General features: G+C 42.8%; 5 protein-coding genes and 1 long non-coding RNA gene across 9 annotated transcripts; 3 read left to right on the forward strand and 3 right to left on the reverse strand.

Annotated features, from left to right (window-relative positions):
* Positions 1-22852: 22852 nt before the first annotated feature.
* Positions 22853-81715, reverse strand: LOC121556922 (rho-related GTP-binding protein RhoN-like). Its single transcript, XM_045217536.1, has 5 exons — positions 81213-81715; positions 80668-80755; positions 34136-34245; positions 27792-27926; positions 22853-23862 (listed from the first exon to the last, which is right to left on the reverse strand). The coding sequence occupies exons 1-5, from the start codon at positions 81312-81314 to the stop codon at positions 23608-23610; spliced, it is 690 nt and encodes a 229-aa protein (XP_045073471.1). The 5' UTR covers positions 81315-81715; the 3' UTR covers positions 22853-23607.
* On the forward strand, positions 73741-78204 carry LOC121557010. Of its 2 annotated transcripts, none has more exons than XR_005998273.2 (5): positions 73741-74175; positions 74377-74486; positions 74650-74699; positions 76153-76248; positions 77151-78204. It is a non-coding gene; the product is annotated as an uncharacterized LOC121557010 (long non-coding RNA). The 2 variants fall into 2 exon arrangements; XR_005998280.2 differs by having other exon boundaries at positions 74380-74486.
* A 1673-nt stretch (positions 81716-83388) lies between the features above and the next one.
* LOC123486288 lies at positions 83389-84198 on the reverse strand. The gene has a single exon (XM_045217538.1). The coding sequence runs from the start codon at positions 84182-84184 to the stop codon at positions 83462-83464; it is 723 nt and encodes a 240-aa protein (XP_045073473.1). The 5' UTR covers positions 84185-84198; the 3' UTR covers positions 83389-83461.
* Positions 84199-87749: 3551 nt separating this feature from the next.
* LOC123486286 (synaptic vesicle membrane protein VAT-1 homolog) lies at positions 87750-104595 on the forward strand. Its single transcript, XM_045217535.1, has 6 exons — positions 87750-88461; positions 90926-91133; positions 93646-93816; positions 95265-95354; positions 95746-95987; positions 101697-104595. Exons 1-6 carry the CDS (start codon positions 88024-88026, stop codon positions 101901-101903), a joined length of 1356 nt encoding a protein of 451 aa, XP_045073470.1. The 5' UTR covers positions 87750-88023; the 3' UTR covers positions 101904-104595.
* Positions 104596-104953: 358 nt separating this feature from the next.
* Positions 104954-110885, reverse strand: LOC123486290. 2 transcript variants are annotated; one of them, XM_045217541.1, is made up of 6 exons: positions 110793-110885; positions 109484-109680; positions 109065-109168; positions 105986-108973; positions 105472-105680; positions 104954-105280 (listed from the first exon to the last, which is right to left on the reverse strand). In XM_045217541.1, the coding sequence occupies exons 2-6, from the start codon at positions 109665-109667 to the stop codon at positions 105205-105207; spliced, it is 3561 nt and encodes a 1186-aa protein (XP_045073476.1). In that variant the 5' UTR covers positions 109668-109680; positions 110793-110885; the 3' UTR covers positions 104954-105204. The 2 variants fall into 2 exon arrangements, with proteins under 2 accessions (XP_045073476.1, XP_045073477.1); XM_045217542.1 differs by lacking the exon at positions 104954-105280 and having other exon boundaries at positions 105661-105750.
* A 4582-nt stretch (positions 110886-115467) lies between these two features.
* Positions 115468-121678, forward strand: LOC123486289 (probable phosphatase phospho1). Of its 2 annotated transcripts, none has more exons than XM_045217539.1 (2): positions 115468-115656; positions 117450-121678. In XM_045217539.1, exons 1-2 carry the CDS (start codon positions 115647-115649, stop codon positions 118268-118270), a joined length of 831 nt encoding a protein of 276 aa, XP_045073474.1. In that variant the 5' UTR covers positions 115468-115646; the 3' UTR covers positions 118271-121678. The 2 variants fall into 2 exon arrangements, with proteins under 2 accessions (XP_045073474.1, XP_045073475.1); XM_045217540.1 differs by lacking the exon at positions 115468-115656 and adding an exon at positions 115680-115942.
* Positions 121679-128780: the final 7102 nt, after the last annotated feature.

The following is a 128780-nucleotide window of genomic DNA, read 5'->3' on the forward strand; positions in this document are numbered from 1 at the left end:
TCTTGTGGCGCGCAGATGATCCGGGTTGCATATCTGGTTGGTCACATAAGCCTGGGAGGATGTTCCTGATAGACAAAGTTGGTGGTGTCCTAAATATTGTGCAATGAAAGACTGTAGCACATTTAGTGGCATGTGGTACAGTTGCAATGTAAAAGCCTAAGGGCACTGTTCCATACAAACTCATTTGTATGTATCCAGGGTATTAAAGACCAAAATAACATTCCCCATGTGCTTCGGACAATTTAATCGATAATGAAAATCATGTAGTGTATTAAGATTATGACTTTCTTAATGGGGTTAAGTGGAACCTTTGAGGATGTTTATTTTAGTATCAAGAGGGAATGTTTTAGTGTAACGCCACATACAACAGACAGGAAGTGTGTGTTGTAGACAGGGGATTGGACAGTAGAGGGAGCCACCCACATCTTGGGAAGATTATATATACTGGGTAAAAAGCGAAGAAGAGGTAGAGCGGCCATTGCAATCTGGGAAGTCGCTCTCCGGGTGGTCATGACATCCGTCACTTATGCTGGAATCTTGTGATATGAATAAACTTATGATCAAAGGTTCAGTATGAGCGGACTCCTTTGTTTATCAGCAATAATTGCCAGCATTTACTCGATACTACAATCACCCAAAAAAATTTAACTCAATAACACATTAGGGTACTAACCTCAATGGTAGCAGGAAGGGACACATTCTCTGATTTTAGTCATTCTGCAAGTTCACCCTCTCCTATAGAATGGATAGAAATAATTAATTTTCACCCTCAAGGCACCATATGCTATGGATGCATCAGGTCCATGATAATATTAATAGTTGAAAGGCATGCATATGAACAAAGGACAGTTGTGTGGCATGTTGTAATGGAGCACCGTTCCTGCTGTGAGAGACAGAAGGCCTCATGTCTGGCTTGACTATAATTGGACCCCAAAGGGTGACAATATCTCTAACGATCACATATGGAAAAAGCACTGTCTAAATAATGTATTGAAACTAGCCAAATGTATGCAAGACAAAAACATTGATATACAGTGGGGAGAACAAGTATTCGATACACTGCTGTTTCTGCAGGTTTTCCTACTTACAAATCATGTAGAGGTCTGTAATTTTTATCATAGGTAGTACACTTCAACTGTGAAAGACGGAATCTAAAACAAAAATCCAGAAAATCACATTGTATGATTTTTAAGTAATTAATTTGCATTTTATTGCATGACATAAGTATTTGATCACCTACCAACCAGTAAGAATTCCGGCTCTCACAGACCTGTTAGTTTTTCTTTAAGTCCTCCTGTTCTCCACTCATTACCTGTATAAAAGACACCTGTCCACACACTCAATCAAACAGACTCCAACCTCTCCACAATGGCCAAGACCAGAGAGCTGTGTAAGGACATCAGGGAAAAAATTGTAGACCTGCACAAGGCTGGGATGGGCTACAGGACAATAGGCAAGCAGCTTGGTGAGAAGGCAACAACTGTTGGTGCAATTATTAGAAAATGGAAGAAGTTCAAGATGACGGTCAATCACCCTCGGTCTGGGGCTCCATGCAAGATCTCACCTCGTGGGGCATCAATGATCATGAGGAAGGTGAGGGATCAGCCCAGAACTACACGGCAGGACCTGGTCAATGACCTGAAGAGAGCTGGGACCACAGTCTCAAAGAAAACCATTAGTAACACACTACGCCGTCTTGGATTAAAATCCTGCAGCGCACGCAAGGTCCCCCTGTCAAGCCAGCACATGTCCAGGCCCATCTGAAGTTTGCCAATGACCATCTGGATGATCCAGAGGAGGAATGGGAGAAGGTCATGTGGTCTGATGAGACAAAAATATAGCTTTTTGGTCTAAACTCCACTCGCCATGTTTGGAGGAAGAAGAAGGATGAGTACAACCCCAAGAACACCATCCCAACCGTGAAACATGGAGGTGGAAACATCATTATTTGGGGATGCTTTTCTGCAAAGGGGACAGGACGACTGCACCGTATTGAGGGGAGGATGGGTGGGGCCATGTATCGCGAGATCTTGGCCAACAACCTCCTTTCCTCAGTAAGAGCATTGAAGATGGGTCGTGGCTGGGTCTTCCAGCATGACAACGACCTGAAACACACAGCCAGGGCAACTAAGGAGTGGCTCCGTAAGAAGCATCTCACGGTCCTGGAGTGGCCTAGCCAGTCTCCAGACCTGAACCCAATAGAAAATCTTTGGGGGGAGCTGAAAGTCCGTATTGCCCAGCGACAGCCCCGAAACCTGAAGGATCTGGAGAAGGTCTGTATGGAGGAGTGGGCCAAAATCCCTGCTGGAGTGTGTGCAAACCTGGTCAAGACCTACAGGAAACGTATGATCTCTGTAATTGCAAACAAAGGTTTCTGTACCAAATATTAAGTTCTGCTTTTCTGATGTATCAAATACTTATGTCATGCAATAAAAAGCAAATGATTTACTTAAAAATCATACAATGTGATTTTCTGGATTTTTGTTTTAGATTCCGTCTCTCACAGTTGAAGTGTACCTATGCTAAAAATTACAGACCTCTACATGCTTTGTAAGTAGGAAAACCTGCAAAATCGGCAGTGTATCAAATACTTGTTCTCCGCACTGTACATAATGCTATACCATATGTTCAGCAATTTTATATATCTGTTGGTCTGCTATCACAAGATTCAGCGAGAGCAAATATGACAGTGCGACCGAGACGGAAAGATAGTCCTGATTCCCAGTTGTAAGCTTGTAATAATATCCCTATATTGGGTTGTACTTTTATGGTAGACCACACTGATGGAAGAGTGACCCCTCAAGGACGTCTCTCCTCTCTTCAGTGAGTCCTACCCTGTTGGCCACAGCCTACTCCAGGTAGAGGTTGGGTTATAAATATCGACAGAGCCGTTGCCTGTGCTGCTGGAAGTGTTTTGCCTGCCGCTGGTTTATTGATTGGCGGTGCCCACAGGGCCTGCTATACTGCTTTATCGTCTGCTATTTTATACATTATCACCTACTGAGGGAATCTGAAAAGGTTTTCATCAAGAAGTTGTGAATTAGACGGGGTAATATTATGCATGTATGTTTTAAATTTAGTCTTGTGCACATATACACTTTATATACAAAAGTATGTGGACACCCTTTCAAATTAGTGGATTTGGCAATTTCAGCCACACTGACAGTTGCTGACAGGTGTATAAAATCGAGCACACAGCCATGCAATCTCCATAGACAAACATTGGCAGTAGAATGGCCTTACTGAAGAGCTCAGTGACTTTCAACGTGCCACCTTTCCAACAAGTCAGTTCGTCAAATTTCTGCCCTGCTAGAGCTGCCCCGGTCAACTGTAAGTGCTGTTATTGTGAAGTGGAAACTTCTAGTTGCATCAATGGCTCAGCCGCAAAGTGGTAGGCCACACAAGCTCACAGAACGGGACCGCCGAAAGCTGAAGCGCATAGCGGGGTAGGGGGAGGGGGGTTAAATGATTACTTTTATACTATCCCAGGTATTCCCTAAAGAGGTAGGGTTTCAAGTGTCTCTGGAAGGTGGTCAGTGACTCCGCTGTCCTGGCGTGGTGAGGGAGTTTGTTCCACCATTGGGGTGCCAGAGCAGCGAACAGTTTTGACTGGGCTGCGTGGTGACGTGAGAGAACTTGGGAAGGTTGAACACCAGACGGGCTGCAGCGTTCTGGATGAGTTGTAGGGGTTTAATGGCAGAGGCAGGGAGCCCAGCCAACAGCGAGTTGCAGTAATCCAGACAGGAGATGACAAGTGCCTGGATTAGGACCTCTGCCGCTTCCTGTGTAAGGTAGGGTCGTACTCTGTGAATGTTATAGAGCATGAACCTACTGGATTGGGTCACCGCTTTGATGTTAGCGGAGAACGACAGGGTGTTGTCCAGGGTCACACCAAGGTTCTTTGCACTCTGGGAGGAAGACACAACGGAGTTGTCAACCGTGATGGCGAGATCATGGAGCGGGCAGTCCTTCCCCGGGAGGAAGAGCAGCTCCGTCTTGCCGAGGTTCAGCTTGAGGTGGTGATCCGACATCCACACTGATATGTCTGCCAGACATGCAGAGATGCGATTCGCCACCTGGTTATCAAAAGGGGGGAGAGGAGAAGATTAATTGTGTGTCGTCTGCATAGCAATGATAGGAGAGACCATGTGAGGATATGACAGAGCCAAGTGACTTGGTGTATAGAGAGAATAGGAGAGGGCCTAGAACTGAGCCTTGGGGGACACCAGTGGTGAGAGCACGTGGTGCGGAGACAGATTCTCGCCTCGCCACCTGGTAGGAGCGACTTGTCAGGTAGGACGCAATCCAAGAGTGAGCTCCAAGAGTGAGCCGCGCCGGAGATGCCCAACTCAGAGTGGAGGATCTGATGGTTCACAGTATCAAAGGCAGCAGATAGGTCTAGAAGGATGAGAGAGAGTTAGCTTTAGCAGTGCGGAGAGCCTCCGTGACACAGAGAAGAGCAGTCTCAGTTGAATGACCAGTCTTGAAACCTGACTGGTTTGGATCAAGAAGGTCATTCTGAGAGAGATAGCAGGAGAGTTGGCTATAGACGGCACGCTCAAGAGTTTTGGAGAGAAAAGAAAGAAGGGATACTGGTCTGTAGTTGTTGACATCCGAGGGATCGAGTGTAGGTTTTTTGAGGAGGGGTGCAACTCTCGCTTTCTTGAAGATGGAAGGCACATAGCCAGCGGACAAGGATGAGTTGATGAGCGAGGTGAGGTAAGGGAGAAGGTCTCTGGAAATGGTCTGGAGAAGAGAGGAGGGGATAGGGTCAAGTGGGCATGTTGTTGGGCGGCCGGCCGTCACAAGTCACAAGATTTCATCTGGAGAGAGAGGGGAGAAAGAAGTCAAAGCATAGGGTAGAGCAGTGTGAGCAGGACCAGCGGTGTCATTTGACTTAATAAATGAGGATCGGATGTCGTCAACCTTCTTTTCAAAATGGTTGACGAAGTCATCCACAGAGAGTGAGGAGGGAGGGGGAGGAGGAGGAGGATTCAGCAGGGAGGAGAAGGTGGCAACGAGCTTCCTAGGGTTAGAGTGGTAGAAAGTGGCTTTAGCAGCAGAAACGGAGGAAGAGAATGTAGAGAGGAGGGAGTGGAAAGATGACAGGTCCGCAGGGAGTCTAGTTTTCCTCCATTTCCGCTCGGCTGCCCGGAGCCCTGTTCTGTGAGCTCGCAATGAATTGTCAAGCCACGGAGCAGGAGGGGAGGACCGAGCCAGCCGGGAGAATAGGGGACATAGAGAGTCAAAAGATTCAGAGAGGGAGGAGAGGAGGGTTGAGGAGGCAGAATCAGGAGATTGGAGGGAGAAGGATTTAGCAGAGGGAAGAGATGATAGGATGGAAGAGGAGAGAGTAGTGGGAGAGAGAGAGAGAGAGCGAAGGTTGCGACGGCACATTACCTTCTGAGTAGGGGCAGAGTGAGTAGTGTTGGAGGAGAGCGAGAGAGAAAAGGATACGAAGTAGTGGTCGGAGACTTGGAGGGGAGTTGCAGTGAGATTAGTAGAAGAACAGCATCTAGTAAAGATGAGGTCAAGCGTATTGCCTGCCTTGTGAGTAGGGGGAGACGGTGAGAGGGTGAGGTCAAAAGAGGAGAGGAGTGGAAAGAAGGAGGCAGAGAGAAATGAGTCAAAGGTAGACGTAGGGAGGTTAAAGTCACCCAGAACTGTGAGGGGTGAGCCATCCTCAGGAAATGAACTTATCAAGGCATCAAGCTCATTGATGAACTCTCCAAGGGAACCTGGAGGGCGATAAATGATAAGGATGTTAAGCTTGAATGGGCTAGTGACTGTGACCGCATGGAATTCAAATGAAGAGATAGACAGATGGGTCAGGGGAGAAAGAGAGAATGTCCACTTGGGAGAGATGAGGATTCCTGTGCCACCGCCCCGCTGACCAGATGCTCTCGGGGTATGCGAGAACACATGGTCAGACGAGGAGAGAGCAGTAGGAGTAGCAGTGTTTTCTGTAGTAATCCATGTTTCCGTCTGCGCCAAAGAAGTCGAGGGACTGGAGGGTAGCATAGGCTACCCTCCAGTCCACTAATGCAAAGGAGATCGGAATGAAATTAACTAAACATCTGGGGAAGCGAGGCCTCCCTCACTAACCTTTCACTGAAACACTCAAATACAACACTTCCAACATCCATGAACATTCTATTACAGTGTATAGCATTTGGAGCTATGGAGGGGGTGGAGAACGAAGTTCTGCTGGACGTTCTGAGTCATGAAAATTAAGTTCTAGACTCAAGTTGCCTATTACAAAACTGCCTTAACCCCCCTTTGGAACATCAGCAATAACAGTTTCATAATTATTCATAAACCCTCAGTTTAAAGAATGATGTGAACGCTTCGGGCATACTATTGAAGACTGAGAATAGCTGTGAGAATTCAGCTGAAAGCACTCTGAAATCTTCCATTCAAAACAAACCAAAGTGCCATAATGTCCTCATATCAACGCTCCATCTCCGACTCGAACAAGGCTGTTATTGACTCCGTCATAGCCGAAAATAGAAGAAAACAATAGTCACAATTCTGACTTGCAGGCCTTTCAAATGCCAGATGTGCACTTTGGTGTCACTGAGCCCTGAATGCTGTTTTCATTTGATCAGCTGATTTTCAAATGGCAAAGTTTTCCCCCAAAGCCACAGAGAAACATTGTGGAGTGTGGATTCAGCTTAACTGTCTTTGACAATAGCATGCACTTTATGGGAGACAAGAAGAAAACACTGAATGGGTCTCAGCTCTTTCAGTACTTGTCTCAATGTGACACTGTTTCTCTGTCCTGACCACTGCGCATAGCCATCAGCTGAGTTATTGCACTGTTACGAGAGTGATTTTTAAGGGCCAAACAACAATGGACACATTCAAATGGTTCAATAGACAATGGCGAATGTGCATAAAGATGTTGGAATGATGTCATTGTTTTAGCCATAGAAATAGAATGAATAGAACGGGCTTGGAACCCTTAACCCTGTCAATTTGACTGGTAAACTCATGGGTCCACTCTCAATGGCTGCCTGATATTGTGATGCAATAATTTCCCTGGTAATGTAGAATTGTCATTGAAATTATGTTGCCTGATGTGGTTCATTCAATGGAATGTATTTTTGTAATGCCAATTGAGTTGAATCAACAAATCACAGCACATATTGATGTGTATATGTCCTGTATTTTTGTAATGCCAATTGAGTTGAATCAACAAATCACAGCACATATTGATGTGTACATGTCCTGCTTTGCTCCTATGGGTATACTTGCAATGGCTGCCAGTCCACCCATTATGCAATCATTGACTTGAATGGGGACGCCCGTTCTAATCATTCTATTTCTATGGTTTTAGCACTATCTACTGAATACAGCGAATTTAACCAACAAGGCATTTGTTGTAAGTGCATGGTGGCTGCCATTTTCTATGCACCTCCGCTGTTGGGGCAGCCCCTCGTCCCCTCCACACCATGCCTAAAAGGCGCTGCATGGTCAATCCGACGTCTGCATTAGCTGTGCAGCATTTATGGTGATATGGCCTCTGCAGACGTCCGGGCATTCATACTTCTTGCGCTGCGTGGAGCAACGCAGAGCTGTTAAGCAGAGCTGTTGTGAAGGAAGTTTGTGTTTATACAGGACCTCCCGCCCCCACCTACCATCAACCAATCATGTCAATGCGGAGCTATATTGAGCCCTCCGCATTGTTACAAATTTGGGAGGTGCACAGCGATGCAGTACCGAGCTCAATTTGGCCTCTGCGTGCCTCCGGAGGCTCCGCAATTGCGTCACACCCTCCATACGGAGCCGGCCACAATTTTGGATCAAGCATAAATTGGCTTTTATGAACCTCACCAACAACTACCGTGTCACAGCGTTTGTCCAAAAGCACTGAGATGGGAAGTCCCTTGGCATACTGAAGAGAATAGCATTAAAGACGTCCTTTGACTTTTGAAAAGTGATATCCCAAGTATAAATACAGTGTAGGCTACTCAAAACTAATTGAAATGACAGTAGGCTACATACAGTAGTAGCATGCATACTTCAAAGTAAAAGATCAACTGTCTTGATATTCCCCTTAGACTACTATTCTATTTCGCAACTGTAAGTTGAGACCCCGATTGATCCGAGGGCCTTCGAAATGGGGGCCACCGTGGGCCACCAGTTGCCCATCTCTGATCTAAACAGAGGCGAAGTCAGAGGGATAACTGGGCCAAAAACTTGTCTTCTCCAGCAGGTGACGTTGTTTCTTTCCCACACTAAGCAAGGAGTTTTTGCATGGAGGTCTATGAGAGAGTTTTCAATTTGGTCAATAAAAAACGTAATGGCTTATTTGCTACATTAGGTTTATTTGATCTAATAAAGTTTCGTAATGTTAAGGTTGTTACGAGTGTACTGATATAAGTAGGACACATGACATCCCGACAACTTTGAGAAAAAACACTTTATATCAGAGTTGTCTCGAGATGGCGATGCACATTTTGAGGTATATTTTGTGCGTACGTACGGTTTATAAATTAGGCCCCAAGTCAAAAGTACGGCACAAGTATATAGGGTGTCATTTGGGAGTCTGCTTTTCACCTCATTTAACACCTGATTTATTTAATAAAAGGCACATCTCAATAGGTGGTCCAGGTATGTCATGACATGGCACAAGAGGAAGGGGGGTGGGCCTTTCCTCTTTTGTTCTCTATTTCTCCTCTACTGCTCCTCAAGTAAGGGGGGAGGCCGATGACATCACGGATTCCCATCAGACCAACTTCTTGAGTGCCCTACTCCTTGAAGTTTGCAGTTGTGTAAAAAAATAATAATTTTTGCTCAAAACGTATTTTCTTCCTTTAGTATGTACCTAGTCTTGAATGATAGGGCAACATTTAGATGTCTGCCTAAATAGACATACCCTATAAACAATAACTGGTAATGTTGCATAGTTTAAGAAAGGTCTGGAAAAAAGAACAAATTGCTGAGGACACAAGCTCAAGTGCATAGTACAAATATTATGAAAATATGAAGAAAAAAATTTTCCCCTATTCAACGAAAGTGGGGCAATAGGGCTTGAAATGACTGAAATGCTTTCTAAATATAGTAGCAATCAAATTATTAACAACATAATATAACATTTCACCTTTCTTATAACTATGATCAAATTGTCAAGGGCTGATGTAAGTGTGGTGTGGAAGTCAGGCGCAGGACACCGAAGCTTAGTCCAACAAAGTTTACTAGTTAACCACTAGGCAAAATACAATAAACGGCCTCAAAAACACACAGAGGCGAGCGATTACGCAAACTGTGCGTAAACTCTAAAAACAACAAACAGAGCAAACACGCAGCACTAACTGACATGCGAAAAACAACACACAACCTAACCAATACAAAACAGGCAACTTATAGAACACATAATCAGACACAAACGGACACAGGTGCAATAGACAGACAAAAGCAATCAAACATAGAAACATTAAACGGTGGCAGCTAGTACTCCGGGGACGACGAACGCCGAAGCCTGCCCGAACAAGGAGGAGGAGCAGCCTCGGCAGAATCCGTGACACAAACTTAGTGACAGTATAATATTTAATATAACTGACGACAAATAATTGTATCCTAAATGTCCACTGAGCGGTGCAGAGACATGATTCAAATGTGTGCAGGCTCGTTACAACTTCAGCTTTAAGCACAACGTGATTTCATCCTGTCTGTGACCAAGAGAAAGTGGACTTGTTTCAATTCTATGAAATTATTTAGTATTTTTTTTCATGTTGTGACATCTAAATCTGGCTGAGAATGTCACAGCGAGGTGAAATGACAAATGTTGGATTCGCTAGACTGTCACCTTTCCGCTGAAAAAATTGTAGGGGAGAGCAGACAAATGGGGCTTTCTGGCACTATAAGGTACGGGACCCTACGATGTTCACAGGGCGCTTTGTAAACCAAAATGTCAATCGCAACACTTATTTATTAGATTGTATATGTGTTTTATATTAACAGTGTCATTGACGAATGTACAGCGTGGTTGTTGCTGGAGTTGAAACTGGAAGGTATTCTTGGAGATTCCTTAGTACAGTATAAGGGGACTTAACATCTAAGAGGCTCTAGACAATGTTTCAGAATTCACGAGCAGTCCAGCATATTTAGGTTGGGGGAAAAGTTGGTGCAAAACATTGTTGAATTCAAAAGTTCAGCTGACAGGTCCACAACAATTTGCAATTGTTTTATCTTACAGAAACTCAAACTGTCACAAGCATAAATTACTGCAAAAAAAAATTTGAAAACATTCTTCCAACACAGTAAATAGACCAGCTTATGTAAAATATTTGACGGTATGGGTAGGCTAATTATAGAGCAAATAAAGGGAGTTATTGACACCATAAAAGGTGAATGGAGGGCGTTTTCCTGGCTTTAGTTTTAACGCTGTTCCCCGCGCACAGTTTTACTACAGGTCTGATTTATAAGGGGAAACATGGGAATGCATGGCGTGCGCAAAGTTTATATATCTCAATATTTTTTGACATACATATTCTTTTCAGAAATGTCTCACGCAGATATTTAATGTGAAATTTACGCACATTTTATGAAGCCCCTGAGCCAAATGGGCCCGGGTCAAAAGTAGGGTACTATATAGGGAACAGGGTGTCATTTGGGATGAAACCATTGTCTTGTTAATGGCTCTACATAAAGGAGCTTTGTAACCTAGCGATCAGACATTCTTACCAAACAATTAAAAGTGGGCATTGAGCAAAATCATTCAGCTGACGTGTGGAAAGAAATGTGGACAGATTGTTGAAATATGGATGTGGAGGGAATGGTACAGAGCAAAGCCTGGACTGCAGGCTAGGCAGCATCCCTTTGTGAATGATGCTGCTGTTGAAATGTATCACAGGGGAAATTAGCACTAAACAATCTGTGAGGCCATCTGGCGTGATGCTTGTGTGTGAGATTTGTATGTACTATATACTATGTGTGTGCGTGTAGTATGTTTTTATGTATGTGTGTAGAGGAGATGAGGCATCATAGACTGGTTGGCTTGATAACCATGACCAGGCTGAGACCTGAAGACAGCTTGTTTGCCTCCTGGGTGAACAGTTAGTCACTTAACCTAGCAAGTAGGAAGACTGTCTTTGAGGTGATTTGAATCTAATGTTCTTTACCATGCACCTAGGCCATACTTACTGGTATATCTGGAGTAAATGTTGTTTTCCCCAAAAATTCAATTCTGGGATGTTCATATGAAGATGTGTGGATGAGTGTCTGCAAGTGTGTATACAATCAATCTTGCAGAATTCACGGACAGGCACTCGCTATAGGCATGCATGCATGTTTAGCTTGAAAAAGTCACTGCAAAATATCAAAACATTCTGCCCACACCTTTACAGAAATGTGATCAAATATGATATTGCTCTTTCTTTTACAAATTCCAATTGTGCCAAATAAAGGGCGTTATTGTCACCATTAAAGGTGAATGGAGGGTGTTTTCCGGGCAGTGGTTTTAATGCTGTTCACCTGTGGAAAGTTTTATAACAGGTCTGATTTATTATGGGAAACATGCTTATGTATGGCGTGTGCCAAGTTTATAAATCTGAATATTTTTAGACTTACCTATTCTTTTCAGAAATGGCGCATGCAGATATTTACAGAACGGTTATAAATGAAGCCCCTGAGCCATATGGGCCCGTGTCAAAAGTAGGGTACTATATAGGGAACAGGGTGTCATTTGGGATGAAACCATTGTCTTGTTAATGTCTCTACATAAAGGAGCTTTGTAACCTAACAATCACACATTTGTACCAAACAATTAAAAGTGGGCATTAAAGAAAATCATTCAGCTGACATATGGATCTGTGTGGAAAGACCGATTGTTAAAATGTGGATGTGGAGGGAATGGTTTGAAGAGCAAAGCCTGGACTGCAGGCTAGGCAGCATCCCTTTGTGAATGATGCTGCTGCTGTTGAAATGTATCACAGGGGAAATTAGCACTAAACAATCTGTGAGGCCATCTGGCGTGATGCTTGTGTGTGAGATTTGTATGTATGACATACTGTGTGTGCGTGTAGCATGTTTTTATGCACACGTGTATGTGTGTAGATGAGATGTTATAGACTTGTTGGCTTGATCACCATGACCATGCTGAGACCTGAAGACAGCTTGTTTGCCACCTGGGTGAACAGTTAGCCACTTAGCCTAGCAAGTAGGATGACTGTCTTTGAGGTGATTTTAATCTAATGTTCTTTACCATGCACCTAGGCCATACTTAGTGGTATATCTGGAGCAAATGTTGTTTTCCCCAAAATTCAATTCTGCAGCAGTGTGAACAGATACAGTATCTACACTGAACAAAAATATAAACGCAACATGTAAAGTGTTGGTCCCATGTTTCATGACCTGAAATAAAAGATCCCAGAAGTTTTCCATATGCACAAAAAGCTTGTTTCTCTCTAATTATGTGCACAAATTTGTTTACATCCCTGTTAGTGAGCATTTCTCCTTTGCAAATATAATCCATCCACCTGACAGGTGTGGCATATCAAGAAGCTGATTAAACAGCATGATCATTACACAGGTGCACCTTGTGCTGGGGACAATAAAAGGCCACTCTAAAATGTGCAGTTTTGTCACACAACACAATGCCACAGATGTCTCAAGTTGAGGGAGCGTGCAATTTACATGTTGACTGCAGGAATGTCCACCAGAGCTGTTGCCAGATAATTGAATGTTCATTTCTCTACCATAAGCCGCCTCCAACGTCTTTTTAGAGAATTTGGCAGTACCTCCAACTGGCCTCACAACCACAGACCACGTGTAACCACGACAGCCCAGGACATCCACATCCGGCTTCTTCACTGAGGGATCGTCTGAGGGAGGGGTGTGCTGAGGAGTATTTTTGTATGCAATAAAGTCCTTTTGTGGGGAAAAACTCACCCAGTGGGAGGACCTGGCTCCCAAGTGGGTGGGTCTATGCCCACCCATGGCTGCGCCCCTGCCCAGTCATGTGAAATCCATAGATTAGGGCCTAATTAATGTATTTCAATTGACTGATTTCCTTCTAGGAACTGTAACTCAGTAAAATCTTTGAAATTGTTGCATGTTGCATTTACATTTTTGTTCAGTATAAGTGCTGTCTTAGTCTGGGATGTTCATATGAGGGTGTGTGTGTCTGCGTGTGTGTGTGTGTGGTGTCATCAACATTCCGTAGTCTCACCACTGTGAATAGAGTGCAACTGTATGTGATGACCCGATTGCGCTCTCACGATTACCCCGCTCTCTAGCGGCAGAGGTAACGTTTCAGCAACAGTTTTGGAACATCCCTTACTCACAACTGAACTCACTCACTCACTCACTCACTCACTCACTCACTCACACACACACACACACACATAGAGACACATAAACTGTCTCTCCCTCACACACACACACACACTGCTGCAGTGCAACCATCGCTATAACATCACAGAAGTCAGAGGCCCCTGTCATCTCCACACACACACACACACACACACACACACACACACACACACACACACACACACACACACACACACACACACACACACACACACACACACACACACTCCGTAGTTACATAGTTGTAAACACACTTGTCTGTGTGTGTCTCACCCTGGTGTGTGTGTGGAAAAGAGTTGCCCGGCAGCCCTGGAGCCATGCGCTGTTTGTCTCTAACTGTTGTGAGGAGAGCAGAAGGCGAGTTCCAGCCCATGTGGACACAGGCTGCATATATGTTTTATCTGCTTAATTTTTCATGCTGTTTAAATGGGTCATGCATTGTTAATGCCTCACTCTCTCTCCACAGACATGGCAGCCGTAACCATCGCATTGTCATAATGGCTTGCGTTACTGGAGTAGGATGACGTTACTTACCCCTCAACACTGATCTGAAGTCAGTTTGGCTTTGTTCCCCCATAATGGTTAAGGTAAGGCATTGGGGAGGGTGTGCTGTTCCTAGATCTGTGCCAAAGGGTAACTTCTGTTTGGAGCGGCGTATTACAAAGAGGTTTTATGGGCCCTCGGCACTGATTTACAGTCAGTTTTACGTTTCCTCCCCTAATGGTTAACGTTAGGCATTGGAGAGGGTGAGCTGATCCTAGATCTGTACCTAAGGGTAACTTCTATTCCGAAGTTTTATGGCAGCTGACACAATGCAAGCGGGAGCCACCATTAAAAATGCAGGAGGGTCTGGTCTGGGAGGGCCACTAATCAAGCAAGTTTATGGTGGGATTAAAAGGAAAGATGGACCCCCTCTCTAAGTTGTGTGTGTGTGTGTGGAGATAATGATATAAACTGGAGGGTCTGTGGGCCTCTGTGTACGTTTTACGTTGACGTTTTAGTCATTTAGCAGACGCTCTTATCCAGAGCGACTTACAGTTAGTTATAACACATTTCATATAGTATGTAGGTAGACAATACATCCCACCCTCCCTCTAGCATCCAACCGTGTGTACGTACACAGACACACAGTCTGGTGCTCAGTCCTGTGGGGCATGCTGACAACAGGTGACATATCATAACGTTTGTTTGTGTGTGTATGAATCTGCTCCAGGGGAGAACTGCTTTGACTTGGTGTGTGTGTGTGTGTGCGTAACTGTGACCATTTTATTCAATGGTAAACGGCCTGAGTAAGACATCTTCATTTATCTACCATCTTTGGTTCTGAACACCACCTGAGTCTCGTGTTTATGCTTACATTATTCTTATGAATGCCTTTTTTATAAGGTTTTTGTTTGGCGAACCTCATTGTTATAGTGACATTTGTCAATAAAACTCATGAATGTAACTTTTTATGTCAAATTTGTTTACATTTTACTTGTAGTCCTGGTTGTCCTGAAAAGAAAACAGTAAAGCACTTCATTGTGAGGCTAAATATGACGGCTTGCCAAGCAGATACATGAAATTAGTGACAAAACTGGACTCATAGGCTAATTTGGCTTGGGACTGATAGGGTTAAAACATTTCTAGTCTATCTACAGTATGGGTAACTATTAGATGCTCAATGTTTCTTTAGAAATTATTTCAAAAGGAATAGTTTAACTATTAAAAAGAGAGTTCAGTTCACGTTACAGGGTTGACCTTAAACCAGAGGGACTAATGTAAATGAATTACTAATCACATGAAATAAGTTAAACATTTCAGAAATTACTTTCCCAAAGCAACAAAATAACTAGGGCTTTACAATGATGGTGAAAATTTCGGGAAATATTGGGGTTAAACATGACGTGGTACACGCCAAAATGGGGATTTCAGAGAAAACAAATAACTTATTTTAATGAAAACACACTGCTATTGTATTTTTTTAAATCATGTTTAGTTTAGTAAGAGCATAGATGTATGTGATCCAACTGTTCAATATAATGTTTTACAAAAATGTACACACATATTGTCTGAGGGTCATAAAAGGCACTCTAGTCGTGGAATGACCCATTTATTCACTATATTATGTGGCTTTCTTTCTTTACTATATAATATAATTAAGGCTTATTTTATTTGTCTCCAAAAATTCTCAGTAACATATTGAATGTATTATAGGAATCTTGTAACTACTTTATTACAGTTTGTAGCAAGTGCACTATAAGTGTATCATAATGCACTATATGTGTATCATAAGGCATTTTATGTGTATTTCTCATATACCATTTTTTGGGGTCTGTACACGGACAGTGATTCACAGGGTGGAGGTGATAGAGGAGGTAGAACTGAACTGGCCTCATGGTTTGTGGATGAGTGTGTCGAAGCTGAGACCAACGAGAGGTACGCTAGAGGTGCGAGGAGCTGTTTCTAAGCCAGTGAGCAAACACACCCTAATGAGGGTGACTGACTGGAGGCTGATCCACCGCACATTAGACAGAGCTGGCAGGTGATTCAACAAACTCATGCAAACCAGTTGGCCTATGTTACTGTCAAATGAGTTGCATGTGAAATTTAATCCAGTGTGGTGTTCATTAGGGTGCACTGAAGCAAAACATTTTGCAACGTAAAGCACAAGTTCAGATACCTCCTTGTTTCACTCAGTTTCTGACCATTTTCTTCCGTTTTCTCTCCTAAACCCGACCCAGATGAGTGCAATGCTGTTGCTGAAGTGACTGGAATTCAGATGGCATTGACCCCAATGACACAATTGTGAACAGACTGTGGTCCTCTCTATAGGAACACTAGCTGCTTCAGGCTGTTCAAGTAGAGTCACATAGAGGACAAGGAGGAGCAACAAGGACAAGAGGAGATGGGGTGAGTGTTTGCTAAACATGGCCACTAGCCTTGGGGTAAAGGAAAGGGACAAGACAACAAGGTGAGGGCAGACAGACGGGAGGTTTGTCATTTGAATGTTTGTTGAAGGCTCAGGCAAGGAGATGATGACTGTATTAGTCTACACAGTAGCTCTAGGGTGTAGAATTAGATGGTGGAGTTGACTAGTGTTGTGTTATGGGAGGTTTTGGAGCTGACTAGTACTGGTGAACTAGAACCTACTAGTACTGCGTTAGGGAGTAGAATGTGTTGGAGCTGACTAGTTCTGGGTTGCAGAGTGGACAGTGTGTTGTAGTTGACTAGTTTTAGGTTATGGAGTGGAATGTAGCCACGAAAACACAAGCCAGAAATATCTGTGTGTCTAAAGCCACTTGCCAAACACTGCGCTCACTCCAATGACAAATACATTAAAAAGGATCAATAAAATACTGTATATGCACAAGTGTTGACCAAAATGGGCTTATTAAAAGCTCTGGTGAAAGCTTAGACCGTGATACAAGGCCATGGCTTGCAATATCATCCCACTGGGCACACACTGGTTGAATCAACGTTGTTTCCATGTCATTTAAATTAAATTACATTGAACCAACGTGGAATAGATGTTGAATTGATGTATGTGCCCAGTGGGATAGCCTATACAGCTGTCTAAATGTATTCTGCCCCAACAGTCTCAGGGAACCTCTGCTGTGAGTAAGTCTCTGTGATTGGAGGCCAACACTGGCCTTGCCTTGGGCGCACCGCACGACCTCGCACTCCAAGCCGCATGGAGACATCGTGGTGACGCTGTGAAATGTCACTTTGTGAAATGACACTGCTCACAGAGGCAGTAACTTGCTGGGGGGGCTCCACTGCATGGAGGGAGGGAGAGAGGTGGGGGAAGGATTCAGGAGGAGAAACTGTTGTGAGCTGTGAGCACTAGAAAATGTCACAGTAGAGGTTTCAGGTCTACCGACTACATTTACATTTACATTTACGTCATTTAGCAGACGCTCTTATCCAGAGCGACTTACAAATTGGACACCAATGTGTAGTGTTATGGTATAACAACAGATCAGATTTGATTGAAGCACTAGAATTTAAAAACTGGATGTGCTATACTGTTGTTAGCCTACTTTTCAGAACATGGCTTTTTTACTTTGAGGGTAACGCGATGTTTCAAAGCTGGAATTCTAGTATTTCAGTTCTGGTTTACTGAATCAAATACCAGTAACTGCCAAAATAAAGGAAATACTTAAGTAAATGAAGGATACAAAATATATTGAAAGCAAGTGCTTCCACACAGGTGTGGTTCCTGAGTTAATTAAGCAATTAACATCCCATCATGCTTAGGGTCATGTACTCCTTAAAAATTCCCAGTTGCCCATTATTTTGGCTACCATGGCTAGAAGAAGAGATCTCAGTGGGTTTGAAAGAGGGGTCTCAAATGAGCATTGTGTGTGTGTCTCAGTCACAAGATCTCAACCCAATTGAACACTTATAGGAGATTCTGGAGAGGCGCCTGAGACAATGTTTTCCACCACCATCAACAAAACACCAAATTATGGAATTTCTCATGGAAGAATGGTGTCACATCCCTCCAATAGAGTTCCATACACTTGTAGAATCATTGAAGCTGTTCTAGCGGCTTGTGGTGGCCCAATGCCCTATTAAGGCACTATGTTGGTGTTTCCTTTATTTTGGCACTTACCTGTATATCAGCTACTGTGAGAAAAGAAACACTGCCAATGTTAATATGTGGTTCATACCAGAGATGGAAACTCGAGTCTGAGACTCGGACTCGAGTCGCACATAAATCGCAAAGAAAATGACTTGCGACTTGATTTAGACTCATGATCAATTGACTTGGACTCTAGATGAGAGACTCGTGAACAATGCAAGTCAGTACTGGGATAAGTTTTTGTTGTGCATTCTGTCAGATAACATGGAACAGGCGGCATTGTAACACAGAGATAGTAGTTTAATACAGAGGGCTGAAAAGCGTTCTAGAATGGCTGCGTCATTTGTACGTTACTGTAGTACTACAGCTAAACAATTGTAATCAGCAACAATGTCATCAGGTGGTGAGGCTTTCGTTGTTCAATTTGGTTACAAGAACCTGCAGTATAATGCCAGTGGCAAAAAACGAAATGCTGTTTGCAAAACTTGTGGAATTAACATTAAAGATGGTGGCGCAACTACATCTAACTTCATTGGACATTTGAAAACTCACCGCGAAAGGTCAGGCTAGCTAGCTAACAACGTTACAATGTGGTTAAACTAATAATAGCCTGTTTAGCAGATGCCAGCTTGATATAGCTAGCTTTCTTGTGTGTGTCACGATCGTCGAACAGAGATGAGGACCAAGGCGCAGCGTTGCAGGCAAACATACTCTTTATTAGAGACACGATCAAAAACAACAAAACGAAAACGTGACAGTTCACGGTCTAACACAACAGACTAGAAACAAGATCCCACAAACTCTGTGGGGAAACAGGCTGCTAAAGTATGGTTCTCAATCAGAGACAACAAGCAACAGCTGAATCACGTTGCCTCTGATTGAGAACCACACTGGCCAACATAGAACAACAATACTAGAATGTGAAACCTAGAACAAAACACATAGACTTTACACACCCTGGCTCAACATATTAGAGTCCCCAGAGCCAGGGCGTGACAGTACCCCCCCCTAAAGGCGCAGACTCCGACCGTGCCCACCAAATACCACAGGGGAGGGACCGGGTGGGCACTCCGCTTAGGCGGCGGATCCGGCTCCGGGCCTCACCCCCGCTCCCTCTCCCTCTCCAACCCCCCAAAGTACCCCTGGTCCGGTCTGGCCCCGCTGGCCGGAGCTGGACTGCACACTGGTGGAGCGGATTGCTCTAGCTCCGGCGTGAAGCATCTGACCGGTGCCGGACCAGCCACCGGTGGAACAGGCACGGGCCGTGCCGGACTGGACGACGCACACCACTGGCTTGGTGTGGGGAGCAGGAGCGGGCCGAGCCGGGCTGACGCAAACGCACCACTGACTTGGTGCGGGGAGCAGGAGCGGGCCGGACCGGGCTGACGGGCGCACCACTGTCTTGGTGCGGGGAGCAGGAATGGCGGCGCGCCCTGGCTGTGCGAGGACGGGCCGGACGCTGACGCACCACTGACTGGGGGGGTGGTTGCGCCGGGGGCTGGGCACCACTGACTGGTGCGGGCGGGAGCACCACTGACTTGGTGCGGGGAGCAGGAATGGGCCGGGCGACCACGACTGTGCGGGGAGCAGGAACGGGCCGGACAGGGCTGACGCGGAAACGCACCACTGACTTGGTGCGGGGAGCAGGAATGGGCCGGACTGGGCTGGCGACGCGCACCACAGACTTGGTGCGGGGAGCAGGAACAGGCCGGGCCGAAGCTGGCGACGCGCACCGTAGACTTGGTGCGAGTGGCAGGAACAGGCCGGACCGTACTGGGAACACACACCACTGGCCCTACGTGGGGATCAGGAACAGGCCGGACCGGACTGGCAACACACGCCAGTACCTCTCGCCGTGCCTCTACATCCTCCTTCCCCCTGGTGACCAGTGACTCCCATAACCTGGCGGCCTCCTGCTGCCCCCGTCGTCCACGGCGTTAGCCCCCCCTAAAAATGTATGGGCTTCACTCCTACCCGTGGACCAGGTCTCCATGCTTCTCGCCAGCCTTTCGCCCTTCTGCCTCCACGTCAAGCCCCCTCTCTTCCTCACCCGGCTTGACCCAGTCGAGGAGGCGCTGGATATCCGCTAGGGATTTCCCTGGCGATGGCTCCTCGACCCGCTGCTTGGTCCAGTTCTGGTGGGATCTTCTGTCACGATCGTCGAACAGAGATGAGGACCAAGGCGCAGCGTTGCAGGCAAACATACTCTTTATTAGAGACACGATCAAAAACAACAAAACGAAAACGTGACAGTTCACGGTCTAACACAACAGACTAGAAACAAGATCCCACAAACTCTGTGGGGAAACAGGCTGCTAAAGTATGGTTCTCAATCAGAGACAACAAGCAACAGCTGAATCACGTTGCCTCTGATTGAGAACCACACTGGCCAACATAGAACAACAATACTAGAATGTGAAACCTAGAACAAAACACATAGACTTTACACACCCTGGCTCAACATATTAGAATCCCCAGAGCCAGGGCGTGACAGTGTGTCATCTTTTAGCTAACTGGAAATGTATTACTGTCGAATATTTCTCGAAAGTTTAAGAGGTGGGTTGTCAGATAGCTAGGCCTACTTGTTAGCAGAGATTATTAAATTACATCTCAGCGATATGCATATCACTATGGGATTTAATATACTTTCTGTTGTAGCCTGGTCCTAGGAAGTAACTTAGTATAAAACGAGAGTTCAAAGCATGCAACTTCTTGGACATTTCTGCTGAAAAATTCCATAGACCATATATATTTGTTTGTGTCCTTGTACTTCCATCTCAAGTCAGCAACAACTATCCATCATGTTGTTCATCTGCAGGTTCACTGAATTCTGCAAAGCAAAGGTGGCCAGCGCAGGGACAGAAGGACAGAGCAGCATTGACTCATTCTTGACCACCACAGGTGTGTACATGTGTACAGCCAGGGCCACCCCAGGCAGAAGGCCATAACAGAGGCTATACTGCAAGACCTGATCATTTCCTGCAACCTGCCTATGTCCTTAGTGGACAACCCTCACTTTAGGCATTTCATGTCAGTGGTAGATGACAAATATAGACCAGTAAGTAGGCCCAAGTTGACCAGGCACCTGCATGACTTAACACTGAACAAAGAGGCTACAATCAAAAGTGCCCTTGAGAAGACAGAATCAGTGTCTGTCACTGTAGATATATGGACTGACCGGACCATGGGAGTAACGGCCCATTACATGGCCATGAAAAATGAAAAAAACTCCTAGACTGGAGTCAGTTCTGTTGAGCTGTGATATATTCACAGGGTCACACACTGGGGAAAGAATCAGTGATACATTTGAAGTAATATGTGATAATTTTGGCATAAAATATAAATTAGATTATATCATATGTGATAACGCTGCAAATATGAAAAAGGCCTTCACAGTTTGTTTCCCCAAAGCAAGCAATGATCATGATGGTGATGATGATGATGTGGATAACCCCAGCCTATGGGAAGAATTTGGTGAAGAGTACAACGCTGATGTTAAAGCTATCCAATTTTCTATGCCACTTGCATTCAAATAATAATGATTTGTTTTCATGTATAATATATCCTGTTATATTCTTGATTATATACCTCATTTTATGAATTTTAGTAGTGGAGAAGAAGAAGAACAACCACCTGCCAAACCCTCCAGATTGTTCTCTGGCTACCGCAACAAGATCAGCAAGAAGTAAGGAGACATAAAGTCATCTGTCATAGCAGAGATTATTTGCTACATTCAAGTATCTTCTGATGAAAATGAAGTTGATTACTTGGATTTTTGGAGAATCCATGCAAAATACTTTCCAAGGCTCAAGCAGGTAGCAATGACAGTGCCTGCCACCAGTGCCCCAGTGGAGAGAGTGTTTAGTCATGGAGGCCTAATCATGCGCCCTCATCGTGCCAGGCTCAGCACAAGAACGCTGACAAACTTGATCTTTCTGAAATGTAACCTGTCTGCAACAGAAATGTTCTCTGTCTAATGGCACAGGATGTAATTTGCTACAGGAAATTGTGTTTCTGTTGTTAAGTGTCCAGGTCAGTAAGTATATTTTAGGGATATAGAACACTTTAGTAGTGCAGTTATTGAACAGTTATCAGTCATTTTATCTTTACATTTTAGTCATTTAGCAGATGCTCTTATCCAGAGCGACTTACAGTTAGTGAGTGCATACATATACTGGCCCCCTGTGGGAATCGAACCCACAACCCATGCTCTACCAACTGAGCTACATCCCTGCCAGCCATTCCCTCCCCTATCCTGGACGACGCTGGGCCAATTGTGCGCCACCCCATGGGCCTCCCGGTCGCGGCCGGCTACAACAGAGCCTGGATTCGAACCAGGATTTCTAGTGGCACAGCTAGCACCGCGATGCAGTGCCTTAGACCACTACACCACTCGGGAGACACCTACAGATTTTCTGTTTGTGTGACAGAATGAAGTGAAATATAGACAATGTCTGCCACAAAATACCATGCACTTTCAAATGTTATCTTAGCTTATTTTCATATCCGGTACAGTTACTTTTATTCATGTAAACTGTCTACATTTTAAAAGGACATTTATTTTGATTTAAATAGTGCCTGATGTGCTTTCTTTCATACAAGTATGGACTAATGAAGGGAGTCTCTTCAAATAATTTACAAGGTTTATAGACCTAACCACAGCAAGCAGAAAGCCATTGCCAAAGGGGACTTGTGACTTGACTTAGACTTGGCCCTAAAAGACTTGAGACTTGACTTGGACTCTACCCCAAAGACTTGTGAACATTTCTGGTTCATACATGGCCGCCTACGTAGCAATGGCATGTTAAGGCCCACAACTTCAAGTTAACATTGAGGCAACATTGTGGGTTGTAGATTTTCATGGTACCAAATCCAATTTTTTATCTCACTTATTCAAAACAACGTATGTTTCTGGTCTCTGTGTCTTTGGACCCTGGGGGAGCTGGATGGACTACAGTCATGTTAACAAATAATAAAACCAGGGTTAAATTCTCTTCATTTAGCAGAGCTAGTTACTTTATTTCAGAATCACACATACAGCAAGACATATAGCAAAAACTGTGTTATAACCGTTTCCCTTCTGAGATTTCCCTCAAATATAATTGTTCAAATCCGAACAATGTTAATTTTCAGTAACACATCAATGTTATGTGATGTCAGTGATTTGTTACGTTTTTCTCCTCCAAAGCACTTGTGGGTTTAGAACATTTGTGTCACGTTGGCCCATTGTTTTTTGTCGCTCTGGGCATAAAACCTTGGTTTGTTAAGCTTCATCAGATGGAATAATAATATAATTCCCTGACATTTAAGTCGTTACACTTTGCGTGCATCTTTTTGTGCTTCATTTGGTTAAACACTTAAATAGAATGGCATCTCAGGACAAGAGACAGAATAGAAAGGGATTCCAGGACAATCTCATTACAATTGGCTTGTCTGAGTTTAACCAACCACTTCATTCTTTTTTCTTTACCTCATCCCCTCATATTTTCTCTCTCACTCTATTCCTATAGCCGGCAAATCCATGTTTGTGTCCATGTTTCTCCATCGTTCTTTCTCCACAGGTTGATGGTTTGAAAAGGAAAATCATCATCCCCGCTGCAATGACCTGCATTCATTTGCAGTGCAAACAAAATTGAACCAATAAATAAAGTACATTTATAATATACATTGTCTCTTTTGTACATCGTTTGGGGTCAGTTGGTTCGGTCTGGCCAGTCTGAACCCTACATGAGCACACAGCTCTTGGCCCGGTTCTTTCTCATGGCGGGGGGGTGCTCCAGAACCTCCGTCCGGGGAGGTTGCTGGGAGACCCGCTTGAGGCCGCGGCGTGAGCCGCTGCGTTTTAGCTGGGGCCGGTGGAGGCGCGTCACCGAGGTCAGGGTGGTGACGTGGAAGACATCGCGGACGCTGTTCTCCGAGTACTTGGACGTACACTCTGTGTAGGCCACGGCGCCGATCTGCCTCGCCAGGGTAGTGCCCTGGAGATAAAGAGAGAGATGGAGAGTCACGTTAAGAAATTAGAATTTACACCCTTTGAATAGGGTGAGAACACAGAGAGTGGAGGTTATAGGAAGAGAGAGTTAACTAATATGAGGTAGAAGAGTGTATGTGGATTCAAACACATAGGGCTTATTTCATGGCTTATTTTAAGGGTGGCAGGTAGCCTAGTGGTTGGAGTGTATGGCCAATAACTGAAAGGTCGCTGGTACGAATACCTGAGCCGACAAAGTGAAAAATCTTCCGATGTGCCCTTGAGCAAGGCACTTAACCCTAATTTGCTCCAGGGGTGCAGTACTAGTATGGCTGACCCTGTAAAACAAAACATCCACTGCAACTATCCGGTATATGTGACAATAAAATATTTATGATATATATTTTTAATGGGATTCAATGCCTAGAACGATGCAGATAAAAATCTATGTATGTTGTGTGCTGCTCATTTGAATAAATCCCATGTAGTCACATAAACGTGTCGCTCTGGTCTATTCAGACTCTTGTTGCGTTCCAGGTCGTCTTTATTACGGTCGCGCTGCACAGATTATACTAGTGCACTCTAACTGGGTAAGCAGAACTTTACTGGGTCTCTCTCTCCTTCTCTCCCCCCCTTTCCAGCAATATAATGTATTTATCTGACCCGCTTTTAAACAGGTTTCAATGTGGTTGTCACTCGATTTGAAAATAAATGTTATGAAAGGGGAATACTGTATACATTCTGATGTGATAAGACTTACAAGGTTACAAAATGTGAATGAGGAGAGGGGTGGGGGTGGGGTGAAATTAATAAACATTTGGTTACAATGTCAATCACTGATACAGTAATGAATACATTTACATTTGTCATTTAGCATACGTTCTTATCCAGAATGACTGCATTCATCTTAAGATAGCTAGGTGGGACAACCACATATCACAGTCATAGTAAGTACATTTTTCCTCAATAAAGGAGCTATAAGCAAAGTCAGAGCTAGTGAGGGGGGAAAACGTCAATTGCGACTGTTAGTTCATGAAAGGCTGGGGGGGATGGGCAGGGACTCTGCTGTCCTAGCTTCAGGGGGAGCTGGTTCCACCATTGGGGTGCCAGGACAGAGAAGCGCTTGGACTGGGCTGAGTGGGAGCCAAGAGACCAGAGGTGGCAGAACGGAGTGTTGGGGTGTAGGGTTTGAGCATAGGCTTAAGGTAGGGAGGGGCAGTTCCTCTTGCTGCTCCGTAGGCAAGTACCATGGTCTTGTAGTGGATGTGAGCTTCGACTGGAAGCCAGTGGAATGTCCGGAGGAGCGGGGTGACATGGGAGAACTTGGGATGGTTGAACATAGGGCGGGATGCAGCGTTCTGGATAAGTTGCAGGGGTTTGATGGCACAAGTGGGGAGACCAGCCAACAGCGAGTTGCAGTAGTCCAGACGGGAAATGACAAGTGCTTGGATTAAGACCTGCGCCACTTCCTGTGTGAGGTAGGGTCGTACTCTACGGATGTTGTAAGGATGAACCTGCAGGAGCGAGCCCCTGCTTTTATGTTTGCAGAGGATTACAGAGTGTTGTCCAAGGTCACGCCAAGGTTCTTTGCACTCTGGGAGGGGGACACCGTGGAGTTGTCAACCGTGATGGAGAGGTCTTGGAGCAGTCAGGCCTTCCCCGTGAGGAAGAGCAGCTCTGTCTTGTCGAGGTTGAGCTTGAGGTGGTGGGCCGACATCCAAGCTGAGATACTTGCCAGGCACGCAGAGATGCGTGTCGCCACATGGGTGTCAGAAGGGTGGAAGGAAAAAAGTACTTGAGTGTAATCCGCATAACAATGATATGAGAGACCATGTGAGGATATGACGGAGCTGAGTCACTTGGTGTATAGAGAGAAGAGGAGAGGGCCTAGAACTGAGCCCTGGGGGACACCAGTAGTGAGAGTACGTGGTGCAGACACAGATCCTCTCCACGTCATCATGTCACCTGGTAGAATACATGCCATGTTCCATTCAGTGAGGGAATAATCCCCAGCTAGATACACAGCAATATTATGATTATTATATCTCTGCAATATGTCCTACTTTGACTCAGTAGTGAGAATCCATTCATACAGAAGGAAAGTCTCTATTTTGACCCTAAGCAGATTATGGCAGAAGTCGTCGGGTTCATCCGCGGTTCATCCTTGTGACTAGCGGATTCCTTTGGGATTGAATTGGACAGCAAGTTGTAAGTCTTAAATTGCTGGCATTTGATTTACATTACAGGCAGCGGTGCCCTTTGATTGAGGCTCTTTGAGGACAGTGAGCGAGTTCTGAGTGTTTTGAGGAGCTCCAGTTAAGACAGAGGAAATCGAGCAAAGTGACATTAACGTAACCTGATAACCGGTCCCTCCTGCTTGGTAACTCAATCAAGTTTGCTCAATGAAATTGGTTTCATGATACATTTGTTTTTTTGTTTTTCTTTCTTTTTTCATGATCTTAGTAACGGTTTCATAAGCGGTTTGATGATCTTCATAACAGTTTTTTCGTCTGCGTTGTTACTGTTTCCCGGTCTGCTCTGTGTAATTGACTGGCATGCCAAGGACATTTCCTCCTAAGCTCCTCTCTGGAGAAAATAGGGATGTGACTTAGTGTTTAAAGAAGTGTCAACTCGGAAATAACATTAACATGAAAATAGGCCATTAAAATTCACAGCCTCCCGAGTCCGTCAGTCCGTCTCTATCTGTTATTGCCCGAGGACATTGAAACAAAACAATTAAATTGTTCCCCTTAGTGTTTGTCTCACTCCCTGGTTCCAACTCTATTACACTCTTTACACTGTACTGTATGCTTTCGTATTTGAGAAACTATTTGAACTAAATGGCATTTTCAAACTGGAATACGGTGTACATATTAGGACTTACAGTTATGTTAAAGCACAGTAGGTGCCCTCAGTACATAAAAGTGTGTTTTAGGTTACCTCTCTGCAGAGTTTGAGTGTTTCTGTATTGGAACATATCAGAATGTTAATGCTACGTTACATGAACGCTCTGAGAACAGTAGATAGTAGAAGTGGGCTAACAGGAGTGAAGAAGTACCTTAACATGCTGTTCCCTGTCTGAGCACGTGAAATATTCAGCGTGTGTTCCAGCTAGGTGCTTTTAGGTGTTTAGCTAATGGAATGTCTGCATTAGGGCATCACGGATAGTCTGAACCATGCAAATGTCTGTGCCGTAGCTGCGTGCGTGCGTGCGCTCATGCGTGTGTGTGTGTGGGCTGTGAAAGAGCAGTTGTGCTGTTTACACAGTGTGGACAGGTACATATCAGCAAGTTTGTACTGTAGAAGAATGTCTGTTTGTGCTTTAACCTGTTTGGCTGATCATGCCAGGTGTATCTATCTGCCTACACTGGGCACACACCTGAGAACAGCTCTACAACTTAACTGACGACCAACCCATAGAGGATAGAAACTACAGGCAATAATGTAGGTAAGAGCAGTGTAAAAAAAAAAAAAAAAAAGTAGAGCAATGTTTCCAGAACAGTGTGTCACATTATCACATAGTCTATGTCCCAAATGGCACCCTATTCCCTTTATAGTGCACTATTTTTTGTAACAGGACCCATAGGGACCGCATTTGGGACGCCATAGTCCCCATCGTCTTCCTAGTTCACAGCTAAAGTTCTGCCAAGAAATAGCCTAACGTTTTATTTGACCTGTTTTGACAGGTGTTATTATGTCATGCTTACGACAATGTTCTGAAGGTGTTATGCCATCACAGAGTACAAGTAAACAGCTACTGGCATTGCCATACATTTTTCATAACACACAAGGCTAAACCGTACTGCTTGCTCTGATATTTTCATTTTACATTGTCCTTCCAGCACAGTTCCAGGGACTACAATGGATGCATTACCAGACCAGCATAGTACAGCTTGGCTTGGATTGGCTCAGTAGTGAGAAACAGTCAGTCCTGACCTGTTCATGAGTGACAGGGATGAGTCGGAGTTTGGACAGCTCTCTCAGCACGTTGAGGTCCGTCCGCATGTCCAGCTTACAGCCCACCAATACCACCTTGGCGTTAGGACAGAACTCCTGCGTCTCCCCCTGCCACTATGGAGGAAGAGGAAGAAACTTGTCAGAACCGAGCGTAACAGGTGAGCACCAATATCCAAAACATATCTATTTTTAATATATGAAATTTGGAGAAAATACATGTTTATCTCTTTTAGTTAATGTTATTTACATTGTATGGATATAATATCACTACAATAACTCAACGCCCATTGAAATAACACTGTCCATTGAAACAAGTTGTCACGGTGACAATTGAAGAATTTAACGGAGCACTAGTTCTGTCCGCTATGAGCTCACAGCTACAGTAACCACAACCACATCTAGACAACACTCCCTCAGAGTTCCATCCGAAAGAATAACAACACACATTATGAAGCAGACAACACTCATTTGCACTTCAAGACTATAGGCAAGTTAACAGCTACATTGTCTCAACGTTGACACGTCACTCTCTGTGCTGGGTAGCCATTCTCCCTACTGTCTGTGCTGGTCTGTCTCTTGTCTCTCTGTTTCTGTCTCTGTCTCTGTCTCTCTCTCACTATATCTCTGACTGCTTACATTATCTCTTCACATTATCCCTTGAACGATACCTCTCTGTTTCTACTCAATACAAACAATGCCTTTCTTGTAGATATACGTCTATGTTTTCTACTCTATACAAACGATGCCTTTCTTGTAGACGACCGTCTATGTCATTATGGGCTCTGTTCATTAGTGTTAGTCATCATGTGCTGTTGTCTTGGATAAGGGCTTTCTGTTGAAGACGTACTGGTGAATCAATGAATGTGACCTAGACAAGTCACAAGGGCCAAGCAGAAGGGTCATTGTGTTTATTTACTGAACAAAATATAAACGCAACGTGCAACAATTTCATTGATTTTACTGAGTTGCAGTTCATGAGGAAATCAGTCAATTGAAATAAATTCAATCTATGAATTTCACATGACTGGGAATACAGATATTCATCTGTTGGTCACAGATACCTTAAAAAAAATGGGCCTCAGGATCTCGTCACGGTATTTTTGTGTATTAATATTGCATAGTCCGTAGCTTACGCCTGCCCATACCATACCCTCACCGCCACCATGGGGCACTGTTCACAACATTGACATCAGCAAACCGCTCGCCCACATGACGGCATACACGTGGTCTGCGGTTGTGAGGCCAGTTGGACGTACTGCCAAATTCTCTAAAACAATGTTGGAGGTGGCTTATGGTAGAGAAATTAACATTCAATTTTCTGGCATCAGCTCTGGTGGACATTCCTGCAGTCAGCATGCCAATTGCACACTCCCTCAAAACTTGAGTCATTTGTGGCATTGTGTTGTGTTACAAAACTGCACATTTTAGTGTGGCCTTTTATTGTCCCCAGTACAAGGTGCACCTCTGTAATGATCATGCTGTTTAATCAGCTTCTTGATATCCCAAACCTGTCAGGTGGACGGATTATCTTGGCAAAGGAGAATTGCTCACTAACAGGGATGTAAACACATTTGTGCACAACATTTGAGAGAAATAAGCTTTTTGTGCATATGGAAAATTTCTGGGATCTTTTATTTCAGCTCTTGAAACATGGGACCAACATGTAAAGTTGCATTTATATACTTTTTCAGTATGTAAGGTTTGGCAAAGCCAAAGAACAGAGAGTGAATAACAGACAAAGAGCATAGAGTGAATTGTCCATTTTCATTTCGAAGGATGAGAATGGTTAATGATGGAAATTATTGGTGATGCGCAATAATGATATGTACTGAAGATAACATTTTACAAATTGTACTTAACGCCCCTTTCTAGCGGTAGTTTCACTTCCTTATTCCGGTAAATGTTTTGCCTGAAAACAGAAACAGAGGCAGTATTTCCTTTGCAGTACCTCCTTATTACCAAACTATTAGGACATGTTCCCAAGGCCAGTAGTGTGTATCTCATTCCATGTATTACATAATTACTCTTAACATGTATGCTTTCTTTCAATAACATTGCATAATGTGTGCTCTGCTTCAATAACATTTAAATCAAATGTAGGCCTATGCTCTGCTTCAATAACATTCTCTGATTCCCGGTAGTAGTACAGCTGAGCCACTGGTTGATCAAACAGGAGATTACAGCACACACAGCCAACAGGTCTTTTACATAAGCAGCATATATTATACAGTGACAGAAAAAAGTATTTGATCCCCTGCTGATTTTGTATGTTTGCCCACTGACAAAGAAATGATCAGTCTATAATTTTAATGGTATGTTTATTTGAACAGTGAGAGACAGAATAACAACAAAAAAATCCAGAAAAACGTATGTCAAAAATGTTATAAATTGATTTGCATTTTAATTAGGGAAATAAATATTTGACCCCCTCTCAATCAGAAACATTTCTGGCTCCCAGGTGTCTTTTATACAGGTAACGAGCTGAGATTAGTGCTCCTAATCTCAGCTTGTTACCTGTATAAAAGACACCTGTCCACAGAAGCAATCAATCAATAAGATTACAAACTCTCCACCATGGCCAAGACCAAAGAGCTCTCCAAGGATGTCAGGGACAAGATTGTAGACCTACACAAGGCTGGAATGGGCTACAAGACCATCGCCAAGCAGCTTGGTGAGAAGGTGACAACAGTTGGTGCGATTATTCGCAAATGGAAGAAACACAAAATAACTGTCAATCTCCCTCGGCCTGGGGCTCCATGCAAGATCTCACCTCGTGGAGTTGCAATGATCATGAGAACGGTTAGGAATCAGCCCAGAACTACACGGGAGGATCTTGTCAATGATCTCAGGGCAGCTGGGACCATAGTCAAGAAGAAAACAATTGGTAACACACTACGCCGTGAAGGACTGAAATCCTGCAGCGCCCGCAAGGTCCCCCTGCTCAAGAAAGCACATATACAGGCCCGTCTGAAGTTTGCCAATGAACATCTGAATGATTCAGAGAAGAACTGGGTGAAAGTGTTGTGGTCAGATGAGACCAAAATCAAGCTCTTTGGCATCAACTCAACTCGCCGTGTTTGGAGGAGGAGGAATGCTGCCTATGACCCCAAGAACACCATCCCCACCGTCAAACATGGAGGTGGAAACATTATGCTCTGGGGGTGTTTTTCTGCTAAGGGGACAGGACAACTTCACCGCATCAAAGGGACGATGGACGGGGCCATGTACCGTCCAATCTTGGGTGAGAACCTCCTTCCCTCAGCCATGGCATTGAAAATGGGTCGTGGATGGGTATTCCAGCATGACAATGACCCAAAACACACGGCCAAGACAACAAAGGAGTGTCTCAAGAAGAAACACATGAAGGTCCTGGAGTGGCCTAGCCAGTCTCCAGACCTTAATCCCATAGAAAATCTGTGGAGGGAGCTGAAGGTTCGAGTTGCCAAACGTCAGCCTCGAAACCTTAATGACTTGGAGAAGATCTGCAAAGAGGAGTGGGACAAAATTCCTCCTGAGATGTGTGCAAACCTGGTGGCCAACTACAAGAAACGTCTGACCTGCCAACAAGGGTTTTGCCACCAAGTACTAAGTCATGTTTTGCAGACGGGTCAAATACTTATTTCCCTTATTAAAATGCAAATCAATTTATAACATTTTTTACATGCGTTTTTCAGGATTTTTTTGTTGTTGTTCTGTCTCTCACTGTTCAAATAAACCTACCATTAAAATTATAGACTGATCATGTCTTTGTCAGTGGGCAAACGTACAAAATCAGCAGGGGATCAAATACTTTTTTCCTTCACTGTACATGCTAGTTGGATATAGTCCTTGTTTCTAGCCCCCAAGTAATGTTCATAAGTGTGTGTGTGTGTGTGTGTGTGTGCGTGCGCGCGTGTGTGTGTGTGATCTGTACTGTACTGTACTGTACTGAGGCCTGAGAGGAAGCCCGAGGACTGGGTGCGAAGGCTGCCACATCATACTCTCAAGAGTCTCCTGTTGCTTTTCGATTCTCCCCCCTTCACACCCAAAGTGTTCACTCGTCCGTCCCCCCTCTCAAAGATACAAAAGCATTCAAGAAAGCAGGAAACTATACAGTAACAAGACAGAATCACTAATTAGTCATGCAGAATCACTGATATCATGTGTCCTTGGCTTAACACTTGTCACTTAAAGACATGCTCCGGTACTTTGGCGACTAAGAAAGTATTTTTTAAACCTCCCGCTTTGGGCTGGATGTGTCAATGTGTAGTTCATACATTCATAATCTATGAGCAGAATTACTGTTTCACCTCAATTAGCCACGAAATCCCTAGTTTGAAAGCCACTTTTTTTCTTGAAGCTGGGACATGAATGGGAATTGGGATTTTCCCCCCACGTGGGCCAGCCCACTAGCAATTTGAGTTCTAGCCAATGAGCTTCAGCCCCTTGCATTTGAGTGACAGCTAACAAGAGGTCTGCCCAGCATTATCCAATGAGGTTGCAGGGCGGGCCCAACGGCTCAGTGGACACAGCAGAGAGCGAGAGAGCAATGACGTGGTGCACATATGTGACAGTATGCAATTTTCGGGGACCACTTTTGGCTTGTGAGTGCTACTTTCAGAACTACTGGCTAAAAACGTATACAAAAGTACCAGAGAATCTCTTTAACATTTTAATACTTGAAGGAAATTCCACCCAAAAACGATATTTTGGTATTTGCTTCATAAGTCCATTGTTGACATAGTCACAAAATATTTTGTATGTCAGCAATCAAGTTTTCAAGATGTATAACTTTACAGAAATACAGCCGGAATTATGCATTTTGCATCATAGTTTTCCTTTAACATTAACACTTGAGTGGAATTTATTGTTGGACCGGCTTTTGTTTGGCTTCAGTGGTATGAAATATTTCACCCCTATGTCAAATAGAAGCACTTGGCACTTGAGATGTCAAGAGCCCAATTCTGGGGGCCTATTGTGAGAGGGGTGTATTCAACGCCCACCCTTGGCCTGTTGGTAAGAGATTAGCAAGGCATCTATATAGGGTCACAGGTCAAGTGAGCCCTCAAGAGCCCCAAGTGGACCTCTATCAGAATTTGGGGTACCTCCGCTCCCCTCCTTCAGTTTTGTCTCGTGACTCAAAGAGTGGAGTTTTTATGTCTCTGAATGGCGATGCTGATGATGTCATGGGTGAGCGATGGGCTTGACATTAGGAATGTCCACTCCACCCAGTCAAAGGCATTCCTCGCCCACACAACTGATGTTCGCTATACACTATAAACAACAAGTCTTTATCATTCAAACAAAACGTGTAGACCTGTAGGTCCCAAATGGTGTGGCATTGTTACCCAAAGAAAGACTTTCCCATTCATTGAGTTCCACCAATTAGACACAACCGAGGCTTTGGGAAACAATGCCAAACTTCTCCCTCTTATTAAGTAAATGCATATTTTTTGAAGAACGCTGGGACAATGGATGGATTACAATTAATTGTGTATTCATTTTGGGAGAAAATGTCCTTAAAAAGGCCATAACATTAGCTTCTAACCTTAAGGGGGAACATGACTATGTCTGTGATATGCCTGCATGCTTTCACAAAACAATATTTGTTCATTCCTGTCTCGGCTAGGTTGTTCTCACAAGCAGTGTTTCTTTTATATGTAGTCCTTACTGTTCTAAAAGGTGTTCTAGGATAATTTGAGATCAGGGATCATCAACTTGGTAGCCTCAAGGTTAGAGCGTTGGACCTGTAACCGAAAGGTTGCTGGTTTGAATACCGGAGCCGAAAACGAAGAAATTAAAATAATATTCTGTTGCTGTGCCATTGAGCAAGGCACTTAACCCTAATTGCTCCTGGGGCGCTGTACAATAGCGACCCTGGCCGTGAACCCACTCCCTGCGGGTGTCTAAGGGGGAGTTGGGATATGCAAAACAACACATTTCCATTACACACTTGTGTGTAACTGAACAAATATATGCACCCAACAAAATATTATTATACTAGATTCAGCCGCGGGCTGATTTTTTCTTGAGCGGATCGTCGGGGGATCGGAATTGCAAATTGACCGCAAGAAGCCCAAACAGATATAATATTTGTTTACATAATCATTTCAAACCTGTCAGAACATATTTCCAAAATTAAAATCACTTGGAGCTGATTTCCTGTTGTTTTTACAGTGTTTTATGTCCAACAATAAAAAAATTAAAAATGCTCAGAAACATTGGGGGGCCATGTAAAACCACCCACGGGCCAAATTCGGGCCGCCAGTTGGGGAACCCTATTTTATATAATATTTTATTGAACTGAAGCACAGACACGTGGCTTTACTTCATAGCTCTCTGACCTTCTTCAGCACACTGTCCAGTGTCTCGGGGCGGCTGATGTCGAAACAGATGAGCACAGCGTCAGCGTCGGGATAGGCTAGCGGCCGCACATTGTTGTAGTAGGACGAGCCTGTGGACAAACGACAACACACAACACGTCATTCCTTTTGAATATCCAAATTGGTCAAATATGAAAAGACACATCATGGAATATAAATCTTTTTAGGTAAGCAAGCTATGCATGTTTAGCTTACACATTGCTACGTGAAATAATGTTGTTTTTGACCACCTAAAAAACAACTTAACTATCATGACTGCTTCAGACATTTGTTATGTAGTGGGAGTGGCTCGCTGCACTTATGAGTAACCTTGCTCAAGACCTGACAACTCCCAGATCTAATGTCAAGGCTTTAGTTTAGAGGACTAACCCAGATTTCAAACCCATATGGTTACAACTGTGTATGGTTACAACTGTGTAAGGACTCCTTTTTGATGGAGCGTTCAACAGAATTGACACTCTGTATTTCGTCTGGTGTTTGTCAGGGGGCCCTCTTTGAACTGACCATTGTGACCTGTGTGTGTGTGTGTTTCAAGTTTCAAAGTGTATTCGCCATGTACAACAGGTGTAAAACAGTACAGTGAAATTCATACCTTGAGAGCTCTTTCCCAACAATGCAATGATCATAATAATAATAATAATAATATTATACAGTGTGTTCAGAAAGTATTCATACCCTTTGACTTATTCCACATTTTGATGTGTTACAGCCTGAATTCAAAATGGATTAAATCGATTTTTTTTCGCACATAACAAGACACAATACCCCATAATTAGAAAGCAGTAGAACTTTTTTGGGGCACATTTATTGAAAATGAAATACAGAAATATCTCATTCACAAAAGTATTCACACCCCTGAGTCAATAATTTGTAGAAGCACCTTTGGCGGCGATTACAGCTTTAAGTCGTCTTGGGTATGTCTGTATCAGCTTTGCACATCTGGATTTGGGGATTTTCTCCCATTCTTCCTTGCATATTTTCTCAAGCTCTGTTAAATTAGATGGGGAGAGGCGGTGAACAGCAATCTTCAAGTCTTTCCACAAATGTTCTATGGGATTCAAGTCTGGGCTTTGGCTGGGCCACTCAAGGACTTTCACGTTCTTGTTCTGAAGCCATTCCAGCATTGCTTTGGCTGTATGCTTGGGGTCATTGTCCTGTTGGAACGTAAATCTTCACCCCAGTCTAACATCATTTGCACTCTCATCAAGGACTTGCCTGTATTTGGCTCCATTCATTGTTCCCTCTATCCTTACCAGTCTCCCAGTCCCTGCTGCTGAAAAGCATCCCCATTGCATGATTCAGCCACCCCCATGCTTCATGATATGGATGGTGTTAGACGGGTGATGAGCTGTCCCTGGTTTTATGAGCTGTGAGCTGTGCCTCCAGACATAGCGCTAAGCATTCAGGCCAAAGAGTTCAATTTTTTTCTCATCAGACCACAGAATATTTTGCCTTATGCTCTCAGAGTCTTTCACATGCCTTTTTGCAAACTCCATCGTGCTGTCATGTACCTTTTTCTTAGGAGTGGCTTCTGTCTGGCCACTCTCCCATAAAGCCCAGATTGGTGAAGTGCTGTAGAGACGGTTGTCCTTCTGGCAGGTTCTCCCATCTCAGCCAAGGAACTCTGTAGTTCTGTCAGAGTGTTCATTGGGTTCTTGGTCACCTCCCTGACCAAGGTCCTTCTTGCCCGGTTGCTCAGTTTGGTCGGACGGCCAGCTCTAGGCAGAGTCTGGGTAGTTCCATATTTTTTAAATTTCCCAATGATGGAGACCACTGTCCTCTTGGAAACTTTCAACACTCTAGGAATTGTTTTATAACCTTCCCCATATATATGCTTCATCACAATTATATCTCTGAGATCTACGGACAGTTCCTTGGACTTCATGGTATAGTTTCTGCTCTGACATGCACTGTCAACTGTGGGACCTTATATTGACAGGTGTGTTTCTTTTTAAATCATGTCCAAACAATTTAATTGGCCACAGGTGGACTCCAATCAAGTTGTAGCGATGTCTCAAGAATGATCAAAAGACCTTTTGGAGTGTCAATTTGGAGTGTCATAGCAAAGGGGTGTAAATACTTAAGTAAATGAGGTATTTATTTATTTAATTTTCAATACAGTTGCAAAAAAATCTAAAAATATATTTTCACTATGGCATATTGTGTGTAGATTGGTGAGATTTCTTTTGTTTAGAAAATGAAATACAAAAATATCTAATTTACATAAGTATTCACACCCCTGAGCCAATACATGTTAGAATCACCTTTGGCAGTGATTACAGCTGTAAATCTTTCTGGGTAAGCTTTGCACACCTGGATTGTACAATATATGAAAGATGAATTTGTCTCTCAGTGTCTGTTGGAAAGCAGACTGAACCAGGTTTTCCTCTAGGATTTTGCCTGTCCTTAGCTCCATTCCGTTTATTTTTATCCTAAAAAACTCCCTAGCCCATGCTTGAAAATATGAAGAGTGGTACTCAGTGATGTGTTGGATTTGCCCAATACATAAAGCTTTGTTTTCAGGACATAAAGTAAATTTCTTTGCCACATTTTTTGCAGTTTTACTTTAGTGCCTTACTGCAAACTGGATGAATGTTTTGGAATATTTTTTATTCTCTACAGGCTTCCTTCTTTTTACTCTGCCATTTAGGGTTAGTATTGTGGAGTAACTACAATGTTGTTGATCCATCCTCAGTTTTCTCATATCACAGCCATTAAACTAACTGTTTTAAAGTCACCATTGGCCTCATGGTGAAATCCCTGAGCGGTTTCCTTCCTCTCAAGCAACTGAGTTAGGAAAGACGCATGTATCTTTGTAGTGACTGGGTATATTGATATACACTTCATTCCAAAATCATGGGCATTAATATGGAGTTGGTCCCCCCTTTGCTGCTATAACATCCTCCACTCTTTTGGGAAGGCTTTCCACTAGATGTTGGAACATTGCTGCGGGGACTTGCAGTTGGTGCGATTATTTGCAAATGGAAGAAACACAAAATAACTGTCAATCTCCCTCGGCCTTGGGGCTCCATGCAAGATCTCACCCCGTGGAGTTGCAATGATCATGAGAACGGTGAGGAATCAGCTCAGAACTACACGGGAGGATCTTGTCAATGATCTCAAGGCAGCTGGGACCATAGTCACCAAGAAAACAATTGGTAACACACTATGCCGTGAAGGACTGAAATCCTGCAGTGCCCGCAAGGTCCCCCTGCTCAAGAAAGCACATATACAGGCGCGTCAAAAGTTTGCCAATGAACATCTGAATGATTCAGAGGAGAACTGGGTGAAAGTGTTGTGGTCAGATGAGACCAAAATGGAGCTCTTTGGCATCAACTCAACTCGCCGTGTTTGGAGGAGGAGGAATGACCCCAAGAACACCATCCCCACCGTCAAACATGGAGGTGGAAACATTATGCTTTGGGGGTGTTTTTCTGCTAAGGGGACAGGACAACTTCACCGCATCAAAGGGACGATGGACGGGGCCATGTACCGTCAAATCTTGGGTGTGAACCTCCTTCCCTCAGCCAGGGCATTGAAAATGGGTCGTGGATGGATATTCCAGCATGACAATGACCCAAAACATACAGCCAAGGCAACAAAGGAGTGGCTCAAGAAGAAGCACATGAAGGTCTTGGAGTGGCCTAGCCAGTCTCCAGACCTTAATCCCATAGAACATCTGTGGAGGGAGCTGAAGGTTCGAGTTGCCAAACGTCAGCCTCGAAACCTTAATGACTTGGAGAAGATCTGCAAAGAGGAGTGGAACAAAATCCCTCCTGAGATGTGTGCAAACCTGGTGGCCAACTACAAGCAATGTCTGACCTCTGTGATTGCCAACAAGGGTTTTGCCACTAAGTACTAAGTCATGTTTTGCAGAGGGGTCAAATACTTATTTCCCTCATTACAATGCAAATCAATTTATAACATTTTTGACATGCGTTTTTCTGGATTTTTTTGTTGTTATTCTGTCTCTCAATGTTCAAATAAACCTACCATTAAAATTATAGACTGATCATGTCTTTGTCAGTGGGCAAACGTACAAAATCAGAGGTAATCAAATACTTTTTTCCCTCACTGTATTTAATCCATTTTGAACTCAGGCTGTGACACAACAAAATGTGGAATAAGTGTGGATAGTCTGTGGGAGAGGGAGAGCAGTAGTTGTTAGCCATTTAACAGTCTTATGGCCAGGGGATAGAAGCTGTTTAGGAGTCTGTTTGTCTGATCCTTGATGCACCGGTATCGTACACTGAGGAACTTGAAACTCTTGACCCACTCCACTGAGGCTCTGTGGATATTTGAATGGGAGTGTGCACCCCCTGTGTTTCCTGTAGTCCACGATCAGCTCCTTGGTCTTGCTGACGTTGAGGGAGAGGTTGTTGTCCTGGCAACACACTGCCAGTTCTCTGACCTCCTCTCTGTAGGCTGTCTCATCGCTGTTGGTGATCAGGCCTACCACCGTCATATCGTCAGCAAACTTGATGATAAAGTTGGAGTCGTGTGTGGCCACACAGTCATGGGTAAACTGGGAGTACAGTAGGGGGCTAAGCACACACCCTGGGGGGCCCCCGCCTTGAGGGTCAGCGTGGCGGAGGTGTTGTTGCCTACTCACACCACCTGGGGTCAGCCCGTCAGGAAGTCCAGGATCCAGTTGCAGAGTGAGGTGTTCAGACCCAGAGTCCTGAGCTCGGTGACAAGCTTGGAGGGCACTATGGTGTTGAACGCTGAGCTGTAGTCGATTAACAGCATTCTGTGTGTGTGTGACCTGTATGTTAGCGAGTTGTATGTGGGGGTACTAGGGGCCACATTCTTGTGCTGAACTGAATGTGTGGCTTACAATCCCCCCTCCACTGCCCCTATTGTCACCCATACTGTGTCCTTTGTCACCACTGCACAAGGCTTTGGGCACTACAACAAAAACTGTCATGGAGAGAATGTGCAGAGACATGGTTGATGTTTGCTATAGCAACACACACACACACACACACACACACACACACACACACACAGGTGCTATGACAAGTTTTATATCTTTATACTTTTTTTATACTTTTTTATACTCCATGTTTTGTCCTGTGCATATTTACATACTCACACACACACACACACACACAGAAACACTCAAACATGTAACTGTAGAGTACACTATGTTCTGTGCAAATATTTGTCACATTCAAACATTGATGTTTTGCTATTACAACTTTCTCACTGTCTATCAGAGTATGCACCTGTGTCTGCCCCAGTGCCGATGTTTCATAGCGAGTGAGTCATGCTCAAGGCAGATCGCGGGAGACAATGCTTGCAAATGGATTTAGAATTTGTGAATATTGATAAGTGGCAGTTGGGACATCGAGTGTGCATCGTCTCAATGCTCATTTTGGTTAAAACACTTGCAGGCTTGAGTGATCACTATCGAACACAACAGCAAGTGGCCACTCGATAAAGAGTTTGAGATTCAACCTATGACTGCTGTATATTTTTCTTATAGTTTTAACAGAAAACAGATTTAAAAAATGTCACATCCCGTGTGTGTGTGTGTGTGTGTGTGTGCACGCACGCTTCCGCTTCCGTGCTTGTGTGCCTGTGTGGGTGCCAATGCCCAGGTGTGTGTGTGCTCAATACGTGTGACAGTGTGTGTACGGACAGAAAGGTCAAACTAAAGGCTGTACCCTTTCTCTCCTCTTGTCTCTCTCTCTGACTAACTCCTGCTCCTGGGTTTCAGAATGAGAAAGCAGTCTGGAGAGGAAAAGATGAGGAATGTCGGAGGGTGGGGTGGAAACAGAGAAAGGAAGGAGAGGGGCGAGGAAAGCGAAATAGAGGGCGGAGTGAGAAGGAAACAGATGGAGGAGGGAGACTCCACCCCCCCGCCAAGCACTGAGCCGCTACAACTCTCCTCCCTCTTTGCACTCCTTCCTCCCTCCTTTTTTTCAACCCTCTCCCTAAATCAGCTCTCTTCAGGACCATTCAGTGCCAGTAGGGGATAAGCCTGAGTGTTCCTAACACACTGGGGCTCTCCCATAAGGCTCTTATTAGACACACAGCAGAGGCCTGGGCCCCTATTGGCCCCTTACCGTCCCCATAAACCCCCCTTGTCCCAGTCCCCACAAACCACAACCCCATGCACCATCCTCCCTCACCAGCTGCATCACAGATTCTCACTGTACCACCTTGCCTGGCACAGATGACAACACTAGGCTACAACAAAACTAAAGTAAACTTCTCTATAGCATAGTTTCGTTGTTGTTTTCAACAGTTTTATCTCAACTACACTGTAAAAAAAAAAAAGAAGATGATTAAATGTATAATTGCTGCTGGATTGTGAGTTTGCTCTACATTTGGGCATATAGCTGAACCAACATACATTGAAGTTGAATTGTATGTTTACTCAACTTTGAATTTTAGGTTGAGTGAATATATAATTCAACTTGAGAATTTATTTGACCTTATTTGCATATTTCCCAGTGTGCCTTGCATTTCCAGTGAATTGTAGTTACCATCCATTACTGTATTTGTTAGCGACAGAGACATGGTTGTTGTATTAAATGGCTTTCGGTCCTGTAGCTTTCACCAAGTGAGTGTCTAAGTCAGGGCTGCCAAACCCTCTTCCTGGAGATCTACCGTCCTGTGGGTTTTCAGTCCAACCGTAATTTAACACACCTGGTTCTACTTATTAGCTGCTCAACAAGACCTTAAACAGATATGCTAAACTAGGGTTGGACTGAAAACCTACAGGACAGTAGATCTCCAGGAAGAGGGTTGGGCAGCCCTGGTCTAAGTGAATATTCTATCTTTAAAACTAAACTCTTTTTGACAACTTTCTTTGAGGGTTACACCCTAACACAGTGGTCTGAAACCCCTGGTTAACAGGCTACATGTACGGCCCAGTACATCACTGGGGCCAAGCTTCCTGCCATCCAGGACCTCTATACCAGGCGGTGTCAGAGGAAGGCCCTCAAAATTGTCAAAGACTCCAGCCACCCTAGTCATAGACTGTTCTCTCTGCTACCGCACGGCAAACGGTACCGGAGTGCCAAGTCTAGGTCCAAAAGACTTCTCAACAGCTTCTACCCCCAAGCCATAAGACTCCTGAACAGCTAATCATGGCTACCCGGACTATTTGCACGGCCCCCCCCCACCCCATCCTTTTACGCTGCTGCTACTCTGTTAATTATTTATGCATAGTCACTTTAACTCTACCCACATGTACATATTACTTCAACTACCTCAACTAGCCGGTGCCCCCGCACATTGACTCTGCACCGGTACCCCCCTGTATATATACAGTGGGGGAAAAAAGTATTTAGTCAGCCACCAATTGTGCAAGTTCTCCCATTTAAAAAGATGAGAGAGGCCTGTAATATTCATCATTAAAAAAAAATAATCCTGAAAATCACATTGTAGGATTTTTAATGAATTTATTTGCAAATTATGGTGGAAAATAAGTATTTGGTCAATAACAAAAGTTTCTCAATACTTTGTTATATACCCTTTGTTGGCAATGACACAGGTCAAACGTTTTCTGTAAGTCTTTACAAGGTTTTCACACACTGTTGCTGGTATTTTGGCCCATTCCTCCATGCAGATCTCCTCTAGAGCAGTGATGTTTTGGGGCTGTCGCTGGGCAACACGGACTTTCAACTCCCTCCAAAGATGTTCTATGGGGTTGAGATCTGGAGACTGGCTAGGCCACTCCAGGACCTTGAAATGCTTCTTACGAAGCCACTCCTTCGTTGCCCGGGCGGTGTGTTTGGGATCATTGTCAGCCATGTTTCACCTTCAATGCCCTTGCTGATGGAAGGAGGTTTTCACTCAAAATCTCACGATACATGGCCCCATTCATTCTTTCCTTTACACGGATCAGTCGTCCTGGTCCCTTTGTAGAAAAAACAGCCCCAAAGCATGATGTTTCCACCCCCATGCTTCACAGTAGGTATGGTGTTCTTTGGATGCAACTCAGCATTCTTTGTCCTCCAAACACGACGAGTTGAGTTTTTACCAAAAAGTTCTATTGTGGTTTCATCTGACCATATGACATTCTCCCAATCCTCTTCTGGATCATCCAAATGCACTCTAGCAAACTTCAGACGGGCCTGGACATGTACTGACGGTCAGCCAGGGTTGGGGTCGATTACGGGGGTATGAAAATAATAAATAGTATGCACTCACTACTGAAGGCTTAATGACTAAAATGTAAATGTAAAATGTTAAGCAGGGGGACACGTCTTTCACTGCAGGATTTGAGTCCCTGGCGGCGTAGTGTGTTACTGATGGTAGGCTTTGTTACTTTGGTCCCAGCTCTCTGCAGGTCATTCACTAGGTCCCCCCGTGTGGTTCTGGGATTTTTGCTCACCGTTCTTGTGATCATTTTGACCCCACGGGGTGAGATCTTGCGTGGAGCCCCAGATCGAGGGAGATTATCAGTGGTCTTGTATGTCTTCCATTTCCTAATAATTGCTCCCACAGTTGATTTCTTCAAACCAAGCTGCTTACCTATTGCAGATTCAGTCTTCCCAGCCTGGTGCAGGTCTACAATTTTGTTTCTGGTGTCCTTTGACAGCTCTTTGGTCTTGGCCATAGTGGAGTTTGGAGTGTGACTGTTTGAGGTTGTGGACAGGTGTCTTTTATACTGATAACAAGTTCAAACAGGTGCCATTAATACAGGTAACGAGTGGAGGACAGAGGAGCCTCTTAAAGAAGAAGTTACAGGTCTGTGAGAGCCAGAAATCTTGCTTGTTTGTAGGTGACCAAATACTTATTTTCCACCATAATTTGCAATAAATTCATAAAAATCCTACAATGTGATTTTCAGGATTTTTTTTCCTCAATTTGTCTGTCATAGTTGACGTGTACCTATGATGAAAATGACAGGCCTCTCTCATCTTTTTAAGTGGGAGAACTTGCACAATTGGTGGCTGACTAAATACTTTTTTCCCCCACTGTAGCCTCCCTACTGTTATTTTATTTTACTTCTGCTCTTTTTTTCTCAACACTTTTTTTGTTGTTGTTTTATTTGTACTTTTTTGTTAAAAATAAATGCACTGTTGGTTAAGGGCTGTAAGTAAGCATTTCACTGTAATGTCTGCACCTGTTGTATTCGGCGCATGTGGCCAATACAAATTTGATTTTATTTTATTTGATTTGTTTATACATCAAGCCTGCAAGTCACATTATGCTGGCTTGCAAAGGCTGCATTTAGACAGGCAGCCCAATTCTTTTTTTTCCACTAATTGGTCTTTTGACCAATCACATCAGATCTTTTCATATCAAATATTTTTCAGAGCTGATCTGATTGGTCAAAAGACCAATTACTGGAAGAAAATATCAGAATTGGGCTGCCTGTGTAAACGCAGCCATAGTGATGTGTAATTTCTATTGGAATCCAGCCAGAGTAAGGATATCCAACAATTTGAACTTTTAATCAACCGCAACCTGCATTGAGAATGTCTGCCGGGGTAGGTAAGATTGATTATTCAGACTACCTAGATCATATAAACTGGAAAAGTTTAATTAGTTTAGAAAAATGTATGTTATTTATGTTTGTGTAGCATAAGATTAATCAACCAATCAATGTACATACAAAAACACAGGTACCTGCAATAGAGCATGCTGGGAAATATGATAATGATGGGTGTGGTTTTGAGCAAACATGAGTGTGTAATTTTACTCAACAAGCTTAATTCAGCTAACTTCGAGCAGACTTTGCTGAGTAAATAAACACATTAGCTTAAATTCTTGTCCTTTTGAAGTCCACTCAGCTTACAGAATAAGGTTGATTAAACAATTGGTTAAATTTGCTTATTTTTTGTGTTACTACTCTTAACAGTTTTTTACTGCTCTTAACGGATCAAAACTGTTGTAGTATACTAGTGATTCATCTCAAAAGGCACCCTATGGGCCCTGGTCAAAAGTAGTGCCCTTTATAGGGAATAGGGTGTGTGACGTCACGAGAGGCTACACAGCTTTCAGCGGGATTGCTCAAGTAGTGCCAGGAGACAAGGTTCAAACAAAACAAGGATTTTATTATAGGTCTTGGGAAATTAACGAAAATATAACCAAATTCTGTTCTCTTGTGGCTCTTTAAGGGTTAACAGTTCAGGGATGTCTCTTCCACATCCAAAATCATAATTCTCACTCGCTCAGATAACTTTTCCCCAGCCTTACTGTAGTCCACGTTGCAGCTAGTGGCCAACCCAGCAAAAAGTCCTTCCAAATGTCTCTCACGTATTTCCACAGGTGCATATATCCAAAGGTGAGTATTTCCCAAAGGTAAGTATCTCCAAATCCTTATATTCCTCATGGAAGTGGACGTGCAGCACTCTTGTTCTCCAGAGAGCCCAGGTTGGAGACTGTGTCTTCCCTTCCCCCACCTTCAGCTCATCAGCTCCTCATTTGTTTCAGCTGCGTGGGAAGATTGGCCATAGAGGGGTGGAGTTCCCGACCATACCAGCAGATGGAGCCATAGCTGTCTGGGTTTGCAGCCACCTCAGGGGGATGTAACGTCCCTCCAGGACACAGCCTCTCGTGACATCACAGGTGCCATTTGGGATGCACCCTAGGTCCCTATAATGATTAATGGTATTTTAATGTTACTGGCACCTGAGAAAACAAGACTGTTTGTTTGTTTTTGGCTCTGGATGTGAAGATGATGGATATCAAGATTTGTTGCTCAAGAAAGACAATGGTACACTTTGTGCTTTTCAGTAGAGACCTAACGTCATGTAAATTAAATCTAACTTTCGGGAAGCGGAAGGAAAAACAATAGTATGTACTGAGTGGGTTCTTTCTTTAATATCGTCCCAAACATTGTGCCACTGTGATACGCACAGTTCAAACATCAATGAAAAATGCATGGTGTGAAGTCAACAAAAGTTATAGTCAACCAGCCCCCAAAACCCATCATTTCTGTTTGTGTTTCAGACAAAAGGAAGAGAAAAAGAGAGAGAGAAAAAGAGAAAGCAAGAGAATTGAGTCTGTGGAAAGTGGAAACCTTTCTGTCTACCTGTTGCCATGTAAAACTATCTCGGGAATTGTGCTGAACACATTCAGATGCAACGTTGAGCCACACACTAAAAGTATAAATAATTTATTTGCAGGGCTGCTTGGCAAGCAGTTTCTCCAGCAACCCAAGTTTAGAAACCCCTATACACAAAGTACTATCTCAGGTAGTCATCCCTAATTTGCGCAGATGCCGTTCTCTTCAAATGTCCCTGGCACCAGAAGCCATGACCATTGTTTTCCACAGGAATGTTTCTAATTGGTCACACATGATGGCAGTGACAGACATTAGGGCTCTGCGACAGCCCCCAGCCAGCTGAGAGACAAAAGAAATAGACAGAGGCCTGGGGAGTGTGGAAAACTCTCTTTCTGAATTCCAAAAAGACCCCTAGCCCTTACTCCTTATAGGCACATGTACTGTAGATCTGAAAAAACATGATTGGGTAACCAAACATCTCCTTGCCTTCTGATGATGCTGGCTGGTAACTTTCACCATTGCTTACATTGTTTCAAAACATTAGGAACACCTGCTCTTTCCATGACATAGACTGACCAGGTAAATCCAGGTGAAAGCTACAGTATGATCCCTTATTGATGTCACTTGTTAAATTCACTTCAATCAGTGTAGATGAAGGGGAGGAGACAGGTTAAAGAAGGATCTTTAATCCTTGAGATAATTGAGACATGGATTCTGTATGTGTGCCATTCAGATGGTGAATGGGCAAGACAAAATATTGAAGTGCCTTTGAACGGGGTATGGTAGTTAGGTGCCAGGCGCACCGGTTTGAGTGTCTCAAGAACTGCAACGCTGATGGGTTCTTCACACTCAACAGTTTCCCGTGCGTATCAAGAACGGTCCATCACCCAAAGGACATCCAGCCAACTTGACACAACTGTGGGAAGCATTGGAGTAAACATGGGCCAGCATCCCTGTGGAACACTTGACAGTCAACTGACAAAAAAGTGGGTGCAACTCAATATTAGGAAGGTGTTCCTAATGTTTTGTGCACTCAGTGTATGTGTTTATACAGTATATGGCTCCGCTTACACCTATCAAATCCCCTCAGATCTACAGCAGTATCTAAGGGGTAGGGGCTAAGGTTATTTATTGAATGGTCAGGTGGAGCCTGGTTCCTCTCTAGGTTTCTTCCTAGGTCTCTGCCTTTCTAGGGAGTTTTTCCTAGCCACCGTGCTTCTACATCTGCATTGCTTGCTGTTTGGGTTTTAGGCTGAGTTTCTGTATAGCACTTTGTGACATCTACTGATGTAAAAAGGGCTTTATAAATCAAATTTGATAGATTGATTGATTGGAGCAGGGTTTTGGGGGGAAGATAGATGGAAAATACTCCACTGAACAATATCTGTTTAATCAAATCAAATGTTATTTGTCACATGCACGGAATACAACAGGTGTAGACAGTGAAATGCTTACTGTAGCTCAGCTGGTAGAGCACGGCGCTTGTAACGCCAAGGTAGTGGGTCCATACACAAAAATGTATGCACGCATGACTGTCGATAAAATGCTAAATGGCATAATTATATTATTATTATTATTAAGCCCTTAACCAACAACGCAGTTTTAAGAAAAATAAGTGTTAAGTAAAAAATAGATAAGTTAAAAATTAAAAATAATTAAAGAGCAGCAATAAAATAACAGTAGCGAGGCTATATACAGGGGGTACTGGTACAGAGTCAATGTGCGGGGGCACAGGTTAGTCAAGGTTGATTCTGTAGAAAATAATTGACGTGAGAAACAGCAGAACCGTATAAAGCTGTGTTGTCCACCATTCAATAGATTGAGACAGAGACTGAAAAGGTCATTTCTTATCGTCATCGACATTACAACTGCCAATATTACCGAAACGAGTGGTAAACATTTTGTGAGAAAACCACTGAAAAACAATTGAAGCCGTCAACTGAAAGATTTCTATAAGATGTCGAGTAGGCAATGATCTGCCAGGTTTGCACTTTTATGGGTCCTCTGAAGCACAGGAGATTAGTGGCACCTTAATTGGGGAGCATGGGCTCATGGTAAAGGCTGGAGTAAAATGTGTGGAATGGTATCAAACACATGGTTTCCATGTGTTTAAGGTGTGCTCCCCTCAGCAGCCTCCTGTGCTCTGAAGGAACCATGTCTCAGACAGAGCCAATTCAAGAGTTTCACCCTGACTTTTCCCAGGATGCACTATTTTTCCAAAAAATAAGACTTGCAGTGCTGAATAATAACTTGACGAAATTCCATTATACCATTATGTAATTAGAAAAATGCCTCCTCCCCAGTTAAAGTCAGAGAACATTTACAAGATAGCCAAAACAAAATGGCCACATTAGCCTCTGAACAATAGCAAGACGGCAAATAATCAGCCTAAAATAACAGCTACCAGCCTCGTTAAATCTGAGTTTGCTTCTTATTCACCACTGTGGACTCCTAGAGAAAATGATATTTATCTTTCTCCGTTTATGCGCTTTTGATTCGTTTTATTACACACAGCAATGTTTTTATTATTGCTGAGAGCTGTAGAAATTTCAGGTTGGGTTGGTGGTATCGTAGCAACCTGAAAACGAGAAATGTTTTGTTTTTGTGTCATTGTGAATAGATGGGCACGAATGTTGGACAGGCTGGGTGGAGGAGGGCGTTTCTGGTGTTCCATAAGTTTATGTGGAAACTCAACGGACAGGAGAGGGAAATGGTTCTGTAGTTCAAGTGTTGATATGTTTTCATTGAAGGCCAGGTCCTTATAAGTGATAGTATACATGGCTCTACTTTCTTCCACATGAGCACAGTGTTGTGTCCAGGTCGCTTCCAGTTCCATAGAGGAGTGTTAAGAGTGAGAAAGGTGGAGGGAGTGTATTCGTGGGAACACAGTCTTGAAACATTACCGTAGCACACACACACACACAGTCTGATCGGAAACCCAATCTCCAGTCGCTAGATGGCATGACCTGATCCATGTTCCTCAACAGAGCAGAAGCTAATGTTTATTGATCCCTGTGCTTTCTGACCCTCTCAGGGACCTGTAGTACCAGGACCACTTGGGAAAAAGCCTGCTGTTGAGGAGCATCATGGAGAAAATGCAGTCCATCTGTCTATGGCCCATCGGTCTCATTATTACCTCCCTTTCAAAGTCAAACAGCTATTCACACAGAAATGCATAGCTAGCTACAGTATGGCCACACTTACATTACAACACCATAATTCCAGGGAAGAATCAATCCGATGACCTTGTATCAGCTAGTACGCAATTACATAGCACTTATCTACGGCATCCATATCATGAATTCGTCATTTGTCAGGACTTGCTCAGATATATGTTTTTTTATTATTATTGTACAACAGTAAGCACTTCGTAACTGATTGTGCTAACTAGCTAGCCTGTTGCAGGGTTCCATACATACAGGTAGATTATATAGAGTTTGACGCAACAACACATGGGAGAGTGCAACGTAGCGGAAACTGCCAAGCCATGCTGTGACTCCACATGGGGTTGCCAAGCATTTGATGTCTGATTCGAACAAGGGGTTTCTTTCTTCTTCTGTTTGCCTGCTTGTTTTTTTCCTCCAAATGTTGGCAGGCACTGTACTCCACATTTGCAGCATGTGTTGTTCCGGTGTCTTCTTGTTTAATCCCGTCTAGCCCTATATTTAGTGTTTGTTTGTTTGGTCTCACATTTGGTGCTTTGTCTTCCTTGTAAGGCTTGGTAGAATTGAGAGTGATTCTATTATTTTTAGAGCAGAGCTCCTATAAGCTGCATGCTGGTACAGAATACCGTATCCATCAGCAAAAAGAGGATGCAACAATAACTTTTTTGGGACATGCTGCATTGATGTAGCCTACACATTGTGTGGGTAGGACAATTCTTACACTGAGGCATATGAAAAATGAGTCATATTTATGTATTCAACTTGCCGTGTGAATATTTGGCAGTGTCCAACTGGTATTTCCTGTACATGTTTTAACCAGCTGATTCGTTTCATGGTAGTAACTTGCCCAAGGCTGTTCAAACCTAGGAGCTAACTAACAGAATGCAAAATATTTGGGAAGAGATTTTTGACGTAACGATTCCATGGCATAGTGTTTGTGAACTGATACGCAAAACGACACCGGACTCAAAATTTAGGATTTTTCAATATAAATTATTATACAAAATTCTTGCTACCAATATAATGTTATTTATATGGGGGATACAATCTTCCCAGCTCTGCAGATTTTGCTGCGAAGAGACAGAATCATTAGATCATTTGTTTTGTTACTGTCCATTTGTAGCTTGTTTTTGGTCACAGGTCCAGGAATGGCTGAAGGATTGCAATATTTACCTGGAGCTAACCCTGCAGATGGCACTACTGGGTGATCTGAAAAGTCATACTCAATCGATCAATAATATATTAATACTTTTAGCAAAAATGTTTATTTTCAATTTACAATCTGTAGAAACAATGAGAATAGAATGGTTCAGAACTTTTGTGAAACATAACAGTACAGTTGAAAAATAGATGGTAAATAGAAATCCAATATGGATGGTGTTAAGAGATAGATAGGAGGTGTTGAATGGAGCTGAAGGATGGGACTAATAACAACTAACAACAACTAATAACAACAAGATAACTAATGTAAAGCATACTGTGTCCATAATAAGTATATAGGTTATAGGTTGAGAGCTTTTGTGAAAAAGCATAGTTAGAAAGATATGGCATATAGAAGCAAACTGGAAGGACATCATGAAAATGATCAGAGAGGTTGAGGGTAGAGGAAGTTCAGGAGTGAAAACAAACAAAATTGAATTAGTCAAATTGACTGTGTCCATAAAATGTATATAGTATAAGCTGGAAGTAGAGGCCTAAGTGTTGTTGTTCACTAGTTTACTCCAATTAGAGGGGAGGGGTGGTGGGGTTGGAAAGTAATAAAGGGAAATATATTTCTTTAAAGGATACGTGTGTCTATATGTGAATGTATATGTATGTATGTGTATATATGTATGTATATGTGTATTTACACTACCGTTCAAAAGTTTGGGGTCACATAGAAATTCTTGTTTTTGAAAGAAAAGCAATTTTTTTGTCCATTAAAATAACATCAAATTGATCAGAAATACAGTGTAGACATTGTTAATGTTGTAAATGGCTATTGTAGCTGGAAACGGCTGATCTTTAATGGAATATCTACATAGGCGTACAGAGGCCCATTATCAGCAACCATCAGTCCTGTGTTCCAATGGCACGTTGTGTTTGCTAATCCAAGTTTATCATTTTAAAAGGCTAATTGATCATTAGAAAACCCTTTTGCAATTATGTTAGCACAGCTGAAAACTGTTGTGCTGATTAAAGAAGCAATACAACTGGCCTTCTTGAGACTAGTTGAGTATCTGGAGCATCAGCAATTGTGGGTTTGATTACAGGATCAAAATGGCCAGAAACAAATAACTTTCTTCTGAAACTCGTCAGTCTATTCTTGTTCTAAGAAATGAAGGCTATTCCATGCGAGAAATTGCAAAGAAACTGAAGATCTCGTACAACGCTGTGTATTACTCCCTTCACAGAACAGAATAGAAAGAGGAATGGGAGGCCCCGGTGCACAACTGAGCAAGAGGACAAATACATTAGAGTGTCTAGTTTGAGAAACAGACGCCTCACAGGTCCTCAACTGGCAGCTTCATTAAATAGTACCCGCAAAACCCGTCTCAACGTCAACAGTGAAGAGGCGACTCCGGGATGCTGACCTTCTAGGCAGAGTTGCAAAGAAAAAGCCATTTCTCAGACTGCCCATCTTAATCTTTTCTTTTTATTGGCCAGTCTGAGATATGGCTTTTCTTTGCAGCATCCCGGAGTCGCCTCTTCACTGTTGACGTTGAGACAAGGAAATGTCTTTGTGACCCCAAACTTTTGAACGGTAATGTATAGGATGTCAGGGACAAGATTGTAGACCTACACAAGTGAGGGAAAAAAGTATTTGATCCCCTGCTGATTTTGTACGTTTGCCCACTGACAAAGAAATGATCAGTCTATAATTTTAATGGTAGGTTTATTTGAACAGTGAGAGACAGAATAACAACAGAAAAATCCAGAAAAACGCATGTCAAAAATGTTATAAATTGATTTGCATTTTAATGAGGGAAATAAGTATTTGACCCCCTCTCAATCAGAAAGATTTCTGGCTCCCAGGTGTCTTTTAGACAGGTAACGAGCTGAGATTAGGAGCACACTCTTAAAGGGAGTGCTCCTAATCTCAGCTTGTTACCTGTATAAAATACACCTGTCCACAGAAGCAATCAATCAATCAGATTCCAAACTCTCCACCATGGCCAAGACCAAAGAGCTCTCCAAGGATGTCAGGGATAAGATTGTAGACCTACACAAGGCTGGAATGGGCTACAAGACCATCGCCAAGCAGCTTGGTGAGAAGGTGACAACAGTTGGTGCGATTATTCGCAAATGGAAGAAACATAAAATAACTGTCAATCTCCCTCGGCCTGGGGCTCCATGCAAGATCTCACCTCGTGGAGTTGCAATGATCATGAGAACGGTGAGGAATCAGCCCAGAATTACACGGGAGGATCTTGTCAATGATCTTACGGCAGCTGGGACCATAGTCACCAAGAAAACAATTGGTAACACACTACGCCGTGAAGGACTGAAATCCTGCAGCGCCCGCAAGGTCCCCCTGCTCAAGAAAGCACATATACAGTCCCCTCTGAAGTTTGCCAATGAACATCTGAATGATTCAGAGGAGAACTGGGTAAAAGTGTTGTGGTCAGATGAGACCAAAATTGAGCTCTTTGGCATCAACTCCGTGTTTGAAGGAGGAGGAATGCTGCCTATGACCCCAAGAACACCATCCCCACCGTCAAACATATAGGTGGAAACATTATGGGGGTGTTTTTCTGCTAAGGGGACAGGACAACTTCACCGAATCAAAGGGACGATGGACGGGGCCATGTACCGTCAAATCTTGGTGAGAACCTCCTTCCCTCAGCCAGGGCATTGAAAATGGGTCGTGGATGGGTATTACAGCATGACAATGACCCAAAACACACGGCCAAGGCAACAAAGGAGTGGCTCAAGAAGAAGCACATTAAGGTCCTGGAGTGGCCTAGCCAGTCTCCAGACCTTAATCCCATAGAAAATCTGTGGAGGGAGCTGAAGGTTCGAGTTGCCAAACGTCAGCCTCGAAATCTTAATGACTTGGAGAAGATCTGCAAAGAGGAGTGGGACAAAATCCCTCCTGAGATGTGTGCAAACCTGCTGGCCAACTACAAGAAACGTCTGACCTCTGTGATTGCCAACAAGGGTTTTGCCACCAAGTACTAAGTCATATTTTGCAGAGGGGTCAAATACTTATTTCCCTCATTTAAAATGCAAATCAATTGATAACATTTTTGACATGCGTTTTTCTGGATTTTTTTGTTGTTATTCTGTCTCTCACTGTTCAAATAAACCTACCATTAAAATTATAGACTGATCATGTCTTTGTCAGTGGGCAAAAATCAGCAGGGGATCAAATACTTTTTTCCCTCACTGTATATATTTGCGAGAAAAAAAACATATGGGGGATTGGAAGTGATGCAGACAATTACATTGATGGAAGTTACAATTTATTTGCAATATTAAAGCTGATCTACCCCCTAATTTCTTTATTTTTTTAAATAAATAAAAAACTAACAGGTGAGGTAGGAGGTCAGGTGTAGGCCTGTGGCCCAAGGCATAACACCTGTTTACCATACAGACAGTTGAACGCAGGGATAAACAGTACACGCTGTACTGAACTCCTCATAATCCCATGAGATTGACATCCATAAAACAGTAGTGTATGTATTATCATACCACTTTATAATATGTAATATTCACTCTTACAGTGCCAGAGTTTGGCCTAGTGGTCAACACAGCAGACTCCGGACCACGCATAATGGTAATCCCCAACGACATGGGATTAAATCCCCGGTCCACCACTTTATTAACTGTTCATCCTCTCCATCTGTCTCCCACTCTAATTTCAAACTGTCTTAATAAAGTAAAGGAAAAAAATCATAATAACATATTCACGCTGAGGTATGGTATCAATACTGATAGAATTTTATCACATCACACCTTCACTAAAGGGAGGTACAGTGGGGGAAAAAAGTATTTAGTCAGCCACCAATTGTGCAAGTTCTCCCACTTAAAAAGATTAGAGAGGCCTGTAATTTTCATCATAGGTACACGTCAACTATGACAGACAAAATGAGGGGAAAAAAATCCAGAAAATCACATTGTAGGATTTTTTATGAATTTATTTGCAAATTATGGTGGAAAATAAGTATTTGGTCAATAACAAAAGTTTCTCAATACTTTCAAATCAAATCAAATCAAATTTTATTGGTCACATGCGCCGAATACAACAGGTGCAGACATTACAGTGAAATGCTTACTTACAGCCCTTAACTAACAGTGCATTTATTTTTAACAAAAAAAGTAAAAATAAAACAACAACAAAAAAAGTGTTGAGAAAAAAAGAGCAGAAGTAAAATAAAATAACAGTAGGGAGGCTATATATACAGGGGGGTACCGTGCAGAGTCAATGTGCGGGGGCACCGGCTAGTTGAGATAGTTGAAGTAATATGTACATGTGGGTAGAGTTAAAGTGACTATGCATAAATAATTAACAGAGTACCAGCAGCGTAAAAAGGATGGGGTGGGGGGGGGGACAGTGCAAATAGTCCGGGTAGCCATGATTAGCTGTTCAGGAGTCTTATGGCTTGGGGGTAGAAGCTGTTGAGAAGTCTTTTGGACCTAGACTTGGCACTCCGGTACCGCTTGCCGTGCGGTAGCAGGGAGAACAGTCTATGACTAGGGTGGCTGGAGTCTTTGACAATTTTGAGGGCCTTCCTCTGACACCGCCTGGTATAGAGGTCCTGGATGGCAGGAAGCTTGGCCCCAGTGATGTACTGGGCCGTACGCACTACCCTCTGTAGTGCCTTGCGGTCGGAGGCCAAGCAGTTGCCATACCAGGCGGTGATGCAACCAGTCAGGATGCTCTCGATGGTGCAGCTGTAGAATTTTTTGAGGATCTGAGGACCCATGCCAAATCTTTTCAGTCTCCTGAGGGAGAATACCCTTTGTTGGCAATGACACAGGTCAAACGTTTTCTGTAAGTCTTCACAAGGTTTTCACACACTGTTGCTGGTATTTTGGCCCATTCCTCCATGCAGATCTCCTCTAGAGCAGTGATGTTTTGGGGCTGTCGCTGGGCAACACGGACTTTCAACTCCCTCCAAAGATTTTCTATGCGGTTGAGATCTGGAGACTGGCTAGGCCACTCCAGGACCTTGAAATGCTTCTTACGAAGCCACTCCTTCGTTGCCCGGGCGGTGTGTTTGGGATCATTGTCATGCTGAAAGACCCAGCCACGTTTCATCTTCAATGCCCTTGCTGATGGAAGGAGGTTTTCACTCAAAATCTCATGATACATGGCCCCATTCATTCTTTCCTTTACACGGATCAGTCGTCCTGGTCCCTTTGCAGAAAAACAGCCCCAAAGCATGATGTTTCCACCCCCATGCTTCACAGTAGGTATGGTGTTCTTTGGATGCAACTCAGCATTCTTTGTCCTCCAAACACGACGAGTTGAGTTTTTACCAAAAAGTTATATTGTGGTTTCATCTGACCATATGACATTCTCCCAATCCTCTTCTGGATCATCCAAATGCACTCTAGCAAACTTCAGACGGGCCTGGACATGTACTGGCTTAAGCAAGGGGACATGTCTGGCACTGCAGGATTTGAGTCCCTGGTGGCGTAGTGTGTTACTGATGGTAGGCTTTGTTACTTTGGTCCCAGCTCTCTGCAGGTCATTCACTAGGTCCCCCCGTGTGGTTCTGGGATTTTTGCTCACTGTTCTTGTGATCATTTTGACCCCACGGGGTGAGATCTTGCGTGGAGCCCCAGATTGAGGGAGATTATCAGTGGTCTTGTATGTCTTCCATTTCCTAATAATTGCTCCCACAGTTGATTTCTTCAAACCAAGCTGCTTACCTATTGCAGATTCAGTCTTCCCAGCCTGGTGCAGGTCTACAATTTTGTTTCTGGTGTCCTTTGACAGCTCTTTGGTCTTGGCCATAGTGGAGTTTGGAGTGTGACTGTTTGAGGTTGTGGACAGGTGTCTTTTATACTGATAACAAGTTCAAACAGGTGCCATTAATACAGGTAACGAGTGGAGGACAGAGGAGCCTCTTGAAGAAGAAGTTACAGGTCTGTGAGAGCCAGAAATCTTGCTTGTTTGTAGGTGACCAAATACTTATTTTCCACCATAATTTGCAATAAATTCATTAAAAATCCTACAATGTGATTTTCTGGATTTTTTTTCCTCAGTTTGTCTGTCATAGTTGACGTGTACCTATGATGAAAATGACAGGCCTCTCTCATCTTTTTAAGTGGAAGAACTTGCACAATTGGTGGCTGACTAAATACTTTTTCCCCCCACTGTATATACGCACAGTAAATAGTGGTTTCCTTTTTTTCTGAAGAATTGATGTGATGGAAGCAATGATTCCCCCTCAAAATCACAATCTCGCCTCGATTTGTAGGTTACGTTAGCCCTCATCATTTTGAAGACCAGGTCCATTCTTGTGTGGTTTAGTCTAGATTTAAGCCCTTTAGGCAGAGGCTCATATTAAAGCAAACATTTCATTTCATACACGTCAATGTAAAAAAAAAAGCATATGTTGTCACGATTATGCGTTATGCCCCTCTGCCTAATCCCGACTTGCTTGCTGCCTGTTTTTTTCCTTCCGTTTTCCTGTATACTGTTTTGGGGGGAGGGTAAATAACATAACAACTATTCCATTAATCCATGGATTTCTTCTTCACCTGGAGTGATTATTCCTAATCGGATTACTATCACCCTCCGGGCCTCAGCCACCCTTTCCTTTGCTCCGGCTATAAAGGAAGAATGCAAAACGGAGATGTGGGCACAGAACCTGGCCAACAAAGAGAGATACTGCTTAGAGACATGGGCGTTAATTCACACATTGCAGACGCGATTAACATACTGTAATGGGTTCCGCTCACTGGCTACACACACCCTCAAGGATCCACACACACACAGGATACAATGGTTAATACACACACAGTCACGTACACACAGCAGGACACACACTCTCTCACACACCCTGCAGGGCATGTTCTGTCACAGGACACAGGCACACATTCACATGCATACTCACACACAGAATATGCCACATACTCACACAGCAGGACACACACTCTCTCACACACCCTGCACGTACTGTCATAGGATGCAGACAAGCACACTCCTTGACCCCGGTCCAGAGTTAATTCCAATTCTCAGTACTATTTTTTCCCCTTTAATATGTAAAGTGTCAGGTCTGATATCTTCGTCCCTGTCTGTTTTCATATTTTCCATTTGTAGCCTGCATGATTAAATTTGAAAATCCCATTGAGGTGTTAAGATCAGTAAAATAACTATTTGAAGGTCCCTTTTACTATTGATTTATATTCCAGGCACACGGGACTACATGGAGATGACATGGAAGGAGTGAGGATGAAATGGTCAGTGGAGCTAGTATTCACACAACATTAACTATGGACACACATCATACAACCATCATCAGAACCCTGAAATTTTAATTGAGTGGTGATTATAATGCTTGCTTGGAAAAATATCAGCATAACTGACATTTTACTAGAGCAAATACCAGTTATAGATTTGTTTTATATGCTGTGAGATATGCTATGATATATGCTGTAGGAGTAGTTGTTTTTCTAGAAGTACAGGAGGAATAGGAGTTATGTTACTGCATGTAATTACAAAGTGGGTAGCCAAATAGAGAAAATAAACCATAAAGGTTGAAACAAAAAAAGCAAATTAAAGTTAAGAGAAAGAGTTAAACACCTAAAACAAAGTGCAGACACTGACAATTTCCTAATTTTTGTTTTTAGGCACTCCAATTACTAATCACATCTCTTGTTGTTTACTTGAGAAATGCTGAGTGTATAGTTCTTAGAACGTTATTGGAACGTTCTTAATGACCCCTGGGCACAGAGGGAGGGCACTGCCAATGAGCACAACTTTCTCTTGGCATACGCAATGCCCCTGCAGCATCTCCTCTGATTAACGACAGAGGGCAAAGACTGGCATCTGGGCATCTCCCATGGCACCAGCCCACCCTCTCTTGTTGTGCGTATGTTCTTCAATGTGGCCATGCACAATGAGCATTATACAGTATATGGCATATACAGTGAGGGAAAAAAGTATTTGATCCCCTGCTGATTTTGTACGTTTGCCCACTGACAAAGAAATGATCAGTCTATCATTTTAATGGTAGGTTTATTTGAACAGTGAGAGACAGAATAACAATAACAAAATCCAGAAAAACGCATGTCAAAAATGTTATAAATTGATTTGCATTTTAATGAGGGAAATAAGTATTTGACCCCTCTGCAAAATATGACTTAGTACTTGGTGGCAAAACCCTTGTTGGCAATCAGGGTCAGACGTTTCTTGTAGTTGGCCAGCAGGTTTGCACACACCTCAGGAGGGATTTTGTCCCACTCCTCTTTGCAGATCTTCTCCAAGTCATTAAGGTTTCGAGGCTGACGTTTGGCAACAGATTTTCTATGGGATTAAGGTCTGGAGACTGGCTAGGCCACTCCAGGACCTTAATGTGCTTCTTCTTGAGCCACTCCTTTATTGCCTTGGCCGTGTGTTTTGGGTCATTGTCATGCTGGAATACCCATCCACGACCCATTTTCAATGCTCTGGCTGAGGGAAGGAGGTTCTCACCCAAGATTTGACGGTACATGGCCCCGTCCATCGTCCCTTTGATGCGGTGAAGTTGTCCAGTCCCCTTAGCAGAAAAACACCCCCAAACATAATGTTTCCACCACCATGTTTGACGGTGGGTATGGTGTTCTTGGGGTCATAGGCAGCATTCCTCCTCCTCCAAACACGGCGAGTTGAGTTGATGCCAAAGAGATCGATTATGGTCTCATCTGACCACAACACCTTCACCCAGTTCTCCTCTAAATCATTCAGATGTTCATTGGCAAACTTCAGAGGGGACTGTATATGTGCTTTCTTGAGCAGGGGTACCTTGCGGGCGCTGCAGGATTTCAGTCCTTCACGGCATAGTGTGTTACCAATTGTTTTCTTGGTGACTATGGTCCCAGCTGCCTTGGGATCATTGACAATATCCTCCCGTGTAGTTCTGGGCTGATTCCTCACCGTTCTCATGATCATTGCAACTCCACGAGGTGAGATCTTGCATGGAGCCCCAGGCCGAGGGAGATTGACAGTTATTTTGTGTTTCTTCCATTTGCGAATAATCGCACCAACTGTTGTCACCTTCTCACCAAGCTGCTTGGCGATGATCTTGTAGCCCATTCCAGCCTTGTGTAGGTCTACAATCCTGTCCCTGACATCCTTGGAGAGCTCTTTGGAGAGTTTGGAATCTGATTGATTGATTGCTTCTGTGGACAGGTGTCTTTTATACAGGTAAAAAGCTGAGATTAGGAGCACTCCCTTTAAGAGTGTGCTCCTAATCTCAGCTCATTACCTGTATAAAAGACACCTGGGAGCCAGAAATCTTTCTGATTGAGAGCGGGTCAAATACTTATTTCCCTCATTAAAATGCAAATCAATTTATAACATTTTTGATATTCGTTTTTCTGGATTTTTTTGTTGTTATTCTGTCTCTCACTGTTCAAATAAACCTACCATTAAAATTATAGACTGATAATTTCTTTGTCAGTGGGAAAACGTACAAAATCAGCAGGGGATCAAATACTTTTTTTCTCTCACTGTATGTAAACTAAATTAGCACAAAGGTTTGTAAATGTTGATGTTGTTGTGCTAATGTTGTAGAATGAACAGATCCTTTACTTATTCTAAAAACAGCAACTTGTAACGTGTAACCTTGTTAAATGTGAAACTATTTTTTTTTCCTCCAAAATCTATTCTTTTATCAATTAAATAATGTTGCCAATTGTATTTACAACACAACAGTACAACAATACATCTAAATAACAATATACATGTGACTTGTTTCAGGAAACTAGGCGTTTGTCGCAGTTCACTACTTAACAGGAGAGGCATTAGAATGTAAACATTAATTTTTTATCAAAATGCGTTTTTTGGGCAGAAATGCCTTCTGGAACATGTGAACTTTCATGTGCCTTAATAACAAACGTGTATGCCACCTGTAAATAGGAATACAATTGTTAAATTACAAGCCTAGTTGGTTTAGCCAGGGAAAAAGACAGGAACCTTCCCGCTAGCGATTATTGGCTGAGATAATGGATGGGCTGGACATGCCGAGAGATGAGTTCGGATTGGTCTGCCATGTAGAACGCTTCTGTCTATAACATGAGCTGCTCAGTATGTGTAGGTAATCCTTTCTAACGCGGCTATTTTTGAAAGATATCACGAAGAAATGCACAAGTGTTGCTAATGCTCTCCACTTTCTGGAGGACCGAGTTTTGAAATAAATGGAATGCCCGGTGGAAGAAGAGTATGATAGAGTATGATAGCTAAGGAGATTGAGAAAATTCTGCCATTTGATTGCAAATAATGTCGAAAATAAATGCCAAAAGTGTGCAAAGCTGTCATCAAGGCAAAGGATGGCTATTTGAAGAATCTCAAATATAAAATATATTTTGATTTGTTTAACACTTTTTTGGTTATTACATGATTCTATGTGTTATTTCATAGTTGTGATGTCTTCACTATTATTCTACAATGTAACAATAGTAAAAATGGGTGTGTCCAAACTTTTGACTGGTAGTGTATATATTTTGCCTGTTTTGCATGTTATATTGGCATTAATATGTGTCACATATCAGTTTGCAAACAATGTAAAAAACAAAAAAAACATTAAGTTAATAAAGCCACATAGAAACATGGTCTCTTTTTTGCTTTCTTGAGTAAGGCAGCTCCAAAATGCAGGTGTTTCAGCCTAGCTCAGTGCTTTCTGTGGTGGTGGGGCAGCAAGCGGAAAATACAGAGCGTAGGGGCTGGTAATGTTCTCTTGTTGCGCCATGATTGGCTCAGTGTTCTGTCACTTATGGGGACACTACGTCACCGCAAAATCTACGGGGAGAGCTCGGAAATTCAAGCCCGTTGGGTGCTGCCATAGAGTTACATTAGAAGTGCCCATCTAAGAAGGCTTAAGGTCATTGGCCACAGATAAAATGACGTCAAATCACGTTATATCTACCGTAGCTTTGATTGGACTGATCATGTCAACGTCATACTTTCAAGATCTTAGCTAGCAAGCTAGCAGTCATCATCATGAATCAAGTCGACAATCTACTGGCAAATCCTTTTCGATCCTTGTCATATGAAGATAAATTATTAACAGATATTATAGATAAAACATTATTGGACATAAACATTACACAACAAGTTGGAAATCGCAAATTCAACAATGAGTGGTTTGGAAGGAATCAGTGGCTAACTGCAAGCATTGCAAAGCAATCACTAGCCTACTATTCAGTGGAGTGGGTTTAAGGGTCTCTTTTCCAAGCTTAAAAGGATAAACATTCAACATTGGCCAAGCTGTCAATCCAACATGACTTCTGCCGCATTCGAAACAACTGGAAACTCGGAACTGGGAAATCTCAGATCTTCAGAGAGTTCAAGACAACTGGGAGCTCGGGAAAAAACGAGCTCCAACAGGGAAATACGTTTTGAATGGTCATCCAACTTGAAATTCCAAGTCGGAAACTGGGGGCCAGTTGTCTTGAAAGTGCCATCATTTCAGAGAATGCCAGACTTTAATTACAAAGTTTGATGACAAAATTTGCAACGAAGGACCGCCGCGCCACCTTCCTGTTCAAGTGAGCACAGAACAACAAGGTTAGTCCAAAAATGTATTGTATGCTGCTGCATGAATTATGTAATATGCCAGGGAGATACAGTGGGGGAAAAAAGTATTTAGTCAGCCACCAATTGTGCAAGTTCTCCCACTTAAAAAGATGAGAGAGGCCTGTAATTTTCATCATAGGTACACGTCAACTATGACAGACAAAATGAGAAAAAGAAATCCAGAAAATCACATTGTAGGATTTTTTATGAATTTATTTGCAAATTATGGTGGAAAATAAGTATTTGGTCAATAACAAAAGTTTCTCAATACTTTGTTATATACCCTTTGTTGGCAATGACACAGGTCAAACGTTTCCTGTAAGTCTTCACAAGGTTTTCACACACTGTTGCTGGTATTTTGGCCCATTCCTCCATGCAGATCTCCTCTAGAGCAGTGATGTTTTGGGGCTGTCGCTGGGCAACACAGACTTTCAACTCCCTCCAAAGATGTTCTATGGGGTTGAGATCTGGAGACTGGCTAGGCCACTCCAGGACCTTGAAATGCTTCTTACGAAGCCACTCCTTCGTTGCCCGGGCGGTGTGTTTGGGATCATTGTCCACCTTCAATGCCCTTGCTGATGGAAGGAGGTTTTCACTCAAAATCTCACGATACATGGCTCCATTCATTCTTTCCTTCACACGGATCAGTCGTCCTGGTCCCTTTGCAGAAAAACAGCCCCAAAGCATGATGTTTCCACCCCCATGCTTCACAGTAGGTATGGTGTTCTTTGGATGCAACTCAGCATTCTTTGTCCTCCAAACACGACAAGTTGAGTTTTTACCAAAAAGTTATATTTTGGTTTCATCTGACCAACCAAACCAACCTGCTTACCTATTGCAGATTCAGTCTTCCCAGCCTGGTGCAGGTCTACAATTTTGTTTCTGGTGTCCTTTGACAGCTTTTTTGGTCTTGGCCATAGTGGAGTTTGGAGTGTGACTATTTGAGGTTGTGGACAGGTGTCTTTTATACTGATAACAAGTTCAAACAGGTGCCATTAATACAGGTAACGAGTGGAGGACAGAGGAGCCTCTTAAAGAACAAGTTACAGGTCTGTGAGAGCCAGAAATCTTGCTTGTTTGTAGGTGACCAAATACTTATTTTCCACCATAATTTGCAAATTAATTCATTAAAAATCCTATAATGTGATTTTCTGGATTTTTTTTCCTAAATTTGTCTGGCATAGTTGACGTGTACCTATGAATGAAATTACAGGCCTCTCTCATCTTTCTTATGGGAGAACTTGCACAATTGGTGGCTGACTAAATAATTTTTTCCCCCACTGTACTACCAGTGATGAGCTTTCTGACCTAGGGACTGAGACACTTTTTGGCCTTCCTCATGGCCCGCACTGCCCCCCTGGAAATCAAATGTTTAAAGACATGGTACTTTGGTGACTAAGAAAGTATTTTTTAAACCTCTCACTTTGGGCTGGATGCTTCAATGTCTAGTTCATACATGCATAATCTGAGGGAAGAATTACTGTTGAGAGAGAGAGAGAGAGAGAGAGAGAGAGAGAGAGAGAGAGAGAGAGAGAGAGAGAGAGAGAGAGAGAGAGAGAGAGAGAGAGAGAGAGAGAGAGAGAGAGAGAGAGAGAGAGAGAGAGAGAGAGAGAGAGAGAGAGAGAGAGAGAGAGAGAGAGAGAGAGAGAGAGAGAGAGAGAGAGAGAGAGAGAGATGACTTGTTGCACATACAGTGCCTTCAGAAAGTATTCACACCCCTGACTTTTGCCACATTTTGTTGTGTTACAGCCTGAATTTAAAATGTATTACATTGAGATTTTGTGTCACTGGCCTACGCACAATACCTCATAATGTCAAAGTAGAATTATGTTTTTCAAATTTTTTACAAATTAATAACAAATGTAAAGTTGAAATGTCTTGAGTCACTAAGTATTCAACCCCTTTGTTATGGCAAGCCTAAATAAGTTCAGGAGTAAACGTTTGCTTAACAAGCCACATAATAAGTTGCATGGACTCTGTGTGCAATAATAGTGTTTAACATGATTTTTGAATTACTACCTCATCTCTGTACCCAACACATACAATTATCAGTAAGGTACCTCAGTCGAGCAGTGAATTTCAAACACAGATTCAACCACAAAGACCAGGGAGGTTTTCCAATGCCTCGCAAAGAAGGGCACCTATTGGTAGATGGGTAAAAATTGAAAAAGCAGACATTGAATATCCTTTTGAGCGTGGTGAAGTTATCAATGACACTTTGGATGGTGTATCAATACACCCAGTCAGTACAAAGATACAGGCGTCCTTCCTAACTCAGTTGCTGGAGAGGAAGGAAACCGCTCAGGGATTTCACCATGAGGCCAATGGTGACTTAAAAACCGTTACAGAGTTTAATGGCTGTGATGGAGGATGGATCAACAATATTGTAGTTACTCCACAATACTAACCTAATTGACAGATTGAAAAGAAGGAAGCCTGTACAGAATAAAAAATATTCCAAAACATACATCAGGGATTTCACCATGAGGCCAATGGTGACTTAAAAACAGTTACAGAGTTTAATGGCTGTGATGGAGGATGGATCAACAACATTGTAGTTACTCCACAATACTAACCTAATTGACAGATTGAAAAGAAGGAAGCCTGTACAGAATAAAAAATATTCCAAAACATACATCCTGTTTGCAACAAGGCACTAAAGTAATACTGCAAAAAATGTGGCAAAGCAATTCACTTTTTGTCCTGAATACAAAGCGTTATATTTGGGGGAAATCCAATACAACAAATTACTGAGTACCACTCTTCATATTTTCAAGCATAGTGAAGCGTTATATTTGGGGGAAATCCAATACAACAAATTACTGAGTACCACTCTTCATATTTTCAAGCATAGTGGTGGCTGCATCGTGTTATGTGTATGCTTGTAATCGTTAAGGACTGGGGAGTTTTGCAGGATAAAAAAGAAAGGGAATGGAGCTAAGCACAGGCAAGATCCTAGACAAAAACCTGGTTCAGTCTGCTTTCCACCAGACACTGGGAGATTAATTCACCTTTCAGCAGGACAATAACCTACAACACAAAGCCAAATCTACACTGGAGTTTCTTACCAAGAAGTCAGTGAATGTTCCTGAGTGGCCGAGTTACAGTTTTGACTTAAATCTGCTTGAAAACCTATGGCAAGGAACGGTGTTTCCTCCGACACATTGGTGCGGCTGGCTTCCGGGTTAAGTGGGCGGGTGTTAAGGAGCGCGGTTTGGTGGGTCACGTTTCGGAGGACACATTACTCGACCGTCGCCTCTCCCGAGCCCGTTGGGGAGTTGCAGCAATGAGACAAGATTGTAATTGGATCACAATTTGATATCACGAAATTGGGGAGAAAAAGGGGGTATTTTTTTAAACAAATAAAATAAGAAATATGGCAAGACTTAAATGGTTGTCTAGCAATGATCAACAATCAATTTGACAGAGCTTGAAGATTTTTTTAAATAATAATGTGCAAATATCGTACAATCGAGGTGTGCAAAGCTCTTAGAGGCTTACCTAGAAAGACTCACACCTGTAATTGCTGCCAAAGGTGATTATAACATGTATTGACTCAGGGGTGTGAATACTTATGCAAATTAGATAATAATAATAATATAATATGCCATTTAGCAGACGCTTTTATCCAAAGCGACTTACAGTCATGCGTGCATACATTTTTTTTTTTGTGTATGATATTTCTGTATGTTGTGTAGATGGGTGAGAAAAAATCTATTTAATCCATTTTGAATTCAGGCTGTAACACAACAAAATGTGGATTAAGTCAAGGGGTATGAATACATTCTGAAGGCACTGTATCTGCACATATGTGACGTAGTACGCAATTCTCGGGGAACACTTTTGGCTCGTGAGTGCTACTTTCAGAACTACTGGCAAAAAAGTATACAAAAGTACAGAAGAATCTCTTTAATGTTTAACTATTTTTTTTCTCTAAAAAATATATTATTTTATCAATTAAATAATGTTGCCTATTGCATTTACAACACAACAGTACAACAACAAATCAAAATACCCCCAAAATAACTTGAAACATATGTTTTAAATGCAATGTATTTTTATTACTATTCTAAAGACATTAAATTACAAACAGACAATGGAAGTCTTCAAAGGTGGCAGTCTCCATGTGATCTCATTTGGAGATTTAATATCTGCAGCTTTTATTCAATATCACTTGGTTTAAGAAGTAGTCCTCAGTCTTAATTGACGCAAACCTCAGTGAGCCAAGACTGTGTGTAGCAGGGCTTCTCGGTTACCTCGTAGTTGGATGCCTCAGCGGTGGCTGGTTCCCTTTTCTTCAACCTGGCAGTGGCAATAGCATTAGATCGCCTTCTAGCCTCCTTGGAGATTCTCACAGCCTCATAGAGAACCACTATTAAGATGAAGCTATAGAAAACGGGCCCCAAAATCAGGTTCACCTTCACAAGTGGCTCGGAGTAAGAAGGGTCAGTCAATATGTTGACTTTGGGTTTGATCTTCAGGGTGCTCTTCAGCAATGACTTAAAATTGGTCTCTTTTGTTGCATCAGGGTTGTCATTTTTTGAGGAATATCCTTTTGTCAACTGGCCCACGTTACCTGGAGAATAATCGTCTTCCACCCATAAACTCTCAAGTTCTTCCAGCAATGACGTATAATTGGTCTCTTCTGTATCATCAGGGTTGTTCTGAACAGAGAGGTCCTTCACTGGCATCAACGGCTTGTGCTCTGTAACATAATTCAGGGGCAGGGACTCTACAAAGTCCGGGGGTCTTTGACATTTTTTGAGGAATATCCTTTTGTCAACTGGCCCACGTTACCTGGAGAATAATCGTCTTCCACCCATAAACTCTCAAGTTCTTCCAGCAATGACGTATAATTGGTCTCTTCTGTATCATCAGGGTTGTTCTGAACAGAGAGGTCCTTCACTGGCATCAACGGCTTGTGCTCTGTAACATAATTCAGGGGCAGGGACTCTACAAAGTCCGGGGGTCTTTGACATTTTTTGAGGAATATCCTTTTGTCAACTGGCCCACGTTACCTGGAGAAGAATCGTCTTTCACCCGTAAACTCACAAGTTGTTCCAGCAATGACTTAAAATTGGTCTCTTTTGTAGCATCAGGGTTGTTCTGAACAGAGTGGTCCTTCACTGGCATCAACGGCTTGTGCTCTGGAACATAATTCAGGGGCAGGGACTCATCAAAGTCCGGGGGGTCTTTGACATTTTTTGAGGAATATCCTTTTGTCAACTGGCCCACGTTACCTGGAGAAGAATCGTCTTTCACCCGTAAACTCACAAGTTGTTCCAGCAATGACTTAAAATTGGTCTCTTTTGTAGCATCAGGGTTGTTCAGAATAGGGTGGTCCTTCACTGGCATCAAAGTCTTGTGCTCTGAAGACACCAACACATTTGCAGCAACAAACGATAGGAGACAGAAAATAACAGCCAACAATAACGTCTTCATGATGCACAGCCCACCCTTCTGGGAGAGCTGTGCCATTTTGATTAAAGAAATCGTCTTTCAAAAGTAGGCAGTACAAATTACAAGTCAAACTACTAGTTGGCTAGCTGTGCTTTGTAAAAGTGAATTGGGTTTACTGTTCACTGTCAAACATACACAAGATATGGACCCAACATGATGTAATAGAAGAATCGATTATGACATCACAACTACCAGAATGTTGATAGTGGGACTGTCATGAAACATAATATTATATGGACCCAGTATGTTACAAGAGTTCTAGAATGTTGACAGTGGACAATCAATAACTCTGTAACCCGCTCTTCATTTTATTCATTAATTCATTATAATTAATTAATTTATTTATTTCTATGGATACATTTGGCAATATGTTTGATGCGCAGTCCCTGTCCCTTAACTGGGGCGGGTCTCACGTCCGACATGCTTTTTCAGACAACTTTGGCAAACGCCCCCGTGACCTACAGCTCCTCATATACTACCAGGTCATGGTAGTATCTACACTGGTGCTGGTGCTTGCGATGACCTAGCTCATTATGAGCTTTCTGACCCGGGGAGTGAGACACTTTTGGGCCTTGCTCGTGGCCCGCACCGCCCCCCTCAGGGAGAGGTTCTGCAGGCTTCTCTACCGCCTCACCGGCCGAAAGAGGAGAGGGAAAATGATGTGGGCTCCACAACTGTTTAGCAAAAAATAAAATAATAATAATTGAGTTAATAAAGCAGCATACAAACATGGTCTCTTTTTTGCTTTCTTGAGTAAGGCAGCTCCAAAATGCAGGTGTTTCAGCCTAGCTCAGTGCTTTCTGTGGTGGTGGGGCAGCCAACGGAAAATATGGAGCGTAGGGGTTGGTAATGTTTTCTAGTTGCGCCTTGATTGGCTCAGTGTTCTGTCACTCATGGGGACACTACGTCACCGCAAACTCTACGGAGAGAGCTCGAAAATTCAAGCCCCTTGGGTGCTGCCATAGAGTTACATTAGAAGTGCCCATCCAGGCCTCCCGAGTAGCGCAGTGGTCTAAGGCACTGCATCGCAGTGCTAGCTGTGCCACTAGAGATCCTGGTTTGAGTCCAGGCTCTGTCGCAGCCGGCCGCGACCGGGAGACCCATGGGGTGGCGCACAATTGGCCCAGCGGCGTCCAGGTTAGGGGAGGGTTTGGCCGGCAGGGGTATTCTTGTCCCATCGCACACTAGCGACTCCTGTGGCGGGCCGGGCGCAGTGCATGCTGACACGGTCGCCAGGTGTATGGTGTTCCCTCCGACACATTGGTGCGACTGGCTTCCAGCTTCCTGAGGACGCACGGCTCTCGAACTTCGCCTCTCCCGAGTGCGTACGGGAGAGGCGAAGGGACAATTGGATACCACAAAAAAGGGGTAAAATAATAAAATAAAATAAAAAGAAGATAAATTGGACAGATAAAATCACGTTATATCTACCGTAGCTTTGATTGGACTGATCATGTCAACATCATACTTTCAAAATCTTAGCTAGCAGTCATCATCATGAATCTACTGGCAAATCCTTTTCGATCCTTGTAATATGAAGATCAATTATGAACAGAAATGATAGACAAAACATTATTGGACATAAACAGTACACAACAAGTTGGAAATCACAGTTATAGTCCAATGAATGTATTGTTTAGAGTTGTGTTGTGTAGTGGTTTTGCTGGCATGCAACAAATATTTTCTATTTATTTTTTCCCACCAAGATTTACATGCTAAAATCGCCACTGCATAAATAACCATACCGGTTTACATTCACATTAGCCAGGAGAAATCACAGATGCTTCCAATGCTTCACCAGGCCAATGCTTCACCAGGCCAGAGATCATTCAGGAGATGGACATGGACAGTCGACCCGCCTGAAGAACACCCTGATGCTGTTGCTGCTGTGAATACCACTCAGGCCAAAGTGAACAGCACCAAAGGCCAGTAAATAGAGAGCCGGCACCGCAAGTACAGGCACTGCTGAGGCCTGATAGTCAGTCAGGGGTGTGGATTGCTCTAAATGAGGACACATCGTTGAGCAACATGACATTATATATTATTGGGTAATCACAATTATGATTTTGCACTTGAGCAATACAAAATGTTTTACCTGTCATTGCAGTTTCCGTCGTTCTATTGAATTGAACGTTTAAAAATATCCAGATGATACAGTTTACAGCTGATAAGACGTCATGTTACAAGGCCCTACTCTGGGAAGTACTGGTAAATATAAAGGTAAATGGTGAACGACGATCAAGATACGGTGGCGCTCCACATAAGTGCTACTTACAGTACTACTACTACTAGCGTAGTAGGTGCATAAACGCTATTTGCAACACTGAGAGTACACAGTGCTTGTAAAAGCACTGTTTGTAAAATATAATGTGTTCTCAATGATTCACCTTTAAATAAATACCCTCCACTACATCCCTAGTCCTACAGTCATACAGTATAGAGGTAATTCACACTGAACACAGGAAAGAGGAACTTTGAAACAGGGACACTTCATTTCCAGTTGGACAACATCATGGAAGACATGGGGTCGCTCCCCACTCAATAATGGCTGGCTATTGTGAGGATAGGCTTGTGCGGTCATAGCAAATATCTTGAATTATAAATGAGGGATAGAATTGGCTTAGGGGGTAGATTAATGGAGCCTTGCATGACCCTCTTTGGCGTGGTGTGTGCGTGTGTGTGTGTGTGTGTGTGTGTGTTCTAGCATTCTAGGAATGGGTTACTGAACAGTCTGAGGTCTATCAGTGAAAGTGAGTGAGTATGGAGGAGATGGATGCGTTTCCCATGGGGATGAGGCGGAGAAGCATCTAGGCCATTGATTTTCAATGTTCCCTGTGTTTTTAATGGGCACCACGACCAGGAGTAGATCAAGCCAACCAGACACACACACACACACCGACTACATAGCGCTTTTGAGTTTCATTTATCATTCTGTTGCTTTTAACTCTACCTACTCTCACTCACTTTTAGACTTGAGCATGAACCCAAGCTAGGTGTCCTTCTCTCTCATCTCATCTGGGCAGGCTTTCAAGAAGCCAACATCTGATAGAGGTCATAAAATCTCCTCATGAATTAATGAGAGCCTGTTGTGCCAATACCAGAGTGGGACTCCATTTCAATCTGAGAGAAATGCAACAGGGAGCATGGAGGTGGAGATCTACAGTCTATACTGTGTGGTTGTGTGAGAGAGAGAGAGAGAGAGAGAGAGAGAGAGAGAGAGAGAGAGAGAGAGAGAGAGAGAGAGAGAGAGAGAGAGAGAGAGAGAGAGAGAGAGAGAGAGAGAGAGAGAGAGAGAGAATAAAATCAGGTCTCTAGAGAGGTTTCACTGAGCTGAGTGATGAGATCAAACCTGTGCCAATGTCTTCCTGAGCAGGAAGTTGCCTGAGGGACAGACTCCCTGTCGAGTTCCTTCCTGGTGTTACGCTGTTTTGTGTGTGTATGACACTGCAGGTTGAGCAGGTTTCTATGGACTCTTACCTTTCACACGGTTGACTTTGAGGCAGGCAAGTTGTTTGATGCATTAGGTTTGGCCTAGAGCAGACTTATACAGGCCTGAAGCTCCACAGCACTGCTACTATTTTTCATATTTTTCATATTTCCATCTACAGGGACGGATTCAGACCTGGGACAGTCCGGTTAGTGTACTCTCTGGTTATTTAATGGCATTAACCAATACATTAACTACCAGATCTTGACGGTCAGATTTGAATACCCTGGCCTTAATTGAGAACAGCTGAAAGCTAGAGCTAGCACTTTTAGGAAAAGAGAATTGTAAGCATTGCGCTAGTACATGCTTTACCTCTTCTGATACTTAACTTAATTACTTATTCTGGTATTGTATACTGTTATTTTGGGGCATCTGATGAGAGACAAACTGATGATTGAATTCTATGTGCTGCTTTTGAAATACAACCAAACACTAGAGTGTAACAGATTTAGGAGAAAATCCCAGAGCCTCCCTCCCAAAACAACAACAACACATACACACAAATTCTATCTCTCTCCCTTCCAAATCCCCCCACTCATTCGGCAGTTCATCCGCCTGTGTTTTTTTATGTGTTGCTCTTTTGTCACACTGCATAAACAGATTATGTTGAGCCTTATATGGCTGATGTGCCGTGATAGAGAGAGTGTGGATCAGCTATCTCTGCTATCTATACCGCTGTGAGGATAGAGGATCAAGAGGGGAGAGGGGTTAGCAGAGATGCTAGGCTAATCAAGCGCAATGATCATAAGAGGCATTAGCGCAACAGAGTGGGAGTCCTGACCTTGTTTTGACTGAGCGAGAGGAGAGAGAGGGGGATAAAAAGAGAGAGAGAGGGGGATAAAAAGAGAGAGAGAAAGATAGAGAGACCAATCAGGAGGTGGAGAAAAGAGTAGGATGAAGGGAGAGAGTGCATGAGTGCAATCAAAAGAGGAGAGAGAGGGAGAGAGGGAGAAGGTGATGAAAAAGAGGGTGGGTGGTAGTGAGAGAGAGAGAGAGAGAGAGAGAGAGAGAGAGAGAGAGAGAGAGAGAGAGAGAGAGAGATGAGAGTGAGTGTGAGTGTGAGTGAAAGAGACAGGGGGCAAGTGTTTGGTCATTGAGCGAGCGTTGGGGATAAGTGTATGGTTAATTACTGCCACTGTTTCTGTCAGCAAGCAGGCGACTAGCTCGGGCTCCAGTGGAGTGGCTGGCCACTCTAGCCTCCCCTCCTTGTGTCAGTCTCCTTCACTTCCCAACCCCTAGTCTCTCTGCTTGACTTCTCCTCTCCTCTCATCTCTGTCTTTACTTAGTCTCCCTCCTCCTCTCCACTCCTCCACTCTTCTCCTCTCTACTTCTCTGCTACTCCTCCACTGAATTCTCTTCCGCGATTCCTCCTCCTCTCCTCGGTCTTCACGCCACTACTCCTCCTCTTTCTCCTCTACTCTATTCCTCAACTCCACTAGTCCCCGCCCTATCAGCTACACCCAGCCCGCAGCTGCCTCTCTGGCTAATGAGCTATGAGAGGGATAGGGGGAAGAGAGTGAAAGAGACAACGAGAGAGAGCGAGAGCAGGACAGGGGAGCTATCCTCATTCATTAATTCTCGACCTCAGTCATTGTTAACACTCACTGCTTTTGTTCATCTGCTCACCTGCTGCCATGCAAAGCTAACACATTAGCGTGACAGGCTAGCACATCTATCCACTTCCATTCACATTTGCCTGGCTGGCTGTCTCTCACACATGCCTGTGTGTGAGCACACACACACAAAACAAAGAATCTATTGCTAACAAACAGTGCAGGGATAGAAATAAACACTCCTGGGTATTGCAGGTAGGATGTCTATACCTCACAGGGTCACACACACAAACATGATCTCACAAATCCTGTTTATCTTTCAAATCCTATTGTTATGATACCTAACAATACACACACAAAGAGGCAAAGCGCTTCCTAGCAGAAAATAGCAGAAACAATGCTCCACACACACACACATGCACACACACACATGCACACACACACTGCCCTGTCTACATGCGCCGAGTCGCTAACCCTCATTTAGCCAGTTAGCAACAAAAGACAGGTGCCAGGGGACTGATGCTATTGTAGTGTGAGTGGGAGCAAATACACCTGTCCAATGAGATATACCCAGATTAGAACCTGCCTCTTCCGAACAACAAACAATTTATACAACTAATTGGAGGCTAGGTAGGGTCAGAGGTGGGTCATATAGTACCTTCCTTCTGTATAGGTGGGAGAAATCCACTTAGCCACATCTGCTTTCACTTTCACCAAGTCGGCCTCTCATCTGTTTCCCATTGATTTGTTTTGTATAGGCGGCTCCCTAGGGCCCCCAAAGAAATGTCTGGAGTTGCCAGGGCCATCTTCTGAAGTTGTGATTTAAACCAATTGAGGCCATTTTCTTTTAGGCTTGGGGCAAGTATAGTTCAGTATAGGATCACTGGTAGGAGAAAACATTGAGACAGTTGTCTGAGATAACTTGTTATCCACAACAGTGTTTTAAAAGCCAGCCGAATAGCACCTGGGTGGTTGAAATGGTTGTTGTTGAAATGCAGTTAGACATTTCAGCAACACCCATTTCAGTGAGTTCTCTAACTGCATTTTAACAACAACCATTACCACCAAGCAGTATCTAAACAAGCACACAAGCTTCTTGCTCTTAAGGCTTTAGCTGGTCTGTCTGTCTTCATTGTCAACGTCTTGTCACTCTAGTGAGTGTGAAAACATGTTTAGAGGCGTTGTTGTTACATAAGAGGAAAAAGATGGGACAGTCACAGGGACTAGTGCCACGTTCAGGTGCTAGTCGGAACATCCTATTTCACAGTTGTGATGTTGGAAATACAACTTCCCTTCATTCATGTGCTTTTTGGTCGGAACAATTCTTCAACCAATAAGATTTTAGCTAGCTTGATAAAGCTTGCTAACATTGCTAATAATAAAGTTAGATAGCTTGCTTAACATTGACAATATGGTCAGACTAGCTACATTATCCATATTGATAAGGTTGTAATTGTCAAAAACAGATTTGTTGTCATCTTTTGGTTGAAAAGGTCAGTGGTGAAACTTCACAATGTGGGTAACAAAATGTTATCTGATCTGACTTGGAGGGTCATCCCAGCTAACTATTCTATGGAGAGAGAACGTTTTTGTAATGTTACCCGTCTTTCAATGAGAAACTCATTTTAATGAAATCAGACAAGTGTGTAACTGTTGCCAAATAATGACATTAAAACATATTGCTAAGAATGGGACAGTAGGGTAACTGCTCTAGCGGGTCTCGAACCCAGGCCACTAGCACCAATGACAAACAACCTAACCACTGTCCCAATAAGGGATATCTCTACAGTATGTGCTTATTGGACCAGTATAGTTAGGCCCTGTCCAGAAGAAACCCTAACCCCTCCTCCCTAGGCACTTGTGTAGATCTGAAACAACTTGATAGGTGTAAGCAATAGAGTGAATGCACTTTGAAGTAAATCTCAGCTCTGTTAAAAGTACACTCAAGAAAATTCACTGAACAAAAATATAAATGCAACATATAAAGTGATGGTTCCAAAAAAGCTTATTTCTCTCAAATGTTGTGCACTCATTTGTTTACATCCCTGTTAGTGAGCATTTCTCCTTTGCCAAGATAATCCATCCACCTGACAGGTGTGACAAATCAAGAAGCTGATTAAACAGCATGATCATTACACAGGTGCACCTTGCGCTGTGGACAATAAAAGGCCACTTTAAAATGTGCAGTTGTTTCACACAACACAATGCCACACTGTAATCCCAAACAGTTGTACTAGCTCATAAGTAATAAGGTCATAACAGTCAAATGTCGTTATGCAGTTGACCAAACTATAAAGTGTTGAGCTCTGTTGAGATTTATGCCACTTTAATTGAAGAGGGCTCAATATTTTATAGGTAATTTGTGTGGAACGCTCAAAAAAGTTTAGGTAGTGTCATGACGTTATCGACGTCATGACGTTCTGGTGGGTGGGTCATCTCTCCCTCAGGAAAGCTGAGTCAGCCATCTTGAATTTGCCTTGATGCGGGGATGTTTGGGCCGCTCGTGTGGATGTGGAACAGTTTAATTTGTTTTAATTTGTTTGCAATGCGCACTTTTATGCTGCCCGCTTGAAACCACCACCACCTCCGTTTTTATCATTAGTCTTATTGCCTTCGTTTTCTTAAGCGCCATCTTATCATCACCTCTGATTTGGTAAGTAACTCTAATGTTGTTTTAAAAAAAATTGAATTTCGATAGTCTTAAATGTGGAACTGGGAATACATTTGTACAATGTGCACAGTGAATATTTGTTGTAAATAGTTTAAAAATCCAAGTAATTGTAACTTTAGAAGTTGTTAAATATGTGACAAATACGTTACGTTACTTCATCTTACAACGGTGTAACGTTATCAGCAGGTTTCCTGGATGAACTACATTTCCCATAATGCATGTTTGCCCGGGACATTGACGGTGGAGGAAGGTCCATGAGTTTTCGCTGTTCGCCGGTAATGCAAGTGCGTACTGTGAGTATACTTATTTCAATAAGTGTCTGCATTACACAGTAAATATTTTACGTTATCGAGCTGTGTGTACGTGTGTGCTAGCGTGAAACGAACAATGCTAAACAACATAATGTGAGTGTGTTATCATGATGCTAACCAGGCCTGTGTTTGTATTTCTTCCTAGGCTCAAGTGTGTGGTTGTGAGATCATCTCGAAATCCTTTTAACAGTTCAGGTAGGATGTATTATGAAATAGTGTTACTAATGTAATACATTGCTAAAACCAAGTATAGAGTGTATTTGTTATAATTCATTTGTATTAGATTTAAAAGGTGATCGAATAGCTCCTGATTTGTAATGTCATTAATGCATTTCTTTTGAAGCAATGTTAAAAAAAAAATGTACAAGTGAATAGGTTGGTTTACTTTTAAGTTTAAATTTCCGACGTATCTCGTTAAAGTTTTGACCAATGAGCTAACTTGTTAAGTTGTGGCCAATGGGAGAGTGGACTGGTTGCCGGGAAAGAAAAGGGAGGGAAAAGTTGAAAGAAGGGAGTGGAGAGACGTTAGTGGGGTTGGTGAAGGAAAAACGACCAAAGGAAACGATAAAGAGAGAACAAAACCATACCTACAGAGTTTTTTTTAAGGGAAATCCAGATTTTATTTCTATAAGAGAGTGTTTATTATTTAGTTAAGAAAGACCAAGTGGAGACTGACGCTGCCGTCGCATTGTGGAGACATTCAACATCCTAGAGGTTAGCCTAGCATCGTGCAAGACTTGGAGAGAATTGCTTGTGACGATCAGTTCGGGTTTCCAACGGATGTCTGTTGCTGCTACCGAGTACTGGCTGCATTGATAGCTGTGTTCGCTGTGGATCTTGTGAGGACACCTGCACGGAACTACTATATTTTGCTGAGGCATTATCTACAAGTAGTGAGTAACTACAAATGTGGGGTGGACTTCTGGACTTTATGTATGTCGTCATTTTTTTTATGAGCTCCAACGCGCGCCCAGGGTTTAAGCAAGCTTGCAAATAATTTGGACATGGGGTTGTGGAAAAATCATTGGGGTTTATAATTTGTATTTCTTTTGATGTGATACATTGAACATTTGATTAATATAGATCTTGAACCTTATGTCTGTTGTATTGGTGGAGTCATTTACTGTTTCAGTTTCATTTAATGCATGGGAAAGCATATCCTTATAACAATAACCAAGTCTATAATCATTCTATCTGAAGTTAATACCCTATTTGTCATTCACCCTAGCAAGTTTACAATAGGGATTCTTATTGGAGATGTCCTTCTCACCTAATATCCCATGCTGTTCAGATATTCTAAATAAGGTAATATCGTGAGAGTCAAATTCGAGCCTGGTGAGAGGGTTACACTAATAATTGGTTTTATTTTATGTGTTTCCACAGTCATTCTTTTGCTATTTCTCTAAATGTTTTTATCTCAACTGTGGGGTCAACAGTTGATCACTTGAACCCTTTATTAATACTTTGTTAAATACAAAGAACAACAACAGAAATAGCAGATCTATAAGCACACAACTTTGATGCTTTGCTTGTTAATAACTAACTTGCTTATCTTTTAACATTTTCATTTTTACTATAATTAGTGTACAATGAATGTTTTTGATATTTGTGTAATTATTATTGTAATGGATATTTTTTGTCCATGTAGGAACAACGTGATGTAAATATGAGACGGGCCCTCGTCCTTCGTGCACTTCCTGTGTACCTGCGTGAAGATGCCTCCAAGTTTTTCAGGACCTGTAATGTAAGTGTACTGGCCTCACTATCAATCCCTTTGCTTAGCTATTCATTCAGCTTAAACATGACATCACTCAAAGAACTCTAGGAGAACCAGAGGGGCATTCCAGAAAGCAGGTTATGTGAAAACCATCAGTATAGCCAATTGTATTTTTTCAAAGTCTGTGTTTCTAGTTTGTCGCCGCATTGAGTATGAGATAAAATGTTTTTATATTTCATTTTCAGCCGATTTTAAATAAAACAAAATAGCCTAAAATAAAACATTGAACAACATTCAACCACTTCCTTAAAGGCTAATATAAAATAAAGTGATGTTAAATTCAAAATGAAAAGACGACTGCATCTGAAACTCTGTCAGTGATTTATATAACAGCCGCAGCCAGAAAATGTCTGCTTCCTGTTTTCTCCCGGTGCCATGGTGAATAACCGTATCGGAGCTCCATTGATGATTGCTTTTTACTAGTCGTCAGGCACAAGCTCAACTCCGAGTTAACGTACTCCGAGTCAACTTACCTAACTCAGATCAGCTGTTCTGTAACTGAAAACTCAGTTTCACTTCACAGGGTAAGTCAACTCTGAGTTCAGGGTTAGGCTCAGTTTGTTGAACCTCCTTTCTGGAATAGCCCCCAGGACCTGTTTATGAAGTTACCTTGAGTTGTTATTCTGCAAACTGACATGTAGAAATTACATAAATGAAAAGGTAAGTATAAAGAATTCCACTAAACAAAAAGTATGCTTACAGGTAGGTGTGAAACTAACATAAAATAATAAGCATGTGTAAAGAAAATAGTTTAAACATGTAGCTTAGTTGCAGTCTAAGTGCAAAGTGACCGTAATGTCTAGACATCATTAGCATGATTTGTATCCTTGAGGGGCTGAACTCATTTTTGTATTATTTGTGTTTTATAGTCAGCAGATGGTCCAGACCTCACTGACACTCCGGTGGCTCTCCTGACTGTTGTCACTGATCATACTACTGATGCGGCCCTCTTCAGCCCTGAGAGCATCTGTATTGTCGTGGAAGATGAAATACTTGTGAGTGGTCCCACAAACCTGGCTGACTCATTTCTCCTGCTCTTTGGGTATGTCTATGCACTAGACCTACAGTACCCAAAGAATCTCGAGCTTACATTCACATTTATCCAAAAAGTTGTGATGTGTCTTGAGGACAACAAACCACTGAAAGGCCGTCTACTGACACTGAAGAATGATTTGTTCAATGAGTGAATCACTCAGAATGGACTATTTGTTGAGCTGAGTATTGAGGATGTTTTTAGTTTTTTTCCCCTCTTTACAAATGTAATAATTTGCCTCTTCTACCTCATGTTTAATATGTTACACTGTTTGCCTCTTCTACCTCAGATTTAATACATTGATTGTTAATAGATAAATATCACAACATTGACGTATTGCCAAGCCCAAGTTTTTGTACTGTACTTGTGGGAAACGACTGTTGAATTCATGCACTATACATGTTTAATGTTGTGTGACCTAATGCTTACCTTGATGTTGCCAGTTGAAGTACGGCACAGTAGAAACCAGTACTTTTATTTGAATGTTTTATTTTAAAAAAGTGAGTTGCAGCCTTCAAGGTACAGTAAGTGCCAAAACGTTTTAAATGGCTCCACATTCTAATAGTTGTCATTGCTGTTGAGGATGGATTATAATTAGAATCTTATTGAATTTTATCATGAAGCCTTTGTGAGTTTTTATCATAATGTTTACTGAATAATGTGATATGGAGACCCAAAATACTGAATCTACCCTCTGTAGCAATGACCACTATCAGAATATGGAACTATTAACACTTAATGTACTTTAAAACACATTTTGTTTTTATGGAGTCATTTCCTTTTCCTTTTTGTTTTAATTTATGACAAGCACTTTGTTTTGACTGAGCTCCTTTTGATTCGTGCCTTTTTAAAAGCACATTGTGTTGAATAAAAAAAAAGTTAAATTGTCACTGTGGTGTCACTTTCATGTTTTCTAACATTATTCGCTGATTATAATTGTGTAATGGACCGACATCAGTATTTCAGTTTAGAATTAATTTTGATTGCATGTCCCACATTATGAGTTGAAGAATATTGAACATTTTGAGTGTATTTCACACATTATATGAGTTGAAGGATATTTAATATTTTGAGTGTATTTCCCACATTATATGAGTTGAAGAATATTGAAAGTTTTGAGTGTATTTCCCACATTATATGAGTTGAAAAATATTGAAAATTTTGAGTGAATTACTCCCTAATTATAAGTTGAGGAATATCAATATTTATAAGATAACATTGAGATAATTTAAGGTAACTGTAAATGTAATTTTTATTTTATGTAAACTTAAAACATTTAAAAACATCACTAAAATATTTTTGTGTAATCTGTTACAAAATAATTTTTGAGTTATGTGAACTTATTAGGGTTTACAGTGCACAGATGTCTCAAGTTGTGAGGGGGCGTGCAATTGGCATGCTGACTGCAAGAATGTCCATCAGAGCTGTTGCCAGAGAATTTAATGTTCATTTCTCTATCATAAGCCGCCTCCAACGTAGTTTTAGAGAATTTGGCAGTACGTCCAACCGGCCTCACAACCGCAGACCACGTGTAACCACGCCAGCCCAGGACCTCCACATCCGGCTTCTTCACCTGCAGGATCGTCTGAGGAGGGGTGAGGGTGCTGATGAGTATTTATGTCTGTAATAAAGCTATTTTGTGGGGGAAAACTAATTCTGATTCGCTGGGTCTGGCTCCCCAGTGGGTGGGCCTATGCCCAACCATGGCTGCACCCCTGCCCAGTCATGTGAAATCCATTGATTACGGCCTAATGAATTTCTTTCAATTGACTGATTTCCTTATATGAACTGTAACTCAGTAAAATCTTTGAAATTCTTGCATGTTGCGTTTATATTTTTGCTCTGTATATTTTATTGATCATAGTGATTCAGGACTATCATTAAAACAGGTTAATTTGCCCCACCAACATTGGACAACTATACAGAAAGCCATTAAATTGCTGAAATAAGTAAATAAAATCAATGAGAGAATAGTCAGATTAATTACTGATACCTTACACAGAATATCATGAACCGAGAGGTTGTGAGTCCAAATCCCAGGTGAGGTCATGTTGAATAATAATTACTTATTAATTGAACAAGCACAATGTAATCATGTATGTCAAAGTGTGTCAAATATGTAAATTGAAAACACTGTGTCTTAAAAGCACTGTGTGTGTGAGTATCCCTAACCTTGCCAACAGACAAAGAGCTGTGAATGGATCAATGGTTCACCTATCAGGGCCTTGATTGGCTTGGCAACAGTAACATGATGTGTAATGATTTTTTTTGGGGGGACACAAACGTTTTGGACACATTCCCATGAAACATATATTATGTTCTGAGAACATGGCAACTATATTCTGTGTAGGTTTGGTGGGACATTGATGGAATATTATTTTAACCCTCCCAAAACTGGACAAATTAATTTTCTTGAAACGCTCCCATAAAACATGTCTATGACATTAATATATTATATTCTGAGAACATGGCAACCATGTTCTGTGTATGTTTGGTAGGACATTAATGGAATATTCTCCTAACCCACAGAAAACTGGACACATTGATGTTCTTGCAACGTTCGCATGAAACGTGTCTAGAACATTAATACCTTCAGTTCTGAGAACATGGTTACCCGTTCTGGGTAAGTTCTATTTTACATTAAGGGAATGGTCTCTTGGAAAAATTCCTTACACATCACGGGAACATTCCTATGAAAACGTTAGTTAATGACCTAATGAGACTCTTAAGGGAACGTTCTCTAAAGTTGTGGGAACGTTTGTTGTTAGCTGGGATTCAAGTGAAATTTCCCACTGAGAACTAGGCTTTCTGATAACTCCGATTGCACGTGAAAGCGGCAATCCCTCAAAAAGACAAATTGGTGCAATAAAATACCAGGTCAACTGTGCAGGAGGCCTAAAGGCTAGACATTCAATATGTACTCAACTGTCAAAGGAAGTAACAAAAAATGTCCAAGAAAGGTAGCCTCCCTCGAAAATATGTAATTTGTGTGCGTAGTTTTGTGGGCAAAAACCACAAATTGCTGTGCGTAATTTGTTGGGAAAATCCAGAATTATAATCCGAATAAATATAATTAATTTGAACGTGCCTGGATTTTGCTGAATGCTAAAAACTGTCCCATCTTTGCCAATTTCTGCACCTTGAACGGAGCCTCCCAGACTAAAAGAGACTTGGCTCACTGCCCACATTACTTGTGCAAGTTGTGACATCTTAAAATGCCATAGAACGAAACATCAGTGTATGTCCAAAAGGCAAGCGTGCTCTACCAGCTGAGCTACAGAGGACCACATCTTCGAGTCCAAGTGTCAACATTTATTTATTAAATTAGTCCCGCTTGAAGCCACAGTCCTTACCTGATGTGTCCCACATGTTCAGCTCAATCCTCTGTTTCTCGATCTCGAAACTGGCCGTGTAGTTCTCGAAGACAGTAGGGACATAATTCTGAAAAGAAACATTTCAAATGGCACAATGAAAACCTATATCTGCCCAATGATTCAAAATGATACCATGTTCCATTCCTACTCATCTCGGCGGATAAAGTCTGGTCTAGACCTATTCCTCTATCACATATCACATGTAGGCTATGTGCATATGGCATGCACCAGATGAATTCTGAGCCCATTCTAAAACACACATGACCAGCTAGAATGTATAGGGCTAAGGCAAAATTTGTGTCATTAATTAAAAAGATGTGCCATAGATTGAGGCTATTGATCCTAGGCTATAGACAGGATCTCAAGCCTAAAAACTTTAGAATCCTTTAATTGTTATAACATCATTTATGGAGAAGGCTGATGCGCGCATGGCGCGTAGGCTACACAAATATTTTTTTTAAATTAAAATAATGACTTATTTATTACAATCGTACAAACTTCGTAATACAACCGCCATAACTTACCTCTGGGTACGAGTCTTTGGCGAAGACATGAAGTAATGCCGTTTTGCCACATCGCGTGTCGCCGACCACCACGATTTTACAGCGGCTGCCCTTGCTCTCCATAGTGCGGTCTATGTGGTTATGATACGTCGCCTCCTTTTCATTTAGCTACACTCCAGAATAGTCCCAAAGTCAAAGTGTAGAAAGCAGATACCGGTGAGGTGAGATTTTCCTCCCTGTTTTCAGTTGTATTCCTCCGTGTGTATGCCTTCCGGAAGCTTTGACTGTCAGACTCAGAACTTTAATAACTCTTTAGCGCGGCTGCATAACCTACTCCACAATGTGCCTGCTTGCCACGGCTGGATGCTGACAGAGTGTGAGTTTGTGTTTTCACTTTCCTCTTTAGATCCGCCCATCAGCCACTAACACCCAATGGGAAGGACTGAGGAGCTAATGTTTATTTGCATGCCAACTGTTTGGGATTATGTCATAATCATCCATCAACAACACCTTCGATCAAATCTGTAGAATAGTTTTTTCCCCCTGTTTGTGAAATAAATCCCCCCTTTACAAGAACACATACCCCTATGCTATCTCTCGCTCTCTCTCTCAGACACACACACTCTCTTTCTCAGACACACACACTTATCTCTCTCACCTCTCTCTCTCATACTGTAATCTCCTGGCGATTTCTCTTTTTAAGAGTTGACTAAACCTTACCGTACTTGGCAGTAGTGGTTGGTGCTCGTTGTGGTTAACACAAATGCCATGCTGTGAAAAAGGAGTGGCATACTGAATCCAGTAGAGGTTTAGTATTCTGTGATTATAAAATTAATATCTACACAATTATCTTCATCAGTGCTCCCTTCATGACACCTCTGGTCTACAGGGCAATCTCTCCAAACATCTGCAGAGATTTAGTTCCGTGTTCTGAGATCATGGTCAGACGCAACACGTCTGCACTGGTCTTGCATTGATACAATGACCAGGTTTCTATCGCCATCTTCTGGTGAGAGAGGGCATACAAGAATATTGAGCGTCCAACTCAAATCCTACTTTGTATTATATTATATAGACAAGTTTACGCGCTGTATCCCGGGTGGCGCCATAACTCTACACAAATGCATTTCATTTCCGCCGGAAGTTGTTTGCACAACGTCTGCCGGTGTAAACACAGCGATGTCGACGCTAGTTTGGGAACACGGTTCTACTACTTTGACAGCGAGCACAGCTAGAAAGGTGCCCATTCGCTCAACCACGGCGCCTGACAAGTTTTTGTCAGAACACTTACACCCATCCTTCCGTGGCAATGCCGCAACCCGTCAAGGAGCGGATGGGGAGGAACTTGCAAGGGACTATTTGGAAACTCTGGGCAACAGCATTGAAACCAAAGGCTTAGTGGTGTGCGAAAAGGAACCGTGGCTTGCAGCATCTCCCGATGGAGTGATAAACAACGACATTCTGTTGGAGATCAAATCACCTGTGATGGGAAACAAGTCACTTGCAGAATTTTTGGCAACAAATAACTGCGAAATCACAACTGTGGCAAACGGAGATAGATTACCATATTGCCTGCAATGGTCCAAAAGGCTACTACATGCAGGTACAAATTGGGATGCACTGCACAGGGCTTCAGCACTCCAAGTTGGTGATCTGGAACAAAACTGAGCACCTAGAAATCGGAAGTACCCTACGACCAAGGCTTTGTCCAGGGGCATATCATAAGGCTGCGCACATTCTACTTTGCCCACATGCTCCCGAAAATTGTTGATGATTTTGTTGAGGGAAGGTTACAGTTCTGCAGTAAATATCTCAGCATTTTAAAACCAAAATAAACGGCCTTATTTAGGTCATGCCCACAGGAGCCAACAGATGTCCATTGTTTACATGATCTCTTTATGCTGTGCAATATATCAGTGTGCCTACTGTTTGAGTGAAAATAAAGTTTGATGTAATTTCAATCCTTAGAGTGCTACAATTTATTTTAACACGGTTCATAATTCATAGTAAGCTCATACTGTACATAAATAACACTGGATTAATTAATTGTTTTGAGGAAACTAAACAAATGGCTTCAACAAGAAAGATTGCGTGTTTAATCTTAACAGGTATTAAAAAGTAAAATACAAAAGCAGCCCACACAATTACATCACTATGAAAATATTCATATATAATATTAAAAATACAATGCATGCAGTATTTGTTGTGTTTATCTGTATTTAATGAACAACATGGCTGGGTGTTGGTAGACAGGGACACAGGGCAAGATTCTAAACCTCACTGATCAGTGGACTCTTCAGGTTAACTAGGCCAGCACAGATGGTTAAGATGTTGTCCAGTTTCGGGGCCATGCTGATGGGAACATTCTGGGATAAAATCTTAAACACCTTCAGTCTCTGGATTGCTCTTTCCACATGTATGCGGACATTGGCTACTCGCCTGGTGCGTGTCGTCTCCTCATTGGTCAACTGATTGCGCCTGTAGGTGAAAGCAGGGATGTTCAAACTGACCCTTCTCTCATCAAGCAAGTCTCGAATGGTGAACCCACGGTCCGCCATGACCTCATCACCAGCCCTCAGATAGTCTAGGAACCCACTGTCCATGGTGATAAACTTATCGCTGCTTCTGCTAGCATAGGCATCAGATATAAACATGATTAGCCCATTAGGGGCCACAGCGACGAGATATTTCACAGTGTTGCGTGATTTATACTGGCTGAAAGTGTCACTCCTTGAGTCGTGGTTTGTGGCTCTCTGCATGGCACTTTCGGCACAGTCAATGATGCAGGTGGTTCGAGGGTAGTTCCTCTGAAACGACAAGGGCATGGTGGCACGAATGGTCTCTCTTGGAAGCCAGGGGATCAGGACTTTGAACTGTTCACCCATCACGTCAATCCAGTGACTAATCACAATGCTTGCCATGGATGTAGACACATTGAAGCGGTGAGCAATATCTCCTAATATTAGGTTTAGTTTTAGTTTCATCAACGTCATAATTATTTGGTCAACAACAGGAAGGGTAATTGATGGCTTACTGAAAGGCAACAACACCGTCACCAGGGTGAAGAATTGAACCATAAGCACTCCTGTATACAGCCGGGACCTAGCATCATCAATGACCGTGGTGCTGGTCACAGTAGGACCCATTTCTGCCTCGCACTGTGTGGCCTTGTCTACTTTAACAGACTGTGTTGTTGAACAGTAAATGTGATCAATATGTGACGGATCCTCCCATTGGGTCTGGGCATCTCGAAATTTTGGTGTAGCAGGCTCGGCCTCACAGACAGGCTGACAGGTTTCTGGAGCATCTAAAAAGGGGAAGAGAAAACATGGATGGAGCAAAATTAATGCAGGCATAGAGTCCTCTCACTACAAACATCACAATGGAAAAATGTGTACTACAACATTGCACTCACACGCACACACACAATCATCATCACAACAGCCTGCCACCTTGCATTGTATTTATGATGTAGACTAAGGCACACGCAGGCAGGCACACACACACACACACAATTAATGATGTAGCTATCGTGGGCATTGTTTGTCCCATCTCCAAAACAATCAACTGCCTTAGCAAAATACCGGTAGCAATGTTAATGTATGACAACTTCTTCATAATTAACAGTATTGTCAGCTTCATAGCTAAAGTTGCTGAACTTACCCTCAGATTCAAGTCTGCGTTTCTTTATCTGGGGGGAGGCAGTGGTCCGCTGGGTGAGTTGACGCCTCTTTGGCTGGGGAGGGCGATTGTATCCCAACCACAACTCTGGGAAAGGATTATCCTTGGTAGGTTTTTGGTCAACAAAGTGATAGGAACAAACAAAAACGTTGAGGGGTGGTTTCTTTAGATTCAATGCCTTCAGCCAGGTCCTTGATTCCGAGTCGGTATCAGGCTTGCGAAAAAATGTAAACAATGGAGCGCATGGACATTGCCTCTTCGTAGCTGGTTTGTGGTCGTAGCACTCTCTATCTAACCACTCGTTCAGGTGCTTTCTCGAGTTTTTGCAACCAACTACCGCACACGTCGTTCCCGAACCACTTTTCTTCATGTTGTAATTGTAATTTTTATATCCTCTTTGTCACTGCGATATCAGTGCTTTGTCGGCACAACGGAGCTAGCTAGCAAAACAAACCCAGCCCGGCAGAACGGAAGTGGATTGCATCGACGGGAGGAGTTCAGGAAGTAGAGCGGAAACGGCTCAAAAACTTGTCTATATGCCATTTAGCAGACGGTTTCATCCAAAGCGATTTACAGTAGTACGTGCATACATTTTCATATGGGCCTATTACAGAACAGGACTGGACTGTCAGACTTGGACTGTCAGACTTGGGTCCCACATTGTAGCTTACACCATAGAGGCCAGGACATACATGAGTTAAATGTGTTTTGAGAAAAGGGATAAGAATACTTTCCATCTCGTGTAGACAGACATTGTAATATCACACTCGAGGAGAGGCGATAAGCTACATGGAGCTATTTTCTTCCAAAGGCCATTCTTTCCATTGACTTGTTGGTGCGCATCCTGCACAAAGAGAATGCCATGACATCCATTCAGCTGCAGGTGGCAGCACAAGACAATGCACAAAGCAATGTACACAATATTCACTACATGTATTCATCACTCCAGAGAACTCATTTCCAATGGCGGCGAGCTTTACAGCACTCCAGCCAACGCTTGGCATGGTGATCTTAGGCTTGTGTGCGGCTGCTCGGCCATGGAAACCCATTTCATGAAGCTCCAGAGGAACAGTTCTTGTTCTGATGTTGCTTCCAGAGGCAGTTTGGAACTCGGTAGTGAGTGTTGCAACCGAGGACAATTTCTGCGCTTCAGCACTCAGCGGTCGTGTTCTGTGAGCTTGTGTGGCCTACCACTTCACTGCTGAGCCTTTGTTGCCCCTAGACATTTCCACTTCACAATTACAGCACTTACAGTTGACCGGGGCAGCTCTAGCAGGGCAGAAATTTGCCGAACTGACTTGTTGGTAAGGTGGCATCCTATGACGGTGCCACGTTGAAAGTCGCTGAGCTGTTCAGTAAGGCCATTCTACTGTCAATGTTTGTCTATGGAGATTGCATGGCTGTGTGCTCGATTTTATACACCTGTCAGCAACGGGTGTGGCTGAAATAGCCGAAGCCACGACTTTGAAGGGGTGTCCACATACTTCTTTATATATAGTGTATGTTGTCGTCAATAAATAAATTCAATAAATCCGATTTTATTTGCTAAAGTGCCAAACATCTGCATTCTGACATGTCACTCGTCATATTTTTCAGACATCTAGGAATATTTTTACCCACAGGCGGTGGACACGGAGCTACAGCAGCACGCGGTGATTAACCTCTCCAAAAAAGAGCTCACTGACGCACAAGTCTCAGTCTTATCTATGGGCCTCTCTTTTGTACCTATATGTACAGACAAACCCTTTGATACGAAAGTAGATCTGTTTAAATTATTTCGCAAAATTAAACTTAAACATGTGTTTTCCCAAAATACTGTTTCTGGCTTAGAAACCCAACAAAGAACTGTTACTCAATTTAAGCCCAAAAGCAAGCTTAATAATAAAGAGAAGTGATACTAGCAAGAGCAGTGTGAGGTTTTCTTATTTCTTCTCTCATGTTATTCAATTGTTACCATGCACCTGCAACAAAGACAGCGAGTGCCTTTTGAATTTTGACCCACTTAATCCCAAAACGTCTCCCAAGTTTTCACCATCATTGCAAACCCCTAGTTATGTTCTTGCTTTGACAAAGTCATTTCTGAAGATTATTGTTTATTTCGTGTGATTAATGATTAATTTATGTCTGTCCCTCATTTTAAGGTCAACCCTGTTATGTGAACTGAACTCTCGTTTTAATATGGTGAAACTATTCCTTTTTAAAATATATTTTCAAAATGAACATTGAACATATAATAGTCAACCCATAGTGTAAAAGCAGGTGAGCTGGTTCAACTCTTTTTGGCAATGTTCTGGTGTTTTGTGGTGGATTTTTTGCCCCTCAATCAGACCCCTACAAACCAGAGGAGATGGAAGTGAAAGATGGCAGCTCTCTATTAACTCAGGCATTTCCTGCCATGCCCCCTTGGCCACATCTTTATCACCCATATAGTGACTTCCTGTTTCACAGACTGGGACAACACAACAACTTTCACTGCTTGGGTTTTAGGACCCTCAACTACGGGTTTCATTATGTCAATGGCTCCACACTGGTTCTAATTGTCTTTTTACACAATGTCATTGAAAATGTGCCTGTTTCTGCAGTAGGCCTCTTGTTGTTTCCAGAGAACCGAATGTCTTGAGATCAATAATAGATTGCAAAAGTAGACCAAAATGTTTAAGCTTGTTGAAAATTGGTCTTCTTGTTCTATCTCTAGGCTATATTTTGGTCATCATCCTTTCTATATCACTGTTGACATAGGCCTGTGAGCCCCATGCACATTGATGGCAACGCCACCTGTTGCTAAGCGAGCTCCGACGACCTCTTTCTTTCGCTCCCCTCCTCTGACAAAAAATCCACTTTCCGGCATTTAACAGTGGCCACATCCCGTCTGACTGCGCACTGCTCTCCATTGCGAAGTAGAGGTCTGTCACTTTCCTGGCTAGGGTGTACGCACGAAAATCACCTCCTGGTTTAACCTGTTGTAATAGGCTATCTATATTTTTACAGTGGAATTGTGCACTGCAATAGGCTAGTTTACGAAAAATATATAATTGTACTGCAACTTCTTCTGTAAGGTATTTTTTTAGGTTATCAGGTAAACCTTAGAAACAGAACTATAAAAAAAAGAAAAGCGCATTGAGAAAAATAGGCTATTTTCGTGATCCCGATCATGTCTGGCGAAGAGGCACCGGTACAACAGCAGCAAGAACCCATAGAGGAGAAGACAGAGAACCCACCTACTGAGGAACCTCCATCGGAGGCAGCCCAAGAGGGTGAGCCATCCCCCGCGGAAGAGCCAGTAGACGAGCCTGCGGCGGCGACCCCGGACAAAGCGCCTGTGGCTCCCGAGGAGGAAGTTTTCACCTATCGTGCTTTGTTCCTAACGGGCTATGGAGGCTATGACAAAGTGAAGCTCCAGATGAAAAAGGGAAAGCCAAGCCTGAAGAGCGCAGAGGTGCTGGTGCGGGTCAAGGCGTGTGGTCTGAACTTCGCCGAGTTGTTGGGGAGACAGGGGTTGTATGAGCTGCTGCCGTCGCCGCCCGTCACGCCCGGGATGGAATGCTCGGGCGTGATTGAAGCCTTAGGGGAAGAGGTGACGGATAGAAAAGTGAGTCTAAAAACATAAAATCTTGTTTATTTCAAGCCTTTTCTTTCTTTCTTTGTGGCAGCCTGTTGTTCATAATTTCTATTCAAATTAAATTCATGGGCGAGGCCCGCCCAATCAATAAATCAAACGTGGCCCTTTTTGTCCATGCACACAACCGTTATATAGGCTATAATATTTTATTGAGGAGTCGTGCACCATATAATGGGTACCAGTACAGTATGACAGCACTGGTTGGGCGCTCCTTTATATGATTTATCTCTTTAATATATTTCTTTCTGCCTTCATATCATTTTGTTAGTTATTCATGCAGTCACAAGGTTGAAACAATATTGTGTCTCTGTATGACAGAGTTATTACAAGATAATAAACATTTTAGTTGTTTTCATCCTTGGCCACATTATTGTCTTGAGTTTAGTAGCAAATATTGGGCTACTGTAATAGCAGTGAGCATATTCTGTCTTCCCAATGAAAGTCACATATCCTGTGGTCAGGTGGTGTGCCTTCCTGCTCCATATCTTGATTTGTTATAACACCTCCAATAACCTGTTGAGATGTCATTATTAGAGGTTGGGGTTAAGAACTTTGGTTCTCCCCTGTCTCAATTTGTGCCCTCTATGATACTTTCTGACTGTGAATATACGAAGTGAGGTGAGATGTGAAATGAGTGATGACACTGACACTGCCTTGCTGTGCATAGAGCATTCCCCCAAGGGCTATCAACTCATGTGGGTGTAACGCTGCAATGACATGATCCAGTCTATTTGATAAAGGGCTCTGATATAATATGTTGATAGCAGCAATATTTCCTTTGGGGTGTGTGTGTGTGTGTGTGCCTGCGTGTGCGTGTGTGTTTTGGCCCATGTTTTGTGCAATTGTTTGTCGATGTGCAAGGTGAGCCTGTGTGAGTCTGTCTGTCTGTCTGTCTGTCTGTCTGTCTGTCTGTCTGTCTGTCTGTCTGTCTGTCTGTCAGACCTTCCCCAAACAAATGGCTAGAAGAATCCTATAGAAGGACAGCACATTCTTTCTGCACAACTGGCCACAAGACACCTAACCACCACCAACAACAACAACAGCCTACAGTCAGAATGCTGCCTGATCTGCAGACAATAAAAATACAGAACCCAGCTGCTGCCTATAGAGTCTGTTTTGGGAGTAGCCTAGGCTTGGACCTGTTCCTGTTTCTGATTATGCTGAGCTCAGTTTGTGTCTTTTGGCCAACATGGTCTCATCAAACTCACTGTTTTATCCACGTTTGTCCAAACTGCCGCTTTGGCCAAATCAGTGAAGCTATCCAGAGGTGGACTGAGGGCGGGGCTGTTTCGGATGAGGTCACATGGGATATTTTCTGGACTGAAACAGACACCAGATTTGGGTCGTATTCATTAGGGCAAGCATTGCAACATTTTAAAGCTTTTTGCAATGAAAAAACTGAAATTAGCATTTCTTACTGGACAAATTCAATTAGTCCCTCTCTGTTTCAGTCCATTTTCGTCCGTTTGGTACAAATGAATACAACCCTGTTTTAATATCTTCAGCCTTGGTGAATCCTCTTCTCCCATCCTAAAAAGACAGTAATGGTGTGATCAGATTGGTCAGTGATCACATGATGTCAACCGTTAACATATTCACTTATTGAGCATAAAGCCCCACCCACATTTCCACCTTTTCCTCAGTGCCGTTTGTTTTTTCCGTGTCCCTTGTTTTTCTCTTTTAGTCATTCTTTCCTGGTATGTGTTATTGACTGGTTCTGTTAAATACTCAACCACCACTTCCACAGAATGTTCCTGAACAATGGCCTATTTTCAAATAGAAGTTTCATAGAGGTTCTCTTAGGTCTCAATTGGTCATGCACCCTTTGTGCAGACTTTGAGATCAGTGACCACATGAAATGCAGTGTGGGCAATGTGATCTGTGAGTCATGAGTACTTTATTGTCATGTGTTTGTGAGCAGCAGGAAGAGAAGCAACCCGTACATCTTGAGGAAATACAAACAGGAAATGTTTTAGTATTCAGAGACCGATTGGACCACTTTCCTGCGTCTTCCGCCTCTTGGCCTCTTTCGAAACACAAATGAAAAGTCTATGGCTTGCCTGGTCCCAGATCTGTTAGACAATGACCATAGGAGTTGGGCAAGACCGCAACAATTGATCTGGCCCCAGGCAAGTAAGTCAGCAGTGCTCTCCTGACATGGGAGATTCAGCAGTTGCAGGAGTGCATCTCAATAAAGACCTCTCCTCCTCTCCTTCATAATATACACAAGGACCATAGAAAGCAACTTCCCAGTTGGCAACCACCACAATATTACTTTCATCAGAAAACTTTGCCACTCAACAAATAGTTGTTAGGATTTTCACGGTGTTTAAGTGTGTTGTGACTTGTGACCCATGTGAAATGTACTTTAAATAAATCCTGATTCTATTTTATTTAACACAATCTCCATCTCTCTCCCCCCTCCCTCGCTCAGGTGGGTGACCGTGTGTTGGTGTTGAGTCGTCACGGTCTGTGGCAGGAGGTGGTGGGTGTGCCCGCTAGCCACACTTTCATCATGCCTGAGTCAATGAGCTTTGAGGAGGCGGCGGCCCTCCCCGTCAACTACCTGACGGCCTACATTATGCTTTTTGAGATGGCCAACATCAGGGCCGGACAGAGCATCCTCATCCACATGGCAGCAGGTACAGTAGTGGTGGACACACACACAAGAGTGCAAACACACACACACATACACACTCACACAAGTACACATACATTGTTACAAGCATACACACACGCTCACATATGTTTACTTACCGGAATGTGACTGATTAAACATTGAGTAGCACACACATGTCACATACAAACACATACTAGAAACATTTACCCCTTTCCCCACCACTCACACACAAACACACTCCACAGCCCCAGAGGGTCCCCTCGCAACCACGGTAGTACTGTATAACACAGGCCTATTCAGTGGTGCAGATGAATGGCCTTAGAATGGGAGACTGCCCAGTATATAGCATAGGTGGATATACAAGTCTGTAGTGACTCCCCTGTCCTTTTGCCCTGAAACAATATGCCTCCATTTCCATGGCAACGCCACCTCTTACCTCTTAGGATAACACCGTACAAACATGCAGCACCTTAGCCAACTGACAACATAGATCGTTATCATCCTGTTTCTTTGCTAACACTCGACATTTCACATTTTTTGTGAGCTTCATGGCCTTGAAAAAACAAAATAAAGAAGGATAAGATAACTTGGGTTTGGTTTATACTGTACTGCAGCGTTTCCTAAACTAGGGGTCACGGCCCCATGTTGGGTCACCTGATTTGAAAATGACGATGCGAGATAAAAAAAAAAATAGAAATGCTTGGTTCATAGAACCGCGGTTATGTGAGTAACCTTCGCGCTCCGCTATTAGTGGTTGGAACAAACAGAACGGTTTCTGTTTTCTTCCTACAAATTGGGCTCTACCTTTTTGAACACACACAGACACAAAGTAGGGGCTCTATTTTAACAAACTTAACACAATGGTAAATCTTAGTGCTGGCAGTAGCGCTATAGGTCCAGGGGTGTGTGAGAAATATTTTTATGGGCGCAGTAGCTGGCAACGGTGGTGCGAAAGGGCACGCCTCAACCAACGTGGAATAGACATTGAATTACTGTCTGTGCCCAGTGGGTTGTGTTTTGAGTATCCACTATCAAATAAAATAAAATAAAACTGTATTTGTCACATGCGCCGAATACAACAAGTGTAGACCTTACAGGGAAATGCTTACTTACAAGCCCTTAAATGTAATACAATAAAATAACAATAACGAGGCTATATAAGGGGGTACCGGTACCGAGTCAATGTGCGGGGGTACAGGTTAGTCGAGGTAATTGAAGTAATATGTAAATGTACTGTAGGTAGGGGTAAAGTGACTATGCATAGATAATAAACAGCGAGTAGCAGCAGCGTAAAAAAAGGAGGGGGTCAATGCAAATAGTCCGGGTGGTCATTTGATTAACTGTTCAGCAGTCTTATGGCTTGGGGTTAGAAACTGTTAAGGACCCTTTTGGACCTAGACTTGGCGCTCCGGTACCGCTTGCCGTGCGGTAGCAGAGAGAACAGTCTATGACTAAGGTGGCTGGAGTCTTTGAACATTTTTAGGGCCTTCCTCTGACACGGCCTGGTATAGAGGTCCTGGATGGCAGGAAGCTTGGCCCCAGTGATGTACTGGGCCGTACGCACTACCCTCTGTAGCGCCTTGCGGTCGGATGCCGAGGGGGAATAGGCATTGGCTTGGTGTGTTTGGACCATGATAGTTAATTGGTGATGTGGACACCAAGGAATTTGAAGCTCTCGACCTGCTCCACTACAGCCCTGTCGATGAGAATGAGGGCGTGCTCAGCCCTCCTTTTCCTGTAGTCCACAATCATCTCCTTTATCTTGGTCACATTGAGGGAGAGGTTGTTGTCCTGGCACTACACTGCCAGGTCTCTGACCTCCTCCCTATAGGCTGTCTCATCGTTGTCGGTGATCAGGCCTACCACCGTTGTGTCGTCGGCAAACTTGGCCATGCAGTTGTGGGTGAACAGGGAGTACAGGAGGGGACTAAGCACGCACCCCTGAGGGCCCCCCGTGTTGAGGATCAGTGTGGCAGATCTGTTGTTGCCTACCCTTACCACTATGAAGGGGAGAGTGTGTCAGATAAGCAGAATTTCAAGGTTTGCTAAAAGCTTTTAGAGCTTAAGCCTGCCTGTGACACAGCAGTATGTCTAAAATACTGCAAGTGAGGCTTTGTTGTTGTACGTGGCACCAAATAGTATTTGAAGTCTTTCTACTTTATTTGAGCTTGATTCAGCTTGCCTAGCTAAATGGAACCAATGGAAAGCTAAATATGTGTATGCGACCAATAAAATCTGATTTTGATCTTGATTTGAAGTCCCAAAAGTGCCAAACCCGCAGGCTCAAACAAACTCTCAATGTCTCCATCACTTCTCTCCTCCATAAAATGTCACTTCTATCATATTACCATCACGTCTCTTTTCTCCGTCATCCCGTCTCCACTCCATAATATTTCTCCTCCATCACGAATCACCTTCATCAGGATTCACCTCTGTCACGATTCTCCTGCCTCCATGTTTCCATAGTATCTCTCATGCTATGCGTCCCTCGTGTCTCTCTCTGTGTCTTGTCCCCTTATGTCCCTCTACTGTAGGTGGTGTGGGCATCGCTGCCACCCAGCTCTGCCAGACGTTGGAGGACGTGACCGTGTTTGGCACTGCGTCGGCCAGCAAGCACGAGACCATCGGCCAGGGGGGGGTCACCCACCCCATCGACTACCGTACACGAGATTACGCAGAGGAGATCCGTAAAATCAGCCCCAAGGGTAAGGATGGATTGGACACGTAGCCTGGTCCAATATCTGTTTGTGCTGTCTTGCCAACTCCTATGGTTATTGGTGTGACAATCACCATAGGAGTTGGCAAGACAGCCCAAATAGATCTGGGACCAGACTAAACGGCGGTATCATCAGCATCACTGATAGTCATCTCCTCTTTGAAGTATTACACTATATATACAAAAGTATGTGGACACCCCTTCAAATTAGTAGATTTGGCCATTTCAGCCACACCCGTTGCTGACAGGTGTATAAAATCGAGCACACAGCCATGCAATTTCCATAGACAAACATTGGCAGAGAAATGTCCTTACTGAAGAGCTCAGTGACTTTCAACGTGGCACCGTCATAGGACACCAGCTTTCCAACCATTCAGTCAAATGTCTGCCATGCTAGAGCTGCCCCAGTCAGCTGTAATGCTGTTATTGTGAAGTGGAAATGTCAAGGAGCAACAACGGCTCAGCCATGAAGTGGTAGGCCATACAAGTTCACAGAACGGGACTGCCAAGTGCTGAAGCGCATAGCGTGCAAAAATCAACACTCACTATCGAGTTCCAAACTACCTCTGGAAACAACGTCAGCACAAGAACTGTTCGTCGGGAGCTTCATGAAATGGGTTTACATGGCCGAGCAGCCGAACACAAGCCTAAGATCACCATGCGCAATGCTAAGCGTCGGCTGGAGTTGTGTAAAACTCGCCGCCATTGGACTCTGGAGCAGTGGAAATGCATTCTCTGGAGTGATGAATCACGCTTCACCATCTGGCAGTCCGACTGACAAATCTGGGTTTGGCGGATGCCAGGAGAACGCTACCTGCCCGAATGCATACTAACTTTAAAGTTTGGTGGAGGAGGAATAATGTTCTGGGGCTGATTTTCATGGTTCGGGCTAGGCCCCTTAGTTCCAGTGAAGGGAAATCTTAACACTTCCAACTTTGTGGCAAACGTTTGGGGAAGGGCCTTTCCTGTTTCAGCATGACATTGCCCCCATGCACAAAGCGAGGTCCATACAGAAATGGTTTGTCGAGATCGAGGTGGAAGAACTTGACTGGCCTGCACAGAGCCCTGACCTCAACCCCATCGAACACCTTTGGATTGAATTGGAACGCCGACTGCAAGCCAGGCCTAATCGCCCAACATCAGTGCCCGACCTCACTAATGCTCTTGTGGCTGAATGGAAGCAAGTCCCCGCAGCAATGTTCCAACATCTAGTGGAAAGCCTTCCCAGAAGCGTGAAGGCTGTTATAGCAGCAAAGAGGGGACCAACTCCATATGAATGCCCATGATTTTGGAATGAGATGTTCGACGAGCAGGTGCCCACATACTTTTGGTCATGTAGTGTATCATTGCGTACGATGTAAACTGTATGTCAAGCCTCTGGATCAGTGCTAGTGATCAATTCGAGCAAATCAGTTTCCAATGGTCTCTTTCTCTCAGGATTGGACGTTGTCCTGGACCCTCTGGGAGGCTCAGACACCCATAAGGCCTTTAGTTTGCTGAAGCCCATGGGCACCCTCATAGTGTTTGGTAAGAGACTAAATTACCGTTGTTTGTATTAGTGTTTACATTACTCGCCTCCTGTCATCTCAACCGGCGCTCAGTGTTTACCCACCTTTTTCTGTACCATTACATCCCTTCCCTACCGGAAATAAAGATGAACACATTCCATTTGCAATTCTAACATGTTCCATGGCATGTGAAATGACTTGATAACCTGTTTCCAATACATTTCAAATGTATTTAGGGGGAATAAATGCACTCCAAACTAGCTTTTCAAGTGTTAAAATTCAATTTGTGTTACAGTAAAATGTGTTGTTGTGTAATTATTATATTTCCAACACGTTTTTAACATGCACATTTCCGGTAGGGTGGTAATGTCCTCTCCATGTGTCCCTTACTTAATGACTCCATTTCCCAGGTGCAGCCAACTGTGTGACGGGTCAGAAGAAGAACCTATTGGCGGTGGCCAAGACCTGGTACAACCAATTCACCATCAACACCCTGAGGCTGATGCATGCCAACAAGGCTGTGTGTGGCTTCCACCTGGGCTACCTGAGTGACGAGGAGGAGCTAATCACCCAGACCATGACCACCCTGCTGGAACTCTACACCCAGGGCAAGATCAAGCCCCGCATTGACTCCACCTACCACTTTGAACAGGTGGGTGTCTGGGGCTCTGTGTGTGTGTATATACACAGGTGCAGTGAATATCTATGAGTAGCTCAGTGGCTATACATTATATACAGTATATATATACACTACCGTTCAAAAGTTTGGGGTCACTTAGAAATGTCCTTGTTTTCGAAAGAAAAGCAATTTTTTTGTCCATTAAAATAACATCAAATTGATCAGAAATACAGTGTAGACATTGTTAATGTTGTAAATGGCTATTGTAGCTGGAAACGGCTGATTAGTAATGGAATATCTACATAGGCGTACAGAGGCCCATTATCAGCAACCATCAGTCCTGTGTTCCAATGGCACGTTGTGTTTGCTAATCCAAGTTGATCATTTAAAAAGGCTAATTGATCATTAGAAAACCCTTTTGCAATTATGTTAGCACAGCTGAAAACTGTTGTGCTGATTAAAGAAGCAATAAAACTGGCCTTCTTGAGACTAGTTGAAGGCCAGTATGTATCTGGAGCATCAGCAATTGTGGGTTTGATTACAGGATAAAAATGGCCAGAAACAAATAACTTTCTTCTGAAACTCGTCAGTCTATTCTTGTTCTGAGAAATGAAGGCTATTCCATGCGAGAAATTGCCAAGAAACTGAAGATCTCATACAACGCTGTGTACTACTCCCTTCACAGAACAGCGCAAACTGGCTCTAACCAGAATAGAAAGAGGAGTGGGAGTCCCCGGTGCACAACTGAGCAAGAGGACAAATACATTAGAGTGTCTAGTTTGAGAAACTGACGCCTCACAGGTCCTCAACTGGCAGCTTCATTAAATAGTATCCGCAAAACACCAGTCTCAACGTCAACAGTGAAGAGGCGACTCCGGAATGCTGTCCTAGGCAGAGTTGCAAAGAAAAAGCCATATCTCAGACTGGCCAATAAAAATAAAAGATTAAGATGGGCAAAAGAACACAGACACTGGACTTTTTCTTTGCCACTCTGCCTATGTCAGCATCCCGGAGTCGCCTCTTCACTGTTGACACTGAGACTGGTATATATACAGTACCAGTCAAAAGTTTGGACACACCTACTCATTCAAGGGTTTTTCTTTATTTTTACTATTTTCTACATTGTAGAATAATAGTGAAGACATCAAAACTATGAAATAACACATATGGAATCATGTATTAACCAAAAAAGTGTTAAAAAAATCAAAATATGTTATAGACCTGGCCTCCACAATCACCCAACCTCAACCCAATTGAGATGGTTTGGGATGAGTTGGAACGTAGAGTGAAGGAAAAGCAGCCAACAAGTGCTCAGCATATGTGGGAACTCCTTCAAGACTGTTGGAAAAGCATTCCTCATTAAGCTGGTTGAGAGAATGCCAAGCGTGTGCAAAGCTGTCATCAAGGCAAAGGGTGGCTACTTTGAAGAATCTAAAATCTATGACATATTTTGATTTGTTTAACACTTTTTTGGTTACAAACTTTTGACTGGTACTGTATATATGTACAGTGCCTTGCAAAAGTATTCATCCCCCTTGGCGTTTTTTCCTATTTTGTTGCATTACAACCTGTAATTTAAATTGATTATTATTTGGATTTCATGTAATGGACATACACAAAATTGTCCAAATTGGTGAAATGAAATGAAAAAAATAACTTGTTTCAAAAAATGCAAAAAATAACGGAAAAGTGGTGTGTGCATATGTGTTCACCCCCTTTGCTATGAAGCCCCTAAATAAGATCTGGTGCAACAAAATACCTTCAGAAGTCACATAATTAGTTAAATAAAGTCCACCTGTGTGCAATCTAAGTGTCACATGATCGTCACATGATCTCAGTATATATACACCTGTTCTGAAAGGCCCCAGAGTCTGCAACACCATTAAGCAAGGGGCACCACCAAGCAAGCGGCACATTAAAGACCAAGGAGCTCACCAAACAGGTCAGGGACAAAGTTGTGGAGAAGTATAGATCAGGGTTGGGTTATAAAAAAATATCAGAAACTTTGAACATCCCACGGAGCACCATTAAATCCATTATTAAAACATTTAAAGAATATGGCACCACAACAAACCTGCCAAGAGAGGGCCGCCCACCAAAACCCACGGACCAGGCAAGGAGGGCATTAATCAGAGAGGCAACAAAGAGACCAAAGATAACCCTGAAGGAGCTGCAAAGCTCCACAGCGGAGATTGGAGTATCTGTCCATTAGACCACTTTAAGCCGTACACTCCACAGAGCTGGGCTTTACGGAAGAGTGGCCAGAAAAAAGACATTGCTTAAAGAAAAATATAAGCAAACACGTTTTGGTGTTCTCCAAAAGGCATGTGGGAGACTCCCCAAACATATGGAAGAAGGTACTCTGGTCTGATGAGACTAAAATTTAGCTTTTTGGGCATCAAGGAAAATGTCTGGCGCAAACCCAACACCTCTCAACACCTCTCATCACCCCGAGAACACCATCCCCACAGTGGAATGGCCTAGTGAAAGCCCAGACCTCAATCCAATTGAGAATCTGTAGTATGACTTAAAGATTGCTGTACACCAGCGGAACCCATCCAACTTGAAGGAGCTGGAGCAGTTGTGCCTTGAAGAATGGGCAAAAATCCCAGTGGCTAGATGTGCCAAGCTTATAGAGACATACCCCAAGAGACTTGCAGCTGTAATTGCTGCAAAAGGTGTCTCTACAGAGTATTGCCTTTGGGGGGGTGAATAGTTTTCTGTGTTTTTGTCTTATTTCGTGTTTGCTTCACAATAAAAAATATTTTGCATCTTCAAAGTGGTAGGCATGTTGTGTAAATCAAATGATACAAATGATAGGTTGTAAGCCAACAAAATAGGAAAAATGCCAAGTGGGGTGTATACTTTTGCAAGCATTTAGGATATATATTATCGAAAAAGAGGACATCTTAAGGTTTCTAGCGAACCTAAGGTTACGAATTAACTGTTAAAATTGATTTCAGTCATGGCCTGGGGTGTTCTAGCGGTTAGGTGCCGCTGTCAGTATGGGTTCAATTCTGGCCCACACCCTTCTAGCTCAAATAACTCAATCCCGGATTGACTTGATTTAGTTACACATTTCAAAAATAGAAAGTCCAGGGATATTTTACCCCCGATCTTGAAAAGAAATGACCATACCAAATACTTATATTTTAAAGACAGTTGTATTTAACGGATAACATAAATAGGAAACAAATTTAAAAAATAACATTAGGTTACACCAACATCCATTCATACAAAGTGTTTGGGAAATTGCTACAGTAGATTTGCCATTGTAAACAAGGAAATACTTTTTTTCTAACAATACGGAATGCTTGTCAATCGATAAATCAAGTTGTTCCGATGATAATCCCAACCAGAGGGCGAACATATCTTGAAATACTTTAGTTTCAAGCAGGACTAAGGTAACATTGACATAATCTTTTAGGGAGCGGTAATGAGGTGACCAATAATGGTTGCAATTGAGATCAGCTGTGCGGATGACTTTAGCGCGTATTGATGGTTTAACGAGGCATCAGCTGGCGATAATCTAGTGTCATCGATTGTTGCAATAAGTCCCTTGTTATTTGATTATGTTCCAATACATTCTGTAGGCTACCCGTTAGCCTATCCATTTTCACATAATAAATGGTGTGAAAACCGATAATAGGCTACTGTTTGTGTTTCCCTGGCTGAGTTGGGCCATCAGTTGATTGACAGATTTTTACATTTTTAGTCATTTAGCAGACGTTCTTATCCAGAGTGATTTACAGTTAGTGAGTGCATAAAATTTTTTCATACTGGCCCCCCGTGGGAATCGAACCCACAACCCTAGCATTGCAAGCGCCATGCTCTACCAACTGAGCTACAGTAGGCATACTGTAAAACGATAAACTTTCCTCCAGTGGGGATGCTCGCCCACGTTTTATAGTTAGGCTATGTATAATTTGTCAATATAGTTATGGCCTTTGGTGTAGATGGCCCTTACAGTAGGTGAGATTTCCATTGCTAAGCTGTTATGGCAGTAACTGCTGGACCACACAGGCACTGAGGCCACCAATAATGTATTCTGCCTATTGCTTGCCTTGAACATATAATATAACAATTCATAAAATTACAGATTTTTCCTAACGAAAGATACATCTAACCCCTACAAATGTGTTCATTTATTATAATCCACATAAGAATTAACCTGCTGTAGCCTGCATGTAGCCTACATAGTCTACTTGAACTGGCGCCCAGTGGACCTGCAGTCTAAGGTACAGTGTAGGTAAGGTACTGCATTGTATACAAACACTGCTTCCAGCTGCCCCCTGGTGGTGATTCTAAATATTTCTGTATTGCTTTCATATAATCCCTGCAGAGGCTAGCACTCCTCCTTCCACTGCCTTGAAAGGCTATGTTTACACCTAGCTCTCCTGCGTCTTTAGTAATGTCTGATATTATGTCTGCTCAACAGTGTTGAACATCAACAGACTGTGTGGGAGGCAGAGAGTGTATGGGAGAGGGGGGAGGGAGGAAGAGAAGGGGGTCTTTTCAAATCCCAATTCTGTTTACAAAGAGGTGTTACAACAATTTCATTATAGACCGACTGATTTGTTTACTTAGTTTCTGCCACCCCAGTCGTTTCCATGGTGACGGTTGAGAGCCTTTCCAGAGAGGATGGAAAACCTTGATCCAGTCTCTTTGGTCTTTCACCTCTCTCCCCCGCTCCGATCCACTTCACCCCCTTCTGATTGGTCAGAAGGCTTGGGGCTTGGGGTCAAAGGTTAGATTGATTAGAGGGTGCCTTGGTGTGACAGGAAATATGACTGGTGTATAGCTAGACCTCTTGTTGCTATGCGACTGCCTGGAAGCCGGTATCATATCCGACTCCTTTTGAAAGGAGTGAATGAATGGAATTAATAGTCATAGGATTGGTAGAATTCATTTAATATTTAATCTAACTTTGTGTCTATTGCAACTGGCATGTAGCCTATTTCCGTCTGACTAACAGACTCACCACTTGTAGTAGGTGTGATGCTACATACTGTTGTTACAACTAATCCAGTACAAACTAGGCTCATTTTCTGTGTGACATTTTCATGACATTTCCAATAGTTGCATATTAATAATAATAATGAAATCAATCATTGACATTAATTGAAACTGTTTTGACAGCAGTCTCCCCACAGATATTAGCTCTTTGCTATCCTCCCTAGACTCCCGCCTTCCTCCCTCCCTCCCTCCCCTTCCTGTGTACACTGTCTGACGTGTCAGACTTACTGCAATTCTCAGCCCCCCTCGGCTGATATGGGTCTGATGACGGCAGTTGCTAGGTGACCGGCCGTGGTTGCCGTGGCGTCGGTTGTTAGGGGAAGCTTTGTTTGAGTTGCCGTGGGGTGGGGTGGGGTGGGTGGTGAGCAGAGAGGGCAGGGGCAGTGGAGTCAGAGAGGCACTGTGTGTGTGTGCAGGCCCAATTAAATAGGGACAAACCCTTTCACTATTCATATGACGGACAGAGAAGATGTCATTATCTGAGCTTGGTAAAAGGAGAGGGTTTGACACAGATTTCCAATGTGTTTATTACAAATGGGAAATAAACTGGATCCTGAACATCCAACTTTTGCACAGGAGCTAAACAAAAAGAAGAGCATCTCTCTCTCTCTCTATCCCTCTCCCCCTCTCTCTCGCTCCCTCTTTCAGTTGGTTGGTCTGTCGATCTGTATTTCAACCTGTCTGTCTGTCTGCCTGCCATCTCTCCTCTCTCTGTCCCTCCATCAGGTGGGTGACGCGATGAGGCGGATGCACGAGCGCAACAACATCGGCAAGGTGATCCTGCTCCCAGAGCCAAAGAAAGAGGACAAGAAAGAGGAGGAAAAGGCTGAGTCCAACCCTGAGCCAGCAGAGACAGAGGACAAGAAAGAGGAGGAAAAGGCTGAGAATAAGATGGAGACTAGCACAGAAGAGGTCAAGGGAGAGGAGAATTAAGAAAGAGAGAATATGTATGTGAGCAGTAGACTTGAGCACTTCAACATTGGCCTTCTTCTCTACTCCTCAGTCCATGTCTCAGAAATAGACCATTGCCTCAGTGTTTATATCTGTTTATATGTGTGAGGTGAAGTTGCCCCTAAGTGCTGATCTAAGATCTTTTTTTTTTAACCTCCTTTTGGTTAAAAGGTAGATTCTGCGAAACACAAAATAAACAGCCGTATCAGGCCAACTTCAGCAACAACAACGAGCACAAGGCGAGGCTGATTTCTCCGCAATTGTTGTCAAACAGCTATTCTGTTGTAGGAGACTGAAGCATAAACCGTACACATGCACAGATGCTTTGTGTGAGTGCGTCGTCTTGCATCGCGCTCATCTGCAATATCGTTGGCTTACCCTACTGCTTGTGCCAACGTCATATCGCTAAGTCTCAGTTTAATAAGCTGAACTTAGAACTGTGCTTAGGGGCAAATGTGCATGGTCGCCTTGTTCTACTGACACTAGTGACTTAATCATGTTGTTTGTAAAATAGCTTCTCAGACAAGTTGCTATGTTTATGGTAATGTTTCAAGGCCTTATGTTTCAATGGAAAAAGTGCCCCATTAGCAACACTTGATGAGTCACCAATGTCATCCCCTTATTGTAATTTGTCTCCCTACAAGTTGAATTGCATGCTCTTCTTGATTCAGCAGGCAGATACAGTATTGTTATATGAATTGGAGGTCCAGCTTTTGAAATAAAATGTGTTAGTATTTTGCATTAGTGAATTATGGAAAGTGTGTGTGTATGTGTGTGCATGCGTGCGCACACGTGTGAATGTGAGTGTTTCTGAGTGAAATATGGTTTGATGTTGTTTGAATTGTGATTTGCCAAAATTCTCTTTCAATGTCTTAATGTCATGTTTCAATATGTTAGTTGTCACTGATTTGGTGGCCATTTTGAGAGTACTATGAGACCAGTATTTAAGTGTAGTTTGTTAGATGGATTGTTGTTTTTCCTGACCTAGTGTGCCAAATTAAACACCAACTTTCCCCGTTGCCCATATATCACAAACATTATGAAAAACAGGGCCTTCCTTTACCTTGTCAAACTGTTTGAATTGTTCTTGATTAAACAATGTTCCGGTGACCTTGTGGTAAAAAAAAAAACATTTGGCACAAGCTTTACTTGTCAACACTCTCTGCTTTCGTTTTGTGATTATCGTCGCACGGCTCTCAATATTGAACAGTGCCTCCTCTTCAGTATAAAAAGTATAATAGGAATATACTTATATACTTAATATACCTTTTATATTAAGTATACAAACAATCCCAGGTTGTAACTGTGTATTCTCAAGGATTGCCCCAGCCTTCCTCCAGACCAGTCAATTTGCTCTGACTTAAGAAACAGGAGAATATGGGAACACACTTGACTTTTGTATCAACTATAGTGCTTGCTCTCTTGACACTTCCTCGTTGGTGCCATGATGTTGTATTCATACGAATAGGCCTATATCATTTGCTATTATCTGTGGCCAAAATATCATATGACACATGCAAATAGAACACTTGATTTGTAGAATTTGTGGTAGGGAATGTAAATTGTTTTCGTATTTTCATGGTGAATTCTCACTGTGTTCCATTTCACATCATTGGATCCCTATCTTGTGGCTTTCATGAATGACTCCAGTCTTGCAGAGCCCATAGTCTAGTGTTAACACACCCAGCTGCTTGCAGATGTATACCGAACCCGGAGACTGGGGTTCGATTCCCATGTCCGTTCTTCCTACTGTCTCCCCCTCTATTTCTGTTCTGACTAAATAAAGTTTACAAATACAAAATGAGGCTATAATTCCACTCTGCTTTCAAAACTCTAAATGGTTAATATCAGAGGAAGCAGATGTTTTTTCCAGCTGTGGCGGTAACCCAACGCCGCGACGCAGCTGAGAAAGGAAGCTACTCTTCTCCCCGTCCAAAACCACGCCACCACACACATTCCACTCCTACTCTCTCACTCCACTCTCTCTCTCCGGGGAGCATTCCCATGTCTTTAATTTCATGTTAAACAAGTCAAATCAAATGTAACTTTTATTTAGGAATGTGTGTATGATTTGTGTTTGTTTATTCATTAGCAATTTTTCCCCTCTGTCAGAAGTGTAAGTGGTAAGGTTGGGTTTGTGTAGTTTTCCTACTCTTTCCTGGCATTAGAATGACTGGGGTATGAGCTAAGCCATGGCTGGGAGCTTCTGAAAGGATTGGGACTGGGAATCTGAGTATCTGATTCCTTTTCCCCCCAGAGTCCTTAAGACCCTGCAGGTGTTTCCACCCATTCTGAAACCTGAATCATACTGAACGTTGATTTGCATTGTTCAGAGCCAGTGGTTTGTTGTGGTGATGGTTTTGTTGCTCAAAGCCCTATATTTGTTTGCCTAGTTTTACTTCATCCATAAGCACCTATGGACATACCCAAGCTCTGAACATATGACACTAGTAACTTTACAAGTGGTTTGTTTATGTTATCATTCACTTCCTTGATGTATTTGAAGTCTTTGATTGAAATTCTCTGCAGTGCTTGAATCTGGGTTTAACCACTTTATATGACGCTGTCCACATGAACTGGTGCCGCTTTTCTGCAGTTTTGCCCTATGCCTTACCTGTATTGTACTGTACATGTTTTCTGAAATTAATAAATTGCATTCCAAAATGACAAACTGGTTTATCTAGGCTATGCCTATTTCTTTGAGCTTTCACGCCCTGAGCTGTCCTATATACAGTATGCTGCTTGGGATTCTGGAAAATCTCAAATGCAGTCCAATTGCTCCCCTTGTACTTTAGTAACAGTACTGCACACAGTCCTTGAATTATTCTGTATGAATGCAATATTGGAGCTGTGGAGAGCATGACCAAATAAATCAGTGTAAGCATTTTTTGGGGATCTTTTTGGGTTGCTCTGCTTGTGGTAGATTTGTCTGTACTTTTTTCTGACCAGTAGACCGGTATAATCCAAGTGTCACCCAAACAACTCAGATTTTAAGGTGGCGCTCTACTTGGAAAAGACAACCAAATGACATCTGAACTGATATCTGTATTTTAATCATTTGATTCAACCAATATACAGTATGTGTTGAACATATGGGTCTTCACTTTATTACATGGGTATTATCATGAACATTTCCTGATTGTGACTATTTTTCATTGAATAATATGTATTGTGAACCATACTTTTTTTTGGTATAACTTTAGTGTCTACTTTAATTATTACATTTTTAAAGCACTGTTCGGTCAGTTTTAGTTTTTCTCATGTCTTGATCCTTTGCAGTTTGTCAGCCCTCCTCGATACCCTGAGACTTCAGTGCCTCAGCTAAGCATTTGAGATATCTTGAGTCTGGGTATCCATTCCTGTAAGGATATAGAGAAAGAGGGGAGACTTATTTAGGACTACAATCTACTAAACCTATTTCAACTCAACTTTTAGGTTTACCAGGGTAAGAATCTTGGATTATAGCACTGTCACTACAGTATCACTGTTAAAATTGGTTTAATATTTCGATGTCATAGTTTTCATACTGTACATTGGACAAAAACCTCACCTGGAAATCCCTCCATCGATGCTAGTCTTGTGTGGGATGCTACCCCAGGTCACCCAATCCAAAGTGTCCCCTACTCTCACATTGAAGGTTTGGCCTCGATGAAAGGCACGTTTCAGGGATGGCAGAAGCCTGAGAGTTGTTTCATTCAGAGGCAGGAAGGCATGGAATTTGCCCCCTTGGAAAGGCCCCCCAGGGTTTGGATGGTCTTTCTGCACAGGGGTGGTATGTAGATCATGAGGAGGCAACAGACATCTATAGGTAAGACCTCATCGACAGACCCTAGACATAAAGACTTTGTAAGACTGTCATAAGGATTCCATAATGCCTGTCGATTGATGATCTCAGTGTTGATCACATGTGGCTATATACCAGGTGGCTTCAAATCAAGAGCTATTGTAATATGAAACACTGGTGCAGTAATAAATATATGTGATATAAAAGTGAAGCCTAACCAAACTCACTGTCATTTCCAATCCCTTTAAACAATTCCCAATTCTCAAAGGTTAGTCCTTACCCCTTGGATGCCATCAGGAATGTTGTAGGTTATTTTCAGTGTTGTATCCTTGTTGTGCCCAACCAGACTGATGGACATCTCACTGCAGGTCATGGTCCCTCGGATGCCCACGACACTCTCCTTAGATTTGGGACAGTTTGGATGGATGTGCTTTTGGCACAAGGCCCCACCACAAGTAGTCATAGACACAAATTCCCCTGTGGTTCCACATACACAAGATGGACTGGCCTTCACCTCGGTGTGTTTCACATCTTGTTTCTCATTGGACCGGCTTGCCCCGTAATCTTTGGCAGTGGCGCTTTGTGGATCCACTTCATGAGATTTGGTACATTCCACGCAGAGGGTATGAACTTGCTCCAGGCATGATGGGCACATGGCTATTCCACAAGCCGTCCAAGATACAGATGCCCCTGCGGTTCCACATTTACAGGACAAACCGGCATTTCCTTCGATATGGTCCTTTTGGGTCTGCAGTCCCCTACTGCTAGGTATCTGGCTTTCCTCAGGCTTTGGCCCTGTCAACCTCTGACCACTGTGCTCTGGTAATGGTGTTGTACCATCATTTCCATAATTTCCTTCTCTAACTCTTACTGGCCCCTCTGCTTTATAGGGGGCACTGATTGTCCTGAAACTCTTTTCATCTACCGGACCAGCTGCTCCTAACCGAAGCTTCAAAACAGGCGCTTTCTTCACATCTGATTGGCTCACTCCCTCCAAGCTCCCTGATGAAGCAATGTTGGTTGCAGAGGTGGTCTCCTGGTCTTGTTTGTCACTACTGGCAGAGCTCAGATGTTCTGCTGAAGTGTTTATGTCAGGGTTGGATGGAGAATCAGAAGATGGTTTCTTAAGATTAATGGGTCTCTCTTCCATGGTCTGTTCCCTCTCTGTCCCTAAGTGAAACATCTCTTTTAGAAATGACATCGCATCCATACAATCCAGTTTTGGACCAAATATTAAAATGCTCTTTGTCTTTGTCATTGGAATGATTTTCACTTTATCCCATGTCTCTCTCACAGTGGTGCATAACACCTCAACTGTCTCATTCTTCGAGTCTGACACACCCAGCTGTGTTAGCAACAGCTCATGGGTGGAGAAGTCCTCGGCTACCTTGGCCATCAGCTCTTCCAGCACCTGCTGACACATCCTGACTTTGGCTGGATCTTTCCCTCTCAGATGGAGGACGACCTCGTTTAATGTTTTTTTCTCCTTCATCTGCAGATCGGAGGTTACTTCCTCTAGCAGTCTGTGGAAAACATCCTTTGTGTATAACCATTGAGTTAAGGGCACCACCAGCTCTACACTGAAGACTTGCCTAGTCTCTGGGCGATTGTCAAATTTAAGACTTGTAGTTTCGCCTCTTTTGGTCTTTCCAAACAGGTCTACAGCTGAGCTGCTGTCCTTTCCGACTTGTTTGGTCCTGACCTGCCCTGAGAAACTGTTGGACCGTCTCAGAGTGGAAATTGTCTTGGATTGTTTGACTGAGCCAGTTGGAACTGCCATATCCACAGACAGATCCATATGGTCCAATGAGTAGCCCTGGGATTCACTAAAGTTTGCTGCTTTGGTGGGTCTGGTTACATTGTTCTGTGCCAAGTTCAGAAGGGGTTTACCTGACAAGGAAGCTTTGGTGGGTCTGGTTACATTGTTCTGTGCCAAGTTCAGAAGGGGTTTACCTGACAAGGAAGCAGTGGACGATGGTTCATACCTCTTGAAGAGGGTATCTTCCAGGAGATCCCTATGACCGGAACTTGAAATTTCTACCTTCTGATTCGTAATCCCTGAAATTGGTCCACTACCTAATTTCTGGTCATTAATTCTAATGTGTTTTGTGGACGAGAAACTATTTGTCTGATGATCCTCAGGAGCCTTTACGTCACTCAAACTGGACCAAATCTCATCATCTTTAAGTTTCTCAGAACCCATAGTTCTCCCAAATGTGGCCGCCATTTTGAATTCTTTGCTCCCCACAGCCCTTCCTTTTCTAAGCTTGGTGTCAGGCAGAAAGGATAGAGACGCATCTCCTGAGGTGTGAAATAACTCTTGACCCTGCTCCTTTGCTGTCCCTTGCATTTCCAATAGGAACTGCTTGGCCTCCGACACGTCACTTCCACTGCCCACCAGATAGACATTGGACTTGTCTTCGTTGATCAGCAGCTTTGTGAACCTCTGTGTTAAGGCTTTACAAGCCTGCTGGAGCCCCAACCTGGGGAAGCTTTCCTTGGCCAACTGCTCCTTGCGAAGTTGGGCCTCTTTGTCTTGGTACAGCCAGCCCAGCTCCCCATGCGCAAGCCTTAGACGCTCCATCCCTCGTCCAGTGGCCCCAGCCTTAAGCTGCAGATAGAGGGTGGTGATATCCCTGGTGGTGACATCCAGTACCTCTACACCATGCCTGTTGAGTATGTTCTGGTGCTCAGCCGAGCAGTGCTTTCGGAGGTATCGGAAGATGTCTGAGTCTATGACCATTGAGAAGTCCTCCATTGAGGCTCCCTTCTCTAATGCAGCTGCATCCTCTATGTCATTGGTGTAAGATGTGTGCAATGCCCCCGCCTCCTCTCTATGATTGGTGTATGATGTGTACAATGCCTCCGCCCCCTTTCTATCATTGGTGTGACATTCTTGAAGAAGGGCATGATTCCTCTCAGTGGCTCTACTGGAACCTTCCCCTAGATCCAGTCCATTGGCCTGTCCTGAGGTCTCAGTGTCCTGCTGTCTTTCTGTCTGTCCTTGAGTAGAGTTGTATCTTTTGTCACCCTTGGTGGCCTCATCTTTAAGGGAATGGACATCTTCTGAGGTCTGTGATTCGAAAAGTCCCAGCAGACACTTGGTCAGGATTTTGACTTCTGAGTAGCGACCTTTGAAAGTGCAGAGGTCAGCCTGAACGTGAAAGGTGCATTTTATGTCGCAGACGTTTTTGAGGATGTTAGATATTGATGTTTTCCCCCCAGACAATTTGCTGTAGTCCACTGTCACAGCTGTGTCCACAAAGAGCTGAAAGATTGAATTAAGAAGAGTGAGACTAGGATTTGACTAAAACGAGAGAGGAGATGGGCTGTTTACATGATTTATATGCTTGCCTTACCTCATCTGGGTCCATTTCTTTGCTGTGCAAACTCACACTTAGCTCATATTGCTTGTCATTCACTGATAATGTGTGCTTCTGATGTTCAACCACTCTCCGAGCCACTGCGTGTCATGTAGAATTGAAAAAAGACAAAAAATATTACGTTCGCATTAACTCCTCAAGGACACACTGTAGGCTACCTGAATATGCAATCTAGGATGTGCTCTATAGGATATGCCTTATCAAGATAATTGCATGTCACACCCATCAATCTGCTAAATCAGATAGGCCTAAATCAGATAGGTGTAGTATACACACAAAACATCTTGCTCATTGATGTAATCTTCAGTACTTTGCTTCTTAAGGTTCTCTATGTTTTACTTATCATACTATCTACTTCCTTAATTTTTTCCCAAGCCCACCGATCGACCTCTAACCTTCGCTGTCCTCAAAGGTAATGAAGGTACAGCCAGGCGTTGTCTTGGAGACTGTGACAGATAAAATGTCCCCTCCTCCATTCCTCTTCCGCAGGAAATGAATGTAGAGCTTGTCGATCAGTCTGTTTTGAATTATATCCTGAGGTAACCCACACACTCTGACCGTTCCACCCTCCTTCGCCATCCTTGTTCTTTATCTGTAACAATAGGGAAGCCCAAGGGCATCCACAGTCAACAATGTGTTGCCAAATGTTGAAATTAAAATCACTAATCGCAACCTAATCAATTCAACATTTTTGAAGTATACAAAAAGTTGAGTATACAGTTATAATAGCAGCTCAGAAGGCGTATATTATTTTCAGTATTGAAACACTCAGGTTTCAGTCATTTCAATATAATATTAACAATTATTCTGACACATACACTACCGTTCAAAAGTTTGGGGTCACTTAGAAATGTCCTTGTTTTCGAAAGAAAATCGTTTTTTTGTCCATTAAAATAACATAACATTGATCAGAAATACATTGTATACATTGTTAATGTTCTATTCTTTCTATTCTGGTTAGAGCCATTTTGATCCTGTAATCGAACCCACAATTGCTGATGCTCCAGATACTCAACTAGTCTCAAGAAGGCCAGTTGTATTGCTTCTTTAATCAGCACAATAGTTTTCAGCTGTGCTAACATAATTGCAAAATGGTTTTCTAATGATCAATTAGCCTTTTAAAATGATACACTTGGATTAGCAAACACAACGTGCCATTGGAACACAGGACTGATGGTTGCTGATATTGGGCCTCTGTACGCCTATGTAGATATTCCATTAAAAATCAGCCGTTTCCAGCTACAGTAGCCATTTACAACATTAACAATGTCTACACTGTATTTCTGATCAATTTGATGTTATTTTAATGGACAAAAAAAATGATTTTCTTTCGAAAACAAGGACATTTCTAAGTGACCCCAAACTTTTGAATGTAGTTTAAATGTAAATAACAAGACTACGTTAGGCAGGCCTGAATAATTGCATGTAAGCTTCCATACATACTGTGCACAAAGATTTGAACAAAGAATAAAGCAATTAGTCTGTGTAATTCACTCCATGTTTAATAAAAAAAAAGTTAACTGTGTTGATTTGCATTGCTGGTAATTCAAGTAATGATGTTGTGGCTCGCAAAATATAGGCCAACCCATTACCTGGATAAGAGCAACATATGATATACACCAATGCACGTTCAGACCTACTAGGCCTACAACATTGCAAATATATTTGATATTTGAGCAATTTATTAAAATCTTTGGATATTACCTTTCTTTTGTGTGCGTTTCTCCTAGATTCAAATATGAAACGAGTTATGTTACCGTCAAAATGTAGACAGACGAACTGAGAGATTATTCTCGGTTCTCAAGAAATAGAAAGTGAAAGGACAGTGTCAACGAGTCAATGACGGGTCCAAAACATAAAAACAGCAACTATTTTTTGTGAGAACAGAAAAGGTAACATTAGTGTTATCACGTTCCATTCGAAGTTGTTAGATCAATTTTGGGGGGAATATTTTTTATTTTTTGGAATACATTAAGTACAATTTCATCGAAGGTAAAATAACTGACACGGTGTGCGCACACCTACCACAAGAGGTCGCCATTACATCACGGAAAGCTAATGATGGACTCAATTCTAATGATTTATATATACAAAAGATGACTAATAGGGGGCGCTGTGTTGAAGTCGCCGTTCCTCCATCTTGGCACTCCCACCCATTGCCAAAACTATAATGTCTGCATTCGTTTTTGTCACATTTATTCTATTACAGAAATCTTAATGTATATTTTTAAATTATATTATGTGAGCTAAACATAATTTTTTCCCCTTAAAGTATACTTGTTTGAGATTACTAATGTTACTGTCCCACTAAAACAACAACAAATACTTAAATACATGTAATTTTCTCCTTGAAACATTTAATTGAAATACTGTAGAATTTCATTCATTCCTATGGAAGATTGCTCTTACTGGGGAGGGACAATACTGGGGAGGCTTCAAAGCCACTCGATGGCCAATACATAGAGTAGCATCAGCATTCCAGGGTTTATCATTGCTCAATTCACTCCCAGTGTCTACAGTGATGCACAAAAACAGTCCGCAGGAAGCCAGAAGTTAAATACAATTCCTTTTAAACTTTCTGTGCAAGTGGGCAGGAAGCTTGGTCATGATGACGGGAGAAATGTAAGACAAAATATATAGATTCGATTAGATGTTTATTTAGTCACTTGCGCAGGGTCGCAGATGTAGTTGCAGTGTGCAGTGACATTCTTAAGCTCTGAGCTCCAACAGTGCAATTGTGAATGAAACAATAAAACATTTACAAATTAATAATAATAATAATAATATATACAGTACATATTCACAACTGTGACAATGATAAATATAAATGTCCATTGGGGTGTGGGCAGGGTAATTGTCCATTGAGGCGGGGGAGTAGTGGTGGCTATCTGCTAAATGACTAAAATATAAATGTATTCAGCATGATAAATGTCCATTGGGGTGGGGGCAGGGTAGATGTCTGTTGAGGGGAGGGAAAGTTTCCAAAGGGGGAGCAGCAGGGGGTACGGAGTCCGGGGGGCAGGAGGGGGAAAGGGGGAGTAGGTAGCTAGCTTACTAGTGGTGGTTATTCAGCAAACTGATGGTCTGGGGGTAGAAGCTATTGGCCAGTCTGTTAGTTTTAGCCATGATGCTCCTGTACTGCCCACGTCTGAATGATGGAAGCGGGGAAAACAGGCTGTGGCTCGGGTGGCTGAGGTCCTTGATGATCTTCTTGGCCTTCCTGCGACACCTGGTGTTGTAGGTGTCCTGGAGGGCAGGCAGTGTACACCCAATGGTGCATTCGGCTAAGCGTACCCCCCTCTGTAGTTCTTTGCGGTCAGCGGCGGTGGAGTTGCCCTACCAGGATGTGATGCAGTCCGACAGTACGCTCTTGATGGTACTCCTGTAGAGCACTGTGAGGGCCCTTGGGGACAGGCCACATTTCTTCAGCCTCCTGAGGTTGGAGAGTCACTGTCGTGCCTTCTTCACCACGGTGTCCGTGTAGTTTGACCATTTCAGCTCCCCAGAGATGTGTTCGCAGAGGAACTTGACGTTTTGACGGTCTCCACGGAGGCCCTGTTGATAAGGATGGGGGCGTGCCCAGCCTGGTTCCTCCTGAAGTCCAATCAGCTCCTTTGTTTTATAATTTGCTGACATTGAGGGAGAGGTTATTTACCTGGCACCACACCATCAGAGTTTCTTCCTCCTCCCTGTAGGCCATCTCGTCATTGTTGGTAATCAGGCCTACTACTGTCGTGTCATTAGCTAACTTAATGTTGGAACTGTGTGAGGCCATGCAGTCGTGGATATACAGGGAGTACAGGAGGGGACTGAGGACGCACCCTTGGGGGGCCCCCGTGTTGTGGATCAGTGTGGAGGATGTAATGTTTCCGACCTTCGCCAATAGGTACTTAGCACAGTAGGAGACCGTTCCTTCTCTTGCTACAACAAAATACGTACCTGCTGTGTACAGACCTGGTACCAACGAATCTGACAATTCTACTTGTAGAATCGCAAAGCTCTGCAGTGGCCGACAACTTGACCTTGAGCCAATCAGAGAGCCTACGAACTTCCACGTGGGGGAGTCGACAGGAGTGACAAGAAAAAGGGAAAAATAGGACATTTTTCTGTCTAATCCAATCCGTTTATCAGAATTGTTCTAAAACAATAAAGCTGCATAATACATCTATTTTTCTAGAGCAAGTCTTTACATATTTTACATCTAGCTATGGAGTTTTGTGTTTGAAAAAATGTTGTTTTGTTAGCTTTGATAATGTGCACTAGCTTATAAGTTAGCTAGCAAGCTAACTGAGAAAGGCAGTCACACACACTTCATATGAAACTAATGGGGTGGTAAGTGCAGCACAATGCATACAACACTAAATGCTTTACCAAGCTAGCTATCTGGCCACTGTAACTAGTAACATTATAATTCAATCACAATGGATTCGTTTCCATGAAGCAGCTGCCTGTAGTTGGCTACCAAGAGTCAATGCGATGTCTTTATTTTGCCTAGCTAGCACAACAGCTAGCTAGCTAGCTACTGAATCATGCTAACTATTTAGCTAACGTTAGCCAGCTAGCTAAAAATGTATCTATGGGCTGGCTATATGTGATTATGGAGAGTGAATTAAATTGTTTCTTTGTCATTTTGCTGGCTATTTATCTGGCTGTGGCCATCTGGCTAGTATCAACAAGGGCGTTCTTAAACAATAGCAACATTAGCCTAACATTGACTAGACCAGGGCTCTCCAACGATGTTCCTGGAGAGCTACCTTCCTGTAGGTTTTCACTCCAACCCTAATCTAGCGCATCTGATTCTAATAATTAGCTGGTTGATAAATTGTATCAGGTTAGTTACAACTGAGATTGGATTGAAAACCTACAGGAGGGTAGCGCTCCAGGAACAGGGTTGGAGAGCCCTGGACTAGACAATAAAGCAACACACACGGACATGCATTGCCAAACAACGCTACTGCCACCTTCTGGTTTGGAGTATTTTAATAAGAAGGTTGAGTGGCTGATGACTTCAAGGTCTTTGCTGTGTAAACACAAAAGTGATTGACTGCTGACACTGTTCAGAGGTGCTAAGTACTGTCAGCAGGCAAACGTTTGACAATCCTACTGGTGTGTCTGAATCTTAACAGTAACAGATGCCATTCTTACCGCTTATTAAGCTCAAGCGTAATGCCTGCATGTATTTTTAGAGAGGACATTTCACGTTATGTCCAAACAGAATAAGCTTCTATGTGTTTTAATGTTGCTTCTTAATTATACAGCACACACACCCCTCTATGTGATCAAGTGTTATATAAAGTGTTCTGTCCTTAAGCTGTCTAGTAGTCATCTTCTCATAACATTAGAGAAGTTGTCTTTGTTGGCCAAAAGGCATCCTGTTTTTTTGTTTGATCTTTAGATCTCAATTTATGAAATTGAAACAGCCTAAGAAGGTTAACTGAAACCCTTCCAACCTAAGAACTTGAATTCCATTGACGATTAATAGTGAATATCTGGTCAATATACTGTACCGTGGCCTACCATTGAACAACCTTGACCAGCACTCAGTGGAGTTGTTGGCAGAGCTTGCACAATGGGGCTTTGTTCCACCACGTCAATGGCTGAGAACAGAAGATACAGGAGATCTCTAAAACAGATTACTGTAGCCCACATGGGGACTGTTACCATGATAATGTGTGTAGGTCACCAGTGTTGCACATACATGAATAAACATAGGCACGCTGTGTTCCAACTCTACACAAATGCAATGAACTACTATTTAATACTTTAAGAATTGTTTCTTTACCATATGTCAGTAGGCTATAGCAGTCTACTATGCTTTATTGACACATTTTCTCATATGGTATGTTTTTCTTCAGCAATATAATTAGGGCGTCAGAAAGCCTAGCGGTTAGAGTGTTGGGCCAGTAACCAAAAGGTCACCAAAAGGGGAAAAATCTGTCAATGTGCACTGGAGCAAGGCACTTAACCCTAATTTCTCCAGGGTTGCCTTTGATAATGGCAGACAATGGCCATGACCCCACTCTCCAAGGGTGTCTCATGAAGAGTTGGGATATGCAAAAAAAAAAAAAAAAAAGTCCAGTTCCCACATGCACAGGACAAATATAAGCACCCACCAACTTATTTGTATTATTATTTGTATTATTAATAAATTATCTGTCATTATGTTATTAACCTGTTAGCCTGTGAAATAATGGTTATTGATGACTTGGGGGGGTGGTGTGTAATGAGATAATTTAGGTCTATTCTATTATATTATACAAAGAGCGTTATACCCTGTGTTATACCCTGTGTCAGTACATGGCTAGCCTAATCTACTCACGTAAACCGTGTAGCCGCTTCCTATGTTGTCGCGTCATTGGGACGCAGTTGGACGTCATCGCGGCTGTCGCTCTCCCTGGTTTTGACGCCCATGGTGGGGGAGTTGGAATGCATTTGATTCATCTGCCCCCGCTACCCGGCGAGGCGAAGCAAACGTCCCGTCGCCGACACAAGGATGCGGTAGCCGGGCACCACCAACCACTCAGGACGAGGGGCACAGAGCTGACCATTTGAAAACACATGTTCACCGGTATAATTTTTTGATGTCATAATATCGTCTATCTATTCTCTCTGTTCTGCTTAATATTGTTTTTTTTATTTTGATTCCCTGGCGCTCAAACCCCAAAAATGCACGGTCAATGTACCCAAATCGGACAGTGGAGTGGGTTGCGCTACGGACCTTCAAGGGTAACCTTTAGTTGCATTAATAATAGCTGTTCGAATGTATATTTAGACAGCTTAGTCAGTGGATATGTACTATAAATAGGGGGACCAGTGTGGGAATGGAAATCAGCGTTAATCAGTCATCTGTTGAGGTGCGTTGGAACAGTTGTATTGGCATGTGTTAAATTAGATCTGTATTTGATTTTACACAGGCTGTATCAGCAAAGTGTCTTTGATCGGCCTAGGAATAGCCCATAATCTAACACTGTTCTTCAATAATTGACAGGACGTTTTGTTTTTATTTTGGGATTGCAATGCGCAAATGTTGCGGCACTGTGCTGCTCTTTACCCTTTAATTATTGAATATGCAGTTGCACTTCTGCTTTGCTGATAGGGCGATTTGTTCACGTAAGAGTTCTATGTTGTAACGGTCTGGATTTAAGGCCTATAAAATCCAACCATATAGGCTAACAAAGCTGTTACTTTAAATCAACAAACAGCAGCAGCCAATATGCTATTTCAATGGGTTGCAACATTTACTAAGACTGTATCATTTATCATGATTATTTATTAGGTTACATAGGCCTAATTATTATTTAGTTATTACTATGATTGATTTTAGGAACGCTTGGGACACTAGGGAATATTGAACCAATTGGCTGCTCTCTGTTGGTCCACTTATGGTCAAGATATGCAGTGTGATGTAACATCCTTGTGGCCCAGCCCTCTTTCCCCACTCCAGTTACAGCAAGGCTGCAACAGTAGTGCCTTGTCCCTGCTTGAAGCCTAGCTCTTATGTCAAAATGGCATCATTCCAAGGTCTAGGCTGTGGGCTGTATCCTATGGTGCTCCATGTTCATCTATTGAATCAATGTGGAGATGTTCAGCATTGGAATATTGCCAAGTGTAGGCCTAGTGTGTTGTTTATTGATAAAGTTGTGCAGATATTATTGTATTGCACTATAGCTTAATAATTCAAGTGATATATTTGTAAAAAATTGGGATGCAAAAAAAAATCACACTTGCCATAAAATGTATGTGAATTTGCTCCTTATTGTTTATCTCTTCGAAACATTCCGTTTTGTCTCATATGATCTCTGACCCATTTTCTTATCTCAACTCCACATCTCTTCCTTTCCTCCTGTAGTCATTCTTAAATACCAAAGGCCAGTCCCGATGGACTTAGTCTGGGCTGGTTGTGATTTCTCCCCATTTCCGCCGCCTTACGTTGGTGCAATTTAAAGCTCATTAAGCTTGCTCAATGGAAAGTCTCCATTGAAAGGTATTTTCAGACACAGATTTAATAACAGGTTTAATCCAGGTCTGTGCAACACATCTACCCATAACGTGGTACTTTTACTTTTTACTTGTGGAGTGTGGACAGGAGGTATACCGACATTGACATGATATGATGACAGAGGGTGATAAGACCATTTTTCACATTCAGGATTCAAGATGCCAGCCAAAAGCACACCACAGTGGTTCCCAAAATATACAGTACTGTTGGCCTATATACCAAGTACACAGGGGCAATATTTCTAGCTAGGACCCAGTCTTAAGCCACAACTCAAAAGGAAGCCACCAGTAGGTTTTGACCCCCATGGTAGACACTGGCTTGACTCACTTTGTTCAATTGTCTCTTTTGTCTCTCTTCCTCAGGTGTGGGCGAACCACCGTCCCACCGCTCCCCAAACATGGCTGCGTCATCCGTCCCTTCCACGGCCCCGGTCCCGTCCCCTCCCAAACGCTTTCTGGTTCTCTTCGACTTCGACGAGACTATCGTCAACGAGAGCAGCGACGATGCAGTGGTGCGCGCCGCCCCGGGCCAGCAGCTCCCCGATTGGCTGAGACACTCGTACCGCGAGGGCTACTACAACGAGCAAATGCAGCGCATCCTGGCCTACATGGCTGAGCAGGGCGTCACTGAGGACTCCATTCGCTCCAAGGTCGAGCAAATTCCCCCCACGCCCGGCCTTCTCACTCTCTTCCAGTACCTCCAGTCCCACAAGCAGGACTTTGAGTCGGTGGTGGTCTCCGACGCTAACATGTACTTCATTGAGGCGTGGCTGGAGAGGGCCGGGGCTCGCCACCTCTTCCACAGGATCTTCACCAACCCGGCCAGCTTTGATGCTCAGGGGCGCCTGGTTCTCCTGCCCTTCCACACCCACGGCTGCCAGCGCTGCCCTGATAACATGTGCAAGCAGGTGATCGTACGGGAGTACCTGGCACGGCGCCAGCAGGAGCGTGGCGGCTGCCCCTTCCAGAGGGTGTTCTACGTGGGCGACGGGGCCAACGACATTTGCCCCATGCTGGCCCTGGGGCCCCGCGACACGGCCTTCCCCAGGAGGCACTTTCCCATGCACCGGCTGCTGCAGGAGATGCAGGACGCTGGGACGGAGGGCCTTAAGGTCAGTGTGGTGCCCTGGGCCAGCGGGCAGGACGTGGTGGACTGCCTGAAGAGGCTGGAGGAGGAGAGATGAGATGGAGAGAGGACACTGCAGCTAGCCAGGTCCCAGATTGTGTGCTGTCAGTACAAACAGATCTGGGACCAGGTATAGCACACAGCAGCAGGGTAGGAATGAACTAATTAGGGCACCCCCAAAAGTTACAGATAAATTGTTAACAGTATTAAAGTGTAGGAGGAAAATGACATTACGCATGTCCAGTGTTTTTAAGCAGGTGCTAGAGATCCAAGAATATGTTTGTAAAAGAGTAAAGAAGACTCGACTTATTGAAAAATTATGCTCCCATGTGCTTCATTGACAACGTTTTGACCTGAGGTAGACCTAAGGGTCGAAACATTGTCAATAAAGCACACGGAAGCGTTGATGATAAAGAAGGATAGAATAATTCAGTGTGATTGCGGTGTGCAGAGTCTTCTCTTTTGGTTAACAGTACTACTGTAAAGTATCATCTCTGTAAGCGTTAAGAATATTAATGTTGGTCCAGTCCACTACTTTGTAGGGCACCTCCAGGAGTCAAATGTGTCATTTGCACCCTGGGATACAAGGGTTCTAATCTTCACACTTGGTGCTTGACGGCTGCAGTATGTGTGGGCTTTTGTTCTACCCCAGTTCTAAAACATCCTGCAGGTATAGTGCTTTATAAGTTGTTATAAGCATGTATGAGCCTTTATAATGTCTTATAGTAAGGCTTAATCAATCTTGATGAGTAGATTATTCTTGAAATAAGATGTGTTGTTGGCTTGGGTAAAAAGCCTGTCTGCACACTCTAGCTTTTCAAGATCAGGGTTGGTAACTATTGGGTTGAAGACAGTGGCCGTGTCCGAATGCCCATACTAGCGTACTAAATAGTATGCAAAAAATAAAGTGTTATTGTATGTGAAATTTCGGACATAGTACTCTGAATGCATCATCTAATGCGCGATTGCGTTGACTCCGGCCATTCGTTCATTTTGGTCCAGCGCATCAATTTATCTGATTATCAGCTGTTGTCAAACACGTGAGACGAAAAAAGACGGTGAATTCTACTAGATCAAACGCCAAAATGAGTATGCAGTTTAAGTATGTAGTACGCAAGTATGGGTATTTAGACACAGCCAGTGTTCTTTACATGGTCCTGGAGTGTGTGTGTTTTTTGTCCCCGGCCCAGCCTTAACACACCTCATTCAGCTAATAAAGGAAGTGATGACTAGTTGACAACAAGTTGACTAGTAGAATCATGTGTTCTAGCACTGTCTGGTACCAAAGCCCACACACACCGTGGCTCTCCAGAACAAGGCTTGGGATAGAATGACACAGAGATAGACACACCACTGACGCTCTGGCACATACTCACTGACACCTAATATACAGGCTGATTATACTAGGGCAATGTACACCGACTTGAGATGCAAAGTGAAGCCTGTACACCTGCACTGCACCTCTTTGCACAGTACACCCTCACATTGTGAGAAACCTATGAAACACTTGAGACAGGAGACATTGGAATCTGTGTGTGGTCCCATGTCTATCATTCTATTGACCTTGGAGTGTCTCAATCCCCCCACCGCTCTAACTTTCATGGTCTCCTCAGACATTTGAACCGAATGGCCTTTCTTGAACACCCCCATCTCCAGTGTTAACGCTTTCATTGAGCTCTGAGACTTGACAGGGGAGACTATTAACTAATTGAGTCAACAACCCTCTATAGCTGGGCTGCTATCCACCCAAAAAAATGCAGAAACTAATGTCCTCCAGAAATGGTTATTGGAGACTTGCAAAGATCAGGTTTCCAATTACAGGGAATGCCTGGAGATGGTGGTGGGTTCTATCATAAGAAACCAAGGCATTCCCATAAGCATTAAAATATTAACATCTCCTCCAGTGTTAGAAATACTACCTTGGTCCAGCACACTATTTCAGTGCAACCTGACATACTGAGTCTATCTGTATGTCTATGTAATTTGAACCCTATACAAGACAAGTGTGTGCTCAAAGTCATACATCACTGTAAACAAAAGGCCATGGGTTTTAGTGTTAGTAACCTTGACCCTGATGTAACAAACAAACAAAAATCCAAAAGGCTTCCTTGAAAATGAACAAACCTGCATGTTGATGTGTTAATGTCATCAAAGAAAGTACCTTTGATGAGATAACAAATGATGAATCAGTGTTACAGCACTTGGTGGTTAAATTTGACTCCGTTGTAACAATGTAATCTCTCATCCAACCGTTCAAATACTGGTGCTGCGCTTGATTTGGTTTGTCCGGTACAATGGAACAAATGGAATAGTCCCAAAAGTGTGAACTTCAAATCAAGGTGAATAAAGCGCACCTCAAATACTTTAAAGTATTGGTCATCCTCGAATATTTTAAGGTTTTTGAGCTACTGTATGTAATTGATCCAGCTCTGGTTGCCTAAAGCCTCCATGTTCGGGATGGTAGCAAAATAAGTTGGCCAGTAGAAACAGATGTGGCAACCAGGATAACTCATAGGCCTCAGTGATATTGGATGTCCACACTCAATAGATCCTGTCTATAGCTTGGTCTCTCAGGGAACGATGAACGATGTATAGAGCATTCTGTAATACAGTAGGAATAGCTGCTGATAGAAATAGTGTTTATTTGCATATATCATTTGCATATCAGCTACATTGCTGTGAGCCATGATCAGCACATGATCAGTAAATCACATTGGAGATCATTGATTTGCTCTGTCAGAACATTTTGAAATATTGGAGTATGATACTAAAACAGATTCAAGTATTTTAGTGATTTGGTGATAACCATAGTGGGACTTCACTGTAGCTATCAGTTGAATATGTGATACACTATGATTAGGATGGTGGTGGTGTTATAAAGCTGGGATCACTAGATAATACTTAATTGACCTGTAACTTGACCTGTAACTGCAATCCAGACATTAAGCTTTGCATAGAAGAATATCCTTGTTTGAGTTTTGTGCAATAACTGGTTTCATGTTCACAGTATAGGGTTAAGTGAAGAGAATGAGAGGAAGTGTAATACTGTGAAACTCTTATCCCCAATGTGTACCGCACCTACTGACTGTTTTCACTACATAATCTCACCTCAACTTTCACTGAAATGTGTTGCAAATGTTGGTACAGTGTTGTAGCCCCACAAAAACCAAAATGGCCAGTGTTTTAGGTGCTCCTCTATCCTAATATATTAATTTCTCTTGAAAATGATGTCTGTGTGTTTTTGTGCGTTCTGTTTTGACGGCTGTTGAAATGTCCTTCTTGTTTTGACCGGCATTACTCCTCCTGCAATACTGAACTGACTGATCCTCACTGTTCTACTTTAAGAGACTTTATGCTGTGTACTTCATGTTTTAGCCTGTTTGTCTTTAATCTAAAAATGAAAGAGATCATGTGTGTAATGTACCATTGTAATACTAACAGGAATATAAAGCCATCAACTAACTGAGCAGATTTTCCGGATTTACTTTTGTTTGTATTCAGTGCCTCAAGTCTTGAATAGGAAATCTAATGGAGAGTTTAATATATATTTGATTAATGTAGTTGAATTGCTGGCACAGCAATACCAATTCTAATTCCCATGCTTTGGAATGTGTCAACAATTAAAACAGTATTTTTTATTTGAAACAACATGCAAATTAAAACATGTCGCCCCCCCCTTTAACTATCCACTATTTATCCAATAAAATATCCTTGTAAAAGATTGCAAACACATAACTTTTTCTAAGATATGGCCATCCGTGCTCTCAAAAAATGGTGCGCATGAACCCTCTGTTTCTTGCATGAGGAAGACAAAGTTTGATACCATTGGCTCAAAAAGCATACGCATGCACATAGGTCTTATTTCCACAAGGTGGCGCCAGTCGAATATGTTTCTGCCAAGCGACTGAACGTAGGCTACAGTACAGTACTAGAGGATAAACGCCAGTGTAAGGGAAATGGAATAGAATCGACAGTCAGAAGTCAATGGTGGCGTTCCAGTTCATCAAAAGATTGCTATATCATATGGATGTTGTTCCTGAGATGTCAAATTGTTCTCCAGGAATTGTAAAATCTGTTAATCTGCACAATGTAACTGCATAAAATATACACACACTATTATATCGTAAATCTTTATTTTTTCCAAGCTTCATTGGTCTTTCCGAGGGTTAATAGTTTTTTGTACTCAAAAAGGTTGATGTGTTATTACACAGTTACTTCCAAGTTACCTGTAAAAGCGCGTTCTGTTCATCTCGTAACCCAGAACCAAATGTTTAACAGTCTGTCACGAGAGACTAGGGTTCGGTCAACAGTATTGCTGATCATATACTATAGCATTGGTTTTACTGAATATGACAGAAAAGGCCTGAAGCCTTTTGTAGTGATGTAGATGACATCTGGTGTTTGTGGTTGTCTGTGTCACGAAGTGAATTGAGATGCTGCTGAACTCAGCCAAGTAACCAGTTGACTCAGCACACACACACACACACACACACACACACACACACACACACACACACACACACACACACACACACACACACACACACACACACACACACACACACATACACACACACACACACACACACACACACACACACACACACACACACGCGCGCGCGAGCACACACACATGTGCATTTATGCACACGCTAACGCACGCACGCAAACACACTATAATAAGGACTTTTCCTTCCACTGCCTTTTAGACGGTCATATCTCTGTTTATGCATTCTTCCTCTCTCCCCCTCTTCTCTCTCTCTCTCTCTCTCTCTTCTGTCTCTCTCTCTCTCTCTCTCTCTCTCTCTCTCTCTCTCTCTCTCTCTCTCTCTCTCTCTCTCCCATTATCTGTATGAATTCTGCCACTCTGAGCCCTCCAAGCAAATCATTGTCATTGCTGTTGTCCAACTATAAATGTTTTGTTGTTAGCCCTTAACAATAATGTCAGAGAGCTGACCAGCTACTGGAGTAGACAAGCTCCCCTCTCTCTCTATATATATACAGTGGGGGAGAAAAAGTATTTAGTCAGCCACCAATTGTGCAAGTTCTCCCACTTAAAAAGATGAGAGAGGCCTGTAATTTTCATCATATCCAGAAAATCACATTGTAGGATTTTTAATGAATTTATTTGCAAATTATGGTGGAAAATAAGTATTTGGTCACCTACAAACAAGCAAGATTTCTGGCTCTCACAGACCTGTAACTTCTTCTTTAAGAGGCTCCTCTGTCCACTCATTACCTGTATTAATGGCACCTGTTTGAACTTGTTATCAGTATAAAAGACACCTGTCCACAACCTCAAACAGTCACACTCCAAACTCCACTATGGCCAAGACCAAAGAGCTGTCAAAGGACACCAGAAACAAAATTGTAGACCTGCACCAGGCTGGGAAGACTGAATCTGCAATAGGTAAGCAGCTTGGTTTGAAGAAATCAACTGTGGGAGCAATTATTAGGAAATGGAAGACATACAAGACCACTGATAATCTCCCTCGATCTGGGGCTCCACGCAAGATCTCACCCCGTGGGGTCAAAATGATCACAAGAACGGTGAGCAAAAATCCCAGAACCACACGGGGGGACCTAGTGAATGACCTGCAGAGAGCTGGGACCAAAGTAACAAAGCCTACCATCAGTAACACACTACGCCGCCAGGGACTCAAATCCTGCAGTGCCAGACGTGTCCCCCTGCTTAAGCCAGTACATGTCCAGGCCCGTCTGAAGTTTGCTAGAGTGCATTTGGATGATCCAGAAGAGGATTGGGAGAATGTCATATGGTCAGATGAAACCAAAATAGAACTTTCTGGTAAAAACTCAACTCGTCGTGTTTGGAGGACAAAGAATGCTGAGTTGCATCCAAAGAACACCATACCTACTGTGAAGCATGGGGGTGGAAACATCATGCTTTGGGGCAGTTTTTTCTGCAAAGGGACCAGGACGACTGATCCGTGTAAAGGAAAGAATGAATGGGGCCATGTATCGTGAGATTTTGAGTGAAAACCTCCTTCCATCAGCAAGGGCATTGAAGATGATACGTGGCTGGGTCTTTCAGCATGACAATGATCCCAAACACACCGCCCGGGCAACGAAGGAGTGGCTTCGTAAGAAGCATTTCAAGGTCCTGGAGTGGCCTAGCCAGTCTCCAGATCTCAACCCCATAGAAAATCTTTGGAGGGGAGTTGAAAGTCCATGTTGCCCAGCGACAGCCCCAAAACATCACTGCTCTAGAGGAGATCTGCATGGAGGAATGGGCCAAAATATCAGCAACAGTGTGTGAAAACCTTGTGAAGACTTACAGAAAACGCTTGACCTGTGTCATTGCCAACAAAGGGTATATAACAAAGTATTGAGAAACTTTTGATATTGACCAAATACTTATTTTCCACCATAATTTGCAAATAAATTCATTAAAAATCCTACAATGTGATTTTCTGGATTTTTTTCCCTCATTTTGTCTGTCATAGTTGACGTGTACCTATGATGAAAATTACAGGCCTCTCACATCTTTTTAAGTGGGAGAACTTGCACAATTGGTGGCTGACTAAATACTTTTTTCCCCCACTGTATATATATTTATCTTGTGCTCTCAATTTTTTACATTCAGCATCACTACATCAATGGAGATATAGTAGTCTTTCTAACGAAGATATCTACACATATTTCAGGACATTGTGTATCCCTGGAAATAATCAGAATTCATGTAAACATAACAGTTTTGAAAACATACCTTGTCCCAAAAAAATGGTCTCTTTGCACAACTTACCCTGGGTATGGGGTAAATGGAGCATATGGACAGGGTAAGTTGAGCTGCCTTTGGGTAAGATGTTCCACATCTACACATTTCTGTACTGAATAAAATATTATCACCACCACCTTCGAAAAACGCACTATCTTGAGTTCATATGCATGACAAATTGTCAAAATACTATGCATATTACTGACAAAATGTAATAATCATTTGTACACTCTAAAAATTAGGGGTTCAACAAGGGTTCTTCTAAAAAATCCTCAAAGTTCTTTGAAGAACCGTAGGTTTCTTGGCACTGAAAATGGCCCCCAAAAGGTTCTTCCAAGAACCCCATAGGAGGTGGGGTTCATCAAGGAACCTCCTTAGTTGGTGGGGGTTCTTGCAGGAACCTAACTGCCACACTGAAACATTTCGATTTGAAAGGACAGCAGGTGCAGGCACTTAACTGAAAAATGTAAAGATCTCCTCAATTTAAGGTAAGGTTTGTCCCTTGTATGATCTAAATTGATATTGTTTTATGATGATACCATCTATCTTTTCATATTTGTGCAAATCTTTCTAAAACAGAAAATGGACACAGTTCAATGGATATCAGTCAACAAAGAGGTAAGAATATGTACGCTATAAGAATATGTTGAAGGCTAGCTGTGTTGGGTGCACATGACTGAACTGCTCACTTTTGTGTCTGTGTCTGCAGGTATACGGACAAGGAGGCATGCAAAGGTATGTCAATTGGTATTGGTATGTTATGCAGATCACATTTACCATCCTCCTCCCTTACCTCTTCAATGAATATCCCATAGGACTCTACATTATGGACAAGGTATGTGTATGAAAACCATTATCAAAACAGTCTTTTTCATTCACATTCACCACAAAAACCAAGATATGAATACTGTCGTGTGTATGTTTTGTTAATCATCTGTATAATTACTATTTTTGGGATTCACAGACTTCATCCTCCCTACACCTCTGATTAATATAACTGGAAACCTGTTTGATCACCATGCACTGCAAAATCATTCTGGCTATGGATATGGAGAACATCAACACATTAACATCAACACGCCAGAGGATATACCCATTGGACTTTGGGCTCTGCTGGGAGTTTACCTAATATTTGGGATTTTTTTTATTCTGTTTGGCCAGTAAAATCATAATAAACATTGAGAACTAAAATATTGTGATATTGTTATGCGTATTATTATTCATAATAATAATTATAATAGGGGAGGGGGGGGGTAGTTCAAACATTTACCCCAAAAGGTTCTTCAAAAGGTTCTTCGAGGATCCATTAAAAGGGGTTATTTGAAGAACTTATAGGGGTTCCCCCACAGTTTCAACTTGAAGTACCCCTAAAGGATACTCCAGGAACCTTTTCTTTTTAGAGTGTATGGGGTATGTTGAGCCATTGGCTCAACTTGCCCCTGGCCAAATGGCACAATTGGCCCCAAAGCAACCATTTCTATTATATTAGCCCACATCTACAAGGATGCACTTTCACGCTAGGTTTAGGACCTCATATTGTGGCTTATAGAGACCCAAACTGATGTATAAAAAAGTATAAAAATGATCTACTTTGGTTTAGCTACAAGCGTCATGAAACCTAAAACTCAATATATTAATTTGACTCTGTGAAAATCAGTTTTTTGGGCCTAACTTGCTTACCACTTTTTCCATGTGGTTTCTTCCTTCACAGACTCCATGAAATTATGACCTTTTCATAAATATTTGGTCACATTTTGTCTATGGTTTTCTAGAAACAACGGGGTGGCTCAACTAACCCTTTGGCACAACTTACCTCACTCTCCCATATGTGAGCTGTCTCTGACTGACTCTCAGAAAGACTGTGGATGGTTATTGACTATATGGACATGAGCATGTATTGTCAGTGAGCCTTAACTCATAGCACAGAGACCGTAACTAAAATTGGTCTTTCATTTTAAGCGGGCATCGGGACTGAACTTGCTATAGAGCTAATATTTTCTGTATTTATTACTGTCAAATAGGCAGAATAACAAGACATGCCGCTAAATTCAATTGTCAATGACCTAAGCGGATAAGTGAATGAGAGGGAAATCTGATTAGCGTTAAGCGCATCAAAAACTATGACAAATTGACTCTGTTGGATCTCGACCTTGAACAAGATCACCCAGCTCCTCCCTTTCTTCCACAGTCAATATCTAGGTATCAGGAGCAGTCAATTCTCAATCTAATACACCCATATCCCTTCTCTACACTAGAGGAATCCCACTTGTCGAAGCACTTTACAAGCCAATGTTATCTGGTGATTGTGGGTAACCACATTGATTTTGCTCCATTCAATTATTCCTTCCGAGGTGAAAGATAACTCAGTTAAGGGACTCTGGCCTTTTAAGAAGTCACTTTGAATTAGAACCCTGTGCTTCCTTTGCCAAAACACTATCAGGCTGATTAGACCTAAAGTGTTTCCCCTTTTGCATTCGATTAATTTGTCTACCTCTTTGATGCCTGTAGGCACTGGGTTTGCCAGAGGTGAAGCCAATTGGTTCGACAGTGTTCCTAATATGGATTCCGTTCTCTTGGCAGCAGCAGTCCATCTACAACCATGTTAAGGTGTGAGAGCAAGAGATTTGATTGAGAGAATATGCTCCTCTCTTGTCTGATTTGAAGTCGCTTCTCCAATTTCTGGTGGCATTGAGAGGAAATGTGGAAACAATAGTGTAATAAGTTTCTCTATATCCTTGTATTTGTTATAGTGCCACACGTTTCTTTCAGGAGATGATTGATGCTGGTGCTAGGCAACCCTGACCAGACCTGGGTCAAATACATCTGTGAAATACTTGAGCTGCTGCTCTTGATTTAGGGCTAGATTAAATCCGAACCACGTTATAGCGTGATTGAAATGTAAAGGTAATTTCCGATTGAGATGACATAAGCAACGTTTACTGTATATGCAGTCTCCACGAACACGGGAACATTGCCTTTAATTTCGATTGCGCTATAGTGCGGATCTTTTGCGATTCGGATTGAATCTAGGCCTTAGTTTCCCTGGTACAATGGTACCATTGGAATAGTCCCGAAAGTACAAACTCCAAAGGCACCTCTAATATTTGAAAGTATTTTACAAATGTATTGAACTATGAGTATGGTCAGATGAACTTTATTCTTAAGAGATTACATTGTTACAACTGAAACCATAATTTTTTTAAACTAGTGCTGTAAGGTCTGGTCCTGAGTCCTGACCCTTTTGTATTTCATTTTATTTACATGTATAATTTATCAGGGGAACCTTCGAGAGTAGAATTCCCGATTTCACAGACAGACCTGTCCACGCTCAATTGGGTGTTGAGGTGATTGGTAGGATCAGTAAACCTTGGTCCGGAAATGCCACAGGTATGTATAGCCTACTGCAGGGTTTTGTTCCAACCAAGCACCACACCTGATTCTGGCTTAGATAAGTATGGTAGGAAAGAATAAGAATTTAGGTTGATCCAAGTCAGAAACTTTGTTATGGCAGTCACATTAAGCACAGCACATGCTTCAACCAGAGATGTTGGCCTTTGCTACAACCCTGAAACAAGCCCTCTTCCTCCTCCCCTCTCCCTCTGTCTTACAATAACCTGCCGTGATGTCAAATGATTGTAGGCTAGTCAAGCCATGGTCAAGCCAACCTTAATCTTGGTTCATGGTATATGAAGACACAAGAAAAAAAAGTATCTTCAGAGTCAGAGGTAAGACATTTGCTCTCACAAATAACTTAAGTTTGGCACCGTACAAGTGCAAGACAAGGGCTACCTGTCATTCTGGTCATGTACAGTGGGGAAGAAAAGTATTTAGT

The sequence above is a fragment of the Coregonus clupeaformis genome, unplaced genomic scaffold, assembly GCF_020615455.1.
Source record: "Coregonus clupeaformis isolate EN_2021a unplaced genomic scaffold, ASM2061545v1 scaf1101, whole genome shotgun sequence".
NCBI classification, from domain to species: Eukaryota; Metazoa; Chordata; class Actinopteri; order Salmoniformes; family Salmonidae; genus Coregonus; species Coregonus clupeaformis.

Coding starts and splice junctions, on each gene's coding strand:
- LOC123486286 (XM_045217535.1), top strand. CDS start 88,024: ATGTCTGGCGAAGAGGCACCGGTACAACAGCAGCAAGAACCCATAGAG. Junction 88,462..90,925: donor AAGAGGTGACGGATAGAAAA/GTGAGTCTAAAA, acceptor TCCCTCGCTCAG/GTGGGTGACCGTGTGTTGGT. Junction 95,988..101,696: donor CCACCTACCACTTTGAACAG/GTGGGTGTCTGG, acceptor TCCCTCCATCAG/GTGGGTGACGCGATGAGGCG.
- LOC123486288 (XM_045217538.1), bottom strand. CDS start 84,184: ATGACGTTGATGAAACTAAAACTAAACCTAATATTAGGAGATATTGCT.
- LOC121556922 (XM_045217536.1), bottom strand. CDS start 81,314: ATGGAGAGCAAGGGCAGCCGCTGTAAAATCGTGGTGGTCGGCGACACG. Junction 34,246..80,667: donor GAACATGTGGGACACATCAG/GTAAGGACTGTG, acceptor GTTTGTCCACAG/GCTCGTCCTACTACAACAAT. Junction 23,863..27,791: donor TCCCTGTCACTCATGAACAG/GTCAGGACTGAC, acceptor CTTTATCTCCAG/GGCACTACCCTGGCGAGGCA.
- LOC123486290 (XM_045217541.1), bottom strand. CDS start 109,667: ATGGCGAAGGAGGGTGGAACGGTCAGAGTGTGTGGGTTACCTCAGGAT. Junction 109,169..109,483: donor TACCTTTGAGGACAGCGAAG/GTTAGAGGTCGA, acceptor CATGACACGCAG/TGGCTCGGAGAGTGGTTGAA. Junction 105,681..105,985: donor TTCCTGATGGCATCCAAGGG/GTAAGGACTAAC, acceptor ACCCCTGTGCAG/AAAGACCATCCAAACCCTGG.